The sequence below is a fragment of the Ornithodoros turicata genome, chromosome 8 (assembly GCF_037126465.1).
Source record: "Ornithodoros turicata isolate Travis chromosome 8, ASM3712646v1, whole genome shotgun sequence".
Classification (NCBI taxonomy): Eukaryota; Metazoa; Arthropoda; class Arachnida; order Ixodida; family Argasidae; genus Ornithodoros; species Ornithodoros turicata.
The window spans coordinates 7,615,334-7,759,512 of record NC_088208.1 but is presented as its reverse complement, the minus strand read 5'-3'; the positions used below and the strand labels follow the sequence as shown (position 1 = coordinate 7,759,512).

At 46.2% G+C, this 144,179-nt stretch overlaps 2 protein-coding genes and 2 long non-coding RNA genes across 4 annotated transcripts in view; 1 reads left to right on the top strand and 3 right to left on the bottom strand.

Annotated features, from left to right (window-relative positions):
• The window catches only part of LOC135365895 (uncharacterized), a 7,249-nt gene extending 223 nt beyond the window's left edge, over positions 1 to 7,026 (bottom strand). The window contains exons 1-2 of the long non-coding RNA XR_010413991.1: positions 6,725 to 7,026; positions 3,244 to 3,286 (exon numbers count right to left, since the gene is read on the bottom strand). This is a non-coding gene — a long non-coding RNA (uncharacterized LOC135365895). The remainder of the gene's footprint in view (positions 1 to 3,243; positions 3,287 to 6,724) is intronic.
• Positions 7,027 to 32,903: 25,877 nt separating this feature from the next.
• On the bottom strand, positions 32,904 to 105,971 carry LOC135365894 (uncharacterized). Its single transcript, XM_064598573.1, has 7 exons — positions 105,796 to 105,971; positions 97,272 to 97,372; positions 84,262 to 84,457; positions 79,722 to 79,883; positions 61,037 to 61,119; positions 43,104 to 43,317; positions 32,904 to 33,102 (listed from the first exon to the last, which is right to left on the bottom strand). The coding sequence occupies exons 1-7, from the start codon at positions 105,886 to 105,888 to the stop codon at positions 33,079 to 33,081; spliced, it is 873 nt and encodes a 290-aa protein (XP_064454643.1). The 5' UTR covers positions 105,889 to 105,971; the 3' UTR covers positions 32,904 to 33,078.
• Positions 105,972 to 115,447: 9,476 nt separating this feature from the next.
• LOC135367476 (sulfotransferase ssu-1-like) lies at positions 115,448 to 116,353 on the bottom strand. Its single transcript, XM_064600782.1, has one exon. The coding sequence runs from the start codon at positions 116,351 to 116,353 to the stop codon at positions 115,448 to 115,450; it is 906 nt and encodes a 301-aa protein (XP_064456852.1).
• Positions 116,354 to 124,660: 8,307 nt separating this feature from the next.
• On the top strand, positions 124,661 to 125,509 carry LOC135365893 (uncharacterized). The gene is made up of 3 exons (XR_010413990.1): positions 124,661 to 124,983; positions 125,040 to 125,072; positions 125,374 to 125,509. It is a non-coding gene; the product is annotated as an uncharacterized LOC135365893 (long non-coding RNA).
• Positions 125,510 to 144,179: the final 18,670 nt, after the last annotated feature.

Genomic DNA, 144,179 nt, shown 5'->3' with positions numbered 1-144,179 from the left:
CTGTTAGAAGGAAGGTTCGAACGTCTTAGACAACGTCATCTGGGCACAACCTTACGAAACTACGCCAGCGCGAACACAGGCTGCTCTAAAATTTTCGTACTGTTCAGGCGGCAATGTAGTATTGTTTAATGTTTCTGCCGAAATTGTGTCTACGCAGAAAAAGACATGGAAAATGTGAGAGGCACATTATGGCTCTTCTCCGGGGCTTGTAGCTTCTTATTGCAAAAATTAAATTTCGAGTTTAATTACGTAGTACGCCGGGTGTTTCTCGTTTCCCTTTCAATACGTTACACTTGGAATGTACAGCCTGGTACACTTTGACGTTTGTTTGTTTTTTTGTTTGTTTTTTCGCCTAAACAACGAAAACGAGCGACATGCTGGCATCAGGTTTCGGTTTCACGACAACGTAATCGTGAGCCTTGCGGATGTCACTTGGGTGTGCGGCGGTGAGAAACAGTGATCTATGGCTATTCTCAGATATGATAAATCCCATAATCATGAAGCTTTATCGTGAGCCGGAGGCCTCGATGCAGGTAGAAAAAAAATGGATACTCACGAAAAAGAAAAAACATACATACTCAGAGTTTCGTCACAGTACTCACAATAAAGCAAGCTTTTTTTGTCGTATTGTGTCCGTTCCGAACAAATTACAAAACTTGAGCAAGCATAGAACGCCACATGACGCTTCACTGAACCACAGCTCCGTAAGTCACAGCGCAAAAGTCCTCGAAAAAAAAAAAAAACATAGAGGTCTCCATGCTGATACGACGGGACGTTAAGCGATTAGCAGTCCTTGAACTGCTAGCGAAATGTGGGGATAATTTGTTAAAAAATATGTCGCTATAATTCTTTGTGCGGTGTAGGTTCCAGATTTATAGCTTAAATTTGTAAATCTTGGCATTCCTTGTGGTGAACACTCTAGGCATTGTTCACATGTTAAAGAGTCTGTAAAGTGAATGGCAATCCCGTAGAAGCTGAAGCTTTTCTGAACACTTGTAACTTTGAGTTTTTACATACGTAATAGTCCTGCTATATATATATATATATATATATATATATTGCGTTTTTTTTTCAGGAATAGAGTTTCAAAGATGCTGCGCTAAGCAAAGCATGCGGACTCCAGAAACGTGCCAACCGTGGGGCGATTTGCGCGCCATCTATTGAGAGCGCAAGCAAGTAGTCAATCTATCAGGCGAGTTCGTGCACAATCGTGCGTCTCCCGCGAGTGCAATACACATCTCATTGTCGAAGGTGCACGGTCTGTGTATCCCGGAACACAAGAAACGAAACCAGATACTCGTGGAAATCACTTAGATGCGAGGCTTTGCAAGCAGAAGTGATACAGCGAGCAGACGACAAAGAGACGCGGAGAGAGAGAAATCCCACAGATGGCGCAGCTCGCCCAGATATTTCTGCATAGGCACGGAACGCCCCCCCCCCCCCCCCGTTTCAACCGTTAACAGCTTAAACCCAACTCGTCCAGAGTTGCTCATGTTCTTAAAAGAAGTGTAATGGTAATTAGTAAGCTGTCTCAAATCCGTTATGTTCTATTTCAATATCTCGTTATGTCTGTCCGCCAATCCGAGGTCGACTCCAGCTTTATACTTTGCGAATGTTGAGGGTCAGTTCCTTTCAGTTTCTAAAAGTGTTCAAAATTAATTCGTGTGAAAAGTACATATGAAGAAGTGAGAGGTGTTGGCTCGTCTGTGTGATCATTTAGACAAGTTCTACATGGTGGTGCCTTCAAACGTTGTGGTTATATATCACTTTGCAGTTCCTTGAAATGAAGCTTGGTGCCTACTGCGCAACAAAATGAACACATGTCTCGTTCATCCAGTAGCCGCGTAACCAACTTTTTGTTACATGAACATGACCGTGTAGATTCGTTAGCATCATTGTACACCAGCGCCGCCACGATAAGTGCGTTGAAAGGAGCAGAAGGCCGCTGACAAGCTGGTGCATGACTGGGAAGAGGATGACGATCAAGCAAGTGTAAGAAGATTCTCATTGCTTCCAGAGTGTTTTTGTTGCTCGGGAAATGATGTTGCCATGACCCTAAATAATTGGGGTAGTTTTACACGTAAGCCGATCAGTGTGTCGAGTAGCCTAACGTGGCGACATGCTGCACGTGCGGCAGGGTACTCTCGACCACAGGAAATCTCCAACACACGGTGCTGGAAGCAATGTTTACCGCTCAACGCCCCTGGCCAGGAGTGAACCCTTGGTCTTGAGCTCGGCAAGCCAGAGCGTTACCGACGGAACAACCGAGGCCTCTTAAAGCCGTAACCCCTACGGAAGCAACGAAGAACTTGTTCTTCGTTGCTTGTGGCCATTGTGGCCATTGGCCATTCCCTCTAACCGCACTGTATCCCGTAGTTGTGGCAAAACATCTTGGCATGAACATTGTTTTCTCCAATGTTTGTTTATTATTATTATTTTTCATTCGGTAGAAACCTCAGTGCAGGGGAAAGCGACACGATGCACTGGCCAGTACCTTTTGTCGTCCTGTTTTTCAAGTTTTTTCCCAGCAGGGTTTTTTTATATTTTATATGAGCAACCAAACAGCCGGTTTTTTACCTTATTTCATCGAATGTTTTTAACTTAAGCAAGCTGTCGCCGTTTTCTTCTGTTTTTCATGGCTGTGCTGCAAATGACCGCAAACTGATTGTCTCCTGTAACCAGCCCGTTGTTTATTGCATCGCCTATGAGTGTGTTATGTCTAATATAGACCAACGGGACGGTGTCTGAATGACGCCTCCGTGAACACCAATTTAACAATCACAGAAGCCATATGTCTGGTGAATTTATTATGTGCAAGAAACGGGCTAGTTGGCGTAGACTCCTCAATGATGTAATTGATATAACCACACGAGGTAATTGCGTAAGCAAACCTTCTTATTTATTTTCCATCGCTTCGGAGGTTTTCCAACATATAGTGGTGTGACCTTAATTAAACTTCACTGTGTTTGTGAATATTGCTGTGTGTCGTGTTTCTTCCTTGTCTCGCGTATCGTCCTCTTCGCACAATAAGTGCAGTTGGGAAAAGCTACACTTTGTCGAACGAAAATCAACGTCGTCGACGGCGCCCATCCTAACATATTCAACATGCAAAAAACGGCCATTCTAATCGCTGGGATCTCAATTGGTTGATATAATGATTCGTGGGTTTACGTGGCGATACAACAGATCAGCAATTGACTAACGTGGCTACTAGAAGGGAAAAGCAAGCGAAACATAACTTACATCATATCTGTCGCATCCATCGCGGTCACAGCTGTTGCACCCACTGCTCGTTTTGGGAAGGAAAGAAAACAGTACAAAGAATATGAGTGACATGCCTGGAGCGCATTTTCTACGCTTTGTGAAAGTACTGAGAAAGCGGACAATGATTGTTCCAAGCAGCGAAGAATGAGTGTTTCGAGTGTTTTTTTATCGTTGCAATAAAACTGAGAGAAATTCAACAGTGAAGCCTTCTGTAATATACAGGGTGTGTCACCTAAAGGGATAAAAAATTGTAATAGGCGACGTACTCGGTTGAGGATTGTGGCACTTTCCGCAGTTATCTTCTGGAAACTTTTGTAAGGCTAAGTTTGAGCGGATAGCGTCAGAAGGTTACGTAGAAAGTGATTCCTCCCGTCAGGGTGTGTGAGTCGCCACCGAAAACCCAATGCAAAGTCTGTGGTGTACGTAAGGAAAAAAAGCCGGAGCTCTTTGGCTGCACGTATAGCATGTGTTGGTAAGTGCTCAAACGTTACCGTGCCAGTACTGGAGAGCTGTTTCGGCCCTATTGGGCGATCATCAGTAGTATGCAGGCAGGCAACGTTTGAGCGGATGGCGTCAAAACGTTATGTAGCACGTGATTCCTCCCGTCAGGGTGTGTGAGTCACCAGTGAAAGCCCAATGCAAAGCCAATGGAGTATGTAAGGAAAAAAAAGCCGGAGCTCTTTGGCTGCACGTATAGCGTGTGTTGGTAAGTGCTCAAACGTCGCCATGCCTGCGTGCTGCTGAAGATAAGCCAGTAAGGCGGCCAAATAAGGCTGAAACACAGCTAGCAAGTGCTGGCTTTTTTTCCTTACATACTCCACTGGCTTCGCATTGGGCTTTCAGTGGTGACTCACACACCCTGACGGGGGGAATCACGTGCTACGTAACCTTCTGACGCCACCCGCTCAAACGTTGCCTACCTGCGTACTACTGACGATTGCCCAATACGGCCGAAACAGCTGTCTAGTACCAGCATGGCGACGTTTGAGCACTTACGTAGTAGTTACGAGAACACTACCTGGAAGGGATCTCTGACGTCACCGATAACACCCCCACAATCAAGGAGCAATCTCTGACGTCACAGTTACGGTCCCCTACTATCTGGGAGCATCCTCTGACATCACATCCATGGCCACAACTGTGGCTGCCACACCTGCTCTTCGCACTGTGTTCAATAGATGGCGCCACTATCCATCTGACGTCACGCATGAAACTTTTGTCACCTCGGGAATTCGATCCCGGAAACCGCCGCTCTGCAGTCCGACGCTCTAGGCCACTGAGGCATAGTGTTTTGTCAGGCTTCCAGCGAATAGTCATGTCTGCGAAGGTGCGCGTTCAATGCTAACTTCAGTAGATGGCGCCACCGTTTCGTGTTCGCGCAGCCATTTGTGGGTGCCACTACCCCTGTCAATTGGTAGTGGCACCTATTCTTTAACCAAAGCAGGACTCGAACTGCAGTTCTCTCACATGGCAGCTCAACACACTAACCACTGTATGCGGCAGACCAAGTGTTTCGTTTTCTTATCCTGGACCCTGAACAGCCCTCAGCAAATGAGGTTTCGATACCAAGTGAAACGTCCTAATGGACAACTCTAATCGAAGTAGTCCCTAAACCTAATGGAGCGGTTTGTGTACGTGGAGACTTCAGCGTTTCTGTTAATCCACAGCTAGAGATTGATCAGTATCCTTTGTCACGGCCAGAGGAATTGTTCGCAAAGCTAAACGGCGGTCAGCGATTCTCTAAGCTTGATTTATCCAAAGCATACCTACAAATGGTCTTAGATGTTGATGCCAACAGGATTGTGGTGGTGAATACGCACAAGGGGATGTACCAATTCAACCGAATGCCACTTGGAATACCATCCGCCCTAGCAATATTACAACGGACTATGGAACAAGTCACTGCAGGCCTTGATCATGTTCCTCGTTACCTCGATGATATTATAGTGCGAAGGACCGAATACCATCTCCGGAATTCGGACCCAGTTTTCCAGAGGTTGGCTGATTACGGTTTTGCCCTCAACGAAGCGAAATGTGCGTTCATGCAGGATGATGTAGAATATCTTGGACATGTCGTTTCTGCATATGGTCTGCACCCGTTGCAGAATAAGCACTTTTGAACATGCCTGCACCGATGAACGTCTCTGAGTTAAGAGCATTTTTGGGAATTATACAGCATTACGGCAAGTTCATTCCTGGGTTAGCTGATAGGTGCGCTCCACTAAACAACTTGCTGCGCAAAACACCACCTTGGGCCTGGTCACAAGACTACGTGAATGCCTTTGACAGTCTCAAGGTGAAGTTGACATCAGTAGAATGATTGCATGATAGAGTTGATGATGCACTATAACACAGATAAACATATTTATCTCGCAGCTGACGCTTCTTCAATTGGTCTTCGAGCTGTGATTCTTCACAACACCAAAGGAAAGGACTCACCCATTGGGCAAGCATTGAAAACGTTGTCGTCTACAGAGCACAAATACGTCTAAATCGAACGGAGTGAAGTAGTTTCATCAGTATCAATGGGGTCGCCGGTTTACCTTGTATACGGATCATAAGCCTCTTACAACAATTTTTGGACCAAAGAAAAGTATTCCAGCAGCGATAGGCAGCGAACAAGTGCTCGTTCGTGGAACCCAGACCTCTTCTTCCGATTCGTTTTGGTTTCAGTTTGTCTACCAATGTCATGATGACGTTTCTCTGGTAGAGGTCTATTTGAACGCTTCGCATCTTACTCCCTGTGGGCGCACAATGGTTCAGCTTCATTTCAATGGCAGCAGTTCTTACTTCCTGAATAAAATACTGTTGTTGATTGAATGTCCCGCTTGATGGCAAAAAAATGTCATGAAGGAACCAGAGAGAAAGCAAGAAAATATGTGGACGTGAGTGAAAAGCGTGTTAAAAGTATCTTGGAACTTAACTTATGTTACTTTGGCAAAGTTGAGTTGCCTGAAAAAGGAACGAGTTCCTCTGGAAGTTACTACGGCGCAAAAGTACCGAGTTAAGTTACAAGTTACCAAAAAAAAGGAACTTAGTTACTAGTAACGAGTTACCTCGAACTCTGCTTTTAACTTAGTGTATTGCGGTGCGAAAGCGAAGCAGACGAGCTCGGATGGAATTGGCCTGCGCCGTGCATCCATTCGTGTGACTTGGCTGACATCGTCGCAATGTTACTATCGCTGGGGCTTCCTAAGCAGCAGAAGCAATGCAGATATTTAGAAGTCGTTTACATAATATGTAAGCAGTTTTGGGAAGATAAATTTGACCAATTCTATACACTGTGAAGCGGTGCGAAACGTTACCGTGTCGGCGTCATGCACATGCTGCAGGATTCGATATTTCGTTTATAACGTGTGGTTATCTTAGAAGGTAGAACGACACCCTAATCATGGAACACAATATCGTTCCTTCGTAACTACTGTTATGCTGTTATCACACTGAGGGACCGGCTACTCACAATGCGAAGTCGCCACAAGAAGCCACGACAATGAAAACCACGAATGAAACGAGAGTGATCCTCATGATATCTCCTGCTTGGCTGTCTTTTCACCCGTACGTCTGTCGGGGTTTATATACGACGCTGGCTGACATTTTAGCAAGCGGAGTTTAACGACTTTTAATATTGGTCTGGATCACGCAGGAGACATTCAACAAAATGATACATCACGATGACAGTGCACTTACGTACCCCTCAGACGTCAATGTGTTCGTCTTCCGACCATAATTCGATGTTCGTAGCATCTGGGTGGTTTCGTAACATCATCATCTTACAATAATGTTGTTCTGGAAAAAAGAAGGGAAAGGTTAGCCTGTGCTACGGCGCCTTGCTATTCCCAGCAAACAAAGAATAACAAGAAAAGAGAACATCTGTGACTCGCTTTTAAAGTGATTTCTAGAAGATGATTAAGTCGAGAGCATGCGGAAATATACGGTCCGCCATGTTGCAATGTGTCGTCTGGTCACAGATTGTTGCTGTTGTTTCTAATCAACCTTTGCGTAACCTTTTGTTACGCCCCTACCCTGCGAAAGACGTACTCGAAAGCAAGTTTCGGTGACTAGGAGAATCACAATATTCATCTGTTTTGCTTCAGAGACAACGCTTCTTCAGCATAACCACACAAGATTAATTTTTAACCCGTTCAGAGGAGCTGTTAGATTTCAAGGAGCTTAATAGATTTTCCGCACTCTGACCTATAGGGAGTCCTCCTCTGGGAAAGAAAGCCAGATTCGCTTCAGTGCGGATACCCATTGACGAACACCATGGAGAGTTCAGTAAACTTTGCTGTGTTGACGTTAGGCGCACGTCGCTGGACGGGTGAGGGTCGAAAGAAAGCGACTATCCACAAATGTAGGGTTTTCCGACTGATTTCTTCACTGTCTTTTACAAGAGATAATGCTTGCATTTTTGAACATCTTTCGGGCAAGATTGCGGGCACGCCGGTACCAAGCGCTCTATGGCACAGCAAGCATGGCATACAACATGCACTTAGTAACACATTTAGTGTTGTGTGTGAAGAACTGGCGGCGTCTCTTTGCATATTCGAATTTTCCCTTTGAAAATTTCAATGGTGTTTTAACAAGGACGCGTCATGGAACACGACATATTGAGTCACAAATTGCGTACGGCTGGCGCAAATGGAATAGTCTGCCTGCATTTTGTCGTAACAGATCGGTATTTAGAGTTTGCTCAGAGGCATGTAAGTTGTGACAGTCTTTTCTTGCTGGGAGCAGTTTGCAAATTGTGTCGTGGAGTAGAGATGGAGGAGGCAAAGTTAGTCGTACAGCAGCCGTTCCCCCAAAGGTTGTCAAGTGCTTCACAAAGGACAATGAAGTTAGTAATAATAGGTGGGGTCCTATTAAATTGGGGTCCAGTTAGCTATATGGGTGTCTGGTTCGAACCCCACAGCGTCTGGAACACCGTCGCGTGTGCGGAGGGCGCGGCGCCTGTGCGGAGGCTTGTCCGCGCGCTTATAACATGCAGAGACATGCTAAGAAAGGGTCATACACAAAAAAGTACGAGTGAAAATATATTTATTAATGCCAATCAAGTTGAGATATATTTATTAAAGCCAATTGTGCTGGGAGTTGTGCCAATTGTGATGCCAATCAGGTGAAGGAGAAAAACCCAGCCGAAAAACCTTCACCACCTGTAACAGAAGAAACACAATACACGTAATAAAGAATATTCTTACTCATTACCAATTTCACAGCTTCCATATGGGTATGACTCAATTGCATTAAAGAGGTATCTCTTATCATCATGGGGCGTGAGTGCAAGCTTAGTTGTTTCCACTGTATACATACATTGGCGCTTACTACATATGGTCCTTTGTGGATGACTTACCTTCACACTATTAAACAAAACATCTTTATATACATCGTGATGTAATTCCCTATGAGCAATACTTTTCTTAGCACCTTTTGCTCTAGCAATTTGACTATCGTCACTCAATCGGATAGAATACATTTTTGCTTTCAGAGCAACCACCTCTTCAATTATCCTACCTCCAGTCTCATCCTTGAAGTGGAACAATGCCCCTTTATTTTTATTGCTATAGAGTGGATGATCAATGGGATTGGATGAAAGATCGAGGTGATCATCTGCAATCTTTTTGATTTCCTCTTCATACTCTGACGTATGGAACACACCGATGATAGAATCGGTATCCGAATACATGATGGTGATGGGGCAATTCAATTTTTCCAAGAGAGTGCAATAGACAAATTCATACATTACCAACTTACTATAATCTAAAATACAAAAACCAATCTGTAATGGAAAGCTACACTTTACCTTCCTTTTCTTCATCTCATACAACACACAATTCTCTGACAAAATTTCAAATCGAATGCAGTCGTTTGAGGAGCTATATCTTTGGGCCTCTTCTTTGGTGAATGCTATCTTAATTGATCTAAATCGCCTAGGGGAAAGTAAACAACGGCCGTACAAAGAGTTAGAATTGATTTTATACAACTGCTTCTCAAAGTCCGTTTGCGCTGCAATGCATCGCTGAATGTTCATTTCATTGTACGGGCCAATGATCGTACCCTGACGAAATTTCAACACTCTATGAATTTTGCTAACCCGCATACCTAACTTACAATACAGACTCAATAAACGATAATGTACAACATACTCTGTTTTATCATTACAAGTGAGAAGTAACTTACCCTGTGCTGCAGGTTTGTAATTCAATTGATCTTTTAGAGCCAACTGATACTCTGACAACCAACTCTCGTCAACCTTTTGCTTCATTGGAGCCAGTGGGAAATACCTGGTCTTCTGGTGTTGCTCCGGTGGGTAGACGAGGTCGCACACGTAAATGTAGCCATACTCTGCATCCTGAGGATGGTTAATGATGTCCAAACTCGAAAATTCAGATTCGGGCACCCACTCGAATCTTCCAATAGGCAATGGCAATGTTTGGCAACCAGCATACAGACTGTTTGCATCCCAATAGGAGATGTAACTTTGCGGTTTCTCCGGGTCAAAGTTTGCACAATATTTGTTATTGGCAGCAGCATACCTCAATCCTTGTTGACAAATACCACCTCTAATAGAAGACTCGATGGTTCGATACATATCTTCATCTGTAAGCAGCTCGATCTCGGCCTTTGTATACTTGAGAGCAGCCTGCCAACTGAATCTGGGTAGACTGACAAAGTGCAGCACTTCCAATCCATATGTCTTCATAGAAAGCTGTCTAAAATGCTGCATAACATCTAAAAGGAGCAGGACATCACATTCCAAATAGATCATTGTATAATCTTTCAATGACTTGCAACCAAAATGGTCATATGTTTCCCGAGCGAAAGCATAGTCGTCTTCGCTGATGTGTGTTCCAGTCAAATCGTCATAAAAACCATCCATGGCCGGTAGGCATTCTTCATTGTAGACTTGAAAGGTTTTGATCCAGGAATATGGGTACACACCTTTCCTAGTTAAACGGGCAATGTCATTACCATACACTTGTTGTAGGCACTTAAATGCCTCAATTCCTTCCGACACCTTCAAACTATCCACCAAGCAAGAAAGGGAACTATTTAAAAATTGCGTGGTGTCCCTGAATATGAGATTGCCATATTCAAAATTGCGAATCTTCTCCGAGCTCGTCGCGATGAGCCTGGGCGGGCATTTCCACTTCAAAGCATGGAAACAATGCAACAAGGAGCTGATGTCGTACTGAAGGTTGTGGATGAGCACGGGAATTTTGCCATGATTGCTGCAACTGATGTTACATTCATTACAAATGCTAGCCAAAAAGTTGCTGACATTGCTTTCACGACTGTGATCGTGATGACGAACCTTTTTCCTGGCAACACTAAATAACACACCACAATACTCGCAGTGCGTTGCAGCGATATGTTTATGAGTTTCTTCGTCTGTGAGTTTAATGGGGCAGGGCAACGACTGATATCGACCACCTTGTTATGAAAACGCAACAGGCAGTCGACGCACCTGGAAGCGGCATCGGGACCTAAATATTTTTCATTTGCGAGTATTTTCGAATCATATTTTCTGATTAGAATGCAGCAGAAGGAACTCATAACATGCTTCTGCACAGCACTTTTCACGTTCGTACTAGGATCGAGGACAGACTCTGTATCGAGTCCGATAATATATGGAAATACAAACATGTGACCAAACTTGTCAAATTTTAGAACATTCTTACCTGGCTCAGGGAACTGCAACAAAAGCTCCTCAAAATTCTTACACACTCTTCTATGTGACACTAGGTTTTCCAGTGTTCTAAATCCCCTCGTACACTTTTCACAAAAAAATATACTTTTCTTACCATTCAATGTACTAAAATTCTTTATCCCAAAAAAGTGATTATCAAATTCCAATAATTGCACTTTATCGTTAAATGCGAGACGCGGAACACGGGAAGTGTGGATACTCTCATCCTGATATGAGTACACATACACTTCAATTTGATTCCGTTCTTCAAATTCTGCAAACTCTGAATACGATACCGGACCGTCGGGCCACCATCTGACTCGTGCCAATGGATTCGAATCGAGATCCACTAGATACTTGCGATATGTTTTGCACTCGTTTGCATATGTTTTTTGAGGATGCAATAGCGCTAAAGTATTATATGTGAAACACTCATTGTCTGGGCATTTTACATTTGTGAGTGTTCTTCTTTTTTTTTTCAATTCGGCGGGAATTACAGTATCGCAGCCAATCTTCTTTTTTTCAATCGCGCTTATGTTCAATTCGATTTCGGATACGTCTCGGGAGACGTAACCGCTACCTTCACCCTGATAATTTTCCAGGTTGCGCGCTAACTCGCTAATCATTTCATTTAACGCAACCATTATATCCGCGAGACTATGAATTTCACGCGACACGATGAATTTCACGCGACACGGCACTTAGAAAAGCAAAATGGCTGCTCATCGAATCGCCAACTTGCTTTACCATCAATACTTTCACACGTATATAAAATTTAAAAGGTATTGGGTGCTGTTGTAATATGGAAACTATATCGTGCTGGTAATGTACCAGGTATTCGAACGGATCCTCGACAAAGTCGTCATACGATGACGCGAACAGGACGTAACGTCCAAGGTACCCTTCAAAGGCCGCAGCGGTTTCAAAGAACAGAAAGTATGGTATGCTAACACCAGGATGAGCCACTGAAACATGTTCCGCGAGATTGTTCACAACAGGCTCTGGGCTATCAGGATTTTGCACGGCATCTGCCGGCGTATTATCATCAAAAACTCCATCCATCAAAACACAATCAAATTCTAATCCCCACTCTTCATCAAACAAAGCAGGATCTAAATTTGGAACGTTAGCTTCCTCCTCCATACGACGAATTACCTCCTCAACGCAATCATACCCACAGATTCCACAGCGAGGCACTAGAAACAGACATCCCATAAATTAAAATAAGAACAATAAGCAAGAAGCAGACTTACTTTTCAAAGATCTCGGTAGCACACCAAAACAATTTTTGGCAAATGAAACAAGCACTGCAACCAGGGCAACAGAACTTGGTGGAAAAAACAAGCCATGGGTCACTATTTTATAGTAAATGTGGGCGGAACCGAAAATTGTATATAGAAAATCGTTAACCAATGGCATACTAAGAAAACCAATAGACATCCTTTCCATCTCATTCTCTCCCAAATCAACGATGGAAACAGACGAGTGCTATTCACTCTCCCTGGAGGACTGTGAGTTTTTTTACAGCTTTTCCCCTCTCTTTCCAGTAACTTTAAGGAGATTTTTTGTTTTAGATTATGAGTGTCTTCTGACAGGCGACTTGCCCATTGTGCAAACATTGAAGACACCGCCCAGAAGTTTCTTTATACAAAATGGCGATCATCTGAGACAATGTCGCTGCGGGGGATTGATTTCAACGAAATTGTCAGACTGGATAGATCCTAACATCAGACCATATCTCGGATGTCATCCCAACTCGGATTGAGTATGAACTCGGCTGAGAGATTTCACTTGACTATACTATGGATGATGTATATAAGGACCTGATGAAATTAAACTCGTACTTGAATTGCAACGGACCTGAGGGTGACTTCACACTCATCTTGCGCTGTTTACCGTATCAACTCAAAACAAGACGCGGACAACTAAGGAAGAGACTACAAAAGTTTGTCGCCGTGAAATGTGACTTGTTAAGACGTTACCGTGATGGTGAACAGATTTCCCCGACCATTATCAATGCCGGCTTGAGAAGACCGATCCTTCGGAATTATTGCATTCAGCATTCGCACTACATCGTCCAACGAAAAGAAGACGGATCTCGCAAGATAGTGAGTCTGGAGGATTATCTTCAAAGTGCTTGTACATTGAATAAATGAGAGATTTTTTCTTAAATGAGGTATTCCTCTTCAGTCATTTTTATTACCTTGAGATTATTGAGTACAAGGTTATTGTCAAATAATGACATAATGCTTTTGAGTGAATAATTCTTACAAAGACGAGAAGCAAATACGGAAACAAATAGGCTGCAGTGGGAGCTGTAGAGACTCTGTATACACTTGTCACAATATTCGTCAACAGGTAGATCTAACAGTTCCTCTTCAATTGGTGGTAGACCAAAGCTGTCCACATAGATGAAGCTATCATTTCGATCCATCATGTACAACAACCAATGCTCTCCCGGGCCGTCGTGTGGATGCGTATTAATGACAATGAAACCTTCTTGAAGTGGCGAAACTCTGTCGACAGCGTAGGTTCCTCGATACATTCTCACAGTTTGAGGGTTCATTGAAAACAATAATTCAAGATCTAGAACGTCCATGATTTAATCCAAATGAACTGCAAGCTCAGCATTGATCGTCAATATCTTGGGGCTCTCACTTATAAGTATAGTCGACACAGCGTGAGGCAATGGTTTTGCAAATTTAAGTTCAATTCTACAATTTCCCTTACGTATCGGAGTAAAGTAGCCGCCAACGGACTCGTCTGCACTGAGGTTCCAATGCAATATGAATGAATTAGTTTTATAATTCTGATAACGCAGCTCGACGCTTCTATCATTCAGTTGAGATAGGAAATCATAATAGCTTCCTCTGCATAGGTCATTGTCCCAGTCGTATGAGAGTTGTTTTCGATGTCCATCAATTGTTAGTGTTACTGAACTCACATTGAAATGCTCAAAATTGAAAGGATTCAGTTTGAAGTCACCCTGATAGGCGTCGGTCCGTGTCATAACCATTGAGATCCGATCTGGAATGCGATCGGTGTATAGATTCCACTGAGCCAGCAGTTATTGTCTTAATTTTGCTCTCTAAACCTCGCATAGTATAACACGCTGGATGTTTCTTCAGTATAGACTGGTGAGAGAGGAAAGTTGAGTTACTGACTTTGACTTTACGTAATGACATTACTGCATTGTGTATCTCGATTTGATGTTGATGAGTTTCTCCTGGACCCATCAATAAGCGATGCATGTCGCTAGCGTGCACAGCAGACACTCTAACATCCAATCCCGGTAATAATAGCTTAATTTGATCTGTCAAATCCGTATTAACAGGCATGACAACTTCAAATAGTTTGCCACCACTTGTTATAGAAACGAGTGCTTTAGCAACATTCGAATTTGGATCGTTTGCGGCACGTTCACCTGAATCATAAATATACATTCCGCAATCATCTACTGTTTTCTGAAGATGTGTGTTGGTGTGGAGCAAAGTATCAAGCATACATCGGTAGGAATTCAAACAATTTGATGATACCAATCGCTGATTGATATACACATTAATATACTTAAACATTGCAGCTCCCAAGTTATTCACGGGGAATACAACATCGTTGACTACACCACCCACCGTTCTTGTATACGGATCACTCCCATCGCTTCTCAATATCTGCATAGTTAGTTTAATGTACATACTAGAAACATCGAGATAGAGATTGGATAAGTTGCTTATATTCCATTCAATCGTAGATTCGCCGTCTGTAATTGTTGATACAGGGTAGAATAATTGATTCTCGCATGATTCTATAGAAATTTGAGTGGGTGGGATTTGAAAAAGCTCACACTCCCCTTTCCAAACCAATTCGGACTGGGCGTGGACTACGTTGACCAGTGACATGTTTGCGACTGAATACAATTGTCACCCTCTCCTATGTTTTATTTTTAGGATTGTTTACCTGTAGCCACTTATTTCCTCTTTTACCCCCATCCACTTCTTTCAAGTTGGACGACAGTGTGTCGCTTCTAAGAAGAAATGAATCGTTTCGCAGCTCTTCCTAAGCAGCTTTTTATCGCATCTTCCCATGACCTATGGTAACGAGTACGAAATCCGATCCCGTGTCGAGACCTCCGACGTCGACGCACCGCTTCTAATGGTTTTCTTTCAAATTGGACAACTCCGTGTCGATGCGCCGGTTCTAACGGTTTCTTTTTTTTTTAAGTGGACAGTTGTTTTGACTTACCCCCACCGCAATCCGTTATCATCGCGACCTCCTGTGTCGATGCGCCGGTTCTAATGGCTTTTTTAAGTTGACAGTCGCACTTATCCCCACTTGTCTTATTTCCCACTTAGCCCTATCTTGGACTGCTCATTTTTACTATCCAGTCAGACAAACGGACGCCAGCGTTGACGAAAATATTTATTCCTCACTCCAATTGGGTTGCTTGTCAAAGACGTCTTTTCTTCTTCTTTTCCTACGTCTGCCACCGCCGCCAGCGAAATCTTTTAACACTTGCGACTTAAGCTCGGATGCACTGCTTCTAATGGCTTCTTTCAGATGTTGACTATCTGATAGTTTTCGTGCCAGGTTTTTTGCTGCATTCATTGCGGTCTTAGTAACGTATGGATGTGCTCGTCGCAGGAGTGGTAATGCAAACTTGCGCAATGATTTAAAGAATCCACTGCCCCTCTGGAACATCTGTCCTGAGTATGGCGTAATATTGTCAAGTTCGTGACCGTAGTGGATTTCCGGGATCTCTTTAAGATACATGTCTAAAATGTAGAGCTAGAGCTGTTTTTCCCGGACCTTTGAAGTGGAGAGGTCGACCAGAGTCGTCACACAACTTAATTCAAATGAAATTTATTTCATTATGCAATAGCTTAAAATATTGCATTTTTTGGGAAGCATAATGAATGATATTGTCTTCCTTTGCAGAGTATGAAACTAATTTTAATATGGGAAACTTCTTTGCACCCAAGTGCGATGATTCGATAATATCGCGATAAGCTATAAAATGATGGAATAATGGTGTAAGTCTGAGGTGTGTGTTTCCACTTGTACTGTTCACAAAAGTTGTAAGTGGTGCAAAACCTAGCATATTAGAGAGGTATTCTGATAGATGAATAGTAACACCGTCAATTGGGTTGATAGTGCAGAGCTTTCTGTCATTACTATATGTGAGTAGAGCTTTGCCTTCTAATTGATTGTTGATTGTATGTAGCAGTAATTTTGGAGTTTCATAATGATCTGGTGGAATAGTTATTCTTTTTGTAACCAGTACTTCTTTCTCTATAATCAAGTCATAAGTGCGTTCAAATAGATCTCCATAGTAGTAGGCTGTATCATCTTTTATATTAAAATTATTTAATCTGAAGAGATTCTTGAGCTGTTCTGGAATAGCAAAGAGACTGTGTAATGACTGTGACAATCTATAACTATTCTCTCGGAATGTTACATTTGCTTCAATTTTATGTGTTTTAAAAAAGCGATTTAATGTTGTCTTGATAGAACAACCTGGAATGAATGCGATCAAGCCATTTGAAGTAAGAATAGAAATTTCTTCTAGTATGCATAGCTGCGAAGCGATTTCCTCTCGAAGGAATGTGTCCTGACGAGGCACCTTAGAACCTATCATAGTATTGCCTTGAATGGATGACACTCCAATAGTCTCTTGCAAGTTTTCATCTATAAATTTAATTGACCGAACAGAATGTGGTAAACTGAATACATATCTCCCATCAATATAATTGAGAGAACTGTTCAAGTCTTCAAAAAGCTCTAGAAGGGCCATTTCGATAGTTTTTTTAACGACAATAGTCTTGCGAACCTCTGCAAAGTCTTTGTAATCAACCTGCATGACACCATCATCAGTCCGCGGTATATTGTAGAATGGATTACAGATAGATAGTTCTTGTAATTCAACTTCATACTTTCCACTCAGTTGTAGGGGTGCATTCAAAGCAATTGTAAAGTTGTCCAGTGTATTTGTTGGATATAATTCGGTACAATCATTGGACAGGAGGTACATATAAAACTCAGAGCCTGGCAACATCGTGCACTGGAACCCACGAATTAAATGAATCGTCATAACCAGCCCACTTCACTTTATAATGAGTGACTCCATCAATTTTCTTACTGGATATAATTTTTTCAATTGGATATGGGTCATCAGCCTCTCTAATAACGTGCTGCAATTCGTTTGCATAATATGTGCCCTCTTCTTCTACACCATCTGGGCCTGCAATGTAAAAGACAGGTGGATCTGTTTTCTTATACCTCGAAGTTGTATAGATAACGTGAGACCAGTGTCCTGTGTACCCCTTGTCAAATATTGATCGATTCAATAGAACACGAACGTGCTGGCCAATTTCGAATGGTATTGTGATGTCATCATCTTTTTTACTATTGAGTCTATTGAAGAGCTCAACCTCGTTACTTTCATTCACTTCATTCGGTGCCATTTTAATAGTTCTATGGTAAGAATTGTTATAATCTTCTATAATCTTTGAAAGAATTTTAAGGTACTTGTGATGTCCTTTACTACGGAAAAACGGAACAGGCGACCTTTAATAGTCCTAATGGCGCGTTCAGCCATAAATGATTTCAGTCCTGTCCTAGTATGATACATTAAGATGCCATGACGTTTACACCAAGCCTGTACTTGTTTGTTGAAGCACTCAGACCCCTGATCTACATGGATTAGTCGCGGTTTTATGCCTCTCTTTCGATATAGCTTCATAAATCCTTTCTTCACATCTTCACCTCGCTTGGTCTTGAGAGGTGTGGCCATGACTTGCCTCGACAAACAGTCTATCACAAGCAGTATGTATGAGAATCCTTTATTGTATTTCTTGTATTGGATGAATGAAATGAGGTCTGCTTGATGTAGATCATTCAGGTGGAGTGAGATGACTTTCCTTCTCTTAAGTCTTCGTCTTGCATCTTTGTGGAGAGTATAGACATCGTCGCGTTGTAATTCTTGTAGTGCTTCTTTCCTTGTGATCTTCCGTGCCTTTTGATAGCGTTTGACCCCTCCCAGCCCACCGTCAGGTGATCTATAGCTCATTCTTCTGAGAAATATTCTTCATCCGAAGATGAAATCAACTTTGTTCTTTGCGGCGACTTATACGTCTCCCACTATATTTTCTTTTCTGTCTGATTTTGTGTGATGGTAGAAGTTTTGACACCTTTAGAAACCAAGCGGACCTCACTCGTTTATGACCAGATAGGTACAAGGCCAATTCCATTATACTAGAGCCATGAATGGTTTTGTTGTTATGAATGATTTCTCCTTTTTCATTCCATGACAAACTCCTCGGTATCGCGGACAGTATGCGCCTAACTTTTTTAATATTTATATTATCTGGTAGAGCGTCATAATCGAATTTTCTGCTAATACTTTTCTCCATTTGTAATGGTTTTATTATTGGCGGATATGATTCTATTGTCGGTTTCAATTGATTTTTTATGGTGTAGTACATAGCTGTTAGCATACCGCTTTACCTTTACATTTTCACTTTCATTAGATTCCAAAATAGTGTCCACTGGATTTAATACCTCGATTTTTGTTGCCATTTTCAAACACCGGCTACCTCAGCTATAGCCCGCCCTGCTACACCACCTAATATACTAGTCAAGCCTGTCAGTAATAGTGGGAGTAATGGGACCAAACCTCCTCGTTGTCGATATAAAAACTTTTGTAGCTTCTTTGGTGATTTGTGCAATGTTTTATATGCGATGTATCGAATTGTAGCTTTATATTTCTTTAAATCTTTGTATAGTGTTGGTGACTGTTTAACATTGCCATTCAATATATTCTTGCAAACTTCGGAAAGAGCTTCAATGCTGTCTGGAGGAGCCTCCTTCAATATGTTTTCCCGTTCTTTTGGAGTGCAGGTTGCAAGCACTTTAAGGAAAGTTAAATGGTAACGTAGACTTTTCATTTTGATATGGAAACAAATTGTGACTCTAGCTTGGTTATACCTGTTTGCAATCTTTTATCAGACTGAGTAAGTGGGTGTAGGTCAATCACTAGATAACCAAATGGTTTCTCTGTTGCTTGTTCGAATGCATTCAGAAAGTATGGCAACCGTGATTTCCCGTAGATTTGTCGTCCTTGAAGTTCGAGTTGCGCACGAGATCTTAAATTATTGAATAATATTATATATGTGCTGTTGTGGGATAGAGTGTGATAGTTTACATCGTTATGGAATAAGTATTGACAAAGAAAAATAATTGATGCATTCTTGTGATGGGACGCTCTTGTATAGAGGTGAACCATATCTTGCATAACATTCTTTTCAGTCATGAGATCATCAACTATAATCAGTGTTGGTATGTTCTCATCCCATGTCGTTGGTAATTCTTTACTAAATGTAATTTTAGTGAATTCATTCTGCCAGCTAGCATCATATTTACTAATATAAAATATTTGTTCTGGGACTACACTGAATACTGATAGATTTCCAAGGATGTTACGAACTAAGTAAGTTTTTCCTGATATGGAAGGTCCACATATAATAATTCGTGCAGGATGGATGAAAGAAAACGGTCTTACGTCGGACAGTCTGTCGCAGAGGTAGAACTGAAACTGATAATAAGATGTATTGATAACTAGATTTATTACCATCCACTGTCGATTTGATCAAATTGACTTTTCGCTGACTCTCGTTTGATCCTGAGGAGACGTTCATGAGACAAAAAGCGTCTGATAGCTTCAGCTTTTGCTTCATGAATTTCTTGTTTCAGACGCCATTTCCTGTCTTCGGTAGACTCAACTTCCTCCTCTTCATATTTCTTTCCGAAACAGCGACGAAAGAGCTTCCGCATAATTATTTTGGGAGAGAGCTCCTGGTCTGGGGAACGAATGGGAAAATGACGATGTGGGCTCGCTCGAACGGTAATAAATGGGAAAGAGTGGAGAGGAGGTTGTATGATAATGAGGACGCGCACGTTTAAAAGTTTCTTCCTCACCTGACTGACACACATTCCAAAAAAATGTCCAACGAAAATGGTAAGTTTTTGATTCGCAACGTAGTTCTTTTTTTCTCATGAATATTGTCTTTTTCAGAACTGAACTCGAGCCCAATATACTTTGAAAATGGTAAGGAATTATAAAGAATATTAAAAAGGTGTTTAAATTTGATTTCATGTTTCAGCTCCAGAGTCGCCGCCGCCGATATGTATGTATTATTGTGTTGTGTATATAGTTGTTGTGTTTGTGTATAGTTGATGTTGTTGTGTAGTTGTGTGTGTGTGTGTGTGTGTTATTAATTGATGATATCTTTTCAGCTTACACGCCAGTGTCGGATGAGAGCATTAAGTTTTTGATTTGCAATGCAGTTCTTTTTTCTCACGGCTATTGTCTTTTTTCAGTATTTATCTCTAGTCCGTCATTTTTTCAAAATGGTAAGGAATTATAAAGAATATGAAAAAGGTGTTTAAATTTGATTTCTTGTTTCAGCTCCAGAGTCGCCGCCGTCGATATGTATGTATTATTGTGTTGTGTATATAGTTGTTGTGTTTGTGTATAGTTGATGTTGTTGTGTAGTTGTGTGTGTTATTAATTGATAATATCTTTTTTTAGCTTACACGCCAGTACAAAGACCAACACCTGAATGTAAGTAAAAGTTATAGCATAATTACAATAATAAATGATGTTCACTTACAGATTACTTGGGTCCGTCGCAGCAGTATATGTATTAATGAAATGTATAAATTGATATTAATTTAGATTCGCTTACAGATTACTGGCGTCTGCTGCCACAGCATTGTATGTATTATTGAAATACAATTGTGGTTTCGCATAATAACAATATCTACTTTTCAGGTCAGTGCTGTGTCCAACATGAGTTATCGTGTGGTAAGCAAATGTGACGACATTAATTTTATGTTTTCTTTCAGGATCGGAAACAAAAGAGTTTCTAAAAAATGTTATCATAGAGACATTGAATGAAATATTTAGAGAGCAATAAATGTACCTATTCTTTATTATGTGTATTGTGTTTCTTCTGTTACAGGTGAAGGTTTTTCGGCTGGGTTTTTCTCCTTCACCTGATTGGCATCACAGTTGGCACAATTCCCAGCACAATTGGCTTTAATAAATATATCTCAACTTGATTGGCATTAATAAATATATTTTCACTCGTACTTTTTTGTGTATGACCCTTTCTTTGCATGTCTCTGCATGTTATAAGCGCGCAGACAAGCCTCCGCACAGGCGCCGCGCCCCCTGCACACGCGACGGTGTCCCAGACGCTGTGGGGTTCGAACCAGACACCCATATAGCTAACTGGACCCCAATTTAATAGGACCCCACCTATTACTACTGAAGTTGTGATGTAATTTGTTGTGTGTTTCAACTGTTCACAAATCCCGTGCTCGTACAAAAATTTTGCCCTTGTAGTTTCGCAGTGGTCATCCTGCAGTATTCTACAAAGCGAAACTGGATGCTATTGGTTCATTGCAGTGATAGCTATGGGGTAGCGTTCCACTCCTAGAGTGGAAAACCTCCCCACTTCATCGTCAGAATATATATGTTGTTGTGAAAGTGCACATCAGAAAAAACAAAACTGTGTTTTATTTTGTTTGTTTCTTCTGATGATGCGCGTCCACTCGAAACGTCAAGCATCCTAAGTATCGTCCTCCCCCTTTTTCTCCCTTTTGGGTACACTACTCCCGCTTTTTACTCTTGTGTTTTGTGTGAGTGAATGCCAAGAGGAAATGTACCGTGTGTACAGTGTTTTTTTGTGTACCTGGCAGTCCTTTATATCGTTCTCGCTGCCATGCACGCTACTTTGCGACGGTGCTGCCGGGTTATATATTTACAACACCCGTGTAGTGCTGCTTCGTGACTCGCCCTGAGCCTGGCTGGCTGAACTATTCATGTGCACACATAAAATACTTTTTTTTTTGTGACAGTAACCTTGTCGAGCAACACTGAAAACGAAATGACGTTTTCACATGTGCAGCCTTTAACATTTTGTTAATAAACATTCTATACAAAACAATGCGCAATTTCATACGCAACTTTGATATTAAAATGATACACAACAACTTTTATACATTTTTTATATGTGCCAGCTACCGTGGCAGATTCTGCAAAGTTCCTGAAACGTATGACCACCTTTTCTTAGACTGCACAGAAGCCCAGTTTTTCTGGGACGATCTGCAGTATAAAGTTTTAAAAACACGACTTCGGCTCAACCCACACACCATGCGGATTCTCCCATTACACCCGAGGGAAACAGTTAGGTACGATATTGTCATGCTTATAGCCTTGTACTGTCTGTGGAAACTTCGTATGGCTGACAGGAACGAAGAACCGTTAATGGCTCCCTATGAAATACCTTAAGATAGAAATATCTCAACTTAATTAAGCTGTGCCTTATGCGACGTTTAGAGCTGCCAGATTGGTTAGAAGCATTGTCTGATGCCCTGACGTGTTTGTAAAATTTTTATGTACAAATTCAAAAGGTATTCAGTTTTCTCTTTGGACGTTTTGTAATGGCCCTTGGCGTTGCAAGCGTGTGACGTACCTGTACTTCTCTGTACTTGTGTGTATTTGTTAATAAGAGGTGGAAAAGAAAAAAACAAAAAAAGGTCACGTTGCATAGAGGTTAGGATGATCGCTTTCCACGTCGAGACTGGGAGGTGACACGGGTTCGAATCCTGTCACCGGCTGTGCTGTCTGAGGTTTTCCCTGGGTTTTGCGAAGACTTTCTAGGCGAATGTCGGCACAGTTCCCCCTGAAGTCGGCCCAGGACGCATACTAACCCCCCTGTCCCCACTGCCTCTTGCTGTCCTCTCTCCATCTGTCCACGTCTGTCCGCCGCTGCTTCGCGGCGCTAACACGAAATTTAAGAAACTTTTATATGTCTTATTTTGTATTCATGTTGTGGAATTCCTTTTCTATAGGGTCTCGTATACATTTTTCAACATAGGTGTACAGGCAATATGCAAGTATATAGCGACATATAGCGGCTATACTGCAAGTGTATAGGTAATTTTCATAAGGGATAGGCTTCCTTGTGATTAGAGAGTGGATTTTTAGGCATAACAGGGGGCGCTCTTGACAGCCAGTGATCATCGCGGTTGACATCGCTTTGTCTTACGATAAGCTCAGAAATGAGGCGCGCACCTTTTTATGTATCAACCTTTCTCCCAATCGGAACATAAAACGATACGATTCTGAAGGTAGAACGATTTATGCGACAAAGAGCGCTGCCTAAAAATCCGCTCTCTACTTACGATGAAATCAAATCAAGGAATGAATATGTCAGGCTTTGTTTTTCTGAGCGTACGAAAGCCTGTGCAGTTTTATGACCGGGTGTAATCGCCGTATACATGTACACGAGGTGTTCTGCGTAATTCACAAGTTCAGACAGTTTGGACGTCACATAAGTTTATGCTACATCGGGTAATGGGTCAGATGGCGCCTCGACTTTTGCCCTTGGAATCCAACCGGTATAGACATCCTAGGGGTATTTCAGATGTCTTCCGGTAATTTACCCCTTGTTAGTGACACCTAGATCTAAATAAGCAATTGAGTTTAGTAACACCCAATGAAACTTTCCATTGATAATCACAAACTAAAGTTGTTGTTAGTAGATCTCAATATAACTGTGGCTTAGCTATACCTCCCATTGTTCTTTGCTCAGTGATATATCACTCGATGAAGAATCTCCCGGTTCATTTATGTGCCACGTATATAGAGGTATCAATCAGCAAAATAATTTCTCCGCATCTATGCGTCTTGCTGATTCTTCGCAAATACAACACCATATCATAATTCTACGACGGTGTACTCCATTAAGTGCAGCAATACTCGTAACCCACTCAACAGTGATTGGCCATCACGAAATGACGCAGGATACATAAGACATTTTACGGAGCAATTTAAAGTACGCAATTATTCACCAGGGTTACCCCTCCAGATGCACGTACTTCTACAAACAACAACTACTGCTTTCACTGCTCCATATTTCACGCTTTCTTTGAAGTCTTAGCCATGATAGGGGCGTAAGCATAACTTCTGTTTCGATTGGAGGCAAGTGGGGTTTTGTTAACCCTAGCATTAGCAGACAGTGCCAGACAGGATTAGTAGATAGTAGCCAGACAGTATTGACAGAGAGCTGCCAGACTGTATGCAGTTTGTACTTCAACTGCTCCGCTACTGTAACACTCTAAACTTTCCATTATGTTTCGGCTCTTTGCAGTATGGAAGCACAATCTCTATCACACCTTTTAAGTGCATGGGGTACAGCGACCACAAATGTATTCTGTAAATTAGTCTTTTTCGCCCTTTCCTTGTGAGATTTCACATGAAGCCTCGAATGGTGCATTAATCGTTGCATTCTTGGAACTGTTGCGTGCGAAGAATATAAAAAGTGTCCGCAAAAACCCTTTCCTTGTGATATTTCACGTGAAGCCTCGAATGGTGCATTAATCGTTGCATTCTTGGAACTGTTGCGTGCGAACAATATAAAAAGTATCCACAAAAAACCTTTCCTTGTGATATTTCACATGAAGCCTCGAATGGTGCATTAATCGTTGCATTCTTGGAACTGTTGCGTGCGAACAATATAAAAAGTATCCACAAAAAACCTTTCCTTGTGATATTTCACATGAAGCCTCGAATGGTGCATTAATCGTTGCATTCTTGGAACTGTTGCGTGCGAAGAATATAAAAAGTGTCCGCAAAAACCCTTTCCTTGTGATATTTCACGTGAAGCCTCGAATGGTGCATTAATCGTTGCATTCTTGGAACTGTTGCGTGCGAACAATATCAAAAGTATCCACAAAAACCCTTTCCTTGTGAGATTTCACATGAAGCCTCGAATGGTGGATTAATCGTTGCATTCTTGGAACTGTTGCGTGCGAACAATATAAAAAGTATCCACAAAAAACCTTTCCTTGTGATATTTCACATGAAGCCTCGAATGGTGCATTAATCGTTGCATTCTTGGAACTGTTGCGTGCGAAGAATATAAAAAGTGTCCGCAAAAACCCTTTCCTTGTGAGATTTCACATGAAGCCTCGAATGGTGGATTAATCGTTGCATTCTTGGAACTGTTGCGTGCGAAGAATATAAAAAGTGTCCGCAAAAACCCTTTCCTTGTGATATTTCATGTGAAGCCTCGAATGGTGCATTAATCGTTGCATTCTTGGAACTGTTGCGTGCGAACAATATAAAAAGTATCCACAAAAAACCTTTCCTTGTGATATTTCACATGAAGCCTCGAATGGTGCATTAATCGTTGCATTCTTGGAACTGTTGCGTGCGAACAATATAAAAAGTGTCCGCAAAAACCCTTTCCTTGTGATATTTCACGTGAAGCCTCGAATGGTGCATTAATCGTTGCATTCTTGGAACTGTTGCGTGCGAAGAATATAAAAAGTGTCCGCAAAAACCCTTTCCTTGTGATATTTCACGTGAAGCCTCGAATGGTGCATTAATCGTTGCATTCTTGGAACTGTTGCGTGCGAACAATATAAAAAGTATCCACAAAAAACCTTTCCTTGTGATATTTCACATGAAGCCTCGAATGGTGCATTAATCGTTGCATTCTTGGAACTGTTGCGTGCGAACAATATAAAAAGTATCCACAAAAAACCTTTCCTTGTGATATTTCACATGAAGCCTCGAATGGTGCATTAATCGTTGCATTCTTGGAACTGTTGCGTGCGAAGAATATAAAAAGTGTCCGCAAAAACCCTTTCCTTGTGATATTTCACGTGAAGCCTCGAATGGTGCATTAATCGTTGCATTCTTGGAACTGTTGCGTGCGAACAATATAAAAAGTGTCCGCAAAAACCCTTTCCTTGTGAGATTTCACATGAAGCCTCGAATGGTGGATTAATCGTTGCATTCTTGGAACTGTTGCGTGCGAACAATATAAAAAGTATCCACAAAAAACCTTTCCTTGTGATATTTCACATGAAGCCTCGAATGGTGCATTAATCGTTGCATTCTTGGAACTGTTGCGTGCGAAGAATATAAAAAGTGTCCGCAAAAACCCTTTCCTTGTGAGATTTCACATGAAGCCTCGAATGGTGGATTAATCGTTGCATTCTTGGAACTGTTGCGTGCGAACAATATAAAAAGTATCCACAAAAAACCTTTCCTTGTGATATTTCACATGAAGCCTCGAATGGTGCATTAATCGTTGCATTCTTGGAACTGTTGCGTGCGAAGAATATAAAAAGTGTCCGCAAAAACCCTTTCCTTGTGATATTTCACGTGAAGCCTCGAATGGTGCATTAGTCGTTGCATTCTTGGAACTGTTGCGTGCGAACAATATAAAAAGTGTCCGCAAAAACCCTTTCCTTGTGAGATTTCACATGAAGCCTCGAATGGTGGATTAATCGTTGCATTCTTGGAACTGTTGCGTGCGAACAATATCAAAAGTATCCACAAAAAACCTTTCCTTGTGATATTTCACATGAAGCCTCGAATGGTGCATTAATCGTTGCATTCTTGGAACTGTTGCGTGCGAAGAATATAAAAAGTGTCCGCAAAAACCCTTTCCTTGTGATATTTCACGTGAAGCCTCGAATGGTGCATTAATCGTTGCATTCTTGGAACTGTTGCGTGCGAACAATATAAAAAGTGTCCGCAGAAACCCTTTCCTTGTGAGATTTCACATGAAGCCTCGAATGGTGCATTAATCGTTGCATTCTTGGAACTCTTGCGTGCGAACAATATAAAAAGTGTCCGCAAAAGCCCTTTCCTTGTGAGATTTCACGTGACGCCTCGAATGGTGCATTAATCGTTGCATTCTTGGAACTGTTGCGTGCGAACAATATAAAAAGTGTCCGCAAAAACCCTTTCCTTGTGAGATTTCACATGAAGCCTCGAATGGTGCATTAATCGTTGCATTCTTGGAACTGTTGCGTGCGAACAATATAAAAAGTGTCCGCAGAAACCCTTTCCTTGTGAGATTTCACATGAAGCCTCCAATGGTGCATTAATCGTTGCATTCTTGGAACTCTTGCGTGCGAACAATATAAAAAGTGTCCGCAAAAGCCCTTTCCTTGTGAGATTTCACGTGACGCCTCGAATGGTGCATTAATCGTTGCATTCTTGGAACTGTTGCGTGCGAACAATATAAAAAGTGTCCGCAAAAACCCTTTCCTTGTGAGATTTCACATGAAGCCTCGAATGGTGCATTAATCGTTGCATTCTTGGAACTGTTGCGTGCGAACAATATAAAAAGTGTCCGCAGAAACCCTTTCCTTGTGAGATTTCACATGAAGCCTCGAATGGTGCATTAATCGTTGCATTCTTGGAACTCTTGCGTGCGAACAATATAAAAAGTGTCCGCAAAAGCCCTTTCCTTGTGAGATTTCACGTGACGCCTCGAATGGTGCATTAATCGTTGCATTCTTGGAACTGTTGCGTGCGAACAATATAAAAAGTGTCCGCAAAAACCCTTTCCTTGTGAGATTTCACATGAAGCCTCGAATGGTGCATTAATCGTTGCATTCTTGGAACTGTTGCGTGCGAACAATATAAAAAGTGTCCGCAGAAACCCTTTCCTTGTGAGATTTCACATGAAGCCTCCAATGGTGCATTAATCGTTGCATTCTTGGAACTCTTGCGTGCGAACAATATAAAAAGTGTCCGCAAAAGCCCTTTCCTTGTGAGATTTCACGTGACGCCTCGAATGGTGCATTAATCGTTGCATTCTTGGAACTGTTGCGTGCGAACAATATAAAAAGTGTCCGCAAAAACCCTTTCCTTGTGAGATTTCACATGAAGCCTCGAATGGTGCATTAATCGTTGCATTCTTGGAACTGTTGCGTGCGAACAATATAAAAAGTGTCCGCAGAAACCCTTTCCTTGTGAGATTTCACATGAAGCCTCGAATGGTGCATTAATCGTTGCATTCTTGGAACTCTTGCGTGCGAACAATATAAAAAGTGTCCGCAAAAGCCCTTTCCTTGTGAGATTTCACGTGACGCCTCGAATGGTGCATTAATCGTTGCATTCTTGGAACTGTTGCGTGCGAACAATATAAAAAGTGTCCGCAAAAACCCTTTCCTTGTGAGATTTCACATGAAGCCTCGAATGGTGCATTAATCGTTGCATTCTTGGAACTGTTGCGTGTCAACAATATAAAAAGTTAACGATGAAAGATGAAAGTCATTGAAAAGGTTCTTTCGCTGAGGTTTCACTCAAAGGTTTCTTTCATGTTCAATATAAAAAGTGTCTGCAAAAGTACAATATGTGATAATCATGCATGCCTGTCTTGCAACAAATGTTACGCTGAAATGACAAGTAGCGGCGCCATCGTGATGGACGCGGTTTGTGAAAGTCATATGATAATAAGTTGCTCACATCAGCATGTTTAAAGGAAAGGGTAGACGCACTTCTTTTTTCCACCCTCGTTTTCCAATGGATGTTCAGAATAGGTCGCGAACGTCCCGAATATCTCAATGCTCGCCGCACGTCCAGGGGACATCCATGATATTCATCCCATATATGTCGCAGAGGCCGCAAAATCTCAACGCGCTGTGAACATCCCTGGGACATCCCTGACTGTTTTAATGGTGAATAACGATAGTTTATTTTGCATTACGCTGTGCTCTGTGAAAGTGAAAGAATACAAAGGTGCAATGACATATACTACCCCCTGCAACATTGAAAATTTCAGGCGCACAAGTAGATGGCGGTGGTAGTGATACAGGTGCTTGCCGTAGTCGACCATGCCCAGGCGGATGACATCATGATTATGCGAGGGGAGATCGCGCATCCTTAGCCGACGCGTTTGTCTTAACGCGTCTGAGGAAAGCCCAGGGGGAGGGTGGTGGTGGGTAGTCGTTGTCAACCTTACAGAGGTGGGCAACGTCACGGCTGACGCCCTGGGTGGAATGCGCGTGCTGAGCCGACTTCTGAGGGAACAGTGCTGTCTGAAAGCGTCCGAGGAAGGGAGAGGGGAATGGAGGAAAGGAGAACTCAGGAACAGGTAACTGAAAAGATAAAGAATGGTGCTGCTACTGGTGGTGCTGATGGAACTGCCTGCCGTAGTCAGTCACGCTCAGGGCGGCAGATACAAAGGCTGTAAAGCTGTTGCATGTCGGAAAGCCATGCAATAACGCTTGGAGGGCAGTCACTACTTGTTGACTTCAAGTGTGCCATACATGTTCTCTCGTATTATTATCATGAGTAGCTGCAGTAGTTGCAGAGAGTGCTATTTTCACAATAGTAATTATGTAGGTAGAAAAGGCATGCAGCTGTAGTAACACCACACACACACTAAAAAAAGGACTCTAAGCAAAAAGAAAATACCTCAAGTCAAAGGTCATATGACCCCACCAAGCATCAAACAGCTCCACTGCTCAGAGTGGTAAAGCTGTTCCTCACAGGGAAGAAAGTCAGTTTAATCCACAAGCGAGGTATGCAGGCGTCGAGGTTTTTCTCCCCCAAAGGCAGTCATAGCTACTCTTTTTATATGCTGTATCATTCCCGAAAAGAACTGTCAGCTATATCATATCAGGTATTCCGCAGATATCCTACTTAGTCATATCCTGAACTGGCCTGAGGTGGATGCTGACCTGATCTGACAACAACCTGAATATGGATGTTTTCCAATATTGCATGGAGGTACTCCGCTATGATGAACAACGGCTCAGAACAAAGCGGGTGAGGTGTTGACTCGGAGAGGCATTCGTACACTCTAAAAACAGAAATTCACCGCATAGCACGTATGGCGCCAATGACTGCCGTGAACGATAGGGGTATCGCTTTTGATTCGAGGAGAGGGGGAGGCGTACGCCTCTTTGTGGCAATTACCATATATCCAAATTGCCACAAAAAGGCGTACGCTCCCCTCTCTCCTCGAATCAGAAGCGATAACCCTATCCTTCGTATCGATGGTTGGTGTACAGTGTGCTATGCGGTGAAGTTCTGTTTTTAGTGTGTAGAAAGCAACGGATGTGCGTTTGACTGCTTCTCTTTTCTAAGAAGCCTGCAATTGACTGACCTTGGAAGAATGAGGGAGAGGTTGGGCCAGTAACTCAGTAAGGTACGTTCTGACATGTCACGTTAACGTTCCGTCGTGTTGTCCCACAAGGCAAAAATCTGGACTGGTTCCAGAATGGTTCCAGTTGAATGTGGATGGTCCCGGAATGGTTCCAGTTGAATCTTGGTGGTCCCAGCTGGATTCGTAAGTGGGTTGGTTGGTTCCACATTGGTGCAATCAATGGTACCACTCTGGCCTCAAATGGTTGCAGAACTTACAGTGGGGGCCTCACAGGTACCATTTTGTTCCCACAATGATCAATTGAACCACTTGAGATTCCAATCTGGGCAGCTTCCCCCTTTGAGATCCGTTAGGGGAGGAAGAGTCCACTCCTGCCATATACCCTTCAAGTTTGTTTGAGCCATTATTTTGATGTATTTTAGCACACGTGTGATCTATTTTTATTGCTTTCTATCCATCTACGTCTTCGATAAAATATATGCTGTAACTTCAATTCGTGCTCATACTCTCATCCAAAGGTGAATGTTAGAAAAGGTACCAGCAAAATACCAAAAGACACATTCAAAAGATGGCAAATTACGCCAAATAACTAAAGAATAATATAATAATAGAAGAACTAAAAACAAAGAGGTAATTGCACGGGCTGACCCAAAGCAGATGCAATAATTATGAGGGCGCCACGGTGCGCCGGGAGGCTTTCAATTCAAATTCGAACGGCGGGCTGCGGGAGGGCGAGAGGCGAGAGAGAGCAGGGCACAGGGGTGACACAAACCCGCCATTATTGTAACTACCCTCAAGCGGGTGCTTTTGGCAAAACTGCCATCTTGTCCTGGTCGCACGTCATTTTGAGGTCATGTGATTTTGTTTACATGCCGTTTTGCCGCTTACCGACATATTTCCGTCGTCATAACGCCAAGAGATGGACGTATTTTGCCAGCGTAAACTATGCGGTGCTTCTTCCGCAACATGGCAGCCTATTTCTCCTTAATTTAAGTACATCGCATCGGCTCAGTGACTCCTAACACGCGGTCGTCATCACATCTTTGGAAGTCGTCAACAGTACGAGGCCCTATGCGCAAAATTGCGCGTTTTACTGCGAGATTATCGGATCAAAATAATTACCGTGATCGAAAGACATCCAAAACGTTTAGCAGAAACAACAACCGCATTGTTTACAAATGGTTTGGCCGCCGATTACGGGCGCCGCCATCTTTAAGGTCACATGTGCCTTGACGTTTGCTGTGACGTGTGACCATGACCTGTCCAGGATGCACTGCGTTCGCCCAGCACGCTTTCGTCTACGGAGCAATACATTGGATGCCACCCGTGTGGAGCAGAGAGAGCGCCAGCGGCGTCAGTTGGAACTTGAACGCGTCCTTGCTAGTTCGTTTTTTTTTTTTCGGTTGCCGTGGCAGAGACCGGCATCTCCTGTGCGGTATTTACGTGCTTTCAATGAGTTTTCAGTGACGTTTCTAAGACAGCCTGATGACAATGAGTCATGTGAAACACATTGTCGATATCTCGGAGAAGTTTCGACGCTAAGAAGACACGGCGTCCGCAAAAGAACCGGACAATGAAACGCCAAACGGACTGCACACGTTGCTGGTTCCGATGGTATAAGTGCTTACCGTGATGCTTCGATTACTACTGATTATATGTTTTATTTCAGCAGCTAGAGGAACATGAGAAACATGGTTAAGAAGAGTTTAAGATTAGGATCGTCTGGTGAAGAGGAAAAGGGTACACGTCGCGATTTAAATGGACGGAGGTGTCATCTTCTCTGAGAAAATACAGGTGTGAGGTTGTCAACAAAACGTCATGCTCCCTGTTGTCCGTGAGTGCATCCAAAGTCAACACAAGTAGATGCCTCGTCAATAGACGCAGTGAGTGATTACCCGTGTGCGACTTAGTACGTGAGAGATGTATCGATTATTTCTTTATACTTAGTGTATGCACATCGCAGAATAAACAATATTTACTTGAACAGTATGTGCTTTTCTACGCATTACTTTCGGTCATGCATTCAGTGGTCCCATCTGCAAGGTGGTCGGATCCGAGACCACTTAGCAGAGGGGACCACTGGATAAATTCCAATGGTTCCACTTTTAACTGATCCCAGCCACTCAATGGCCCCACATTCCAAGTGGTTCCTGTCCAATAATCCGCTTCGAAGTGGTCCCACTCCAGATTTTTGCCTGGGCCGGCTTTGAATGGGAAGGTTCAGAGCCGTTTATAGAGAGAGTTTGGCCATAAGGAGGAGCCTAACTTATACCGTGTCATGCGACGTCACGCTTGAACGTCCTCCCTCGATGTGCTCTATTGTTGTCCAGTTGTCAACCAGTCGCCGACGCCATGTTGATGCAAAGCGCAGTTCACGATGCAATGGGGAAGACACATGCGAACCGCGTCCTTCGAGAACCCTTCGTCCTTGAATCCTTTCAGTTTGGTAACAAAGCTCCCCCCCCCCCTTAACACAGGCGCCTGTGGGTCATAAGATGGCGATTGCGGTAGATTGTATTGGGCGCGACAAAAGCACCTGTGGACTAGCCGGTGGGCTGCGTCAAAATGGCACCTATCCGCTGGCTGATAAGCGGATTTCGCTTGGATTGAGGCTTTTTGGGCGGTGCAACGGCGACTGTAACGTCATAAACAGGCTCCTCCCGTGAAGCGGCAAAAGTTCAAAAGATGGCCAAACTCTATATACGGCTCTGCGAAGGTTGAGGCTAAGAACCGCAAAGGCGGAACTGTCGCCCTTTATCTTTCTTTTACGTTTTCTTTAGTGACTCCTCCGAAGAGATTTCAATAGTAAGCATTTCGTAAGTCTATTTCTGTGCAGCAGACGATACTCTACCTGACAGGCTTACCGGGTTCTAACCAAAGGTGCTTCACGGGGATTCTGTGCGAGCTTCTTCTGTGAAACACTCTGTTGTTGCGTGGGAACGAAACGGTTCTATCATTGTTGCAATAATGTCTACTTTTTTCACTGCATTTTATTTGAAATTCAGACAACAACGAAATAAAAAGAAGAAACCATACAAAGAATGACACTGGAACACACACATGACACACAGGCGGAGCTGATTCCAAGCAGCTCACCAGCAACTGTGCCGCTCGTTCAGGAAGAGGCACAACAGACCGCTTCGGAGCTCAGTCAATGGCGTAGCCAGAGTCCTGGAAAATGCAGTAATATCAAGATAAGCGAGGTGTAGGCACCGGAAGTAAGACAAAGCGCTTCCGTTCTGTAGTGGCAATACCCGGAAGTAATTGCGAAAAAAGTCGTTTCGAGATGCGCCGTCAGTTCTCCGTCAATTTAAAGCGGTAACCGCATACGACGATTTCTTCACGAAAAAACGGCCAGCTTCCCCACCGGCATGACAACTCGACGGAAAAACGGCGGGATGAACCGCATGCACAGATTTCGACTGCGGCGGACGGTGGCGTCCTAGCGGGCGTTTCGTTACTGTGACTTTTTTTGACTTCAACTTAATTGATAAATATTTTGCTACGCATAGAAAAGTTATAGTGGCACACAGAAGAGTTCTTGCGATCAATGCATATTCTTGAAGCAAGCGCTACAATGGCGCCCTCGGACAGCAGCGAGCGGGCGACAGCATCCTTCCCACTTCCCAGGTTAGCCATACGGGCATCCGAAATGCCCGCCACTGGTTCGGCACATCCGCTCGTGGAACGACAGCGCGTGGAGCGGTCCTATTGGCTGCAGTCGAGCGGCCGCTTCGAATCCCGGAGCCGGCTGTGCTGTCTGGGGTTTTTCCTGGGTTTTCCTCAGACGCTTTCAGACATATGTCGGCACAGTTCCCCTAGAAGTCGGCCCAGGACGCACATTTCCCCAGGGCGTCAGTCGTGACGTTGCCCACATACGTGAGGCCGACAACGGCAAGCCCTTTCACCATCACCACCACCACCACCGAATTTTTCTGTCCACCGCTGTCGTCGAGATATCGGTGAAGTTCCCATTGCTCGCGTCGGCTCACTGTGACGGTGGCCGTTTTTCCGTCGAGAATTCGTCGTATGCGGTTAGCGCTTAATGCAGGGCGGCGAAAGGAGGGAACCAATTTACCCCCTTCAATTTCTCTTTCTGTGCTTTTCATAACGGCCGCAAGGTTGCACGACACCTGTCTGCAACAACAGAGTAACAGCGATAGGGTATACTTGCGAGGCATTATAGAGTATAGGGGCTCACGCCGCGCGGTACCAATAGACCTCTCCCATTTTTCGAACAAATGACGTCATAGTGTTCGACACCGCCACCAATTTGGAAGAGTTGAACTACGCTCGAAGCTATAGGGGCGAACAGGGTTGCTCTCGAAAGCCCTGATCTCGAAGGGATTACGATGCTCCTTGAAACTGGCGCAAAAAGACGACAGGAAGAATGTACGAGTAGAGGCGGAACAACAAACACACACACACAAAACGAGGCAAGGAAAACAAGTTATACTGATGAAATCAAGATACAGTCATGTCTCGATTATGCGGACACCTCCGGGATCGTCCTCTTTCGTCCGGATAACGAAGTTCCCCAAAACAGAACTGAGCATACCTCCTGGGACTTCCTGGGAATTTCTGGGACCTCTTTAGTAGCTCGAGAAAAGGGAACACGGGAACGAGAGTTCTGCGAGGTGGGATGGCTAAAAATCGGACGCGCACGTGTGACAGAATTTTGGTGACGGCCACAGCAACCGCTGCGTCACAGAAGGGTAATGTCTCATGAAGTTCGTCCCGCGCACGTTTTCTTTCTTTTTTTTTTAATGTCTGTGTCATAGGTCGAAGACGGGCGATGCTTTCGGACGGCCTTTACATTGACGTTCACATGTTGATTGGATATAGGGCGCCTCTCCCGCTTATCGTCTACCGTCTCTACCGTATGTGTCCGCACGAACCAAAAGGGAGTGGCCTCTGAAACAATGGGAGTCAAGCTGTACAGAATGTCCCGTGAGATGTGACCCTTTTTCGGAATAACAGAACAGTGGCAGAGGACGTTGGACACTTTTCCCGATAAACGGATCAGAATGACCTAGGTCCTGGAAGACTGGTCGCGGTACTTGCTGTCAGGGTACGGATAACGAATTCCTTGCAAAATTTTATATATATACGCCGACGACACTACTTTTTTCATTTCTGGAGATCCATTACCTACTATTGCTAATTATACTAACGTTGTTCTTGAGCGTATCAAAACTTGGGCAGATATAAATCGCTCAAGCATGAATGTAAATAAGACTCGTAGAATTTTGTAGAGGCAGAAAAACAAACCTGCAAATTATCCTTTAAGGATTAACTTAGATGGTCAGCAAATTGAGATAGTGAATAAAGTGAAAATCTTAGGTGTGATCTTCTCTGAAAAAAAACTTACATGGGATAATCATGTCGCCTACCTAAAAACTAAAATTCCTAAAGGCATTAGAATAATCAGCGTCTATAGGCACATGCTACCAAAATTCGTCAAAATCATAATCTACAGAACGCTAACAGAATCTTACTTCAGCTACTGCCATCTGGTGTGGGGTACGACTTCCAGAAATAACCTTCAAAGCTTATTGCTTCTACAAAAGCGCGCAGTCAGATTAATGCAGTCAATTGCAGGTGCATCACACTTATCCCACACAACAGGCATTTTCAGAGATCTCCAGATTATAAGGACAGATAGCTTCTATCGTTATATTCTTTCGAGGACATACATCTCTGCAGTCAGACATAATAACACAATTACAATTATTACAATTATTTGCTCTACAGCCACATCTGAATTTGAAGACACGCGCTGCAGCCTACTGGATTGTTCCTAGGTCAAGAACGCGATACGGCGACCAATCGCTACATTTTAACAGTGCTGTGATTTTGAATGAATATTTGGGAAAAGGTATTGATTTAGTGCAGTTGTCCCGGGTCTCACTGAGAGACCTTTTTGTTATTTGATCTGTCAGTTTAAATTGATACTTTGTTACATCCAATAGCTGTATGTAATTTGTGATTTTATAGTGTGGTGTAATTCATTTTTTCTTTGTCTTTTTCGAATGTTTGCTGTGCCTCTGCTGCCCTGAGTGTTCACTGAGGCTGTCAAGCAGCACATGTTGCTGCTTTTTGGCCACCCCCTGTACCGCTTGCGGTACAACAAATGAATTCTCGATAACAAGCCAGGACAGGAGGTTCACATGTGTGCAAGAAAATAGTCCCTGGCGGCCTATTTGAAAGCCACGCAGTTTGAAATAGAGCGTAGATGCAGAGGTTGCATAGTGGGCCATAGAAGGAACAAAACAGGGGAGGAGCCACAGTTTGTAATGGCGATTGCAGGTGATGAACAGTCTGTGGTGAAGCCTGACGAGGACGATGTCATCGGCTTCATCACGGCGCGCATCACGAGCGTGAGCTTCCATACGTGCCGACAGCTGGTTCATTGGCACTCGCCGAACGTTTTGCCTGCTTCATTGAGCCACAAGCTGGCGGTAGGTCTCGGGCCGCATCGACCGAGTACATGCGGGTGAGGGCATCGGCCACGGAGTTACTATGCCGGTAACTTGACGTATATCCCTTGTGAACTTGGCCCGATTCCGCCCGATCATTGCCCGATCATTGCACGATTCCCCGGTGTGTATCCGGGGGGGGGGGGGAGGGGGGGTGCGCCGGGTGTGTATTCGGTACCGGACGATGCGAAAGCGTACCTAAGTAGCATGTGATCGCTCTTAACGGTGAAGGGACGTCCTTCCAAGAAGTGTCGGAAGTGTCGCACAGCAAGTTCCCGTCCGAACGTACTGTAACGGGTGTTGGGGTCTTCAGTTTGCGCGAGACAAAGGCGATGGGCTGCAAGACGGAAGACACGCGCTGCTGGAGCACCGAACCGACGGTAGCAGACGACGCGTCCACCATAATGAGAGTTGGGGAGCCGTACCGGGGGAGAGTGAGATGAGTGGCATCGGCGATGACTTGTCTGATCTTGTTAAAAGCAGCAGTGGCGTCAGAAGTCCATAGCAAGTCTGAAGGGTTCCGCTTGCCGGAGGTGAGTAAGGCATCTAGAGGAGAAAGGTTCGCCGCACATGAGGGCAGGAAGCGACGACAAAATTTGATTAAGCCGAGAAAACGGCGGAGCTGCGTGACACAGGTCGGCCGACGGAAATCCCGAATTGCAGCGGCGTTTGGATGGTAGGGGAAGTATGCCATGCTGGTTGATGTGGTGGTCCAGGAAATCAATTTTCGAAACTGCAAATTCCCTTTTGGCGTCGTTGATTACAATGTCGTGGTGTGTGAGGAGAGAGGGAGGTAGGCCTCGGATGACGGAGTCAATGCAGCGCAGGAAAGTCTGGGCGGCATTTCGTAACCCGGATGCCACACGAAGAGCCCGAAAGGCATGACGATGGCAGTGTTCGGGATGTCCCCATCGGCCGTAGGTATCTGGTGGTGGGCGCGAACGAGATCGATCTCCGAAAGCTGGTGGCGTTTTTGAGATGGGCAGCGAAATCAAGGATGTGCGGCACAAGATAGCCTCTGGAACTGCGGCACTATTTAGAGAGCGGTAGCCGCCGCATGGGCGCCAGTCGCCGGTCTTCTTGGGCACCGTATCGAGTGATGAAGCCCAGTTGCAGCTGGATGGGCGGATGATTCCAAGGTCGAGCATGTGTTCGAATTCCACCTTAGCGATTGCGTACTTTTCGGGGGCGAGAGGCGCGGGCAAAAGTGGACTGGCGGGTTCGAGTAATGACATGGCGGACGACGTTATGCTTGACAGGGCGTGTCCAGTCCGGTGGCTTGGTGAGTTAAATGTAGAGGAGGTGGTGTTCCTCTACATGAGTCCTGACCGGCGATGATGGAATGTCCCAGCGGGCAGATTGTCGTGACCTCACGCTAGGACGGTGCCGGTAGAACTTGCTGGCCGGCGCAGTGGCGCGCGCCCCCCTCCGACGCGGAGCGGTGTTGAGCTAGCGGTTGGGGTTACGCGTCGGTACGTGAAAAGGAGAAAGAGGGGCGAACTGTGGCACAAGGACTGCTGGACTTGCGGCAGCTGCTGAGTGGCAGAAGCAGCGGGATGAATGGTGCGGACAAGGGTTGGCCGGGATGGTTCTAGAGGAGGGCCCAAGCAGAGAGCAGGCAGGTAGGCCGATGTGATGCAGAGAGAGCGGCGACAGACCCGCGACCGGCTTGTGAGCAGCGAGGTAATGTTGTTGCCAAGGAGAGTGCCGGGGAGGACCATCGCGAAGCACGTGGAGACCGGAAGTAGAACTCAGTGGCCTCCGTGCGGGTCCCTGGTGGAATGTTGGCCCGGTGCCTCTTGATCGCAATTAGATGGGCTGCCAGCACCCTGTATTGAAGCCTGGTTTGGAGGCGAGGCAGGCAGGGTTCTTGGGACTGTCATGACGATGCGGATAGAGCAGTGCAGTCGCCAGCGGCGCATGCTGCTCGTGAAGGTGCCGCCGGTGGAAGTCCGAAGAGTACCATCTCAAAGCGTGTGGCGACCTGACGCAGCCTGAGAAACAGACCATGGCGACATGAGCTGGGTAGATGAGCGAACCACCGTCGTGCACGGGGCCGCCACAAAGGAAAATGTTCGAAAATCGCAGAATAGGCCGACTGAGGCGCACAATAATGAAGTGTGTTGCCGCTTGGTACAGTACTTCGAACGCCGTGAATGTACAGACGTGTAGAAGAATCGAGAAGGCGCTTCCGGGAGACGTCGACGAACAGTTGAAATTGCGTGAGAAAATCGGCACCGATGATGGACTGGGAAACGTCGGCAACGTGAAACAGACAACGGAAATCCCTGCGGATACCGAGGTTGAGAGTCAAGGACTGCCGGCCGCAAACAGGAATGTTCGAAGCATTCGCAGCCTTCAGAAACAAACAAGGCTCACGGTAGCGATGGACTTGAGTCGCAGGGAGGACGACGACATCGGCACCGGTGCCAACGAGGAAGCGTCTGTCAGAAGCACGGTCTACACTCTTAGAAATGAACTCACAGCATAGCACGCTCCTAGCCAACCATCATCTCGAATGATACCGTTAGCCATCTGTAGATCTGTTGAAAACGGGAGGCGTACGCCTTTTTTGTGACAATTAAGAACAGCACAAGTGTTACAAAAAAGGCGTACGCCTCCCGTTTGCAGCAAATCAGGGCAGATAACGATATCATTCGATAATATAGTTGGCTAGGAGCGTGTTATGCGGTGAAGTTCATTTCTAAGAGTGTATGGCGGAGTGTATGCGGTAGAAGAGGCGACTTTCCGTAAAGCCCTGTTCATCCGTCGCCATTAATGACTGAGTGGGGCGTTTCCCGTCCACGAGCACCGTTGCAAGCAGCGCTGGGCGTGCCACTGAACAGCTGATGGTATCAACATATGGCAGTGGACTGGGGACTTGGGGAGCGACGGCCCCGAGCTGGGCGAGAACGTCAGCGGTAGCGACATGGGCGGGGACTTGGAGAACGGCTGCGCGTGGTGAGCGCCCCTCGACAAGTTGAGTAAGGTGATTGACGTGCTGCGTGGTGAGTCCTATGGCGGACATGCAGGCCGAAGGATCTTGAGCAGTTGATGAAGAATGCGTAGGAGGAGCTCAGGTGGGGGGGAAGGGCAAAACGTCCACGTTCATGACGGAGAGTGGGTCGACCTCCGCTACAACGTCAGCGAGGGTGGCAAGCGCGTCCGTGGCAAGATTCGACGCTGCGGTGAGGACCATTTGCACGTTGCGCGGAAGGCGTTGCAGGAATAGCTCCCGGAGGAAACCGTAGCGTGTTGAAGTGGCCCCGTCACCGAGCAATTGCTCCATACGCCGCAACAGCTGCGTAGAGCGTCGGTCCCCGAGCTCTTCAGAGGAAAGGAGCTGTTGCAGGGGGGAGCGGTTGGAAGAGGACGTGCGCTGAAGCAGGGCGGACTTGAGTTTGTCGTACGTAGCATCCAAAGGAGGTGAAGCGATGATGTCATACACCTCTTCAGAGGCAGATGGAGAGAGCGCGGAGATAACATGATATCATTTCGTGGCCTGCGCTGTGACTCCGGATAGATGGAACTGAGCTTCCGCTTGGACGAACCAAGCGGCCGGGTTTCGATCCCAAAAAGCAGGCAGCTCGATGCCGGCGGTGGAGATGTCGGCGGGCAGGCGAACCGGGCTGAGAGAACCGATTGTAGGGAGGGGGGGAGGGGACGGGTTGGACGTTCCGTCCAGTGTAGCTGGGGTAAGCCCGGTGTTCGAATTTCGGGTCACCAGTTGTCGCGACTGGGAGTGTGAGAGAGAGACAGGCAATCCGGTCGTCCGGCCAGAACGAAACTGGCCGCGAGGTCCCAAGCTTGAGGTGCTCGCGCCAAGTGCGCGACCGGCGCCGGTGACGACACTGGCCATACGGCTGCTACAAGCATATACACGGTACAGTTGCAGATACGTTGAGGAAGAAGTCAAAGGGCCGATGTCGATACCCGAGGTAGTGACCAATTTCCGCTATATATTTCACAGGACAGACTGCCTCTCTCGCCCACTACCGCAGCGATTGCTTCCACGAATTGGAGACTCATTCGTGCCGACCTCCGAACATCTGTGTACACCGCTATGTCCGCAGGGGCCCTCTCGCAAGTCATTCGTTGCGCCATTCAGGACGCGGGGGGTCCTCTCTAAGAGGGTAACTGGTCGCATCGGTTATTCTCCACCAATTAACCACCTTAGGGCATTACTGTCGTCTAGCAGAAAGAACGGCTCGTGGAGCAGGGCAACTTCTTGACATTGTCATACCGACGGATGAAACCTAAAGTAACACGAGAACTTAAGAAAGAAGAATGGAAGCGTTGCTGTAAGATTTGTCTACACCTTCCGACAATCGCGATGCTTCTTGGGATTGCACTCTGGCGGTTGGCCGGTTTTTTCGATGTGGGCTCGGGGCAACTCAATGCTGCTCTGAGCACTTAATCGAGGACGTTCAGTGCGCAGCAGTGCAGTTCAGTGATTTCCCCAGAAATTCACAGCTGGGGGGGGGGGGGGGTGCTTGGTGAAGGTTCCACTTACGGGATTTTTCTTAGACACCGGAAGTATCGTGGACAATTATGACATATCTGCACAGCTTTCCCGTTGACCCGTTTATTTGTACCTGTTATTACGTTAGAACACAGTACATTAGAATACAGATTCATTGTGGACGGCATTTCAACATTAAGATGCATAATCACACGAGCGACAAAGAAAAAGGACTAGCACCTTGTCTCACGAAGCTCAATAAATACCTAGCAACTGAAAACCGTAGACGAAAAGAGCAGAATACCTTGCTTGATTGAGTTGGGCGCGAATGGTTCTTGATGATCCACATTGAGTTTGCGTGCCCGCACGCATTTTTGCTCGAATATGCACGCAATATATGTATTGAACACTCCTTTCAAATGATTTCGGACAAATGCATGGTACGATCATCTGCATGACTGCGGTCCTACAACCCAAGTTTAACAGTACAAGATGTAATTTGCTGCGCCTCACTACCAGAAGGTGTTGGTGGCCGAGCTGGGTGGGTCACCTAAGAAATTTCAGGGGGGGGGGGGGTTGAAAAAATGCAGGGAGGGTATACACCCCCCCCCCCCCTGGGGAGAATGTAGGGGAAATCCCTGGTGCACTTTATCGAGGATGGCAAGCCGCACCAGCTCGCATCGGGGTCGATTGTGACTGAAGCAAATACATCATTAGGCTTTATCAAGCGTCACCTGCACCTGGCCTCACCTGAAACGAAGTCTCTCGCCTACACAACCTTAGTTCGACCACAGCTGGAATATGCCTCTACATTCTGGAACCCATCCCAACATCTCTTAATCGACAAAGTAGATTCTAGAATCTGTACAGAACAGAGCAGCGCGGTTCATTGCTCGTGATTATCATCCTTTTTCCAGCGTCTCAGCCACTGAAGTCTCTCTCCTCCTCCTCCTCTCCTCTCTCCTACTCTCTTGATTACCAGACGAAAGGTATCAGGCCTGGCGTTCCTTCACAAGTTATATTACGGTCACCCTCTTCCCGTCCTTTCTTAGTACTCAATCCCCTCACAAGTTATTTCCAAGATTTGATGACCCGCACAAAGTACTTGCTCCACCTACGCGAACAAAAAACACTCCTGTACTCCCCACACCAGCTGATGGTGTCAAACAGGAATGACCTTCCTGCCCGCATAGCATCAGAACAAAATACATCGTCATTTATTTCCAAGCGCTACGATCATTTTCAGAATGAATTAGTTTCTTTGTGTGGAATCAACGGATTTTGTGTATTTTTGTGCACATCGCTTTGGTTATTTGTCTTTTGTGTTTGGATACAAAACCTCCCCCTTTATATAAATCCCTTCACAAGGGTCTTTAAAGTAAACAAATTGAAATTAAATGAAACCTGCCATCCGGAGCTGAACCGGGATTGAAGCCTTATCGTCGAACCTAAATCCGTACCAAATCGATAAACGTTTCGGTTCGACTCTCTGCACTAAGCACAGACAACAGCATGGGATATTAGTGTCGCAGCCTCCTGCTGAATTCCAGCACGCGAAGGTACTGTGGCTAGCAACAGCAGCCAACAGGAGGAGCCGTAGGGTGTGGGTTGCACGTACTGTTGAACAGGGCTATACAGAACCCGCCATTCAGAGAACTAGTATCCGCGAAAGCGTCGTGTTGGACGTCAATACTCGAAATAGAGAACGGGCCGCTCCCTGTTCGTAGAAGACACTACTGTCACTAAATAAGGGTACAGAGTATCGCATTCCTTTTCCGCGCCGGAGTCGCCCTTCGGTGTTTGCGATTCGACCGACCGTGTCACGTGGTTTCTCCTTCGAAGAATGCGCCGTCCATATTGAGTCCCCTGCCTCCAAAACCGGTTTCCTCGGTTGCGAGCTGGCTCGACTGCGCGCTGTTCGCCGCCGGCGAAGGGAGAAGTTCGCGTCCCGTTGCTAGGCGACGCAGCCGCGCCGGACCCAAGATGGCGTTCTCGCTCACCGGCGTTGCTCAGTGTCGCTACTCTGCTCCCTATTTAGTGAGTCTCAAAGACATAACGTTGCTATTACGTCATGCAGGACTGATTACGTCACGGGAGGGAATCTCCCCTAAATTCGTACGGCTTTTGAAGACGGCGCACAGTGAAATAAATGTGCTCCTGAAAGGCTATACTTGGTGAGCCGTTCCTGCTTGAGAGAGAAAGAGAGAGAGAGAAAAAAAAATCATACTTACATGTACCAGATTCAGAATCTGGATGTTGAGAAAACGCATGGATCCGCCATTCATTGTGTGAGAAGTCTCGATGACAATGGGTTTATCAATGAAGCTGGCTTCCAACTCCGCAGAAGCGCCCATTATCCTGACGGTGATGTCGAACAGCGTACTTGGTGGGTTGCCCAACGACTTCGTCGCCTGGAAGCTGCCGCTCTTGAGTATGACACTGACCCTGCGAGTGACGTTTGAATGTGACGCGCACGCGCACAACACTTGTCTACATCGGCACTCGTGCAAGATAACGTATTCTTACGAACTTGTGTACGTGACGTTTCGTCAAATTAAACTTTAGCGTATATCATTAATTCTTGTCCTCAGGTCATATGATTTATTTATTTATTAGTTTACCCCCAGGGCAAGAAGCGTTAGAGACGAGAGTGGATTGCAAGTGGTTACAACAACATTCTAGTAATATAGCAACATGATAGTAATAAGAACATACTGCCTTAGGAAATTTCACACTTGGGTAGCATAATCACAGACAGCGACCTCAAATAAACTAGTGGATGGAATCGATGTGAGACAACCATGAAGGTAGTTCCAATCCTGGCTTGTACGGGGAACAAAGGGTTTTTTCGAAACATGCAGTATGCGAAATAGGTATGTGCACTTTTGGGGGATGATTGGCACTCAGGACGAGTGCTGCTGCGTGGACTGCATGTCTACCAATGAAATCCTTGGGAAACACTCTCAAGAAGGAGGGCACCAGCAATGCTTTATTCGCAGAAAGAACCAAAGTTAAATTAGCCCACGAAAACCAAACGGACAAGTTTCTTTGGAGTCCTTCCCAACTGTGCTTTTCTGCGAAAATGGTCTCGTTCTTCCTTTCTATGCCAACCTTAGACGCCTGAAGCGTACTGTGTTGTATGGGACAACGAAATGAAAAGTTTTTAGAATTTTTTTTTCCGGAAACAACGGAAAAATGGAAAATGAAAGTAATTCGGGCCGCAGTGTCGTGTACTTTTTTTCTACCGAATTCCTCTTGAAGCATCGGAAACCGGATATGTTCCTCAGGACTGCTTAGAAGGAAAACAATAGATGGCAAAAACTATCGTCATACTTTACTTAAAAATCACGCTCTTCTGCCCTCAAAGCTGCTCAGCTCTCAAAGCTCAGCCCCAAAGCTCCTCAAAGCCCTCACCTGCTCAGATCTGAGCAGTTCCTTTAGTTGATTTTACCTTTTCATGGCAGGAATGCATTCGTCATTTCATGGGCCGTCAAAAGGTTTGTATAATCGGTTAAACAAGTCTGCGCTCTTAAGTCGGGGTTCTGTCGAAGAATTTTGTGGAGTTTCACTCTAATTCGTGACTTGCTGTGGTTGAATCTATCACGTTACCGAACTTATATCTGCAATCACCTGTCATGGATGATGTCTTCTATACTCAAAGCGATGGTGTTTCAATTGAGTCATCTAACTTCCTGATACTGCAATGCGTACTCCTGTTCGGAAGGTGGTGCCGCAGTGGGTCCCTGTGTTGACGACACTATCACTGTGTGTAATAGCAAGGCCCTGCGGGACACTTTGAAGCAGAAAGTCTTTTCGAGTGCGCCTAAGCTGAATTGCCCAGCGAAGGAAAGTTACTTTATTTTATATTTTTTTTATTTGACATTACGCACTGAGCAGGGGCTGTTTTTGGAAATACGGGAAAGTGAAGCATAGGCCTGTGTAGGAATGAGAGAGGATTCCAAGTTGTGGGGACTGAACCTCCGTGTGCATCAGTGGCCGCGAGCCAGAATGTTGAGCACGCGCTGTTAGCCGCTTCGTCCGGCGTCAGGAAACGCCGCTATAACTTTTCTCCCATCAAGAATCTGTTACTCTAAGCTAGTAAAAAAAAAGAAAAAAAAAGGAAACGATAGAGGGGGCTGGTGAAATCATTATTAGATAATGCGGTGAAGAAGCCTCGTTGCCCTTTAACGGCGAATGACTTCTCTAAGACGATGGGTATGCTGCTCAAAGGCAGGTTGTTAAGAACCGTTAAATCTCCATTCGTTATTGTCACGTTTCGAGTCACGTTCAATGAGCCCAATGGATACGGGAAGAACTATAGTGTCTCCGTTTTATCACCAAGTTTTTTGCGCAATTTAAGAGCAATTGCTGCTCCATGGGGCTTGCTGCTTGGTTTTAATAGGACTTTCAGGTTAGATCGTCTTATACCCCAAACACACTGATACAGGAACCACGTCGCATGCAATGGTGATTAGGCAGCGATTGTGATCGCCTTCAGGTGCGAGTCTCGGCGACAGAGATCAACAACGCAGACACTTGTCCCCCGTTCGCGAACATGGGGCGCGTTCGAAAACCTACTCGAGTCAACTCGGGAGTAGCTCTCTACCCGAAGCGCCGTTCCAAAATCGGGTCGAGTCTCGATGACGTCACTACCCGCGTTCCAAGACAAGGTAGAGTAACCAGAGAGTTAACTCGATTCAACTCTCCTCCGCAGGCCGGTCAGGGAAGGTTCGCTCGAGTAATGGCGTCATGCTTTTATCGTCTGCTCTTTTCCGCAAAAGGGCAGTATCGAAACCAGCTGAACGTCTGGTTGTCGAAAAGCCTCGATCTCCACGACGGGTTATCAATACACAACTGGACACGGAAATGGCAACACTCTTCCGATGCGGATTGTGTGACATGGTTTTTGAGGACCAGGAGAACGCCCAAAGGCATGTGAGCCGGATACGTTATTGCGCAGCATTATTATTGTTATTACTTTTGTGTGCGTGTGTCCGAAACGGGATTTTAAAAGTAATATTACTTTTCTTTACCTTCACAGTTGTAAGATGGTTTGTCGGTACGTTCGTGTGAACAGGTTTCAGATAAAATATGTACCATAGGCGCAGGCTAGCTGGTGGATAAATGCCTGGGTGGAACTTGGATGAATTCTGAGCTGCGGAAGAAAGGGACAACACGACAGAACTCTGTCACGAATTTCCCGTCTTTTCGCCAGAGCTCAGACTTCTTTCAAGGTGAATGAAACAGGAGGCTTTTGCGCGCTTCGCGATACGTGTACTATCAGAACCGCTTCATCGCGCTATGATTTCGTGTTTTGTTTCAGCGGTTCAGCTCATATTCGACACCGAATCCCGCGGACATTTCCCAAGCATGCAATGGCCGATGGCCGACGGTTGGCAAAAGGTCGGATGACAGTTGACCCTTTCGGCCATCCAACGTTGGCGCAACGTTGCATAGTGATAGGCAGAGCGAGGATTGGAAAGCCGTCGGCCGGGGTACAGATCCGTATCAAGAAACGAGCTCGTTGGCAAAGCACATGCCCAAGCTTAGACCGCCTGGGGGAGAGGGTAACGTAGAATGGTGTAGTGCTACATAAGTTCGACTTTCGATGGACCAAAGGAATTTCTCAAAACTAAAGTTTTAAGAAACAGAAGCGTTACCTTCATGGCGAATTAATACGACATGAAATTCATCGTTTCAGTGTAGTTTGTGTACACGCCAACTTAAACTTAGACACCTCACCCTTCATTTTGACACACACGCAAACAGGACTCTGGAATTTGCGGAAGCTCGCCAGACAAGCTATGTATAGCATCTGTTTTTCCTCAAGAAACACATGTGTTGTGAGTTTGGTCGTATTGTGGTCTCGGGCATCTTACGGGCTTTTTTTTATAGTTTTAAAAAGTTCTTTATTTTTTGCATTTTGAAACGTCGTGCTCACTTGTCGTTGTGGGAAATACGAGCAGAACAAACAAATAATGATATATCATTATAAGTCCCAAATGTCAGTTGTCTTACACCGCGAGACAACTGAGTATGACAATGAGCGACGCTGCAGGAATGCTTTGGTCTGTATCTTGGCACAAGCTTGGTACAACGCAGGCTGGCCAATGCTTGGCAAATGATTTGCCAGGGTACAGATCAGTATCGAGAAACAAGCTTGTTGGCCGATGATGTACCAAGCAAGGCCAGGTTCAGTATCGAGAAACAAGCTTGTTGGCCGATGATGTACCAAGCAAGGCCAGGTAGGCCAGCCTAACTATTGCCAAGCTTGGCCCAACCTTTGTTCGTTGCTTGGGTTCCGTGACCCTAACCACGCCCGCACTACAACATCAGTTCCAGGATTCCAACCAGCAGCTTCCACCTTTTGTATTTTTCATCTTCTGTCGTCATGATGTTAACACTTTCCTTTTTTTTTACTACCCAATGCAACGGGATCTATCCACTTCATGCATTTGGGGTAGCTAATGGTACGTGCAGTCTTACGTTCCACAAACAATTAACAAATAAATGGCGGCAATGTCAGCTGCTTTTCCCTTTCATTCTCCAACGGAGGGGCTTAAGAATAATTCAGCAGTGTCTTGGAAGAAATAATACGATACAAGCAATCTCTGAATGTAACTGTCCAGTAGTAACTACATACACAAAGTGCTGAAAAAGCCAAATGCCCACTGGGCCGACAAGACAGAGTTCAACTATGTCCGACGGGGCATGGCGACTCCTGTAAACAGCTCACAATACGTTCCCTGTCGTCGTTATAGTCGTCCTCTCTGTAAAATAATACCCCTGACACACGGGCATATTCAGGACCTCTTATCTCAAGGCCTTTTGGAAATTCCACAATTGAAATTGAAAACACTCACGCAGCACTGTTTCGCGCTCTCTGCGGCATCAAACTTGTTGCCCTATCTACTAAAACAGTTGAGATAGAAGGCCGTAAATGTGCCCGTATGACAAGGGTATTAATCTTACGCGCGCGAGATGACAGCGTTGGTGACACCGGCCTCCATCTTAACTCGGTCGGAGTCCCCATGCGTTCCCAAAGCTACTCGACCGGGCGCGTACTCTGTGGTCACATGGTACATCTCGGTCATGTGACTTACTCGACGCGAGGGTTTGTTTTGGAACGCACGCATGATTACACACGTCAAGGAGGGTTAGCGCAGGCGCAGTGGCTTCCTTAAACCCTCGCCTTCTCTCTACTCGCACTGCCGGTTCCGGGTTGGCAAGGTAGCGGCGATGACAGCGGCCCGCACGAAGAAAACAACATCGACAAACGCCGAAACAGATGAAATCGCATTTGTATTAATGTGAATTTCTTTCAAGTAGGCATCCTGGACCAGTGTTTTCTTTTCATTTTTAAATTCTGGGGGTATTGTGTAACGCTTCCACCAGACAGCTGAAAATGAAAAGCAAGATGACGAACGTGAAGTGCGGACGGTACGACGTGCCCAGCGGGATTACGCCGACCAGGAGTGCGGACCGATCCAGATTGTATGCGACAATGCGTGTGGGATATTACACAGTCTCCGAAGTGCAATGTGAATCGTGGAAAGAATCACACGCACAAACACTTTCTTGCGATGCCTGCGAAAATTTTACAGCGACAGCTGTGAATGGTTCAATTTCGCGCCAGTCCCGTACGTCGCGTCGCCGAAAACCCGGCAAGATTATGCGAAGAAACGAGATATCTTTACAGAGAAGGCTGCTTTCTCGTTTCTCGTTGACCACTTGCAACCCTTCCCACGTGAAGCCATTTTTTGCAGTTACAAGTGGCCTATACGAAGCCATCTCAATTTGAAACCACTTTGAACCACGTTGTACGTAAGTTGTTTAAAGTGGAAAGTGTTTCATAAACTATTTGGGACTGCAGACGTTTTTTTCGCCTGGTTGGTGACTCCGACTGGGTATGGTAGCCGGAGCCACCGGTCATCCTAAAGCGACGAGGGTTTACCGGTGGCTCCACTTCCAAGGAGATGCCGCATAAACAGATCTGTCGCTGTCCTTCATTTCGTGCCACTATGACTTGCACCATATATGTCATTTTTTCTGTGTGTGTTCAATGTGGAATTGTATATATTGTGTATTTGCAATAATGAAAGATTACGGCAGCACTAACACTGTCCCGACTCCGACTTAGCGGCTCATTAATTGTGAACCCCCCTGGAAGGAAACTTCCACTGTTTCGAGGCAGCCTATTCGGCGCGATATCCAACAGTATCGCCAGCATGTGCCTGCCCCATAAACTGCTCTTAGTGTGGACACGCGGCTGGAGCCGTGATTTCACTGTGACCGTCGAGCCCAAAAATGTGCATCGAACGCAATGTTTCTGGTAGGGGTGTGCGAATATTCAAAATATTCGATATTCGTACTGAATAACGGTACCGCGCTATTCGTATTCGAACTGAATAACACTTCATCGAATACTCAAATATATTCCAAGTTCCGCAAGCTGGCTTCAACTCATGCCTCTGAGCGTATGGCGAAGCCTACTTTACAATTCTGCGCCTCAAATACATCCTGCAAGGTTGCTTCACCTCATGCTTCTAAATGTTAGGTGAAGCTTACTTTACAGATTTGCGCGTGCGGATTTGACGATATCCTGCAAGCTGGCTTCGCGTCATGTCTCCGAGCATCAGGCAAAGCCTAGTTTACACTTCTGTCAGTGCCGCGGGGTTGCAGGCATGGTTTAAAAGTGCGACTTGAGGGATCACTGAAAATTGCTACTTTTGAGAAATATATTTTAGCAAATGTTGGCAGGGATGTTAAAGGTAGTTTAATTATTTTTAGCTTTGGCTGGACTAGCTATGACGCCATAGAAAGAGGGATTTAATCACACAGCCAGCTACAGGGGTTATGTCTGGAATTACAATTTTCAAGACAATTCTAGCAAAAATGTATTCATCAATGGAATATGTGTATATAGTTCGCAGTCAGCCTAACAAACTACAACTGAGCACCAGGTTTCAATGCAAGCTTTTGCTTACTATTCAGCAATAAGCACACATTTTTGTGTGGTACTCGACATTATTCGATTCGCTACTACTCGAAGATTTTACTATTCGATTCGTATTCGATTCGAACCCAAAAATCACTATTCGCACAGCCCTAGTTTCTGGGCATCCAGCTATTCATATCGTTTCAGAATGAGTTCAAATGGCTTTATGCAGGACTGTTTTCACTTGTCCAGTTCCTCCACCAGGCTCCCATAGCAGGATATAGAACGTGCATCTCTTCCAGTACGCAAGTTCCTCACTTCATCGTCTTTCTAATTTAATTGCAAAATTATGACGAATCAAGGCCAGTTCCCACATACAGTGCTTCGCTTTATAGCGCTAGAAAATAGCACTCAATATGTTGCGCAGTTTTTCTGCCTGCCGTTCTCACATACAACCAAGCACATAGCGCTATCCTGCTGGAGTCACGAGATATCTCATTGTGACGTGATGCACCGGTGCCACCGTGATTGCCTACTGTCGGCGTCGGGTATCCGCAGCATCAACGGGGATGACACTTTCGATGCTGTGATCGCGATACCAGATATAGTAACCAAACACCCATGCATTGGCAGATGAAACTCGTGGCCATTTTCACGTCGTCGTCGTCGCATTCCCGTCTCTTGGAGTGATCAGAAGCAAAACAAACCCCAGCTTCCGCGACGGCACGGCTGAAAGAAGCTCACGATTGGTTAACGCAGACTCACCGCTCAAAACAGCGCTAGAAAAGTTGACCGGGGCTCTACTTCGACAAGAGCGCTTTTATAGCGGTTCGTAGCAATGCGAGGAGGAAAATATAGGGAATTTTCTAGTGCTATGTACCAAAGCGCTATATGTGGGAACTGGCCTTTATAGCGGTTCGCAGCAATGCGAGAAGGAAAATATAGCGAATTTTCTAGTGCTATGTAGCAAAGCGCTGTATGTGGGAACTGGCCTTTATAGCGGTTCGTAGCAATGCGAGGAGGAAAATATAGCGCAATTTTCGAGCGCTATGTAGCGAAGCGCTATATGTGGGAACTGGCCTTTATAGCGGTTCGTAGCAATGCGAGGAGGAAAATATAGAGAATTTTCTAGTGCTATGTACCAAAGCGCTATATGTGGGAACTGGCCTTTATAGCGGTTCGCAGCAATGCGAGAAGGAAAATATAGGGAATTTTCTAGTGCTATGTAGCAAAGCGCTGTATGTGGGAACTGGCCTTTATAGCGGTTCGTAGCAATGCGAGGAGGAAAATATAGCGCAATTTTCGAGCGCTATGTAGCGAAGCGCTATATGTGGGAACTGGCCTTTATAGCGGTTCGTAGCAATGCGAGGAGGAAAATATAGGGAATTTTCTAGTGCTATGTACCAAAGCGCTATATGTGGGAACTGGCCTTTATAGCGGTTCGCAGCAATGCGAGAAGGAAAATATAGGGAATTTTCTAGTGCTATGTAGCAAAGCGCTGTATGTGGGAACTGGCCTTTATAGCGGTTCGTAGCAATGCGAGGAGGAAAATATAGCGCAATTTTCGAGCGCTATGTAGCGAAGCGCTATATGTGGGAACTGGCCTTTATAGCGGTTCGCAGCAATGCGAGAAGGAAAATATAGGGAATTTTCTAGTGCTATGTAGCAAAGCGCTGTATGTGGGAACTGGCCTTTATAGCGGTTCGTAGCAATGCGAGGAGGAAAATATAGCGCAATTTTCGAGCGCTATGTAGCGAAGCGCTATATGTGGGAACTGGCCTTTATAGCGGTTCGTAGCAATGCGAGGAGGAAAATATAGGGAATTTTCTAGTGCTATGTAGCAAAGCGCTATATGTGGGAACTGGCCTTTATAGCGGTTCGCAGCAATGCGAGGAGGAAAATATAGGGAATTTTCTAGTGCTATGTAGCAAAGCGCTATATGTGGGAACTGGCCTTTATAGCGGTTCGTAGCAATGCGAGGAGGAAAATATAGCGCAATTTTCGAGCGCTATGTAGCGAAGCGCTATATGTGGGAACTGGCCTTTATAGCGGTTCGTAGCAATGCGAGGAGGAAAATATAGGGAATTTTCTAGTGCTATGTAGCAAAGCGCTATATGTGGGAACTGGCCTTCATAGCGGTTCGTAGCAATGCGAGGAGGAAAATATAGCGCAATTTTCGAGCGCTATGTAGCGAAGCGCTATATGTGGGAACTGGCCTTTATAGCGGTTCGTAGCAATGCGAGGAGGAAAATATAGGGAATTTTCTAGTGCTATGTAGCAAAGCGCTATATGTGGGAACTGGCCTTTATAGCGGTTCGCAGCAATGCGAGGAGGAAAATATAGGGAATTTTCTAGTGCTATGTAGCAAAGCGCTATATGTGGGAACTGGCCTTCATAGCGGTTCGTAGCAATGCGAGGAGGAAAATATAGCGCAATTTTCGAGCGCTATGTAGCGAAGCGCTATATGTGGGAACTGGCCTTTATAGCGGTTCGTAGCAATGCGAGGAGGAAAATATAGGGAATTTTCTAGTGCTATGTAGCAAAGCGCTATATGTGGGAACTGGCCTTTATAGCGGTTCGTAGCAATGCGAGGAGGAAAATATAGCGCAATTTTCGAGCGCTATGTAGCAAAGCGCTATATGTGGGAACTGGCCTTTATAGCGGTTCGTAGCAATGCGAGGAGGAAAATATAGGGAATTTTCTAGTGCTATGTAGCAAAGCGCTATATGTGGGAACTGGCCTTTATAGCGGTTCGTAGCAATGCGAGGAGGAAAATATAGGGAATTTTCTAGTGCTATGTAGCAAAGCGCTGTATGTGGGAACTGGCCTTTATAGCGGTTCGTAGCAATGCGAGGAGGAAAATATAGCGCAATTTTCGAGCGCTATGTAGCGAAGCGCTATATGTGGGAACTGGCCTTTATAGCGGTTCGTAGCAATGCGAGGAGGAAAATATAGGGAATTTTCTAGTGCTATGTAGCAAAGCGCTATATGTGGGAACTGGCCTTTATAGCGGTTCGCAGCAATGCGAGGAGGAAAATATAGGGAATTTTCTAGTGCTATGTAGCAAAGCGCTATATGTGGGAACTGGCCTTCATAGCGGTTCGTAGCAATGCGAGGAGGAAAATATAGCGCAATTTTCGAGCGCTATGTAGCGAAGCGCTATATGTGGGAACTGGCCTTTATAGCGGTTCGTAGCAATGCGAGGAGGAAAATATAGGGAATTTTCTAGTGCTATGTAGCAAAGCGCTATATGTGGGAACTGGCCTTTATAGCGGTTCGTAGCAATGCGAGGAGGAAAATATAGCGCAATTTTCGAGCGCTATGTAGCAAAGCGCTATATGTGGGAACTGGCCTTTATAGCGGTTCGTAGCAATGCGAGGAGGAAAATATAGGGAATTTTCTAGTGCTATGTAGCAAAGCGCTATATGTGGGAACTGGCCTTTATAGCGGTTCGTAGCAATGCGAGGAGGAAAATATAGGGAATTTTCGAGCGCTGTGTAGCAAAGTGCTATATGTGGGAACTGGCCTTCATGCCGGTGCTGCTCTCGTCCTTGAGGTCAAGGGAGCTTCATGGAAGACAGAAAATGGCGGGCATGCACTGAAAAATTACAACAACAACGTCCGCCATGCGCGAACATGCCACTGCCAGTCGCAAACAAAGTGGAAACACTGATATGACGAGGAGCGCGGCATGTCCGTTCCATCGAAGAGCCAGGCAGAGAACTTAACCGCCATGCTTTTTTCTCCCGTAGAAATCATGCATCTGCTCCCCTAGCGGTTACTGTGTGAACTAATTTAAAGGCAAAATTATTAAGAATCGTGTCATCGCTACCATGATCCGGAACAAGGGTGTAGCAGCACTATCTTCATCGTCAAGAGAAGAATGGTACTGCTTCAAGAAGAAGCCCCGCTGTCAAAAAATAAAATAAAAAATAGAGCGTCCAGCAAGATGCGTCAACAGAAGAAAGCATGCTTCATAAGACAGAACTGGATGGGGCAGCTCTGGGCATCTCTGGACATTGCACAACGAGTACTGCCACGCGAGGAAATATACAGCCTCACATGACTGCTACATCACAAAGAAAAGCAAGCACAAAAAAAAAACACCGGACAGTAGAGTTCGCCTAAAGAAAATACACAACAACAAAGTGGAAAAGAGAATCACCAGCATCAAAATATTTCCACGCACACAGCAGTCAGTCAAAAAATAAAAAAAAGAGAGAAATGGTCCTCATCGTAAGTCCACTCGACACAAAATCAACCAGAATGGGCGCACACCATCCACAAGTGCGGAGCCACACGTCCTTGTCCTTCGAGAGGCGATCAGAGAACCAGAGTGCAGAGATCTGAACACTGACGCCCTCTTGCTGGTCTCACTCATTTGTCCTGACGTGATCCCACTGACGCTACACTCTTTTTTCCACTAACGGTCAACGCAGGTCCTACGAGCAGAATCAATTTACGCCACTGTTGTGTCCGCTCAGCCAGACATCCCATTCCAGAATCCTTTATTGATAGCGACTGCAACACTGCAACACTTGAGTAAGACCTGTGTGCGTTGGAAGGCTTACAAAACAAAAATCATCCTATGGTTCGATTACCTACGAACTCGCCATGAATTGAAAGCTTCATGGGGAAACCGAACTTAAGACGCAAACCAACTGCAACACTTGAGTAAGACCTGTGTGCGTTGGAAGGCTTACAAAACGAAAATCAACCTATGGTTCGATTACCTATGAACTCGCCATGAATTCAAAGCTTCATGGGGAAACCGAACTTAAGACGCAAACCAACTGCAACACTTGAGTAAGACCTGTGTGCGTTGGAAGACTTACAAAACGAAAATCAACCTATGGTTCGATTACCTATGAACTCGCCATGAATTGAAAGCTTCATGGGGAAACCGAACTTAAGACGCAAACCAACTGCAACACTTGAGTAAGACCTGTGTGCGTTGGAAGGCTTACAAAACGAAAATCAACCTATGGTTCGATTACCTATGAACTCGCCATGAATTCAAAGCTTCATGGGGAAACCGAACTTAAGACGCAAACCAACTGCAACACTTGAGTAAGACCTGTGTGCGTTGGAAGGCTTACAAAACGAAAATCAACCTATGGTTCGATTACCTATGAACTCGCCATGAATTCAAAGCTTCATGGGGAAACCGAACTTAAGACGCAAACCAACTGCAACACTTGAGTAAGACCTGTGTGCGTTGGAAGACTTACAAAACGAAAAGCAACCTATGGTTCGATTACGTATGAACTCGCCATGAATTCAAAGCTTCATGGGGAAACCGGACTTAAGACGCAAACCAACTGCAACACTTGAGTAAGACCTGTGTGCGTTGGAAGGCTTACAAAACGAAAATCAACCTATGGTTCGATTACCTATGAACTCGCCATGAATTCAAAGCTTCATGGGGAAACCGAACTTAAGACGCAAACCAACTGCAACACTTGAGTAAGACCTGTGTGCGTTGGAAGGCTTACAAAACGAAAAGCAACCTATGGTTCGATTACGTATGAACTCGACATGAATTGAAAGCTTCATGGGGAAACCGAACTATAGATGCAAACCAATTGCAACACTTGAGTAAGACCTGTGTGCGTTGTAAGGCTTACAAAACGAAAAGCAACCTATGGTTCGAATACGTATGAACTCGCCATGAATTGAAAGCTTCATAGGGAAATCGAACTAGAGACGCAAACCAATTGCAACACTTGAGTAAGACCTGTATGCGTTGTAAGGCTTACAAAACGAAAAGCAACCTATGGTTCGATTACGTATGAACTCGCCATGAATTGAAAGCTTCATAGGGAAATCGAACTAGAGACGCAAACCAATTGCAACACTTGAGTAAGACATGTGTGCGTTGGAAGGCTTACAAAACGAAAAGCAACCTATGGTTCGATTACGTATGAACTCGCCATGAATTGAAAGCTTCATAGGGAAATCGAACTAGAGACGCAAACCAATTGCAACACTTGAGTAAGACATGTGTGCGTTGGAAGGCTTACAAAACGAAAAGCAACCTATGGTTCGATTACGTATGAACTCGCCATGAATTGAAAGCTTCATAGGGAAATCGAACTAGAGACGCAAACCAATTGCAACACTTGAGTAAGACATGTGTGCGTTGGAAGGCTTACAAAACGAAAAGCAACCTATGGTTCGATTACGTATGAACTCGCCATGAATTGAAAGCTTCATAGGGAAATCGAACTAGAGACGCAAACCAATTGCAACACTTGAGTAAGACATGTGTGCGTTGGAAGGCTTACAAAACGAAAAGCAACCTATGGTTCGATTACGTATGAACTCGCCATGAATTGAAAGCTTCATAGGGAAATCGAACTAGAGACGCAAACCAATTGCAACACTTGAGTAAGACATGTGTGCGTTGGAAGGCTTACAAAACGAAAAGCAACCTATGGTTCGATTACGTATGAACTCGCCATGAATTGAAAGCTTCATGGGGAAACCGAACTATAGATGCAAACCAATTGCAACACTTGAGTAAGACCTGTGTGCGTTGTAAGGCTTACAAAACGAAAAGCAACCTATGGTTCGAATACGTATGAACTCGCCATGAATTGAAAGCTTCATAGGGAAATCGAACTAGAGACGCAAACCAATTGCAACACTTGAGTAAGACCTGTATGCGTTGTAAGGCTTACAAAACGAAAAGCAACCTATGGTTCGATTACGTATGAACTCGCCATGAATTGAAAGCTTCATAGGGAAATCGAACTAGAGACGCAAACCAATTGCAACACTTGAGTAAGACATGTGTGCGTTGGAAGGCTTACAAAACGAAAAGCAACCTATGGTTCGATTACGTATGAACTCGCCATGAATTGAAAGCTTCATAGGGAAATCGAACTAGAGACGCAAACCAATTGCAACACTTGAGTAAGACATGTGTGCGTTGGAAGGCTTACAAAACGAAAAGCAACCTATGGTTCGATTACGTATGAACTCGCCATGAATTGAAAGCTTCATAGGGAAATCGAACTAGAGACGCAAACCAATTGCAACACTTGAGTAAGACATGTGTGCGTTGGAAGGCTTACAAAACGAAAAGCAACCTATGGTTCGATTACGTATGAACTCGCCATGAATTGAAAGCTTCATAGGGAAATCGAACTAGAGACGCAAACCAATTGCAACACTTGAGTAAGACATGTGTGCGTTGGAAGGCTTACAAAACGAAAAGCAACCTATGGTTCGATTACGTATGAACTCGCCATGAATTGAAAGCTTCATAGGGAAATCGAACTAGAGACGCAAACCAATTGCAACACTTGAGTAAGACATGTGTGCGTTGGAAGGCTTACAAAACGAAAAGCAACCTATGGTTCGATTACGTATGAACTCGCCATGAATTGAAAGCTTCATAGGGAAATCGAACTAGAGACGCAAACCAATTGCAACACTTGAGTAAGACCTGTGTGCGTTGGAAGGCTTACAAAACGGAAAGCAACCTATGGTTCGATTACGTATGAACTCGCCATGAATTGAAAGCTTCATAGGGAAATCGAACTAGAGACGCAAACCAATTGCAACACTTGAGTAGGACCTGTGTGCGTTGTAAGGCTTACAAAACGGAAAGCAACCTATGGTTCGATTACGTATGAACTCGCCATGAATTGAAAGCTTCATAGGGAAATCGAACTAGAGACGCAAACCAATTGCAACACTTGAGTAAGACCTGTGTGCGTTGGAAGGCTTACAAAACGGAAAGCAACCTATGGTTCGATTACGTATGAACTCGCCATGAATTGAAAGCTTCATGGGGAAATCGAACTATAGATGCAAACCAATTGCAACACTTGAGTAAGACCTGTGTGCGTTGGAAGGCTTACCAAACGGAAAGCAACCTATGGTTCGATTACGTATGAACTCGCCATGAATTGAAAGCTTCATAGGGAAATCGAACTAGAGACGCAAACCAATTGCAACACTTGAGTAAGACCTGTGTGCGTTGTAAGGCTTACAAAACGAAAAGCAACCTATGGTTCGATTACGTATGAACTCGCCATGAATTGAAAGCTTCATGGGGAAACCGAACTATAGATGCAAACCAATTGCAACACTTGAGTAGGACCTGTGTGCGTTGGAAGGCTTACCAAACGGAAAGCAACCTATGGTTCGATTACGTATGAACTCGCCATGAATTGAAAGCTTCATAGGGAAATCGAACTAGAGACGCAAACCAATTGCAACACTTGAGTAAGACCTGTGTGCGTTGTAAGGCTTACAAAACGAAAAGCAACCTATGGTTCGATTACGTATGAACTCGCCATGAATTGAAAGCTTCATGGGGAAACCGAACTATAGATGCAAACCAATTGCAACACTTGAGTAAGACCTGTGTGCGTTGGAAGGCTTACCAAACGGAAAGCAACCTATGGTTCGATTACGTATGAACTCGCCATGAATTGAAAGCTTCATAGGGAAATCGAACTAGAGACGCAAACCAATTGCAACACTTGAGTAAGACCTGTGTGCGTTGTAAGGCTTACAAAACGAAAAGCAACCTATGGTTCGATTACGTATGAACTCGCCATGAATTGAAAGCTTCATGGGGAAACCGAACTATAGATGCAAACCAATTGCAACACTTGAGTAGGACCTGTGTGCGTTGGAAGGCTTACAAAACGAAAAGCAACCTATGGTTCGATTACGTATGAACTCGCCATGAATTGAAAGCTTCATGGGGAAACCGAACTATAGATGCAAACCAATTGCAACACTTGAGTAAGACCTGTGTGCGTTGGAAGGCTTACCAAACGGAAAGCAACCTATGGTTCGATTACGTATGAACTCGCCATGAATTGAAAGCTTCATAGGGAAATCGAACTAGAGACGCAAACCAATTGCAACACTTGAGTAAGACCTGTGTGCGTTGTAAGGCTTACAAAACGAAAAGCAACCTATGGTTCGATTACGTATGAACTCGCCATGAATTGAAAGCTTCATGGGGAAACCGAACTATAGATGCAAACCAATTGCAACACTTGAGTAAGACCTGTGTGCGTTGGAAGGCTTACCAAACGGAAAGCAACCTATGGTTCGATTACGTATGAACTCGCCATGAATTGAAAGCTTCATAGGGAAATCGAACTAGAGACGCAAACCAATTGCAACACTTGAGTAAGACCTGTGTGCGTTGTAAGGCTTACAAAACGAAAAGCAACCTATGGTTCGATTACGTATGAACTCGCCATGAATTGAAAGCTTCATGGGGAAACCGAACTATAGATGCAAACCAATTGCAACACTTGAGTAGGACCTGTGTGCGTTGTAAGGCTTACAAAACGAAAAGCAACCTATGGTTCGATTACGTATGAACTCGCCATGAATTGAAAGCTTCATGGGGAAACCGAACTATAGATGCAAACCAATTGCAACACTTGAGTAAGACCTGTGTGCGTTGGAAGGCTTACCAAACGGAAAGCAACCTATGGTTCGATTACGTATGAACTCGCCATGAATTGAAAGCTTCATAGGGAAATCGAACTAGAGACGCAAACCAATTGCAACACTTGAGTAAGACCTGTGTGCGTTGTAAGGCTTACAAAACGAAAAGCAACCTATGGTTCGATTACGTATGAACTCGCCATGAATTGAAAGCTTCATGGGGAAACCGAACTATAGATGCAAACCAATTGCAACACTTGAGTAAGACCTGTGTGCGTTGGAAGGCTTACCAAACGGAAAGCAACCTATGGTTCGATTACGTATGAACTCGCCATGAATTGAAAGCTTCATAGGGAAATCGAACTAGAGACGCAAACCAATTGCAACACTTGAGTAAGACCTGTGTGCGTTGTAAGGCTTACAAAACGAAAAGCAACCTATGGTTCGATTACGTATGAACTCGCCATGAATTGAAAGCTTCATGGGGAAACCGAACTATAGATGCAAACCAATTGCAACACTTGAGTAGGACCTGTGTGCGTTGGAAGGCTTACAAAACGAAAAGCAACCTATGGTTCGATTACGTATGAACTCGCCATGAATTGAAAGCTTCATGGGGAAACCGAACTATAGATGCAAACCAATTGCAACACTTGAGTAAGACCTGTGTGCGTTGGAAGGCTTACCAAACGGAAAGCAACCTATGGTTCGATTACGTATGAACTCGCCATGAATTGAAAGCTTCATAGGGAAATCGAACTAGAGACGCAAACCAATTGCAACACTTGAGTAAGACCTGTGTGCGTTGGAAGGCTTACAAAACGAAAAGCAACCTATGGTTCGATTACGTATGAACTCGCCATGAATTCAAAGCTTCATGGGGAAACCGAACTAGAGACGCAAACCAACTGCAACACTTGAGTAAGACCTGTGTGCGTTGGAAGGCTTACAAAACGAAAAGCAACCTATGGTTCGATTACGTATGAACTCGCCATGAATTGAAAGCTTCATAGGGAAATCGAACTAGAGACGCAAACCAACTGCAACACTTGAGTAAGACATGTGTGCGTTGGAAGGCTTACAAAACGAAAAGCAACCTATGGTTCGATTACGTATGAACTCGCCATGAATTGAAAGCTTCATAGGGAAATCGAACTAGAGACGCAAACCAACTGCAACACTTGAGTAAGACATGTGTGCGTTGGAAGGCTTACAAAACGAAAAGCAACCTATGGTTCGATTACGTATGAACTCGCCATGAATTGAAAGCTTCATAGGGAAATCGAACTAGAGACGCAAACCAATTGCAACACTTGAGTAAGACATGTGTGCGTTGGAAGGCTTACAAAACGAAAAGCAACCTATGGTTCGATTACGTATGAACTCGCCATGAATTGAAAGCTTCATGGGGAAACCGAACTAGAGACGCAAAGCAACTGCAACACTTGAGTAAGACCTGTGTGCGTTGGAAGACTTACAAAACGAAAAGCAACCTATGGTTCGATTGCGTATGAACTCGCCATGAATTGGAAGCTTCATGGGGAAGCCGAACTGGAGATTGGAACTGGAAATCCATTGCGAGGAAAAGAATATCACATAATTGTGTCTCTGTCCAAGGAAACCTGCCCGTGCTTTAAATCCCGGCACTCTCTGAATTTTTCGACGACTGTCATATTTGAATTATGCATGAAGGCTTGTACGTTACAAAGACAGCTTTCAGTGTTTTCATTTTTGCCATTTTTGTCGTGCATTATATGTTTTGCGTGCTCAGTAGACTGCCGTTCAAAAGTCACTTACGTTTTTGCGGCATCATAAACTTTTCCAGTGACAGTCGTAACAGCTCCGACTTGTACATATCCCGGATCACCAGGATAATCTTCCTGCAGGGAAAGTAGTTGTGGTTACGCTTGCGACTGTGTGAAGCCGTTGTACGCAGTACGGTATCGTGCATCAATATTATCATCATTCCCGTACATGGCTGTCTTAATAACTGTTATGCAACCTGTCGAGCTAGTGATAGCTGTGCTCCAAACACTGAATTTACGTGCAACCTCTTACAAGATCAAACTCTGGAAGTAGAGTTACGCTATAGCGTTACATGGTTACGTACATGCTTAACACATGGTTAATACATGGTTACATGGCTAACGCTATAGCGTTACGTACATGGGCTTGAAAACGCTGCTGCGAGTATTTGAGTGGCAAGTCTATGATAGAAAGGAGATGAGAAAATAACAGAATATTGTAATCTAAGCCTGAAGGCACAATCGGAAATAAGGGAAGGAATGAAGTGTATGTTGTTATACATATGCATAATATTGTTTCACCTGTAAAGTGATATTGAATTTCTTGCGTGATTATGAATTTCTAACTGGCTACGTACTCGGCGGAGGATTGTCGGACTTTCGGCAATTACCTTCTGCAAAACTTTCGCTACCATCGAGGAAGGCTTTGGACACTCTTTAATTGCGGGAAATTTATTTTTTCAATTGAACTTTGAAAATCGCCAAGCGAACCTCTTTTTTTTTTACAGAAACATGAAGTCCTCCACGGAACGTGAAGCCAACAGAGGGAAAAATGGCGATTTGTGGGCGGTATAGGCCATAGGAAATGCATGGTGTGAGAATTTGCTTTGCTTCAAACTTTTTTTCTACAATGTGTGAGCATATGAAAAAAATATGGATAAAACTTCAGGCGAGTGACTACAAGTCTGCAAAGGTTGAAGCACCAGAGACATTATCTTGTGTTTTTAAAACGCGATCAAAATGGGTAACCTTTCCTAAATTCACCCTGTAGACAGAAGTATAATTTTCTTACTCACCTTCCCCAGAGGTCTCAAAATTTCCCCACACATTAAAGGGAAGAAAGAGAACGCGATTCATACTCCGTTGCCTCCAGCGTCATTGATCCCAACACAGGAAGCTCGACAACGCGGAGCGGCCTCCCATTGATCTCCTCAAATGATATCTCATGGCGATTGGTTCTGCATTGGCAGCCTTCTTGCAAAGGAGAGGGAAGCGCCAATTGGGTTGTTTGTTTGTTTTTGTGGCAAATCGCAAACGACGCAAGTGACGGGACTCTCGCGCCTTCCGTCTGTCATTGCGCCAGGTGTGCACCCCTCGTGTTTAACCCCGTATTCGTGGGCGACACACACATTCGTGCTGGCTTTTTCTTTTTTTTTTCTTCGGAATATGACGCAAACAATGACGCTACAGCAGACCTCGGCAAAAAGACTCATGCGTACGATACATCACGATATGCACAATCACAATCACCGAAGCGAAGAGTCTGACGTGATTGCAATCATTTCGACGAGGGACTTGCGATTATCATAAGCATGGCTGATGCAACATGAATCAGGAGGGAAGTTTTTACGGTTGCGCTCAGCTGCGCAGGGACATCCAATCCAGGGGCATCCAATGTATTCTTCCGTAGACGAAAGCATGCTGGGCGAACGCAATGCAGCCTGGACACGTCTCGGTCGCACGTGACAGCAAACGTCAAGGCACACGTGACCTTAAAGATGGCGGCGGCCGTGATCGGCGGCCAAACCGACTGTAAACAATGCGGTTGTTGTTTCTGGACGACTTTTTGAATGTTTTTCGATCACGGTAATTATTTTTATCCGATAATCTCACAATAAAACGCGCAGTTTTACACACAAAGCCTCGTATTGTTGACAACTTCCAAGGATGCGATGACGACTGCGCGTTCAGACTTACAGAGCCGATGCGATGTACTTAAACTAAGGAGAAATGGGCTACCATGTTGCGGAAGAAGCACCGCATAGTTTACGCTGGCAAAATACGGTAATTTCTTAAATCTCGGAAAATATGTCGGTAAGTGGCAAAACGACATGTAAACAAAGTCACATGAGCTCAAAATGACGTTTTCTATGGCGTGCGACCAGGACAAGATGGCAGTTGTGCCAGAAGTATCCGCTTGAGGGTAGTTACAACAATGGCGGGTGTGTGTCATGGCGGGTTTGTCCTCAGCTGCCATCTTATCTCGCTGGCCCGAGAATGCGAGCGCACTGTGCCGTCCCACGGCGGTGCAAAAAGGCAATCTCAATACAACCGGACTACGAAATGGCGCACTTACATGTATAATGATTTCATGGGCCATCACAAGCTGCGACGCTTTGAAGGCCGGTGTTGTTTGCTTGAAGTTGAAACAGCTCGCGCTTACTTTTTTTTTTTTTTGTGTGTGTGTGGCATGACCGATTCTTTTGTATCGTATCCCGTATCGATGTCGATGCGCATTTTGTTGTATACTGTTGGGACAATTGAACCTCAGTATGCAATAAGGGGATACGTCCAAAAATCACAAACCGAGAAAAGGGGCCTGATCTGATTGTCCGTCCCATTGACACACATGCATTTCCCGTTTTTCACCATGCTGTAGCAAGCCAGCAAATCACAATAACGTCCTAAATTTTCATTCACAGGTGCATACTGGTATGTGGATGTCATCGCAGTAAAAATAGTAAAAAGGGGATAAGTTGACTTATCCCCTTATTGCATACAGAGTTTGCAACCTGAAACGTTATTCTGCGTTGCGCGCGTTTTGGTCGTTACCGGCCTCAGCGGCTCATCGGTGTAGCGTGTTCGCCTTATGATCACAAGATCGCGGGTTCGAACCCGGCCGAGCACGCCAGCAACTTGGTGGCAGGGTACAAGTTGCTTAGACACGCCGTCTTCCGCGAGGGACGTTAAATACGGGGTGCCGTATGGTGTTCTTTCATCGCAGGTGACCCTCAGGTGGGCAAAAGAAATCTTCAGACCGACCACTGTGCGCCGCTCATGATCTCAGCTTTCTCGCGACGTAAACCCCTATTATTATTAATGATAATAAACCCGCCAGTTACTATTATTGTTGTTGTATGTATCTGTTGTATGTATCAATGTGAATATCTTCCTGTTAAGTTACTGTTCGTGAATATATCCCGAATATGTCATGTTTTACTTACTCTCTATACAGGGTGTTTCAAAAAACGTGTCATTCGGACTTTACAAAAAGACGGGGCAACGGAAAAATACGGGGTAAAGGGCACTTGTGTGGCAACTGAATTTGCCATGTTGCAAAAATATTTTAATTCGATTTTAATTAACATAAATTGAATTTCTTTAACTGAACTTCAAAATTTCCCAACTCAACCTAACGTTTTTTTTTTTTTACAGAATTTGAGAGCCCGTAGCAAACTTAGTCAGATCCACCAAGAAATCCGCTCGATATTGCAAATGGAACTGCCCAAAAAAAGTCCCGAAGTTGAGGCTTCACAAGTTTCGGGTATTGAACAGCGCACCAAATCAGCCGGAAAAATGCGCGGAGGGAGGACATGCTCCTGCCCCCATGAAGCTAGAACAGTTTATCGCCAAACCGGCATGCAGCACAAGACGCGCAGATAACAAGGCAGGTGACATTCCACCATACGTTGATAATCGGCAAACAAAAATGATTCCGCCTCTTTTTTCCCGCCCTGTGTTTTTTCGACCTTCTATCTTTCATGGGGGCAGGAGCATGTCCTCCTCTCCACGAATCTTTGCGTCTGATTTGGTGCGCCGTTGAATACCCGAAACTTTGAAGCCTCAATTTCGGGACTTTTTTTGGGCAGTTCCATCTGCAATATCGAGCGGATTTCTTAGTGGATCTGACTAAGTTCGCTACGGGCTCTCTAATTCTGTAAAAAAAAACAAAAAAAACCCTAGGTTGACTTGGTATATTTTGGAGTTCAATGAAAGAAATTCAATTTATTTTAATTAATACCAAATGAAAATATTTTTGCAAGATGGCAAATTCAGTTGCCTCACAAATGCCGTTTACCCCGTATTTTTCCGTCGCCCCGTTTTTTTTATAAAGTCCGAATGACACGTTTTTTGAAACACCCTGAATATATAATATACAGGGTGTCCCAGAAAACGTGTCATTGAATTATAATAAAAAAACTACACCACCTAGAATCATGCAGTCAACGGCATTTGTTCTTATTAGGTTTTTGCCACCTTGTAAAGTTAATGTCATGTACCCCAAGTTTAATTATGCAAATATTTGCGAACTGAACTCAGAAATTTCCCAAGGGAAGGTCACTTTTTTACCCCACCAATATGAAGAGCGTGCCGAATTCACTTAAATTCATGATAATTGACAGTGATATTCACGAGCTATCCTATCGGAAAAAATCGCCGAATATCATGCTTTTCGGAGCACCGGACCATAACGCGCGATGTCTTTCTGAGCGCAATCGCTCGCAGTCCGACGAAAGGAGGTTCCGAAGCCAGCCCACAGAGTGATAGTAGAAAAACTAACAGTTCTTAAAATTGGGAGAGGGAAAGCATTATCCCAGCGAAAGTCGGACGTGATAAGCCATGCCTGCGTTATCTCTTTCTGCGATGCCGAGGTGGGCTGGGTTTCCAACCTCCTTTCGTCGGACTGACACAGATTGCGCTGAAAAATTCACCGTGCGCTATTCTGTGCGACCTCCGTAGAGCATAATGTTCGGCTATTTTTTCCGATGGGATAGCTCCTGAATATCCCTGTCAATTATCATTAATTTAAGTAAATTAGACACGCTCTTCACATTGCTGGGGTAAAAAAGTGACCTGTACTAGGCATATTTCCGACTTAAGCTCGAAAAAATTTACATAGTTAAACTTACGTTACACGACATTCACGTGAGGAGGTGGCAAAAACCCAGTAAGAACAAATACCGTTGACCGCATGACTCTAGGTGGTGTAGTTTTTTAATTATAATTCAATGACACGTTTTCTGGGACACCCTGTATATTTGTATGTACTGTATTGTCTACGTGCGCCAATACGAAGGCTTCGGCTGTTCTTGAGCACGTTAATAAAGCTATTATTATTATTTTATTTCATTTTTTGTCGTTCCTGTGCCTACGACGGGAAGCCCGCCCAAATTGTAACTCCTACACTCTTAAAAACGGACTTCACCGCATAGCAGGGTAGTTTCATTTTAAATCGAACAACGTGTGAAAGTCGTATTTTTTAATTCGCCCAGAAAAAATATATGTTAGAGGACAGCTCAAACGACGCAAATCGCGCCACGTGCGACGCTCGTGCGTGTAGTAGTTTCCGCGTAGGAGAGGGGGAAAGTCTGACGCTGCTTGAGCACGCTTTCTTCTGGACTGACTTTGACGGGATCTACCACCGCTAATTTTATGTCTAGGAACTGGAGGTTTTTTGTGATTATAGGCTGCACCATAGACACTGTCGACAGTCACCCACAGAACTATGAGAGCCACAGATTTTCTGTTAAAAAATGCCAAACTTGGCGTAAACGTTCAAAAAGGCCAAACTTTGTTACCAATTTGCTTCATGACGGAACCTCTGAGAACATCGAGCTTAGTGCCATTCGATAGGACATTGAAAGAGCTTTCGTGCTGTATAGAGCTAATTTTTCTCAGCCCAGTTATTTCTGTGTTATTAGCTTGAGAATCACACATAGTAGGCGAAAATTGCCAATGTTGCATCTCAGTTTTCTCAAAAATGCCATCTTCGATTTCCTTGATTATTTTTCAAAAGGTGGCGTCATGTCTCTACTTTAGACTCCAAGTGAGACAATCGTTTATTTTTGCCTGAGAGACGCGCAGCGATTTTTTTTTTTTTTGTCAGGCAGGGTGCACGAGGCTGCGGCCTTGCGCGCCCCACCCACGAGCACGCGACTTTCAACCTCTTCTTTTGCTACAGGTGTCCCGCTGACGGAGAAATCAATGACCACACTGCGTGAGCTTGTTGTAGTGTCCCCAGAGCATCACTTTACGTTTACCCAATGGCCTCCTAGTTCCGTCAGGCTCATTCAAACCGTGGGAGAGTACATGAGTTGCCTGTGCGCCCTTGACGAGAAGCCCCAGTTCGACGAACATACCGACAAAGCAGTGAGAAGAAACGAAGCGCTTCGTAGACATCTTTATCCACTGGTAACATCTTAGCTTTTGTTTCAGGTTGCCACCAGTCCCCCAGCAAGTGTGAAAGTCACATCCTTTTCATTGGTAAGAGAACGAAGAACGGAAGTTTCGAACAACGTAAAATGTGCCCATTGCGAGTTCCCTGAAGGTGGTGGCTGCCACCATTGGACTAGCATCATCCGATAGCTTTACACATGTCCTTTCACATGATATAAAGTGAATGGGTTCAAGCGCATGGATACCAGAAGGACTACTGAAGACCACACCGAGGGTTTAAGGTACCTACAGCTACGGGAAACGAGGGATTTTAGTTGTGCGTTGTTCTGCCGGAAATTTTGATTCCCACGGTGACACTGACATATCTCGGTGAGGGCGAACGTGTTATACCTGAGAGCAGCAACTGTCATCACAGCGGTCTTACGGGTTTTGCACCACTCGTCGTGGTTCCGAAATAACGCTACGGAGCATAAAACTAATTAAAGAGAGCATGCACACCTTCTGAACTATCACTTATTGCGCCCAAGTTAAGAGGCGACTGCAACCACACGACCACAAATTTGTATTCTCAGGTGTTGTAACTTTCTATCCCCTGTGGCCGTAGTTCTGCCTTCTTAATATTAACTCGCACGACAGCCTCATAGCGTGCGTACGTGCATTGCCTCAAGCACATGTGCGGGAGAATAGTGAATATGCGCACGTGCGTATACGCACACGTCGTGCGTGCGACTCCCATGAAAGTACGTATTAGCAAGTTCAAGTCGCCCACGAAAGTATTGTCCTGCGTCTTCAAAGGAAAAAATAAACATACGCACCATAAGTGGAAAATAAGTACATAATGCAACATCAGGGCATTAAATTACAAAGCAAAGACTACGAAGCAAAACGCGCTCGTAAACATACGAAGAGCGCCTTTGTGTGGAAAAATCGCTCCGCGGAAAGGTAGCCCTACGTCTCAATCAAAAAGAGAAAAGGTACTTTACCAGCAGCGCAAAGTACCGGCACAATTCTGCCCCTGTGGAATAAGTCGTGAAAAATATACCGGCTTTTTAGCAATGGGCACATTTTACGTTTTTCGAAACTTTCGGTTTTCGTTCTTTTACCAATGAAAAGGATGTGCCTTTCACACTGCCTGAGGGACTGGCGGCAACCTGAAACAAAAGCTAATGTTACCAGAGGATAAAGATCTCTACGAAGCGCTTCGTTTCTTCTCACTGCTTTGTCGGTATGTTCGTCGAACTGGGGCTTCTCGTCAAGGGCGCACAGGCAACTCATGTACTCTCCCACGGTTTGAATGAGCCTGACGGAACTGGGAGGCCATTGGGTAAACGTAAAGTGATGCTCTGGGGACACTACAACAAGCTCACGCAGTGTGGTCATTGATTTCTCCGTCAGCGGGACACCTGTAGCAAAGAAGAGGTTGAAAGTCGCGTGCTCGTGGGTGGGGCGCGCAAGGCCGCAGCCTCGTGCAACCTGCCTGACAAAAAAAATCGCTGCGCGTCTCTCAGGCAAAAATAAAAGATTGTCTCACTTGACGTCTAAAGTAGAGACATGACGCCACCTTTTGAAAAATAATCAAGGAAATCGAAGATGGCATTTTTGAGAAAATTGAGATGCAACATTGGTAATTTTCGCCTACCATGTGTGATTCTCAAGTTAATAACACAGAAACAACTGGGCTGAGAAAAATGAATTCTACACAGCACGAAAGCCCTTTCAACGTCCTATCGAATGGCACTAAGCTCGATGTTCTCAGACGTTCCGTCATGAAGAAAATTGGTAACAAAGTTTGGTCTTTTTGAACGTTTACGCCAAGTTTGGCATTTTTTAACAGAAAATCTGTGGCGCTCAGAGTTCTGTGGGTGGGTGTCGACAGTGTCTATCGTGCAGCCTATAATCACAAAAATCCTCCAGTTCCTAGACATAAAGTCCGCGGTGCTAGATCCCGTCAAAGTCGGTCCAGAAGAAAGCGCGCCCAAGCAGCCTCCGACTTTCCCCCTCTCCTACGCGGAAACTACTCCACGCACGAGCGTCGCACGTGGCGCGATTTGCGTCGTTTGAACTGTCCTCTAACAGATATTTTTTCAGGGCGAATTAAAAAATACGACTTTCACACGTTGTTCGATTTAAAATGAAACTACCCAGCACTCTCCTAGCCAACCATAATCTCGAATGATGTCGTTATCTTCCTTGATTTGTTGAAAACGGGGGGCGTACGCCTTTTTTGTGACAATTATGAGCATAAGTGTCAGCATAAACCAGCATAAGTGTCACAAAAAAGGCGTACGCCTCCCGTCTTCAACGTATCAGGGCAGATAACGATATCATTCGAGGTGATGGTTGGCTAGGAGCGTGCTATGCGGTGAAGCTCATTTTTAAGAGTGTATAGTCAGAATTTACAACCAACAGACTGTCGCTATTTATGGTAACATACCCTCTCGCCCCTGAAAATGAAATATCTGTTTTCTCTCGCAGACCGCTCCTGTATGATATCAGCGATGATACAGCGTCAGCCGCTGGCGCTGTGGGGTGGCACCCCAAGCAGCACAATGTACCGAAAGTCGAGTGCAATAGGGGTGGACGGTATGTGTCTTATCAATGTTCTTTAGTTTCGCCAGTTCGTTCAAGGTCTTCCAACCTACCCGTTCACCCTTATGGGACTCGACTTTCAGTACATTGTGCTGCTTGGGACGTGTGTTGTTATCGCTATCGTATGAGTGCACTAGTAATGCCCCATGATCACGCTCTATAATATCGCGAACGTGTGACGGCAATCACCATTGCCACTGTTTTTCCTCGTAGCGTGGTAGCCTGCGATAACCAGCTAGCGATCCTCGGCTGAGTGCATACAGTATCGCACCGACGCTGCAAATAGTTTTCCTGCGAGTACGAGATGACGGACGCCATATAGCAGACACCGCTGATTACCAGTACGACTGAAATGGGCGCACACAATAGACCTGTTTCCCTGGGCCAGCTGGCGCGAGTGAGCAGCAAGGTCATCGCCCAAAATTATGCAACACGCGGTAGTTTAGCAGACGACGCGCCACTTTCAAATACACGGTCTCGAGTTGTTCGCTCTTTTCAAGAAGCACCACTTTTTCTGTGGACTTCCTACAGGTTTTGTAGGTTTCCTTGGCACCATACCGTTTGAGACACCATGCAAAACCCGCTGATGAAACGACCTACTGTTGGGATCCGTGGCCGTTTGGGCCCGAAATGGCGCTGTGCAAACTTCGCTGCCACGGCCCTATATCAGATGATTGTGATCGTCATTGAGTCATCTTGAGTCAAAATGCCGAGCTCTGCACTACAGTACAGAGTACATGTCGGCACTAGAGTCCTGTACGGGCCCAGGGCCGACAACACATGCCAACACTGCGGGCCGGGCCGGGCCCGCGCCGACAAACATGTTTCCGAATCCTGGTGGTCAGGCTCGACGGGGTCGCGAAGCCAATTCCACGCAACGCAGGGCTATTAGTTCATATCATCACGTGATTGCGTCTCTCCTGAGCATATTATTTGCAAAACAAGCAAAGGACACTGCATTATTGGTATGATTCGATCCTCTAGAACTTGCTTCTGACCATTGCTCCTGACTCGTCATGTATTTCACAAACTCGTTCGCAAAGCTTGGTGAAAGGGATAAGGATTGGGAGGAGTTTGTCGACGGCACCCTCTATACATCCACAAAAACAGGGTAGTGTAACGGTAACGCGCTTGCCCGCGTGCGTCCTAGATTTAATTTGGTCTCGTGCTGTTGTGGCGTTAAGCCGACGGTTCTTGTATGTTTGTGGCCGTGTCTTCTCTTCTTATAAATTTGTGAGTAGTATAATTAGAAGCCCTATAGCCAAGAGTTTTCTCTAATCCAATCCAATTATAATCCAATCCTAAGCCAAAATCCAGTTCTAAGCCAACACAAGCCAATTCAAAAGCCATCTGATTGGCCGCCATTAGTTGGTTTGGTTTGGTTTCAAGGAAAAAATAAAATGGAGATTTTGGCCTCACTAATGTGAGGCCCGCAAATCCAGATCACTTGCACAAGTTACTTTGGTGGAAAACTCCTTGAATGATGATGCCAATGAAGGTGAGCAGGAAGATGGCGATGATGATGCTGATGATGATGATTAGTGGTGGGGGTGGTGGTGATTGCGACAGAAAGAAAGTACGCAACACTGAGATGTCACAGAACGCGCAAACACGCGACACGCAAACAGACGCCATGAGCTTCGCCCACTTCACGTTGATTGATCCACGCCAAGCCTAATGATCGTTGATTGGTCAATCATAGCTCTACCCTTTATGCTAATTAGTTGCTTAGCTCCGCCCACCTCACGCTGATTGGCCCATGCTAAGCCTACTGATTGGTTGACTCCGCCCCTTTACGCTAATTACGTGGCTCTTTCACACTGATTGGTGCACGCCGATCGCCGAACTCCGCCCCTAATTAACTGGCTCCACTGATTGATCCTACTGATCACTCTCCAAGACTTTCTAAGCCCTATGATTGGCCGCGCGCAACGGGCTGTTCCTGTGTGACTGTGTAAACAAAATCGCACCACCCTACAAGTGTGCACTTGAGTTCCGTCCGTCGGTCGACTGTAGGTCCTGCGCACGATGAGAAAGGTACGTCTCACTATATTGCCTTTAAGATGAGGAGGTAACAGTTGTTCTCATTTTCAGTTCATTCGGTGTGTGTAGAAACTGAGAAACCATGCCGTCTGTTTTCGAGAAGCTGGATAAACCCGGTGATGGGGGCATTCAGAAAATGAGAATGAAAAGCTGGACGTGTTGGACTTACGCAAGCCAGACGCCATGCACAGGGGGGAGGTCGTGTGCGTGGAACTCCTGATGGAAAACGATAAACGCGTAAAGGTGCCCAGTCATTTTAAGCGATTCAGAGTAAGAGTTGCAAGAAATGCGTGAATTACCGGATCTGAAACTGGAGGCTCATGAATGGATCGCCTGAAATCATCTTTACTCGCTCGAAGAAAGAGTGACTGAGACCAGCAAAAGTCCACGTGTCACATATGTAATCATCAGTAAAATAAAAGTATTTCTTGCTTTAAGAGAAAAAAACTGCTGTGTTGTGTGATGGATATGGAAGCTATATAGATAGAAGTATAACACATATATATTTAGTAAGAATACTTCTGACATTAAAAATGCCATAGAAGGAGTGGCATACACAGTACCAAATAATACACTCAATAACTGAACACTGGGATTACTTAGTTATATCTGTAATATGAGTAGGAAGGCTATAAAAAGACTAAGATATTGCTTATTCATCGACTAAGCGAGTATAGTTTGTGGAGAGGATACCATGCTTTCTTAAAGCAATTTTATATCATATCCCAAACATTCTGCGTGATCAAACAAGTCAGAGCATCTGTGAATCGCTTGAAACGACTGGGCACCTTCACGCGTTTATCGTTTTCCACCAGGAGTTCCGCGTACGCGGCCTCCCCGTGCACGGCGTCCAGCTTGCGTAAGTCCAACACGTCCAGCTTTTCATTTTCCGGAACAATGCTCATTTTCTGAATGCCCCCATCACCGGGTTTATCCAGCTTCTCGAAAACAGAGGACACATCTTGCTTACTTCTCAGTGCAAGTATCTACGCACACCGAACGAACTGAAAATGAGAACAACTGTTACCTTCTCATCTTGAAGACAATATAGTGGGGCGTACCTTGCTCGTCGTGCGCTGGACCCAGACTCGACCGACGGACAGAACTCAAATGCGCCCTTGGAGGGTGGTGTGATTTTCTTTACACAATCACGCAGAAACGGCCTGATGCGTGCGCGCCGGTTAGCTGCGAAGGACATTTGGAACTTCTTGGAAACTGCATTATCGGACCCTTTTGTTTACAGAAAGCTTGTTTCAGCAATGAGCAGGTGGTGACGTGCGGTCATAGGGATGTTTTTTTCTTCGCATAGCGTTGTGTGATCACTGTTTACTTTCGGTATACGTTTTAGTACGCACGGCCTCGAGGACTCGGAAAAACATGATTTACGAGGTGACCCAGTTTCTCGGAGAAAGCCTATTTATACCACCTTGAAACATACGCAACACTTTTTTCCGCTAGGGTCCGCCGCAGAGTTCTAGTATGAATTCAGTTTGGCCATGACGGGTGGAAGTGCGTTTTGGTATAAAAGAGCAAGCTCATCTTCAAGGTGACCCAATTTCTCGGACTTGCAACCGTGGGGAAACAAGCAAGCATTGATATAAAACAGATGGCCCCAACCGGACCGAGAAGGGTATAATTATGCGCCTGTGTTCCGGCTATCTACTTTTCTGTGCGGCTGGCAAGGTAAGTTTTCGACATGCGGGTGTGAACCTGGAAGGTGCGCGACATTTTGGTGTGCCTATATCGGCGCATGTTGAGCCTGTGCGCGCGGGCAGTCTAAAATCGTGTGAGCTGTCTACGCGCCCGAAATGAGTGACCTGCTGTGCCGCGTCGCGCGACAAGAATCTACGTGCGTCATACCGATGTGATGAGGTGAGCCAATTTTTTTTATGAGATGAACTTGTTCATAATGCGAGGAGCATTGCATCATCCTAATATTTCTAATATTGGTGCTTGCAGTAGAGAAGGAACGCGGAGGTGCGACTGCGCGGGATGTCCTGTGGAGGCAATTTGGAATTGTGTTTCTTCATACTCAGCTTGGGTTGAGTACGTGTGAAGCTTCACTGCATAGCACCAACCAATTTCGGTTTAATAAGCGTTGGAGCCTCACCACATAGCATCACTACGCTTTGTCATTCTGCTTGATTTAATTAATTGCTTATGGTGAAGTGCACTGTGTAAAACTGCAATATACCCCCACATGGGCAGACTAAAGTCGCGTGAGCTCTGCACGTGCCGTCGGAAATTCGTGTTTGAGATATTGCTGCATGGTGTCGCGTGAATGACAAGTTTGTGAATCTATGTGCCCGCCTGCGATGCTCTAAGGTGAGCACATTTTTCCGAGTTGAACTTGTTCATAATGCGTCGTTGTGCTCTGTTTCGAAGGAACGCGTGTGAGGTGGGTTGTGTGCGCTGGCTTTGTTTGCACACTGGGGGGAGCTGTGAAGGCAATGTGAAATTGTGTTTCGTGGTACTCAGCTTGGGATGGGTCTTCTTTTTTTAAGGTTGAGTACGTGCGAAGCTTCACTGCATAGCATTGTTTAATAAGCGTTGGAGCGTCAGTGCGTCTTGAGCTTCACCACAAGGCACCACTATGCTTTTGTCATTCTGCTGGATTTAGTTAATTTCATGTGTTGAGGTGCAACGCATGCTGTCTAAAATAAAAACGAGCCCAAGTTCTATAGGGGGGGATATGTTTATTAAGAAAAAGAAAGGAAAGGTGCTCTATAGGGTTTATTGATCATTCAAATTGTTTTTCTCTGCTCAGCATCAACTATCAATATTTTCTCGATCATGTGCTTCTTCCTGCTCAGCTTTTTTATTTCGAACGCGTGCTGGCTTCCCTGCTTAGCATCGTTTTGTGCACTCTGTTTAATAATGTTTTTTGTTGTTGTTGTTGTTGTGGGTCTGTGACAAAATTCATTCTTAAGAATGAATCCACTCCATAGCACCGTTTGCCATTCTTCTTGATTGAAATAAATTTTTAGGATGAAGTGCAATGCACATACACACAAAACGATCCTAAGCTTGTTCCCAGGGGTGGGCTTCACCTAACGCACGCATGCAACCGGGTGAAGCCAACTTTACTCATGTAGAGCGTGTTTTGAGATGTGTACATCGTACCCTGAACATGTTTTTTGGCAACTGTGTCTATGTGAACAGCAGGAGAAGGAGGCATGTAAGCTGTTCAGCCTTCTAACGCTGGCTCTCTAGAAGCATGAACCAGTTGGATAGAAGTGAGTAACCAATGCAATGGACTTCACACTCGCGACGCAGCTGTCCATCTTTGCAAAGAGGGTAATCACAAATGGCGCCATCTCTTGTATGTGTAGGGAGCCTTCTTCGGCGCCGTCAGAGCATGTGAAGAAGTTTCATTGTGAACCAGTGAGCAGCAGGATGGAGGCATGGGACGATAGCAGTTGGAGCTTAACAGCCCCTATCTTATCTTATATCTTATCCAAATCTATCTTATGATAAAAGTTCCAATATCCCACAGTTAAACTTGTATTATCTCATCTAGAGATTAGAGGGAGTGACCAATAGCAGTTGGGCCTAGCGATGAGTGGAAGTGACCAATTGCAATTGGAGCCTGTTAGGGAGCTCTAGACATAAGTGACCAATGAGGGGCTTGTAGTCAGATGGGCCAATGAGAAGACCACTTGCAGTTAGATGAACCGACAGCAGTCGGTGTCTATCGAGGGAGCTGAGCGACCAATGAGCACAAGAGATGACCAGATAGAATTATAGACTAATGATCTCTCTGATGCAGGTGAACCAACCCATGCTCTACGATGCTGCTTGACCAGGAGGCTGTTGTACCAAATAAAGGGCAAATCAACAATTGTCGTGTGTCTTGTCTGAAGCTGCTGCATTGTGGTTTAGGAGCGACAAATGCAGGCTAGCCAATCACAGCTCAATAGGCTTAGCATGCGCCAATCAGGACCAGCCATCGGTAGGCTTCGGTGTGAAGGGACAATCAGTAGGCTTAGCGTGGTTCAGCTTAGAAGTCAGTAGGCTTAGAATGGACCAATCAGCATAAAGTAGGCAGAGCTGGTGAAGAGTTGTGCCATCTGGTGTCAGTGGGCATAGAACGGGCCAATCGGTAGTGGCCAATTAGAGCGCTGATAGAGTGACCAGTAGGCTTAGCTTGGACTGGCTTAGAAGTCAGTAGGCTTAGAATGGACCAATCAACGCGAAGTGGGTGGAGCCAGTAAAGAGTTGTGCCACAAGGTAAGTAGCGTGGACCAATCAGGGCCAGCCATCGGTAGGCTTAGAATGGACCAATAGGTGTAAAAGGGCCAATCAGTAGGCTTAGAATGGACCAATTAGCGTGAAGTAGGCAGAGCAAGTAAAGAGTTGCACCATCTGGTGTCAGTGGGCTTAGAACGGGCCAGCAAGGGCAAATTGGTAGGCTTAGATTGGGGATGGCTAATCAGGGCGTCTGGAAAGTCTGGGAGAGTGATCAGTAGGCTTCGCATAGACCGGCTTAGAAGTCTGAATCAGTAGGCTTAGAATGGACCAATCAGCATGAAGTAAGTAGGTGGAGCAAGTGAAGAGCTGCGCCACGAGGTAAGTTTGAACATCTGAGATAAAGCCGCAGCGGGGTCGCTGCCACCTCGCGGGCGCTAATGAAGGCTATGTTCAGCGAGCCAATCGGTGGGCTTAGAACGGGCCAATCGGTGGCGGCGGCCAATCAGAGCGCTTAGAAAGTCTGGGAGTGATCAGTAGGCTTAGAATGGACCAATCAGCGGAGCTCAGCAATCGGCTAGCACCAATCAGCGTGAAGTTGGCGGAGCCAAGTAATTAGCATAAAGAGGTGGAGCTACGGTCAACCAATCAGCGATCGGTGGGCTTAGCGTGGGCCAACCAACGTGAAGTGGGCAGAGCCCAGCCAACTAATTAGCATTAAGCAGCGGAGCTACGGTCAACCAATCAACGATCAGTAGGCCTGGCATGAGCCAATCAACATGAAGTGTTGCCTTAGAACTGGATTTTGGCTTAGGATTGGATTATAATTGGATTAGAATTGGATTGGATTAGAGAAAACTCTTGGCTATAGGACTTCTAATTATACTACTTTTGTGATATAAGCTGTTGAATTGCGTACGTCACGGCTGGAAATACTAGGCCAGAATCTACAGGCTGTGTCACCGGGCCAGTCCCTAGACACTTGGGCCACCGGGTCGGGCCAGGCTGCATAGAAACATGAAGGTCCTGTTTTCGATGAGCCCGCGGTCCGTGTTGGGTCCGGAAAAGTTGGACCGTGCGAGGCTCTAGTCGGCGCACTTCTTAGTTGTAACGTCTACAGCGATAATGACGTTACCGCGAGCACGACCTCTCTCGCCGTGGTATGACAGCCGCAAGAATTTTGATGCATGGTGTAAAACCCAGAGACTAGGAAACATGAAGGGAACAGACACAAACACCAAGTCTCAAAGTCTCGCTTGAAACTTCGTGTTTGTGTCTTTCCCTTCATGTTCCCTAGTCTTGGGGTTTTACATCATGCGTCATCTTCAGCAGCTCGCTTGCTTCCTTGCCATTTTTTCATAGAAATTCTGAGTTTTTGACGGTTTGCTAGGTGAAAATTTACCATGCAACAAAATTATGCATTTCATGTAGCGATAACTCAGTGAGTAGTAAGCAGATAGCAATCAACCGACTAAACAGGGATAGATTACACATGTAAGATTCTAGCTAACAAGGTCATTGCGGCAGCTGACGACATATCGCGTTCAGCTTTACTTGTAGGCGGCGCGACTAAACTTCAACATGGCGGACGTATCCAAGCTGTCGCTTGGTTTCGATTTTGAGATTTCTGAACTGCGATATTGATTCTAGATGAGTTGAAGGCCAAAGGGTATTAAACGCTGCTCATATTAGAACATAGTACGGGCCCACGCTTACCAGAAAGCCCGAGCCCGGGTTTTGCTTTTTTTAATGCGGGCCTGAACCGGGCTCGAGTTCCAGCCACTGGGCCCGGGCTAGGTACGGGCTTGACAACGCCGGCCATGGTCGGGCGTATGGGCGAACATACTTCGTGAGGCTGGACAGCTCAATTTCTATGTCACTCTTTTTCCATTGGGTATGGAATATCATGGTATTCTCATCTGAGAAATATCACTTTTTATATGTGATTATGCTTATTTCGTGTAATGGGTCTGGATTTTACACATTTGGGGACGACTGGGGTGACGGGAGCGCTGAGAGTCTGGCACGATCAGGGTCAGTTCGGTTAGGTGTTCTGATATATTTGGTTCACGTGAGAGCTCGACAAAGGGGAACTAACACCGGTGTAGCGCAATAGAGCCGAGATGAGTCATTACTAAACTGGGGGCAAGGTATACATACATATCGCCCACGCGCCGCTGCGCGCTGCCTTCCCAAGCAACCAAGCACAGAGCGGCTTGCCGGCAGAGAAACACAACCGCTCCGTTCACGTGTACCCCCTTAGTCTGAACCAGTTAGCCGCGTCCTTTTTCTCGCTGCCGCACGCTCTATAGTAAATCTAAATACGCCTCCAGGCCTCGAGAACACAAAGAGCAGGTGCGGGCTGAGAGGATGGAAGCCATGGACCTGGGAGCATGGACAGAGTCGGTACGGAGTGGGCCCGGACCCAGTGCGGGCCGTAACAGCCGGGCCTTGGTCGGGCCTGAAAAATTAGGCCCGTTCAGTGCTGCATCTCATATACTTCTGGCAGGCGTAACCGAAGTTGTTCAAAAGAGAACGCTGTAGTAGTCGCCTATTATTTGCGCCAGGTTCCGGCGTGTTTGATTAATCATACTTCGTGAAGGGGAATTTCACGTTTACAATGCATAAACAGCAAGCAGCGTGTGTCTTGTGCTGCGGGAATGTCAGAGACATGCAAGCGTATGACGTGTCACGTGTAGTCACGTGGTATTACTTCGTCAGGCATCATGACGAAAGCCCATTGGCCGAAAAAGGCTGCGCGCTCCGGGATTGGTTGACAAAGTTTCGAAATTGCTGACAGCTCACTCTTTTACGGGCTCATTTGCTCAGGTGCTCGTTTGTGAAATTGCACGCACTCGTGGCTCTTGCTTGCTTCCAGAAATAGACTGTGTTTGTGTTTTGCAAGTTCGAACTTGGTTTGGTTGCAGTCTATTCAACGAACGAAACGTCCTGTACGTACGGTGAATATATGAGTCAAACATTTGAGTCTATACGTTGCATCAATAAATGTCTTAGTTATATTGGAATAACGGGCGCCAGGGGGGGGGGGATATATTTATTACAAAAAAAGGCAGGCAAAAAGGAAAGGTCAGCCAGGCATGAAAACCAGTAGAAGTCAATGGAAGCCAAGACGGGCCGAAAAGCGAGCCAAACGGAGAGGCTGCTGATTAACTGGCTGCTAGGCATCACGACGCATTGTCATTGGTCGTATGCCCAGTGTTGTCTGAATTACCTCAAACTATGGGTTCTATGGGGAGCTGTGGGCGCCTGGCTGCGTATGCGCTATGCGTATGAGTCTCATGTATTCGTTACAGCCCTATGGCTGTATGGTGGAAAGCTGCTATGCACGCAAAAGCTAGTTCCGCGACGAAACATGAAAGTCACTGAAAAGGTTACCCAGCTGTAGGACTCGAACCCACACCTTCTGGATGACTGGTCCAGGGCTCTATACCAATTGAGCTAAGCTAACAGACCTCCCCGGCGACTTCTAAGGGCGCGTCATCTGAAGGGACAAACCAGTCACTCGCTCTCACTCATCCTTCTTTAACTCTGACATTTTTGCTCACTCGATCATACACACATTCATAAGACGGGAACGACGCAAGCGACAACTGTTGAACATGAGAGAACTGATGTTCTGAGGCTGGAACAACAGGACAAATACATAAAGTTCACTCATGCAAGTTCCGCTTCCGATATAATTTCATAATCACCTACAATATTCGTTGAGACCATCTTACCGATGAGCTGTCTTCGGCAAAGTAATTACTGGGGAGGCCCACCTTATCCTGCGTCACGTGGTATTCTTGCAGTCGATAACTATCTGAATGATATATTTCGGCGTAGTCCAGACGATAGTATTTGTAGTTGTACGAATCGTAGCGGACGGTATCAAAGAAGTGCTGCGGGGAAAACTTAAGTGTCAATGATCACGTTTAAATGTTCCTTTTTCTTTGCACCTATAAGGCTGGACAGCCTCTTCTACACGTTCAAATGTGCCTACACTGCTGGGGCAATATCCCCCCGACGCGGTTCGTTCAGTGAACACCAGGGAAGTCACACCCAGACATCCCGACGAAAAGGCGGGAAGCCGAACAACGCTTACCTCTTAAGAATGAACTTCACCGCGTTGCACGCTCCTAGCCAGCCATCATCTCGAATGATATCGTCATCTGCCCTGATTTGTTGGAAGCGGCAGGCGTACGCCTTTTTTGTGGCGCTCATACTTTTCATAATTGCCACAAAAAGGGCCTACGCCTCCCGTTTTCAACAACGTCCGTCAGATGGCGACACGGTCGTATACGGAGTTCCGACAAACAAGGGGGTATCGTAATGTGTCGATCGTCTTTCTGTTTGCGTACGTGAGTGTGTGTGTGCTTTGCTTATGGCTCACCAGGTCCGCCTCATATTGCGTGTGCGTTTCCAAAGCAATTTAGAACACATCGGCGAGTGTGGTTTCAAATTGCAGATTATGTTGAACGTCGACAGAAATGTATGCGTGCTACGCAGAACAAGGGCATTGCCAAAGCCTGCCGCAAATAACTGCTTGCGAGGGTGCCAAGTAAAGAAGACACGCTATGGTACCCGACAGAATGGCGTGCGGGCAAAGGATCTCCGCGCAGGTGTCGTTGATTTTGATTGCCGTTGAACTTTGGGCGAATAGGATGCTGGGGTCTCCGGGGCTGGCTTACCATCAGGAGGGATGCTCGACGCTCTTCGTGTCGACGACGGGATGTACCGCAGCTAGCAGATAATATAGCAAAGGCTTAGCTGCTTCGGCTGATGGCAGCAGCTTGAGTGAATGCGCTAGTATGCCTCGAAAGGCATATAAAAAGGAGATGACCACCGAACAGTCAGTGTAAAGGACGAAACGCATTGGACGTTTTCTCAGCGTCAAAACGTCGCGCGTACGCCATGGCCTTGCACACGCGGCGAAGCAACGCCAGCGAGGCCACCACCCGAAACGCGTGGGACGCGTACGGAGCGAGCGACACACGCCACTGTTGCGGTATTCGTCGACCACAAATATCTGTTAGAACGTGCAGATGCTCTTCTTTCCTGTGAATCCTGCGTTCCTTCATTCCAGATACCATTAAAATGTTCACGTAAATTTAGTGTGATGGATAATGTCCCAAAAATGTATGCGAGCTGCTCATACGCCACCTTGTCTGCCATCACGACGGCCATGGTTCGGTCTATTTCTCGGAAAACGCGCCCAGACGCGCGCGAATATCTGTAGTCGACACATTCCGGCGTACACCCTCCGCGCGCGTTGAAAAACTGTTTTTTACGAGGTCACACGCACGCCGAGCGCGCGCGCGTCCTGAAAACTTGAGAAAAACGCTCCATGCGTTTAGCCCTTAAATCTCAGTGCGATATCGCGTGCAGGAAATGAAGATGTTCCAGCGTTAGTTGGCATGCAACAACAGTTGGGAGATGTCTCCTTTTTGGAAGACCAGGGACAGATGTGTGCACACTGTGGGGGGCAGAGCGGCTCCCTACACTCCAAACACAGAACTTTAGTGCTGTGCACCAACCATTGCCATGAATGATAGGGTTATCGCTTCTGATTCGAGGACAGAAGGGGGTGTACGCCCCTTTTGTGGCAATTTGTATATATGATAATTGTCACAAAAAGGTGTACGCCCACCTCTCCCATCGAATCAGAAGCGATAACCCTATTGTTCATGGCAATGGGTGGCAGACAGCGTGCTACGCGGTGAATTTCTGTTTTTAGAGTGTATAGGAGACCAAGGTATGCGATGATGGCATTTGGCTTTGTACGCGCAGAATCACGGAAATGCTGCGCAACATCAACAATACAAGAAGAAAAAAAAGAAAGAAAGATGGAAGTCACTGAAAAGGTGAAGCAGCTGCAGGACTCGAACCCACATCTTCTAGATTACTGATCCAGGACTCTAACAAGTGAGCTAACCTAACCCGCTTTGCCAGCGACTTCCAACTCTCTCAAAACTGAAACTCCATCGCATAGCACGCTCTGCGCCAATCATAGCAACGAATGATAGGGTTATCGCTTCTGATTCGAGGAGAGAGGGATGCGTATGCCCTTTAGTGTAAATTATCATACATCCAAATTGACACAGAAAGAACTCCCGCCAATTCCCACTCTCCTCGAATCAGAAGCGATAGCCCTATCACTCGTGGCAACGGTTGAAGCAGAGCGTGCTACGCGGTGATGTCCAGTTTTTAGAGTGAAGGGCACGCCATCTGTCAAGGGACAAATCACCCACTCTCTCCCATTCATCCCTCCCTCTTTCACTCTTACATTTTTCTCACTCATACACACAATCACACGACGGGATGGACGCCCGCGGCAACTGCTGTACACGAGGGAACTGATGTTCTGCGGCTGCAACAACATAGAAAGAACAAATACGTGCAGAGCATCTGTAAGTATTTGTCCTTTCTATGTTGTTCCAGCCTCAGGTATGTCAGTTCTCTCTCATGATCAACGCGACATTCCATCTACGCAGTACTGACACCCGTACGCCGTAACCACGTCTATCACACTGTTAAAAATGAACTTCACCTCATTCACCGTTATGAGCAGCATAAGTGTCATAGAAAAGGCGTACGCCTACCGTTTTCAACAAATCACGGCAGATAATGGTATCATTCGAGATTATGGTTGGCTATAGGAGCGTGCGTGCTATGCGGTGAAGTGCATTTTTAAGAGTGCAGTGTCCGCAAGGTACCGTGCATCGCAGCTTCGAATGGCCCAAAGTTTATATCGTTCTGAGTTTCACGGACTCTGTATATTTGAACACTCTCGTCAAGCTTAATGCACTTTTATCATCCGGAATCGTATCATTCGGTGCGTTGCTTTGTTGAAAATGGGAGGAGGCGCCTATCCGAGACACATTATGCTTTTGTCCCAGATACGCTCCGCCCCCCCCCCCCCGTTTTGAACCAATCCAGTCACAGTATATCATTCGGAGTGATGATGGTTGGCTAGGAGCGTGCTTTAACACTGTGCCTTACAATAACACATACTGTTAAAACAGAGCTTCACCACATACTACACTCTTAGAAATGAACTTGACCGCGTAGCACGCTTCTAGCCAACCATCATATCGAATGATATCGTTATCTGCTCTGATTTGCTGAAAACGGGAGGCGTACGCCATTTTTGTGACAATTATGAACCGCATAAGTGTCACAAAAAAGGCGTACGCCTAGCGTTTTGAACAAATCAGGGCGCACAGCGATATCATTCGAGATAATGGTTGGCTAAGAGCGTGGTATGCGGTGAAGTTCATTTTTAAGAGTGTAGGCTCCTAGCTGACCATCAATCCAAATGATATCATTCTGTGTCTTGATTTGTCGAAAATAGGAGGCGCCTATCTGGGACAGATTATCTTGTCAGAGATAGGCGACTCCCCCTGTTTTGAACAAATCAGGTAACAGAATGATATTATTCGGAATGGTGGTTGGCTAGGAGCGTGCTATGTGGAGAAGTTCTCTTTTAGCACTGTGCCTTGCAATATCATACACTGTTACAACAGAACTTCACCACATAGCACGCTCCTAGGCCACCATCATTGGAATGATACCATTCTGTGTATTGATTTGTCGAAAATGGGAAGAGGTGCAACCTGGGACAAAATAATCTGTCCGAGATAGGCGCCTCTCCCCAGTTTTGAACAAATCAGGACACAGAACGATATTATTCGGAATGATGGTTGGCTAGGAGCGTGCTATGTGTATAGCTTACGCCAAAGCGTCTAAAGGTACACTCTTAAAAATGAACTCCACCGCATAGCACGCTCCTAGACAACTATCATCTCCGATGATATCGTTATCTGCCTTGATTTGTTGAAAACGGGAGGCGTACGCCTTTTTGGTGACACTTATGCTATTCATAATTCCACAAAAAAGGCATACGCCTCTCGTTTTCAGCAAATCAGGGCAGATAAAGATATCATTCGACACGATGATTGGCTAGGAACGTGCTATGCAGTGAAGTTGATTTCTAAGAGTGTAGCAGCCCTGACGGGTATTCGGGGGGGGGGGGGGGGGGGTTCAGGATCTGTCTCAGCCCAAGCTCAGGCTTCATCGTCAATGAATATCTCCACCAGCTCCAATGCATCCATGCCATGTGATCAAATCTTCCTCCCAAGCATATTTTGGACATAACATTTTGTTGTAAATGCTACTCGTATTCCGGCAGTGCGGGAATGATATTGGAGTGACGAGCTGAGCCAGTGGGTGTTGGAGCGATGACAACATCTAAACACCGGAGTATACATGTGTACTTACATCGCATTTGTATTCATACACGTGAAACTGCATCAAAGAGTAGTCCCCCTTCCTCAAATTAACAGCGAGATGTCCGGGAGAATTTGCGGTGGTGCTGGAACGTGCAGATTTTGATCGCAGGTCGTTCCCGTTGTATATATTTACAATCACGTAGCAGTTGTCGGTATCGTGTCGATAGAGGAATTTCACCTTCACCCTGCGTTAAAGGGATAATCCTTTGAATAAAGTACCCATTTGTGCTCGTTTGGTCGCGCACCATAAAATCGCTAAAAGTGACCAACGCACTGCCGTCCTGTGCCACCCTACACTCTTAGAAACGGACTTCACCACATGGCACGCTCATGGCCAGCTATCAGCCGGAGAGAAATCGTTCTCTGCCTTGATTCGCGGAAAAAGGGAGGTGTAGTACGCCATTGTGTGACACTTACGGAGAAACTATAATCTTCACAAAAAAGTGTACGCCGCGCGCTTTCCACAAAGCGAGAATGATGACTCGGTACATAACTGGGTACAGTGGGTGGCCTTCAGCGTGCTATGCGGTCAAGTTCTTTTTTTTTAAGACCGTGGCTTTAGTGATGATCCTTTACTGCTCTGACAAAAGCTAAAGGAAAGGTTGGTGTATCCCCTGAAAGTCGGGCATCATAACTTTCGTCAGTTTCCTTGGGATTCCTCGGGGTTCAGTAATTTCACAAGAAGGGCTGAGCCACCTCAGGCCTCTAACGTCAACCAGAAAGTTTTAGTAAACCGTTGCGCAGCGAACGGAAGGAATACGCTATCCTCCACATGGGCAAGTGCGCATGCGCGGGAACGGAACCGCGGCTTCCGCGTTCCACCTCGGAACGATCAGCTCATTTTTTGTTTTTGATTTTTGTTTTCATTCCGTGCTCTACGTTGTTTTCGTCACGCAAAAACAAGATGACTGCCTGCAACACCTCGTCCATTGTCTCCCAAGTGAAGATTACCAGACAGCCGCTTCAGGAGGAGGGACCGCGTCTCCTTGCTGTGAGTAGCCGTACAACTCGTGCTATTTCGAAACAGAAACTTCTGGTCCCTGATGGTGTCCACCGAGTCCGAGTGAGCAGCAGCGTCTGCCATCACGGCGGATGATAGCGATTAACTCACCGGCAAGGGCTGTCGTCCCGTTTGTTAGTGGAACAACAATAACAAATTTATTTTCAAGCAAAAAAAAAAGAACAAGAAAAAAAAACAGAGCAGCGCACAAAACGTAGTTATATTAGACAGTTCGTTCTGAATAAGATGCCTAGACACCATGGGAACGGCAGTTTGTGTTACCACCGTTGGATGGCAACACCGAGACCTACTGTATTATAGCGGCCATACCATCATTTGGAGGCTAGCGGTGGCGCTACCCACCGGCCCGGTTATTGCGTCCTCAATTTCTGCAGTACTCCGACGTACTTTAGCTTACCTCAGTAATTCTGTACGAGCTATGAATGTCCCACGAGGGATGCTTCCTTCTAAAGTTGATTATCATCATCATTTTACGCGTTTTCAAAGGAACCATTGCTGTCGTCTGCTACGGTAGACGTACGTCCGCTTCCGCGCGTTCAAATTTCCATCGCCCAATCATGATGCAGATCTCGCTGGACGATGAGTAGCACCCTTAGCGGATCATGCGCGCAGACTCCTCATTGGGTTTGCCGATTATTGCGTGATCGCTACAATCTAGTCGGTAGTGGGCAACACAGTTCTCAGCGTTCGTAGCGTTGCCCGACGAACGATCTGCTAAAACTCTCTTGCTATCCGGTTGACGGTAGCGAACTATGCGTTAACTTTCCGTGCGTTACGGAACGGTCTGCGAAAACTCGAGAGGGGCAGCCTCCCCAGGCGCCCTTGCTTGAGAGGGCGCCGATTGAGGCAGGCCCTAGCGGCTTGTTGGACAGGATAAAGCGGGAACGAAGAAAACTTGAATTTATGATCTCGACGGCGCAGACAAGCATTTCATTTCTTTGTCTATACGGCTTCTGGCAGCAGTGGGAGGACGGGGGGGGGGGGCGCTTTAGACTCGAGAGCACGATTCTACTCTGGCGTGTGCCAGCTGCAGTCTTTGAGCTCTTTGGCTGTTGCAGCCATGTCTGTTTCCTGGTTATTCTTGTATGAAAGGGGTTTGTCCAACCCACTCTACGGTTATCTCAACTGGCGAAGAGCGAAAGACTTCCCGGGAGATTCCGGGGGATGAGTCTCGAGTTGTGTCAATCGGACTAGGTTCGAACGATGGAGTTCGCTGGTTTCGCAGCCCTGGAACGTTTGATACTGACAAGGAAGATTGGAACCTCTATGGGATCAGACTTGAAGCGGGTATACGTGCGGCAAGAGTCACTGAGGTTGCGGACTTCTAATTTCGTCGCTGGGTCCGGCAGACATCATGCTCTATACTCATCAGCTGGACATCATGCTCTACTGAGCTCCCACAGGATAGCGCGCGATGAATTTTTCAGCCCAGTCTTTGTCAGTTCGACGAAAGAAGGTTGGAAACCCAGCCCACCCCGGCGTCGCAGAAAGAGATAACACAGGCATGGCCTATCGCGTCCGGCTTTCGCTGGGAGAATGGTTTCGCTCTTCCAATTTTAGGAACTGCTACTTTTTCTACTATCACTGTGGGGTCCGGCTGTGGTAACCTCCTTTCGTCGGAGTGTGAGCGATTGCGCTCAGAAAGTCATCGCGCGTTATGGTCTTGTACTCCTTAAAACATGATGTTCGGCTATTTTTTTCGACGGCATAGCTCGTGAATATCACTGTGAATTGTCATGAATTTTGAGTGAACTTTGCTCGCTCTTCATAGTGGTGGGGTAAAAAAGTGACCTTCACTTGGCAAAGTTCCGAGTTCAGCTCGCAAATATTTACACAATTATACTTTCGATACGTGACATTCACATCTAGGAGGTGGAAAAATCCTAATAAGGGCAAACGCCGTTAACCTCATGATTCTGGGTGGCGTAGTTTCTTTTTTTTTTAAATTATAATTCCATGACACGTTTTCTGGGACGCCGTGTATATATGGACCGTCATATCGGAAGTGTTCGTCTTGCTGCCAAAAAAGCACAGTCAACAGGACGCAGTGAACGGCGAGCTCAAAGAAACGGACCTGTCGCAGTCCTTCATGGGTAACATCTCATTACGGCCGAAGCCAGTCTCATTTCGGCCGAAGGTGTTTCATAACGGCCAAAAAGAAAAAAGAAAGCATCCACCATGTTAGCAATCGCTGTGTTCTATGCTTCCCAAAATGTGTCCGAGGCGGTGTGACCCCACGGCTTCTGTCACTCACAACGGCTCATGCACACAATATTGCGACAGTGTCTCATACATCCCTCGTGAAAAATATTTTTATTGTCATAGTGTGTCACGCGATATTTGTATGTGTTACGCCATTTTCTCTCACTATTCGAGCAACATCCTACTCTTCGGTTCTGCGAGCACACTGCGTGTGTGTGTTGTGAAAAGTTACTCCCCAAGGGAGCACACTGGGAGCTCCAGGAGCCACATGACCTATGACCATGATCTTTTCCCCTGCTAGCTAGCTTCTACAGTTTACGTTCACCTGAAATAAAAAGAAGTACATAACGTGATGAACCAAAACGACATATACGCTGTTGTTTGATGATGACCATAAGACATATGCTGTCAAGCAGACTTCCTTTTTTTTGCATACATTCAATACATATTGTGGCGTGCACCTCACAAGACAAGGAAGGACACCCAGACTGACTGTCGTTGTCAGAAGGAATGCGAAACCACACTGGTACGCAGTTGAGTCCCCGTGAGCTCACATTTACTGCGCTCGACGTCGACGGGCGATGCTGATAGGCGGCCGCTACAATATTTAAGAAATTCTGGACAACACTGACAATTACGTCACAATGATGCAGCTGCACAGTCAGAAAAATATTTCAGGAGGTGTTTTACGAGGCTTTACGTGGGGTGGAGGAGTACCCCTCGTCAGTGCTCCTACAACCCCAAATATCCAGTGACACCCCCTAACTTTTTTGTCTGTGTACCCCCTACAGGAGGTGCCCTTGCGATTTCAGCTTCAGACACGTCTGTAATAATATGTTAACATCTCTAATGATATGTTATGATGAAATGACATAACTATAATTATGACCCCCCCCCCCCACACACACACACCTTTTTCCAACACCCCTCCGTGCTGGGGATTCTGGATAAACCACTGCCCCTGTTCATTTTCGGGGGGCACTACATTAGTGATTATGCCACTGCACTGATGTCACAATGTTATAAGCGTGTGCCACTTTGGGCATATCGGAATTCCTCTAAGCTACAATATGTAAATTCAGAATCAGTGTATCCGAAGGGCAAGCAGCAGATGTTGTAGCAGGATCGGTATCGCTGCCTGCTCGGCACCCGCGTTCATTCCAACTCCGTCCCTCTTGCCTGCCGGTTGTCTCCTTTTGCCTTCCTCAAGGCATCCACAAACTTGGTGACCCGGACAATGCTACCCAGCGCCCATACTTCGCAGCCCCCCGATGCTGCAACCTCCTCCATTGGCCGTGTCCGGCTCAAGCTGCCCCTCTTCCATCCGGCACATCCCAACATCTGGTTCCAGATGGCCGACAGCCAGTTCGCCCTTGCTGGAATCACACAGCAGTTAACGAAATTTCATCATGTCGTCGGTAATCTTCCACCTGAAGTCGCAGTTGAGGTACTCGACATCATTTCTACTCCTCCTGCTAGCAACCCCTATGATGCCCTTCGCAAGGCCGTTTCCGACAGAATTATGGCTTCAGAGCGCGAGCGTCTCCGGCTGCTCTTGGCAGGTGAGGAGCTTGGTGACCGCCGGCCTTCTCAATTACTTCGGCACATGTACAGCCTACTTGAAACCCGTCGCGCAAACTTCGATCAGCCCTTCCTCAAGGAGCTCTTCTTGAGTCGGTTGCCGACTTCAACTCGTATGGCACTCGCTGCTCTGCCGGATACGACTCTTGACGCACTTGCCGAAGTCGCCGATAAGGTGATCGAGATCTTCCGCCCCACAATTGCCAGCGCGTCTGCTTCACACCCCTTGGCTGCACCTTCGCCTTCCCCTTTTCTTTCCACCGGAGCGCCCCCGACACTTCCCCAGCCAGAGACCTCCGAACCCGACCCAGTCTCCCTTCTTCGCGAAGAAGTTTGGGAGCTTAGCGGTCTTATCCAGAGCCAGCTCACCTGCAATATTTCAGGTTCTCCCGGTCGCTTTCATCAGCCAAGGCGCTTTCCCCGACCACGCCATAGGCGCTCTCCTTCCCGAGCCTTGCGCGCACCTTCTCCTCCGGTATACAGCCACCCGATACCCAGGACATACCCCTCCCTTACTGTTGGTACCATTTCAATTTCGGCGCCTCGTCCCGCAAGTGTACCCCGCCCTGCGAATGGCCGGGAAACGCCACAGGGCGTCGTTAGCGGCGACTCGCGACTCCCGAGGCTGTTTCCCAAGTCGCCTTTTCTACATCATCGACCGGAAATCCAAGACCAGACTGCTGGTCGACACCGGCGCCGCGGTGAGCGTCCTCCCAGCAACGGTGGCGCAACGTCGTCAGAACCCAATTTGGCACCTCACTGCGGTTAACAACACCGGTATTCCAGTCTTTGGCCAGAAGTAGCTTACATGGGACCTCGGGCTCCGTCGCCAATTCACATGGCTTTTCACCATCGCATCGGTGAATCAAGCAATTCTTGGGGCCGACTTTCTTGGGCATTTCTCTTTCATGGTGTATGTTGCTTGCCGCCAGCTCGTCGATTCTTCCACCAACACTCGCGATCAATGGAATCAGCGCCAGCTCACGTACACGTTGAGTTCGGGACCAAGCCGCTATCAGCTCTTCAGTCCCCGTACGCGGACATCCTGAAGGAATTTCCTTCCCTCACCCAGCCTTGCGATTGGTCTCGGCCCGTCAAGCACGACGTTATCCATCGTATAATCACAAATGGTCAACCCGTCTCTACTCGGTACCGCCGCCTTGCCCTAGAGAAGCTGACTAACGCGAAGGAAGAATTTCAGCACATGATCGACATGGGAGTAGTTCGTCCATCATCCAGCAATTGGTCGTCCCCATTACATATGGTTCCCACGAAAACCGGGGACTGGCGACCATGCGGGGACTATCGGGCACTAAACTTGATCACCGTCCCCGATCGCTACCCGCTACCGAACATCCAAGACTTCGCCGTCAACTTGGAAGGAGCCACCACCTTTTCAAAAATTGATCTTACCAAAGCGTATCACCAGATCCCCATGCATCCGGATGACCTTCACAAAACAGCGGTAACAACGCCTTTCGGCTTGTTTGAGTCCGGATGCTTTTCGGGCTTAAGAACGCTGCCCAGACCTTCCAGCGATTTATTGACACCGTCATCCGTGGCCTTCCTTTTGTATTGGCATACATGGACGATCTGCTCGTCGCCAGCGCATCTCCCGAGCAACATTGCATCCATCTCCGCCAGCTCTTTTCACGCCTCGAAGATCACGGCATTATCATCAACACCCAGAAATGCGAATTTGGCGTTGACTGTCTCGAATTCCTGGGCCATCATCTTGATCGATCGACACGGCATCACGCTGTTGCCATCGAAAGTCAGGATCGTGCGAGATTTTCCCCAGCCTCAGACGTTCCGTCAGCTACGCGGATATCTTGGGCTGATAAACTTTTATCGGCGATTTATCCCCCACTGTGCATCAGTTTTGGCTCCGCTAGAGGCCCTCCTTTGCACCTCTCGTCACCCCAACAGCTCCTCTACTTTTCAATTGACAGAAGATGCAGAACGAGCTTTCAACGAATCCAATGACGCTCTCGCCAATGCGGTGTTGCTCATTCATCCGCACCACGATGCACCCACCTGTCTCGCTGTGGACGCGTCAAGTACAGCGGTTGGTGCCGTTCTTCAGCAGCTCATCCACCGGGAATGGCAGCCAATCGCATTCTTTTCCACCAAGCTTACCGCAACTCAACAACGTTATAGTGTCTTCGGCCGAGAGCTGCTGGCCGCCTTCTCGGCCGTTAAGCACTTTCGCTACTTCGTGGAAGGACGACCTTTTACCCTGTATACTGACCAGCTGCCGCTCGTCTATGCCTTTCGTGCCGCCGGTCAGCAGCACTCGCTTCGTGAGATCCGCCATCTGGCGTTTCTGGCCGAGTTCCCAGTGACGTTGGAGCACGTCAGCGGCCAGCATAACATCCCCACGGACGTTTTCAGCAGTGTGTCCCCCTTCCCGCCTTCCATGTTCTCCATGGACAGTCTTGCGGAAGCCCAGCAATCCGACGATGAGCTGAAGCTTTTCCGCCACTCCAACACGTGATCACTACGTCTCAAGGACATCTCCCTTCCTGGCAGTTCGTTGACCATTACCTGTGACGAGTCCACCGGCACTCTGCGACCTTACATTTCCAAGGTCCTTCGCCATCTCGCTTTCCGAGCCCTTCATGAGGTTGCCCACCCTGGAATCCGCGCGAAAAGGAAGTTAATTTCCGCCCGCTATGTGTGGCCCGGCATGTCCAAAGACATTCAGTTATGGGCCTCTCGGTCTATTCCGTGCCAGCGTGCCAAGATCAACGGTCACACACGTTCTCCACCGGCCCGTCTCCGCCCCCCCCCCCCCGATCGTCGCTTCCAGGTCATTCACGTGGACCTGATCGGCCCGCTTCCACCATCGGCTGGATTCAAATACCTTCTAACCGTCATCGCCCGGTTCACCAGATGGCCTGAAGCAACGCCCATACCCGACATCCGTGCTGAGATCGTGGCTGCTGCCCTCCTGTCCACATGGTTCTCCCGTTACGGTGTTCCAGACGACATAGTCACTGACCGCGGGTCTCAATTCGAGTCATCACTTTTCCTCAAGCTCTGTCGTCTGCTCGGCGCCAGAACCACAGGACCACATCCTACCACCCCTGTGCGAATGGGCTCGTGGAAAGGTTCCACCGCCAGCTGAAGACCTGCTTTCGCGCCCTGCCGAATCCCAATACATGGTCCCAGGCGCTCCCGCTCATCCTCTTGCACTTGAGAGCGTCCCTCAAGCCCGATCTTGGGTGCTCTTCGGCAGAGCTCGTTCTCGGCACCACGCTTCGTTTAGCGGCAGACCTGATCGTCCAGCAATCCCCCACTCCTGCACCTTCACACTACGCCTCCTTGCTCAGCGACGTTTTCAGGTCACTCGCCGCAACGCAGCCTCGTTACCATCACTCCCGCCCCACGCACGTGCCCTCTGCCTTGGCCACGCCCACCCATGTTTTTCTCCAGCTTCCTGCTCCTCGACGCTGCCTTCAGTCTCCGTACGCAGGTCCGTATCGCGTGGTCACCCGCTCCGCTAAGACATTCATTACTGAAGTCGCGGGACAGCACCAGACCCTTTTCCATTGACCGCTTGAAGCCGGCTCCCGTGGACCCACAGCCTGCTGTACCTCAAGCCCTCCTCGTCGACCCTGCCCTCTCTTCGGCGCCCGCGTCGGCCTTCCCGTCCCCAGCCAGGCACGTCACTTGGAGCCCTTCCGTCGCGTCTGCACCGCTCCTGAAGAAGGGGGGGGGGGACGTGTTGCAGCATCGGTATCGCTGCCTGCAGGGCACCCGCCGCACCCTCCCGGGTGATAATAAACGTTCATTCCAACACCGTCCCTCTTGGCTGCCGGTTGTCTCTTGCCTTCCTCAAGGCATCCACAAATGTTACCTGCAGGCTTCATGCTGAAACGTGTGTGCGCAAAACACTTCCGCCGTGGTGGGCGACGTCGTTAATGTAAGCATACACGCAGGACAATTGTGGGCACATGGAGTAGTTGCAGCAACCTGAAAAGGTTATATTTTTTCGTTATGTATGAGTAATAAAAAATATAACTTCCCATATGTTTCGTTTTGTCGTTTCTATGAAGCGCTACTAGGGGAACAGCTCTTGGTTGGTCACATGCAAGCCACAACGCGTGCCGATATTCCGATTACGCGATCAAAAAGTAAAAGTCTAGAACCATGCACACTTCCCCATGCAACTACTTCTCCAGCATCGTGAGACACGACACCCATGTATCCACGTACAGTGTGTGAAATGATGCGCAGGAATGAAAAAGATGCCAACATACCTGTAATCCAGTGTCTCATAAGTTTGCTTCGATTTTCCGGCAGCTACCATGAAGTGCAATGCATGATTTACAAGTTTCGTTTCGCCATGTTCATTGCACAGTGCTGCACATTTCGCAAGCGTCACGCAATCCCACGTGACCTCTTTTTGATCACTGAAAATAACTCGCGTCACGAACGTGTATGTTCATCTCAGCGCTAATCACGTTTTGCCAGCTATAGAAGGAGGGGGAATCAATACTCTTTCTTTCGTGTCATGATAAATTATTGTTTTGCTACTTTCACGCTCTCACTTCGGATGGTGTCTAGCAACGTTGGTTATCTCGTTTCCTGTGTCAGCGAGAAGCACGTCGTAAACTACAACCACTACAACTCTGCAACTGCTGCTCCGGAACAACAACAACGGACAGATATATCTATCGATTTGTAGTGCTGTAACGTGCAAATTAGCGCACTTAAGCGGCTCTTTATTTTCCGTCGTTGTCTTTCGAGCAGCGCGTGTTGTTCCAGTGCAAATTGAGTTGAATGAATCGTCACATGCCCAACGTATATCGCGCAGTGTCTACCAAGGCCGAGAACCAAGAATTCTGGTGAGTTATGTTTTCGCAGACTGGTCTTGCTTAGCAGTGTGCTATCCACACATAGTTGCATTCTCATACGAGTAATTTAACTGAATCAAAACAGTCCAAGAGCTCGGTATGGGTTACTACCCAGTCAGCCATATACAACCTTAGGATGTCCCATGGAGTAACGACCTCGGATAACCAGACGTCCTCAGGACGTCGGGAAACTTCCCACGGATGGAAATTGTACTAACATAGTTTGTTCAATGTTACCGCCCGAACCGGTCTACAGGACATCCTGGCCGACGAACAGAGGACACATTTTGGATAATTTGAGGCATGCAGGGGGCCGTTCTGTGGTTATCCTGTGACAGGTTTTTATTGGGTTCTACAGGTACTATATGATTTTATTTTATTTCTCTATTTTATTTACTTGTGGTGGTTACACAGTAAAGACAGCATATACAGAACAAAGAACGTTTATTACACAATAAGAAACTTCAAAGCGGCACATCTGTGAGTGCTACAGTCCCTTAGTCTGGAGGAATGTAGTTCGCGTGTAAGTCAGCTTCCATTTCTTCACTGCAAAAGAACAGGTTTCAGATTTTTCTGGAGCATCCTAGCTATAGCTTTCACAACACTGAGCATAGTTTATTTTGTCACCGTCAGTTAATTCCATGCGTCGTTCTAGACCTACACAGGTACATTTGTCACAACGCAAAATGCACCTCTGAACCAGGCGTACGACCTGCATCCAAATCAGAAATACTACCTGAAAACACTTCGCTATCCGAAATATATGGCACTCTGACAGGACAGGTGTACCCAGTACCCACCTCAATCACCGATGTTACCGCTTGTGCGAACACCGTTTTTTGCTTGACATATCCGTAGCTGATGTTCTCAGCTGTTGTGATAACTTGGAGACCGCAATATGGCGGCCGGCTCCCTGCTGCCTGACCTGTTGTGGAAGACGAATATGAGCTGCGTCTGCTCGCCGTTCTGTTTTTGCATAGCTTACCTGTACACGTTGCTGCTTCAGCGATACTTTAACTGAAGTGTGCACAAGTACCAATTTGTGTAGCTGACACACTCATCGACGGGCAAACTGGTCAAAACCAACCGCCACGGCCGCCTGCCCACTGTTGCCAGCCGTGAGCTGCTCTCGATTTCGTGCATGATCTCCTACCCCAGTCAAAAATGCGTCGCGGTAATGAACTACATTTTGGGATCACGAGCACCAACAAAGCAAACTTGCGAGTCAGGTACACTAGATTAATGCTTATTGAAGTCGCAGCACTAATTCTAATCGAATTTCACTGCGAAGCCTTACCTGACACGGATGCCCACACGGCGTCCTCTGTCCATCCGACGTCCGTAGTTCATTGTATAATTTCGGGACATTAAATATCCTTTTAGGGTATCCTACGGAGATCTATAGGACATCGATTCAGGTAGTTTGTTCTGGGATAATAACTGGACATCCGTAGGACAGATGTGGTTGACTGGGTAGGTTTGCACCGTTTGTAGTTCGTTGCGCGTTTAGGAACAACCAATTCACTCCAAGTTAAGACACCGATTGAGACTTTGGCCGTAACGAGACACTTGGAGATTAAAGGATTATCGGCCGTAATGAGATAAAGTCGTCCTTCATGTGGCGTCACTGTCACTTGCATTATATAGGTGGCATCTTGTTTTTCTGTTTTCTGTTGTTGTTGTTTTTTTTTCTGGGCACGTTTTGTAACTTGCACTGCGCACTGTTTCGACCTACGTTGGCACCACAAAAATATTCTGCTTGGCATGTTGTGCTACATGTTGAAACCAGGCCGTATTTTCAGATCAAAAGATGGAAGTCACAGAAAATGTTATTCAGCTCTATAGGACACGAACATTTGTCCTCTCGCGTGTTTTCAGAGGTTCAAAAGACATCCCACATTTAATTACGTAGGCATAAAATCAATTATTCGTAATAGCAGCAATAACGAAACAGCATTCCACCATTTATCCGTGATGTATTCGTAGTGCTTAATAACGCGACTTGCTTACGCGATGCCAGGTCGTTGGACTAAGTTGGACGTTGGACTATGGTCAGACAGGGGGCGCGTTTCGAGTGATGATTTTTTACAGGTCCAGCTGCTTTTTTTTACTTTCGGGGACGCATTTGACAATTGAGAAATCTTTCTTTTTCTTGTATTTCTTCTTCTTCTTCTCATTTTTTTACGGCGTCGCCGCTCGGCACAGTTTGAGAGAACTCATGTTCTGAGGCTGGAACAACATAGAAAGGACAAATGCACACAAAGCCTCAAATTGCCTAAGAAATTAACGATGAGAGATGAAAGTCACTGAAAAGGTTAGCCACACATTAGGGTTCGAACCCACATTTGTACATGTATGTATTTGTCTTTGCTATGTTGCTCCTGCCTCAGAACATCTGTTCTCTTCATGTTCAACAGTTGCCGCTTGCGTGGATCCCGTCGTATGATTGTGTCTATGAGCGAGAAAAAAATAATGTATGAGTGAACGGGAGATTAGTGGGATAGAGAGAGTGTGTGTGTGGTTGATTTGTTCCTTCCCCAGAAATCTTACGGGGAGAGGTTAGAAGGAAAGACGGGGAGGAGGATCGGCAAAGAACTTGAACAGGGCTCTCTCTCTCTCTCTCTCTCGCAGTGTACGCGCTCGGAGGCAGCCATATTGAATCAGCTGAGGAAACGTCGCGTATGTGTAGCCCCTGAAAGCAGCCACAGTTCCGAAAACTGTTGGCAACGCTTGCTCGGCTGCTCATCTGCTTCCGTTGGCTACGTATATTGTGTCAGTGTCCTCCCCTATCCAGGCTTGCAATCAAGGCTGGTTGAGGCAGCAACGGAGAAGGCGTCTCCATGTGGCGTCCGTGTCGTGTCTTTGTATCTTCGTGTATTTCTTACGGTTCCATGGATTCTGGCCTTATGTTCGCTGCATGCTTGCCGGATTCCATTTTTGCATGCGCCGTGAATTCAGTGTGCTCCCTTCGCCCGTACCTCCTAGAGCACTGGAAAAACAAGTTTGCAACAAGTGGAAAAACAACTGTTTTTTTTTTTTTTTTTTTTTCTAAGGCTCTAGTACGTCCCAGTGTCGGAGGTTTCCTTCTAGCACACTCCTTGAGATTTCTCTCCGGATGACGCCCTTGAAAGTCACTTGGGAGGTGTGCTGTTAGCCCAGCTCAAATTGGTAGAGCCCTGGACCGGAAATCCAGATGATGCGCGTTCGAGTCCGACAGCTGGCTAACCTTTTCAGTGACTTCCATTTTTGTTATCGTCGCAGCTGTTTCGTGAAGCGTTAACTCTTCGATGCCGTTTTCCGTTAACAGTACGGGGATATAGGAGGAATACTCACGAGGGGGAGTCTTGGGTGTGGTAGAAGAGTAGACTGAGATAAAAATCAGTCTTGTTTTCAGTCGGGAAGTACTTGTAAAAATCCCTGCTTGATCTCCGGTTCTGTAAAATCATCGAGGCAAAAAAGGACATATGTTACGTATAGACCACAAAGAATCCAATGCAGGAAACACCCTCGTTCAGCGCTTATTTGCTTATTTAATTTTATCTTGACACCAAAACTTAGAGCGGCACTAAAACGCAAAAAAGAAAAGAAAGAAAAGAAACAACTTGCTCTCAAATGAAAGTCCGTGTTGCAATTGGTATGACGCAAGCGAAATTAGTTCGCACTGCGCTACCGTTTACCAGCAAAAAAGTCTAGGGATGTGCCAACACAATCCACGAATCCTTGAGTCCTATATAGGCAGGGATTCGAGATTTGCGAATAAATTAGGTTCCAGAAGGAAATATGTGGCTATATTTTCGCCTGAAACTAAAGCAATATTTAATTTGTTTTTCGTCAAACTCGTTTAAACTCTTTTCAAATAAATGATTGGAAAGATTCGGGATTCGTGGAATCTTCCCTGGATTCGGATTCGGATTGAGATTCGAAAAATTTCAGATTCGTCCCATCTCCAAGAGAAACAGGAAAATATGACTTATTAGCATAGTGCACATGTTCTTCCGATTACAGCGCTCAGTAGCATTGCTGACACGGTCACGTGAGGCAGGAAGAACATGATGTTTTTCGAGTGTTCACGTTCAAGCAATCAATCAATCAAGTTCAATCCGTTTATTTCATGCCCATGGTTATATACAGTGAGCGAGGATGATGATACCGATGACACTCCAATACCACATCTCCCTTCCTGATGACAAAAGAGTTGACAGGAAAACACTCAAGCTGAGGTTATAATTAAATTCAACATCAACAAGATACTTGGCACAACACCCAAATATTACATTATTCAATTCAAATCACAAAACCGAAAATTCCCACAAGTTCATACCACTACAACAGAATCTATCCTGAACTAACAACAAGTGACAAGTTAAAATCGCCCAAAACAGTAAGTAGGAGTTATATCGATAATAATATTGGAGTCGCAAAGGTTCGCGCCGCAACCGCGCACTACGTCTTGGTGGAGTCCGCTCCAAGGCCGGTTGGGTCGGCTCACATCCTTCTTCCGTTCGTCCTAAAACTGCCGTCTCCACTGGTGCTAACTGCGGTAGATCACGCGTATTGATCTGTCGTTGTACATCTGGCGTTTGCAACGTTCCAGCTCTGTTCATCGCAGCAGACACAAATTCCTCAGGGACTAGAGCGAGCCTCGACTGATTGCACACTTTGCCATCCTCAAGCAAATACGCTCCTCTGCCTTGTGGTTCGAGGACTTTGAGTGGCTTGGAGTAGTGGAGTTGCCCTTTAGGTACAAAACGTGGCAGCCTGACTCTCACACTCTGCCCAGGTAAAAAGTCTCTCAACTTCGCTCCCCTCTTCTGTGTACCTTTTTTGATACTCTTGCTTCCTCAAGACTGCCTGCGTTGCTCCTTCAACAGTGCTAGCTGTAACAGTTGGCAGCTTAACTCCCACAGCATTAATCGTTGTACGTATCATTCGGCCATGCAGCAAAACAGCTGGTGCAACCCCTGTCGTCCACTGCGGCGTAGCACGGTACGCTTGCAGGAAATTCAAAATTGTCGATTTTAACGGCTGACGTTGCAGCAGCGCAACTTGCACCGCGTTCTTGAGTGTCCCGTTAAATCGTTCCACTAATCCATTTCCTTGCGGATAATAGACTGAACAGAATCTGTGCTTTATCCCTCGATCGCTGCGATAAAAACAGCTCAAGTTCTTGCGACCTAAATTGTGGCCCATTATCTGATACAAGCTCACAAGGGTGACCTTCACGACCAAAAACAGTCTCCAAAAATGAGATCACAGTCCGTGCTCTAACGCTATTTGTGAAACACACCTCTGGTCATTTACTGAAATAGTCCGCAAGCGTAACAACAAAACGGCTCGACGCCGATGCCATTTCAAACGGTCCCACAATGTCGACCGCAACCTTCTCCCATGGTCCACTTGGCAGAGGTGTCGGATGCAATGGAGCCGGCCGGGGCACGGCGGTTTTGTCAACCGTTTGGCAAATTTCGCAACCGCGCACTAAGTTTTGAACATGATCATCCATACAGGGCCACCAATAGAGCTCCCGCAGCCGTTGCTTACAGCGAACCATGCCCTGGTGGCCTTCATGCGCCGCTTCTACAAGCTGCTGCCTGAGGTCCTTCGGTGCAATGATACGTTCACCACGTAACACCATACCGTCCACCACTGAGGGATCATGCCGCACATTCCAAAACGGCTGCAACTCAAAGCTCACCCGAGACTTGCTTGATGGCCAACCATCCCCTATGAAGTTGCACAACTTTTGAAGTTCCGGGTCCATTGCAGTTTTCTGCTGCAATTCTACTTTCTCCACCGGTGACGTAATGAGGCAAATCTGTTCTTTATCAATGGCCTGGTTGCTGTAGGAACCATCCACCGGAAGTCTCGATAATGCATCTGCAATAAGGTTGTCACACCCTTTCTTGTATTCCACTCTAAACGAATATTGCAATAGACGAGCTGCCCATCGTACAATTCTACATGGTCTGTGCCCTGTGTCATCAATAGAGGCGCAAGGTAAATGTTCTTCCCCACAGGTATACGTGCCACCGCTCACATGTCCACACGCAAGCCAATGCCTCGCGTTCCGACGCAGGCAGCAGTCAGACGAAGAACTTCGGAAACTGCGAGATTCTGCCACCACTCTTTCTCTCGAAGAGGTGCCTCTGCCCGGACCGCTCCTGAAGTTAACTTGCGACATCTCCACGGGCAGACCCAGGCCGTTCATTCCGCAGGTTTTCCGTCGGCTTGTCTTTGATAGCGCGCATTCTCTAGCCTACCCTGGTATCCGCGCCACGCGGAAGCTGCTCACCACCCGCTTTCTATGGCCATCGATGAACGCCGACGTCCGGGCATGGACCCGCGCTTGCCTCGTCTGCCAACGTGTGAAAATCAACCGGCACAACAAGGCACCTTTAGCAGCCTTCCCGCTCCCTGACGCCCGATTTTCGCACGTGCACATCGATCTGGTGGGCCCGCTTCCCCCGTCGCATGGTCATTCATACCTGTTAACATGCATTGACAGATTTACGAGGTGGCCGGAAGCAATTCCCACCGCCGATTCCACCGCCGAGACCGTTGCCGAAGCCTTTTTGCACGGCTGGATAGCCCGTTTTGGTGTGCCGGCTACCCTTACCGCAGATCGCGGCCGCCAGTTTGAAGCCAGGCTGTTCACCCAGCTCTTGGAGACCCTCGGCACACATCGGATACGAACCACCTCATACCACCCCCAAGCAAACGGGCTCGTTGAGCGTTTTCACCGACACCTTAAGGCCTCCCTTTCCTGCGCTCGTGAGCATACCCAGTGGTTCGCCGCTCTTCCTACAGTGCTGCTCGGTATTCGGGCGGCCCTCAAGCAAGACATCGGCGCCTCCAGCGCAGAACTCGTCTACGGGACGTCATTGCGTTTGCCGTCAGAATTCTTCCATCCTGTGCGTCCCGAAGCAGCCGAGCCATCGTCATTCCTTCGCCAACTCCGTTTGACAATGTCCCAGCTCTGCCCTTCCCCAACCCGACGACGCCTTCGTAGCCATCCCTTCATCAGCCCCGAGCTTGAAAGCTGTACACATGTTTTTGTTCGCCGGGATGCCGTTCGTAAGCCTCTTCAGCCTCATTTCGACGGCCCCTTTCAAGTTCTCCACCGATACGCCAAGTTCTACCGTGTACAGCTTAATGGCCGCGAGGACAACATTTCCATCGACAGGCTGCAGCCCGCTCACCTAGACCCCTCATCTCTGGCGCATTTCACCCAGCTGGAAGTTTCTTCCGACTCTTTGAACGAGCCTTCCGCACAGCATGACGATCGAACCGCCCTCTCAGCCGCATCTCGACCTTTTCCCGTGCGCACAGCTTCCAGCAAGCACATATCGTGGGATGTGCACCCCACTGTCCAGCCTGCAGCTTCAGCATCATCTTTCTCCAGGGGAGGGAGGTTGATGTAGCAGCACTAGCTGCACCACCATCGCCTTTGGCCACGTGACCCTTTTCTGGCCTGCCACCTCCCGCTTGCGAGATGCGAGCTAGTTAGTTCTTCTTCCACTCGAGCGACTGGCCAGAACGGTCAATAAAATAGTCTGGTCCGACTTGACGCCTCTTGTCTCCTGGCCTCACTCAACTCGCGACATTAGCTGTGCAGCATTTGTGTGGGCAATAGCACTCCATAATGGCTAAATAATTTATTTAATAAGTTCTCTGTTACTGTAATTGAGATGTGCTTCTAGTATTAAAGTACTTTTGACAGCCCTGCAAATTGAAACTGCCTTCAGTGTACACGATAAACGCATCGTAACATTTAATTGGAATATAATATTAGAGCGGAAGCAACATTTTGGCACAACTCGAACTATATTTTTCTTTTTTATTGTCCAGGGATTTAGGAGACAGAGTAGGACTTTCTGCCCTCTGATGTTTTGACGTACTTGATAGAGTTGTAAAGCCTGCAACAAAATAAACAAGAGTAGTTATATTTTACCATTTGTGCACTTTTGTATTCTCTGTGGATGAAAAGAGTACGGGAACAACAATGCTGCAGATAGATCCAACAACGACCTGTCATCTTGATGAAGATGAGAACTTTTGTTCGCGTGTCCTAAGCGAGACAAAAGAAATGTACAGTGAAGGTTGTACAAAAACAGCAAATCTCCATCGAATAACATCGTGTAGTTTCCCTCCAAAAGTATGACTACCCTACGTTTTTCACGCGTGACAAGGTGCAGAGGAAAACTCTATGAAGTTATGATCTGCGGCAACAAAAAGATTTGGCATGTTGATAAGGCAAGGCAAGGTTGTTTGGTTGTTGTTGGTAGGTTGTTGGCATGTTGATGTGCTGTACCGTTATAGCACATGCATCAATATAGATGAGGGGCAAACACAGTAGACAGCGTAATGGCTGCAAACTCTCAATTCAAGATTTATTCAGCAGAACTAGAAACTAGAACTAGAAACAAATCATGAGTAGTAAAAGGCGGTGCCCATGCAACGCATGGAGAACCACATTAATCTCTGAGAAGGTAGGATCGGGAGAGCAATAAGGAGAAATGACCGTCGTGTCCGAGATTGGGGAAATCTGTAAATTCAGGACCAATATGATGTGGTAACCTTGCATGGCTCACTGTAGCTGCGACACACTTTGAGCAATTCCAGCAGTGGGGCTTCTAAGACAACGAACTTTTGCTGTTTCACGGGACATTCAAGTGTAGAGTACGCATTTCTAGAAAATTAATTAGCGTTCCTTAGTCATAGCTATACCTCAACAGGACGTGCTCCTCTACCCTTCAAAGGAGCTATCGCATCGGTTCTTCTCCTACTGCATGTTTACGTCACACTGATGTTCGGCACCTGTCCAAAGACTCCAAAAATGTCACAAAGTCTGCAACAGGTAACAAGTCTAGCGCTTCCATCTGTGGACTTTGCATACCTGCTTTAAGCTACTTCTGTCATATCAACTTGAGTGCCTGGATCATGCACACACGAAGCAGTTTGACGCCACTTCAACACTGGAGGGCCCCTAAAAGTAAATTTCTTGATGTTGACAATGTTCAGTACGGGACAAGTAGGATAACATAACTTAAATGGAATACGTCATCGCTATATTATAATTTATACATGTGTGACACCTGTACATACCTGAGACGTTGTGTTGAGCTCGTCACCTTGGTGAAGCAAAATCACTGGTTACTGAACGGCACTTCTTGCTTCGGACGTCTTCGCAATTCGCCTTCTACAGCATCTTCGTAGTCATCGGCAGCAAAATGACCTCAGCACGCGACTGCTGTACCTAATAGCCGAGTGCTTGGAACCACATTCGTTTTCGCGCACTCTACTGTGGAATCTCCTGGTAGAAAACGCCCGTCGTTGGATATGAACGAAGATGATTTTTGCATCCCCGAACACCCAAACTACACCAGGCATATGTAGGTCTCCCTCGAATACGTGACACAGCAGCCACAGACATGTCATTAGCTTCCATTTTGTGCTTCGCGCGACCGACATCGTAGACAATAAACGCGATAACACAGACGGCCTTGCAGATGGCGCGGCGGATCGTATCTCGTAGCGGCGAAGCAGCTCAATGCTTTATTAATGTAGAAACTATGAGCGTCATTATTAAAATGGCGTTTAGCTGTAAGATAACGTGCGTCAAATTTGTCCTCTACAAAATTTACTCTCACGTGGTTGACCCAAGTTGCTCTTTTTCGCCGTTCGTTGGAAGCACCGTTCATGATCCGGCAATCTTCAAAATATTTATTTGTAAAAAATGTGCTGAATTGAGAAGTAATGCTTTCCATGTGTTATCAAACAATGACGTGCATGATAGTGGGCAAAAATCTGGGGTCCCTTTAATGACCCCATATGACTATTTCCTTGTTTATGGCTACCCAAGCAGCACACAATATTGGGCCCATATTGGCTGGTCATTGGCGATACGGACCCAACATGGCGGCCGTTGCGCGAAGATTTCCCCCATATTGGCTGAAACTGGGCAATATGGGCTCCATATTGCCCAGTTTCAGCCAATATTGGGAAAAAGCCTGGCAATATGGGCCCCATATTGCCCGTGTACACCCCACATTGATTGAAAATACAGAAAATGGTACGTACCAGTGTTGCAAAAATGCCCAATCAGCACGGGAAGATTGGACGTTGAAGCGTGTGAGATGCCCGATTCAGTACGTCATTACATCCAACAACTTCCCGCAGATGATACACATTGTTCGAAACGGCCAACATACGTGGGAATCCCATTGTAATGTTCACTAGGACTGGACAACTCAACTTTCCACGTTCTGGAACAAGCCGCCATCTTGCTTCGCGATGCCAATGCCAATCGGTCGAGCCGACTGAGAGCGAGCGGGTCGTTTGAGCGAAATCACGCGTTCTACAACTAATGCGCAAGCGCGACAGTAGGATCGGACGTTCCATACGGGCTAAAATGTCGCTGGTTCCTGTAATGATAACGGAATTGCGGCAGGTCAAGTAAAAAACGCAATGTTTGATAGGAAGGGACGGCTCTTCTGCAAAGTTAGGTGCTTTCAAGTTGCTGCAAGCAGTGTGAATTGCTCTGGCGTATGTCCGTCACCGTCACGAAAGTGTTTCGCTCCTTTGTACTCTCGGAGCGGGTTGGAAATTTTCGGTGCATAGAAAATTGCGAAGAATATTGCGCCAATGAAGGCTTCTGAGGGACCTTTGACATTGGCAGTTCCGTGGGACTGCTTGTGGTCTTCAGCAAAATGGGCGTTGCGCCCGTTCTTGGTTTTTGGGGTGATGCAGTGCTTTTTTTTTTTTGTAATTGCATGCAACGTGGACGAATCAGATGTGCAGAAATGAAAAAGCAAACAGAAGGGAGAAGTAATATCAGTGGTGTATATTAAACCGGATAACGCTTTATTATTACACGGACTCTGCGTTATCGTTATCACAGAAATATTGTCAATATTGGCGCAAAATGGGCTTGCAAATATGGGCAGCCCATATTCGACCAATGTTGGCAATCTTGGCAGCCCATATGGGTGCAATATTGGACCAATATTGGTGTGCTGTTTGGGTATACATTGACCATTTTGTGACTATGCGTGGCCTATGCACAACTAAGGGATAGTATGGGACTACCTGCATGATTTATGGCCTGATATGACTATTTCCTTCACCCACATAGCTTGGGGATAAAGGAAATATGAGTCTCCAAAGATGCGCAATGAACCAAATAAAGAAAAAGAAAAACAGGTGCTCCCTGACGAATGTTTGTCGGACGATCTATCGAACGGGATTTTGTTCTGAGAACGGCTACGATATCAGGTTGCCAAAGGAACAGACGTCCTCTTTGGGACAATTCGTAGCTCTTATATTTAAAAAGTTAATTAGCGATTTTTAGTTAATTAATTGTTCGACGGCTGAGCGCGGGATGACCGAGAACGTTCGTCGGCCCAGAGATGATAGAAGTGAACACAGACTGTCTATAGCCCTTAGTTTTTTTGTAATGGAAAATTTGTATGAAAAACACCCTGCATGTATGAGTGTGCAAAGAGTGTGCGGAGCTAAAATAAATACGGCTCACTTGAAGCGACATTGAAGAAACGCTGTAAGAACGTTCCTACTCGTACATTCATATGCCAAGTTAATTTCGAATAAGGTTACGCTTGAAACACAACAGGGTATCTCCCCCCCCCCCCGAAAAAAAGACGACAACAATTAAATCATCGGAACACAGCTGACTTGTAAGAAAAAGCTAGAGAGGATGAGATACATACTAAGTGTGCAGCGAACATTTTCATTGAGGTACAGCGCAGAGGTACAAAGCAGCCCTTTGGTTGTAAGCGCAGAATGGACATATGATTGAAGCTTTCTTTCGCGCAGCGCTTTGGAAGCATTTCTTACCCACCTGACATATTACATGGAAGCCCTCGCCTCCTCGGACTCTCTGCAACTCACGGTACACTTCGTCTTTCTGTGGCTTCGCGTAGCTGGGTTCCATCGCGTTGTCTTTTTGGTAAAACTTTAATGGGAAGTACGTAGTGGAACCTGGTGCTCGACCAATTGATCCGTTCAGAATGAAACAGCTAGCTTGTGAACAATGCCCCGCCGTTGCAGATTCAACCAGACCCTTATTTCATCGCATTGCATTGAATTCGACTGACAGTTGCTACGCAAGCAGGGAGAAAAAAGTCGATGAAATGATCATCGATAAACGCCCACATTGAATCAGAGGCAAGCCAAAACGGTATGAAAGGGTCCCATTGTACTTGAGCAGACGAAAGGTTTAAGGTAGCTTTATGAAATAGAGTCACTGAAAAGCTGCCGTGTGTGGCAGTAGGCCTCACAGCAGACGTGACTTGTGTGAATAGCATGAATAGCATAGCGAGCCAAAACATATGCGCACAAAGCACATTGTCTGCAGCTGCTCAATGCAGCGGGGCAGCCGGAGGAGAAGGGTTTTGGGAGTTCAAATTCCCCCGGTATCGTACCTTTAGTAGAGCATTGCAGAGAGGGAAATTTAGGGTGAATCCTGTGCCCTCATCTAAAGTTCCTGCAGAACCCTCCCGAAATACCTTCCTGGCTACGCTGCCGCTTCGGTGGCCACCGGAGTGTCATTTCACGCCAAGTCGGCCAATGCTCCTACTGCATATAATCGATCCGCTACCACACGAATAATACATACGGTAGCACAGTGCCAAACTGCCAGCTGATTAGTTCACAGAAAATACCGAGGCAAACCCGTCCCCCACCCTTGTACATTAGTAGTATATGGTCTGGGCGAATTATGAAATGTGCGGCGCACTACACTCTTAAAAATGAACTTCACCACATAGCACGCCCCAAGCCAACCATAATCCCGAGTGACATCGTTCTCTCACATGATTTGGGGAAAATGGGAGGCGTACGCCTTTTTGTGACACTTTTGCTGTTCATAATTGTCACAAAAAAAGGTGTACGCCTCCCGTTTTCAACAAATCAGGGCAGATAACGATATCATTCGAGATGATGGTTGGCTAGGAGTGTGCTATGCGGTGAAGTTCATTTCTAAGAGTGTACCTACGGCTAATGCAAACTACACTCTAAAAACTGAACTTCACCGCATAGCACGCTCTGCGCCAACCATTGCCACGAATGATTGGGTTATCGCTTCTGATTCGAGGAGAGAGAGAGGCGTACGCCTTTTTGTGTCAATTATCATATATCCAAATTGACACAAAAAGGCGTACGCCTCCCTCTCTCCTCGAATCAGAAGCGATAACCGTATCATTCGTGGCAATGGTTGGCGCAGAGCGTGCTATGCGGTGAAGTTCAGTTTTTAGAGTGTATGGGAGGCTCTCGTTTTTGTTCCATGCAGCTTGTGAGTGGAACCAACTAACACGTGAAGTAGCATGCATTCGATCTTATCTGCTATTTAGAAATAAACTAAAGCATGTGTTATTTCGTAACGCATATTGTTTGTAACCATCTTTGTTTTTATGCATCATTCATCTCCGTTCCACTTGCTTTTGTTGACGATGATATAAGTGTATCACCTTAAATTGTTTTGGTACGTATGACTTCGATTACATTATCATTGTGCTCTGTTAAAATACCTTCATTTAGCTATTGATGAGGAACTTCAACGGGGAGTACTCCCTCCAGTTCCTCTATGTTCGTATTCATCAATGTATATTCATTGTTTCGGCGAAATAAATAAATGTCAAATGCCTCTGGGGCCTGCTTCCTTGTGCAAATATTTCTGTTCTAGTTAACGAGCGCAACGGCTGCTCGAGTCCCTCCCGCGGGGGTCGATTACCCCCCTAAGCGTCCAAGCCGCGCCACCCGCTGAGAATGCCGCGAGACGTCACATTTCCCAATAGGGTTTGTGAACGTGACATCACGGGAGCGTGTCGTCTGCTCCGACGCCATATTGTGGCACTACCGGATCGGACTATATGCGCGTGTTGACGACATTGGCAGACTGACATTTGCATGGCTTCCTTTGACAACGGGTGTACGCCTTCATGTGTGACGAAAGTAGACAGCTTGGACGGTGACGATATGTCCTGTTATCGAGCAAAAATGGAGTTTTATGCTTTGGCGGTGACCTGTGCGTTCTGAAGTGGTGGTGACTGTGCGCATGATTTATCATTGTGGCCGCAGGTGGACCTTAGTGATACCCACGAAAACTTTGTGGTGAAAAGTAGTTTTATTTCAAGGCGGAGAAGCCACTGGAGGCATATGTTTTTACAAGTGAATGGGTCGAGAAACCCAGACTGAGAGAAATCCAAGACGATCACATGCTAGCGCTTTCACAGGTGACAACGTTAAATTGGCTCCCTGATATGTCTTATCCTCACAATGAGATATCACAGATACGAAGATGATATGTTGTAGAAAAAACCCGAAAAAAAAAACTCGAATCCTGGTTCATCTAAAGAACTAATAATGTTTTGAACAAGCACCCCGGACCACTACCCGACTGCTACGCCCCCTTGCTACATAAATAGTACCGAGTAACCGCCTCCTGCTTCATTCCGATGAGGGGATCTGCATAGGCATCAGAAACGTCAATGTCTGTTGTTAATTTTAATTCGTTGCGTACGTTGTGTGTATTTTTATCGCTTTTATAAGCATGAGCGTTCCCGGGGTTTGGTCAGTCTTCAGTCGGACACACTATGTATAGACATGACAAAATGAAGCTCTCGAGCGGGACCATCTGTTGAAGAAGTGCAACGAAACGGGAGACGGTCGTCTCGACACTGCGCGAAAGACTGCGGCAGCGTTATACTGTGAAAGCGTAGTTGGGGTTTACTGTCTAAGAAATTTGTACGTGAAAAGAAAAATAGTAAAGAATACTGACACAGGCTACGTGTCTCCATAATTTATTTTCCTCCACAGCGTATTCCAGAAATTACCCCACATTAAAAGAGCGAGTGTCAGTAGAACGGCGATAACGTCACCCCTAACTTAGCCGAACCAATGACAGATACAGCGCGACTCCTAACCTTACCTGTTAATGGGGTGCGGTACACGCGGTAGTCTACCGCTGTTCCGCACTCTTAAAAATGAACTTCACCACATAAGACACTCCTAGCCAACCATCATCCCGAATGACAACGTTCTCGGCCCTGGGGGCTTAATCGTTTCACACGTTCAACTTAACGGCACGAGACAGCTGAAGGAGTCGTTCAGGCTAACGAAACGAGCAACTTTATCGATGCTTTGCGTGGTCGCAATCTGTGCTCCACGTGAAGCTTCTTCTTTGTGGTTATTTTGCACGTTGCGAGCGCTCACGTGTTGTGATGTCACCGCCTTGAGCGAAGAGCAGGTGGTGGTGGTGGTGGTGAAAGGGCTTGCCGTTGTCGGCCTCACGTATGTGGCCAACGTCACGACTGACGCCCTGGGGAAATGTGCGTCCTGGGTCGACTTCTAGGGGAACTGTGCCGACATATGTCTGAAAGCGTCTGAGCAGGCTGGTAGCGAGGCTGCATCTTCTCTGACCAATAGGACTGTTTCGTTTGTTCCGATAGCTCGCATTCTGGCTCGCTAGTCGTGTGAAAATAATTAACAAACATGTACATCACTGTAAGGATAATCGTCGAGCTATAGGCAAAAAATTGTAAATCATTTTCCTACCCTGACGATGGTGTCGGGTTAGAATGGTCTTAAGTATAATACGAGAACTAGTGTGTGCTGAGTTCTAGTTCACGTGGGAGTCCGAGACCAGAAAGGAAAGACGTAGTGGGATCAGAAGTATCAAAAGAAGAAAGAGGAGGAGGCTGCCCGTTCTCATCAACGTGTACACTTATTTCATTAACTTTATGTAACTTTTTCTTCAAGCATGGAAGTACAACGCGCAGCCTTAGTCAGGCTTCATAAACAGTGCGAACAGCATTTCTTCCCGGACGGAACAGCTTTACAAAATCTGTGTGGTCCAGTTGAAAGGCATCCTGACGCCTAAAATAAGATAAATTGGCAGTGCAACAGCTTTCTAGTGAGCTCGAACAGAATGCCAGTGAACTGTTTTAATTCCATGTTAGCAACGCGAAGCAAGATAATGTTATGCAACTATTAAAGACAATCGACCTCAGAAAATCCACAGAATCCTTTGCTCTTCCTTTCATTGCTATATATCAACAATATGTCCGCAATGTACTATTAAAGAGAACATTTAGAACACTACTATATGCATCCATTTCGCCTTTGTTGTTCATCACAACACCCGTAGCTATCAAGACGGAGTGAAGTAGACGGTCACAAGTCCTCACAAACGGTGCGGAGAGCTTTTCTTGGCGGACGGAAGAACAGAATCTGTCTCGTCCAGTTGAAAGGCATCCTGACGCCATCACGTCCATGGGGCACAGTTAGCTGTTTGTGTGATCGCCCAAGCGAAGAATCACTCCGTCATCTTTCTTGGGCAGCTTCAACGTCAGCGTGTCGTTACGAATAACGAAACGAAGAAACTTATCGACGCCCTGCTGTGGCACAATCCCTGCTCCTCGTTTGGCTTGTTCGTTGAGGCTATCGTGCTCGTAACGAGCCGTTACGTGTTGTGATGTCACCGCCCTGAACCAACGACAGCTGCCAACGACGCTGTAATCTTGTCGACCAATGAGGTTGTTTAATTTTGTTTGGATTGCTCGCATGGTTTGTCTATGGCTTGTCGTTGTCACTTCTTCGTCTTCTTTCTCGTCTTCATCTGCATCTTCTCGAGAATATCTGACAGCCCTCATGTAACCACTGGTGTAAATACGATGAAAGGGGGAGCATGTCATTTTGTACACCGTCGTGGAGCAATACATGTTCGTTTCTGCAGAAAATCCGTTTCTGCAAATCTCCAAATGAAGATGTTTCACATTCTAACGAGTGGGTAGACCCACTCGTTAGGCAAACGATCTTATTTGATCGTAACTGGACCGAGAGATTACGCCCCTGTCGCTTTAACGAAAAGAGCGCGTCATACACCACGTGCTCGAGCTCCCGAGTGCCTCGCGCCTCGTTAGATCATGAGCCATGTAGGCAATGAAGCCTGTGAGCACGTGAATACATTCGTTAGGCAGACGACACCGTCGGTCGTTGCACGAGCAAGAGATTACGCCTTTGTCCCGTTAACGAAAAAAGCGCGTCACGCGTTACGTGAAAAGTGTCACGTGTTCGTGTTAACGAGAGCTCCGCCCCTCGTTGGCTCGCGAACGATGGAAGTGATTAAGCCCCCTGATTTGTTGAGAGGTGGAGCCTATTCTGTGCCGTGCATAATGACCACAAGATAGGCTCCGCCTCCCGTTTTCAACAAATCAGGGGCGAGAACGTTGTCATTCGGGATGATGGTTGGCCTGGTGCGTGCAATGTGGTGAAGTTCATTTTTAAGAGTGACCGTTGTACTAACACTTGCCAATAGAGAGGTTTAGTGCTTGTACGTTATAGCCTCTGCGCGTACGGAAGGGGTAGCGTTAATGGTACTGCGCACGCCCACAACAGAGAGATGGCTTCACGCAGTGCTCAGAACAATCAGAACAACGAGCGTTATATCCCCTCCGTACGCAAAGGCGATAGCGTACGATGTAATAAAACTCTGTAATTAAAAGAAGTTATACCCTATGACCTACAAAAACGAATCCGGTCAACGGCACTTCGCACTCGTTACTCTGTTTTCATCGTGTCATGTCACTTCAGTTTGGTCATCATAAGTACGTCGCGATACTCTATTCCAAATTGTGCCTGTTATGGTCATTTCACGCCACCGCAAAAAACAAAAAAAAAAAAAACAGAGGCAACAGAGCGACCTTCGCGCAGATTTTCACCAGGCGCATGTGATATGATACAAAAGGCGAAAAAAAGTGATAAAAACCGTGCTGTTTGGTAGTGCATGGTAAAGGCGATAAAATACACCACACACTCAAAGAACAGGACTTTACCGCATAGCATGCTGTGCGCCAACCATAGCCGGGAATGATATAGGGTTATCGCTTTTCATTCGAGGTGAGAGGGAGGCGTACGCCTTTTTGTGGCAATTATACATATATCCAAATTGCCACAAAAAGGCGTACGCCTCCCCCTCTCTCCTCGAATCAGAGGCGATAACCCATTCATTCGTGGCAATGGTTGGCGCTGAGCGTGCTATGCGGTGAAGCTCTGTTTTTAGAGTGCAGGTTTCGGGGTTTGTGATAAGGAAGGTCGGACTTGTTCTGTTGAAGACCTTATCTTCCACCAATACGCTACGACAGTACGTCTCTGCGTGTGAAAAGGTGCGTGAAAAGCAGAAAAGAGTTGGTGAAAGCACGTGACAAAGCGTCTGTCCACACTGAGAAAGCAGCACTTAGGTCATATTCCCAGACGGACCACAACACTATATGAAAAGGCGAAGCCATGTGGATCTAACGTGTAGTTCTTGTTGTTTATGGGCGATTCTCTATATTTTTACAATGTAGTTAAGGACAAGACCGTTTTACACTCTTAAAAATGAACTTCACCACATAGCACGCTCCTAGCCAACCATCATCCCGGGTGATATCGTTCCCTTCCTTGATTTGTTGAAAACGGGAGGCGTAAGCCTTTTTGTGACACTTATGCAGAAATGTTAATTGTCACAAAAAGGCGGATGCCTCCCGTTTTCCCCAAATCATGTGAGAGAACGATGTCACTCGGGATTATGGTTGGCTTATGGCGTTCATTTTTAAGAGTGTACGAGCACGACGGGTAAGGGAAAAGCTGGGAGTCTGTGCGAATGGCTGACCTACTTGCTAGCGTTATAAGAATGTTTCTTTGTGAAATAAAATGTCTGTTTGTCAATTAGTGCTTTTCGTGTTCGTTTCTTCTATGTGTCCCTTGCACTGGGGTATGTTATCGCTTTTAACACAAGAGGGATAGGGATTAACGGACGTCATATCAAAGGTTCGTTTCACGATGGCCGAGTGTGTTATCTTGGAAAGCGACCCGCCTCATGGGTGTTTCCTCCTGAGAATCCGAAGGCCACACCTATGATCTGCACGCCCTACTAATCTCTACACTCTTACGAATGAACGTCACCGCATAGCACGCGTGTAGCCAACCATCATGTCGAATGATATCGTTATCTGCCCGGATTTGTTGAAAACGAGAGGCGTACGCCTTTTTTGTGACACTTATGCTGTTCGTAATTGTCACAAAAAGGGCGTACGCCTCCCATTTTCAACAAATCCGGGCAGATAACGATATCATTCGAGATGATGATTGGCTACGAGCGTGCTATGCGGTGAAGTTCATTTCCGAGAGTGTATGTATAAAGGCTGGATTGCGCATAGGAGAGGGTCTCGTGGGAGAGACGTGCAGCAACCGGCCGCCATGTTGGAGGGCCCAATGGCGCAGGCTGCTCCCATGGCAAACAATGGGAAGCGATTTGATTTGGAGCATTTGTGGCGCTTTAAACGCTCCTCATTGCTGATTAGCACACATCTTTCTTAGGAATCAGTGTGCTGATGTATTCCAAATGTGCTTCAGCGGTGTTCCTGTAGTTTTTAATGGTTATTGCCTTCTTTTTCTTCTCCGCTGCCTGTAACTCCGAATATGATGTCGTAAGTGTCACGCACGGGGAGCATATGCATGAAGAAATTCGGTGAAAGCCCAACCAATAAAATTGATTCTTTTTGCTCAGGAAGGGTTCACACTGTATAGTTAGTGTTTTGTTTTGTGTGTGTGTGTGTGTGTGTGGTTTTCCTTTGTTGTTCGGTTTCCGTGTGGTATTTGGTTTTCCTGGGGTGTTCCGCGGTTTTCGTTCGTTATTGTGTGGTTTGGTGTTGTATGGTTCTCGTTTGTTTGTTTTTTTTTTTTTTCGATTATCGTATTATGTTCTGCGAATGTGCGTTTGTGTTCTACAATAAAACCTTGTTCCTTATTGTGAAGGGGCTCATTATTTTATTCACCACATCACCATCCAGCAATGGGGTGGAGTATCGCCCCCTGGAAATGAAACTCCCCATTTGTTGTTACGAGTGTGTTGCAATTGTTCAGCTGTCAGTGCGGTTCATTACAGAGATTCGAAGCGCTGTGCATGCAGAGCATGCGCGTGCATGACTTATTACACATGCTGTAGGAGCGACTGCACATACGAGGTTAACACAGAAGTTTATTTACTTCCACCCTACCCCACAAATTACAACAAAAGCGGAAGAAATTGGCATATTCAGCGTCGCACAACTGCAAGTGACACAGAGATAAAATTGGATAAAACGACACAGTAACTTCACTGTACACATGACACGTAGAAATTAAGAAAAATAATATTGAAACACACGACTTCTATGTCCATGAGTCATCGTCATTGATTGTTGAATACTGTGCCTTGTGAGAGCTTCTTTCGTAGTCGTGGTCTGTCATTCACGTTCTGTGCAAGATGGTGAAGTCAAATCTTCACACAGCAGTTAGTCATGACCTTCATGAGGTGAATTACGTGGTTTTCTATAGGAAAGGACTCGAACAGGTGCTCGTGCAGGTCATGATAGATATCAGTGGGCACAGCAGTGAAAACCTAGAAATACTTATTTCTTCATTCATTATTCTTATTAGTATTACTTTTTTTGCAGTGCATGAGAAACACCTAACAAGCTATTATCTACTGTCTATATGACTGAATATTACGCCACAGGACCCTGACATTCGACTTTCGACAATCTTGAGTAATCAAATCGTGGACCTCACTTCGAAGGTTTAGGGATAGTGAACCTAAAATTACATTGCGAGGCACGATAAAAGCAAAAAGCAGGGGTGTGTCACTTGAGTCCAGCAAGTGCAGTATGATTAATTTCCTAAAAAAAATAACTTGTAGAATTCTCTGTGACTTCGCGCCCAGCCTATTCAAACCTCATTTTACGGGATGCACAACCTTGAGACAGGCGACGTCGAGCACAAAATGTCGCGTCTTTGCTCGGTGTCTCATCTCGCCCCACTTTAACCCGTCTATGGTTTCTATGTGTATCTCGTGCTGACATCTTCTACCGGGTCATTCGATTGAGAACTTGGTGGGTTCGACGCCCCTCTCCCCTGGATGAGTGTGCGGATAATCTGCCAACCGGTCTAGCACTACAATAGCGGTCCCGTCAGACTGACCCGTCCGTAGCGTCCAGACCGTAGCGTCAAAATCACGTCTTGTGTAAAATATATCGAACACGGAACTTCGACTGACCCTTTGCAACCAGAGGCGGATCCAGGATTTTTCTGAAGGGGGGGAGGGGGAGGTGGTCCGGCCAACAGTACCAATACCATATACCAATATCACTTGAAATTCTATGCGACGACAGATACTGAGAGGGGTCAGGACATCCGACCCCCCCCCCCCCTAGATCTGCCCGTTTTCAACATGCTACACCAACACAGTTAAATGATGGCAACATACCATGAACAAAGTAATAATAGGCAGTAGTAGGATCAGTAATATAAACTTATCAACGTTAATAGAAATGAAGATTTGTTTCAATACAACGTTAAGACATCAGCAATCCGTATTTGACGTAGCAGTACGTCATCGTTGTCGAAGTGAGGGCACCACGAAATTCCTCGAAGATCATCACCTGTAGACGTCCTTTTGTTTTGGTTGCCACAACCTACACAAAAGACAGTTCCCGCTGCAGGTCTTCCAGCTCATTCCACAATTTTCCAGCCCCGGTGCAGCCAAGCTTTTTCACGAATTTTTCGCTCAGTCTCCGGCTTTGTTCAGGACCGAAATAGTTTTTCCAGTCTCCCACTACACCGCGACGAATAAACCCGGGCACTCCTTCTGGCCGAGCTGAACACCACTTACTCGGATCGTCTACTTTCATTACGTCAATCCTACTTTTTGCTGCCAGATCCTCCGCGTCGGGCTGCCACCCTCGAGGAAAAACGGACCTAAGATGATCAATGGTACGCTGGGCACAACCTAGTCTATTCGCACTCATTTCCTCGTACGTCAGGAACAGCACATTGTCCTTGTCGTAGTACTTCCACAACGACAAAAGGTGATCGAAATAGTCGCCGCATTCAATCTGGCCTTCGAGGAAGTCTTCGAAGAAGTCGTCAAACTTGCCATCCTCATAGTCGTAGCATGTAAGGAATCCACGCGTATGGTGAAAGAAGGACACGCAGCAGTCCCAGGGGTTCCTGGCGACGCATATGTATCGCGGAAGAGCACTCCACGGAAACACTTCGAAGAACAAGTGGGTCTTCATTCCGCGAGGCCTCACGTCAGACAGCGTCTTCGTGCCGACATCGTCAATGAACGGGATGAACTCGCCAAGGCGGCGACCGGATGGGATGGGTTGTAGATTGTTAAGCAGGAGGTACGTCATGTACTGTACCCAGGTGGTCCCGCTCTTCGGGTACGTCATCACGATGATGTCGCCCTCGGAAGGCTGGTACTGCATTGCGGCTTCCAGACTAGCGAATGGAAATTGACCTCGGGGCACGATCCACCCAGACGCTGGATGTACCTTAAAGGAGGGACGCTTTCTTGAGGTCTTGGATTCATTCATGCTGGGATCTGCAGGGACAAAGAAATAATGATTACAGCGTTCTATGCTCGCTAAATATGGTCGATGTCCCTAGGCTATATCATGTATCACATGGTTCACTATGTATTACTGTATGTACTCCGAATACAGATGAACCATGCATGCTTCGAAGCAACCTTTATAAAATGCCGTTCAGAATGGCGTCCCAGTATTAACGAATGCGTCATTTTAGTGACGCCATTCGCTATTCCTAGTAATAATAATAATAGGAATAGTTGTACAAGAAAGGTAAGACAGCCTAGTGTGCAGTGTTGTACCCGTTACCGAAATATGGTATCGCGATACCGGTACTCGTTACTTGAGTAAGAAGTATCGAAATACTGATATCGATACTTCTTTTGTAAAGTAACGAAGTACCGCTACCGTTACTAAAAAAGTAATGCGATACTTTGGGCGATACTTTTATTTGAAATACGGAGATGGCGCAACACGGAAATATCGCTTACGTGAACAGTTCTGCAGTAAAAAGACGGCATATTTCATATGTAGCTCGGAAACGTCATGCTTAACTTTTAGCAATAGCTGGTTCTTGAAATCGTCTTCTGCCATCCTTGCAAGCCGTGGTGTCTCCGGCAGCTGACAGAGGCCAGTGTGACAATAACGTTAGTGTCAGGCCCACACATACCATGAAGTCCAATGACCCAGGAATCCTATCCGGTAGTTAACAATGCCACAGTATATGTGAGCGTGAGTCAGTGCGACACAGCAGCTTAGCAGTGGAATCCAGAGCGCACTGTCAAAATCTTGACCTCTGTTCGTTGACCTCAACTCTTTGTTGAACACAGCGTGGTTATTTCCTTCAGTTTCAAAGAAAAACTGTGAACAGGTGTTTGGTATAATTTTATAATTCCGGTCACGGAGCACGTAGGCGTGTCCACAAGCTTCTTGTCGAGGGCTAGGCGGACGATTGACAATGAATAAGAGTAAGAAATATGGTCGGTGAAGAAAGGGTGGGGCACTAAAAAGTATCCGTAACGATGCGTTACCATAAATTTGTAACGGAAATACTTTTCCGATACCGCGATACGCACTCCGATACCGAAAGAGTATCGAATACTGTAACGGCGTTACTTGTAACGGCGATACGTACAACACTGCTAGTGAGGCAACATGTTGCAGCTGCCACAGGTTAGGACTGCGGACCACCTCGGGCTCGTTTGACGCGCGCGCGGAAACCTCTGACACCCAGTGCTGGAATCTCCCCCGCACATTGCCACCCTCCTCGACCGGGATTGAAGCCGTTACCTTACCGTTCGCACCCGGGTTCGGGGAATGCTCGAGGATAGCGGGTTCCATTCCAGCCAACCGCTATCCTTTTTCCCTATCCCTCATCATTTTCTGTAAATTTAGCACTTGGCCCCTGGTCAGGCTTCACATTCACAATATAGAGCCTACCGCCACTTATTCCGTGTGTTTCTTACGTAAAAAGCATTAAGGCCACTTTCAGCATTAAATGCCACGTTCGAAGTAACGGCGTTACTGCAATCTCTACATTTCTTTTTCGGTAGCTCGGTAGCGCAGCAGTAATAGCGCCAATTTTCTATCGTGCCCTCAATGCCACGGTTGCCTCAGTTTTATAGCACCCTTTTCGCCCTTGATGTACTCCGTGTCGAAGTTTACCAGGAACACGATAACAGTACTACGAAGATGGGAGAGGGCGGACTTTTTCGTGCAGTGCAGAGATTAATGGCTCAGGATGAGGTAATCAGGTCCGAACGATGTGCCAAACAGTCATTTCCTGCGTAAGTTTTTATTTTTCACCCGTCAAAATGCCTCATGTTGCGTCGCTGTTTCTTACACGCTCGAGATATTAAAAAAATAATAATAATACGTGGAAGGAGGAAATCTAGAAAAATGTGTGCATCGCTCAACCATATCTACACCTTTTGACTGTACGCCGTTGACCGCCTCAATCCCCAAAGCAGCCGAGAAAACGTCCAGCTTTGACAAAAGCACGTCACGTTTTGCATTTGATGTCCAGGGTGTGAGAAGCTTTCAGTGCACATTTCGAATCGTTATTAAAAATTTTACAAAAATAGGAGTCGCAATGAAAATTGGCGCACCGCTGTAGTTCTTTCTAAAGTTTTGATATCAACCTCAATGTTGTACTATCAGGAGATACAAACTGCAGAAAATTTGAGCCCATTTCATGGGGTAGACGCTCGGAGACCATCGCATGCGAAATTCATAAGTTAATTTTTATTTAATTGGCGAGAGTATGCAAATGAACGTTACACGGCATATCTTGTAGCCGATGCATCACTAATAGCAACCAAAAGAAATTATTTCACCGGCATGAACCGTTTTCGAGTCGTCCAGCCGGGAGATTTTAGTAAGGAGCACGGTGTAAGGCGGCAACCGCATGGAGCAACTTTTGCCAACTGAATCGGGCCAACGGAGCGCCAACTCAGCGTGAACGGAACGGTATCGAAGCTACGCAACCGCATGGAGCAGAATGTCCACGTTGAGGTTGTCATGGTGAAGCGTCGACCTAGCGTTTACCACCGCTTGTTGCACGCGATGTGGAAATGCGTATTGTAGTAAACTGCTGTACGCATTGTTCAGTACATAAATGATGCTATAGCTTTTCTGGAAAAGTACCGTGTTAATAACATCTAGAAATCAGGTGTTTACAAGAAATTTTGGGATACGAAGGGAATGTTGGCTTATGATTGTTTCTAGCAATGCTCACTAAAGAAATATCAGACTGTATTTTTGTTAGCGTTATCTCCTCACACATTTCCGATTTGCCATGTGTCACAAATAATATTTTGATGTTTAGTTTTTAGTCACCTTCGCCTTCACACACCTTGCCACCTCCTGCCAAAGGATATATCTTAAGTTCATGCCCTTACACTGAACAAGTTTGACGTTCCAAAGGGGTGGCCTCCTTGAAACCTTCGATATTAAAGGAGCATTAAAGTGGTATCTAACATGGCCAAAAACTGCTGTCATCTTGTAAAGCAGTATGTGAAAAGCATTCCCACACATTTTTTTTTTTTTTTTTGCTATGGTATAGCCAGGGAAACTTCTCAACTTGGAGAATAAGAGCTTCTAAGACATCCAATGTTTGCGCCATCTTTGCAAGGAGACGCGCGAGACAAAACGGATGCGCGGCATCCGAACTTTGCTGCCATCCTATTGGCCAGTGCGCTTACGGTTACGGAGCTTGCGAGAGAAAAGTTGAAGTTGCCTCAACTCCTTGCGGAAACGATCTTGCGGGTGCCGTCTCTTCGTCGTAACGGCAACCCCCACCGTAAGCGCCCGTAACCCATAGCCACAAGCGTAAACGTGATAGTGTGAACCAGCCTTAAGTCAAAAGCAGCAAGACGATACACAAATCGAACAGAGTGCGAACCAAGGAAGAAACCACAGACATATTTGTCCCACAAAGCTGTATTCCCTTCAGAACCCCTCTTTTCTTAGGAGATTAGCCGTACATTCTTGTCGATCCGAACAAATGCCACAAGGTCACGCGTGTTGTTGGAACTACATGCCCCAGCGGTGTATTGCGCACTTCCTGAACAACGGTACTGGTTACGGCACCCTGCGCCTCTAACGCCATCTGGTGGCTGTCTAGACCCCGGCGCCATCTCGTGCCGAGAGACGGTGAAACGGAGCGACTGGTATCCCCTCTTAAATGGCCTACACCGCTGTCGTTAGGCTTAGGCCATCTCCGTTTCATGTTGTATCGGACGGTGGAGTGCCTCGTCCAAAACCGAAACTGATGTCGAAGGTATAATAAAATGATACTTAATACGTTGCAATGAGTTTTTATGTTTACTAAAAAACATGATACACCATTACAGCCCAAGCTCAATGAAGCGATACACAGAAAATTTGCAATGCCCCTCTCCTGGCATTTGGAATATTTTTGCATCAGTGCCGCTCCGTTCTCTTAAAGGGACTGTCGCATCCGGAACCGTGGTTACGAATCCAATACCAACGTGTTCGGTACACTACCACCGAGCTATTTGCCAAATTTTCTCCTTCCAAAACGGACCGGGCGATGAGGAATCGAATTTAAAAGATCCGGTTTCGTTTTGATCCTCGAAAGCGCGAGCGCCAACAGCATCGCGTGACGCAAGGTAGTGCTCCGTGACCGGAATTATAAAATTATACCAAACACCTGTTCACAGTTTTTCTTTGAAACTGAAGGAAATAACCACGCTGTGTTCAACATCGCGTAATCCGCTTTGAAGGACGCTGTCGTCTGCCGCGAAGTCTGGGGCTGCTTTGTTTTTTTCCGGCACGTCGCCCGTATTCACATATGACACTTTCTAGTGACGCGGATACTATATCTACGCTTGCATCCTTCGCGTGAGATGTCGTTTGGAAACCGACGCAGCGTTCCTGACCCCAGGAAAACTTCCTTCGAAAACCTCGATGTTTGATTTCGCACGCCAAGGATACAACTACAGCCAGACCCCAGACGAAGCGAAAGTTGGAAGCAGCTACATCACTAGCGGGTATCCAGATGAAGCAAGGAGTGTTCATGCTGTCCGTGTATGCTCCTCGCATTTCACCGATAAAGTGTACTTGAATGAGAACATCGTGCAAGTGCAACTTGGATTGACACAAAAAAGGAACGAATTGAAACTTGACGCCGTTCCGACAGTGTTCCACGAACAAAGCGAGCCAGCAACTTCGACAGTAAGTCACAATGTCTATCTAGTTTCCCAATCGGATCTGTCACTCTTGCGCGTGAGTAACTTAGCAGCAAAAGACGAAATCGGTACAACGTAAGGTAGCCCCTAACCTATGATTAATAATTACATAAATAAAATACAATAAACAAGTAAAAGAACATGATGTCATTCATATGAACGTGTTCGCTTTTCTCGTTGTCGGACGCGTTATCATGAAACTTTTCCTGTTATTGAACCAGTGACTTTTGTGGAGAGAGAGGGAGAGAAATACATGATGACGATGATATGGGGATGACTTCCGCTCATTGAGCGGAATGCTACCCCATTGCAATTGGGGGAAAATGAGAGGATGGTGATGAGGATGATGCTGACGACGCTGACAGGGTTTTAGAGAGAGTCGATCAGGCCGGTAGTTTGCAGGAATTTGATGAAGGGTCGTAAGACGGACATCTGCTTTCGTGTGTCCCATGGTCCCAAAATGAGTCTGAGGTCAAGGGGTCGGCTGTCAATCCGCGCAAGGTCGTTTGCCAACCAGTGACGCTCCCTCCTATAAGTGGCACATGCGATGACCACATGGTCCGCGGTCGCTGGCACACCACACTCTGGGCACAAGGGACTACTGGCACACCCTATCTGGTAACAGTAGTACGGCGAAAAGGCAACATTCAGCCGTAAGCGATGTAGGAGGGACTTAATGACGCGCGGTAGAGATGTCGGTAAGCGACACGAGAATGTTGGGTCTACAATTCCCAGTATGGTACTGGCCGGGACATCCCGACGCCATTGTTCGACGGATGAGGAGGCAGCCCAGTCACGAAGAAGGGACCGTCTGTCCCCCCTTGGAAGAATAATCGGGACACACTTGCCCTGGTGGTGAGCGGCCGCTGCGGCAGCGTCGGCAACGTGATTGCCAGAGATTCCGCAATGACCCGGAATCCATTGAAAAGCGATGGTGTGGCCGTGGGCAGTTATGGACTTCAGTAGGCGTAGAATGTTTATCACAAGTGTGGCCAGTGAGCCGCGGAGACCTGAGGTTTTCAGGCATCGAAGAGCTGACTTGGAGTCCGTACAGACTACCCATCGCCGTGGATCGCAGGTGGCCGCATATTGTAAGAACAGCAGGATTCCGTACAGCTCGGCTGAGGTCGAAGAGGTGCTATGGGACAACCGGCAACCCCGGGTGAGCGGTATCGAGGGTACCACAAAAGATGAGGATGACGAAGTTTTCGTTGAGGAGCCATCCGTGAAGACCGTGCAGAACCCATCATATGCGGTGCCGATGAAATCCATAGTCAGTTGCTGTAGTACGAGGTCGGGGTATAGCTCCTTTTGTTGTCCGTGATCCCTGGGACAGAGGCGGTGACGCTTGGCGACGGAAGTGTCCACGGGGCCGTGCTTTCACCGGCGGGGCTGATCACGAATTTCGGAACGCGGGATTTGAATGACATTATACATCCGTGGATCGGCGTGCTGCGCCTTGCCCGAAGTTTCCGGATGAGCGGGTGGTGGCGATGGTGTGCAATCAGGCGGTGATACTGGCGCACAGTTTCTGTGTTTCGGAGAACTTCAAAAGGGATGTCGCGGGCTTCCGCAACCACTAGCCTTGTCTCGGCCCCGCGGGGGACACCGAGGCACACCCGTAGGCTCCGTGCCAGCATAGCGCGGATCCTCTGTGCTAAGGTGCTGGGGAGATCGTGAAGCACAGGCAGACTGTAGGCGACTGTGGCACGAATCAAGGCGTTATGCAGCATCAGGAGGTCCTTCTCATCGCGTCCCCACCTCATTCCAGCGAAGTGACGGATGACAGCGGTCCAGCGCTGAACTTTCTTCTCCATGCCATCGATGTGACGTTTCCAAGAGAGGCTAGTGGTTAGAGTTACGCCGAGGAATTTGTGGTGCTGGACATTTATAAGTGGCCTGTCCCCAATGTGCAGACGGCATCGTTGCATGGATTTGCGGGAGAAGGCGAGTGCCGCACTTTTCTCCGCTGATATTTCCATCCCTGCTCGGAGCAGGTAAGTGTGAATGCCGTCCAATGTAGCCTGGAGGCGTTGTCGAATGGCAGGGCGAGATGTACCAGTTGACCAGATGCATATGTCGTCGGCGTAAAGGGACAAGTTGACCTTCCTTCGAATGCAACTCTTAATGCCCGCCATTACAACATTAAATAAGAGCGGGCTCAGGACGCTTCCTTGTGGAACACCCTGAGGGACCGGGAACAAGTCGGTGTCGCCTTGTGATGTGCGGACGAAGACGGACCGTTGTTGGAGAAAGTCCTGAGGCCAACATAGTGTACGATGCGAGAGACCAGCTTGGTACAGATCATGCAAGATGGATACGTGACTGACCGTGTCATACGCCCTTTTGACATCAAGAAAAACGGCGACGGAAATCTTCCTGCGCTGTTTACCAACTTGCACAGCTGTGACGAGATCAACTACAGAATCCATTGAGTTACGGTAACGGCGAAAGCCGCTCTGCTCCTGGGGAAAGAATCCATGGCTCTCAAGCCACCACTCAAGCCTCCGTAGGACCATTCGTTCCATGACTTTGCCCAAACAACTGGTGAGGGTAACTGGGCGAAATGAAGACAGCTGAGACGGGGGCTTTCCTGGTTTCAAGAGCGGCACCACCTGACCTACTTTCCACTCCAAAGGGACCTGCCCGCTTCTCCACGAATGGTTGTACATAGCTAACACAGCCTTGAGGGACAGAGTATCCAGGTTCCTAATAGCAGCGTAGGTGATACCGTCCGGGCCAGGAGATGACTTTCTACTCGAAGATGATATCGCCGTGAGGAGTTCCTCCATGGTGAAATCTATGTCGAGAGGGGGTATTGATGGCATAATCACCTGTTCAAGGGTAGACTTCAAGCAAGCTGTGCCTGCCCGGTACTCAGCACAACGACACACGTCCGCAGCTCTCGTAATGAGACGACAAAATTCCGAGGCAACCAGCTTCTCCGAAGAGGACGTGGATAGGGCCAAGGACCCTAAAGGATTTCTAACTGGATGAGTTTCCTTCAGGCTACGTGCAATTCTCCAAATCCGGGCAGGGCTTGCAAATGGGGACAGTGTCATGCAAAATTGGCGCCAACGCTGACGGTCAATGTCCCGGAGAGCCTTCTGTACCTGTTTGCTGGCGCGTCGTGCTTCCTGGATGTCATGAATGTCGCCAGTCCGCCTAGCTTTGCGCTCTGCACGTCGCCGGAAAGCTCGGAGCTGTTCCACCCGGGGGTTAGTGCCTAAGTGACCAGGGATCAAGCGGACTGACTTGGTAGAGAGCGCCAAAGAGCGAACAATCAGCTTTCCGACATCGTTTACCGAACGCAGGGATTCAGCGTGTTCCGCACAGGCAGTCCGGAAAGCATGCCAGTCTGTTATCTTCACCATTCTGCAGCCAGATGCCGGGGGATAACGGTTATATGTTATGTAAATGGGGATGTGATCGCTCCCCCTAGAATCTAGATCGGTGTACCAGTGTAAGTCTCTACAAATATCTTTAGAGCAAAGAGACATCCAGGACGTCAGTAGAGAACGATCTGCCGATGAATGTTGGGGAGCCGTCGTTAGGTAGATGAAGGTCAAATCTCTCAATGATTTCCAGCCAGATCTTTCCTTTGCGATCGGTCTTGGGGCTGCCCCATACAGGGTGATGAGCGTTTATGTCGCCAATTACCAGAAAAGGCGGACCTAAGTCGTCGAAGACAGACATCAGGTCAGTCTTTGAAACCGGTACCGATGGTGGTATGTAGAGACTAACAACGGTAAGAGTGATCTTGCCGAAACGAACTTTACACTTTACGCAGTCAAAAGGCAGACACTGTGACATTGGCACAACTGCAGACACGAGGTCCAGGCGGACAAACAAGACACTCCTATAAATGTCCGCGTCGCCCTGAGTAACCATAGCATACCCGCTTATGCTAAAGTCCTTCTTGACGTAAGCTGACTTTTGTGGAATGTGGTAGACATGATTGGTTTTCATGTGTATTACAGCTGCAGGCAGCTCGACAGGGTCAAGCGCAAGTGGTACGTATATTACTTAAATACATATAATGTGTTTACAATTTTTGGACACAGTACAATTCGCAAACTATGAACCCCGATCACTAAAACGAAGAACTGACGCTGTTTGTGTGCTGGTGTTAGAAACAGGCACTATATACAAACAGTACCTCTGTCCGTAACATAAGCGCCATAAACCACCTCCCAGTTTCCTTTTATCTCTCTGTTTGTGAACTGTTTGTGTGCTGTTTGTGTGCTGTAGGGCGACGGTTTTTGCGGTTGTCGTAGCCAACTTGAGATGTACTTTTGACGTTCTGTGTTATAGAAGGACCAGGTGCTGCTGATCCAAGTCCCATCCATCCATGAAACGGCATCAAACAATGTACGTGTGTGCACGGCAATTTTGCTGAGAGACCTGGTTTTTACACTAATGCCTTTACGACGCCTCTGGCAAATTAGGATCTTCCAGAACAGTGCTTTCTTCATCCAAGTTCAAGAAGTAAAGAGAATGACTTCATGGCTTCTACTGACATCTCACAGCTACATGCCAAGGCAAACTAACTTGAAAACAGGAAATGAAAAGAAAAAAAAGGTCCGTTTCAGGTCCACCCATATCTTTGTGCAGAGGCTGACAACAACAACGTTATTGTGAGATGATGAATGATGCTGATGCAGCGTTGAGATTAAGCCTTTGTTTCTTTTTTTGCAATGCTATACATTACTGCCGGTTAAATGTAAAATGATGCACCTACCTCCAGACATTAAAGGGGCTACCAGAGATGTAGTGTCAATTCAACAGAAAAGCTGCATGTTCTACGAGGCACTGTCACATAAGCATTGACCAAATTTGCTGTCGTGTGAGCTTTAATAGGATATGCCGTAGATAGTAAGAGGCCTCTTACTGTAAAAGGGAGGTGCATTATTCGAGTAGTGGGGTCTGAGGCATAAGGGTCATTTCAGGGTGTACTAGCCCTTCCAAAATTTTACACTTGGTTGTGCCCAGGGTTACATCCCACTTCGCCTATTCCCATTTCGCCTAATCCGGATTATCGGATTTAAAAGGTCGGGGGGTGACAGATCGATCCAGATCCCCCCAACACCCCGAGTTTTTTTCTTGTGTACCACTGTTATAATGAAACCGTCCAATTTACTGTCCAACCGTCCCGTTTTCATTGCAATTGAAGTACTTACAAAACTGTTTATTTTACTTTTTATTTTTGTGAGTCCCCGCTTCAGATCCCAAGGGACATTGCCAGTGTGGTGCACGCTGATAACTGTCTGTGCATAGCAAATAATAAATATCTGTGCGTGAAGAGTTGGATGTGGACTTGTGCGATGGCTCTTGAATGGACAACACTCAGTCAACACAAAGATTTATTCACATTTGCGTAACTTATTGCCTGTCATTATAATAATTATTATAATACATAGACAAGAGGTAATGCTCTGCCAAGGATCTATGAAGTTACAGTCTTGAAAGCTGTTTTCAAAACAGTGGTGCTAAAAAAATTGGATCAATGGCAGGTATCAAAATTTGTTTTGCTGTATCAAGGCAGAACAATCTTCCGTGGGAATGACAAATTGTGGACATTCCCAGACAGATGTGTCACTTACTATGATAATGAGGTGTAAGTGTACCATTAGTGAGTTATGAAACGTTACCTGAAATTATTTGACGTGTTATATCCCTCACATGCTATAATACTGCCAACGATCAGAAGCATTACACTACCATTAAAAGTATAACTGTCCCTTATTGCTCCTGCCTATTCCCCTGCACTTCTCGGGATTACTGTGGTAACACAGGTTCTGTTTCACACTTCTCAATTGGAAACTACGCAAGTCTATTATGGTGTTGGTGTGAACAGGAAATGAGGCACACAAAAGATGATAGTCCTGATAGGACCAGGATGGAAAAACGTTGGCGAATCATGCGGACGACACACCCAGGTATGTGTCGTCTGTTTCTCTGTCCAAGGAATCTCCAAACTCAGCTTGTAAACACACAATAAGCAGTGAACCTGACGTAGCTGTAAAAAAGAAAGGACACTTTCCTAAACACGTAGCACAGTTAATTTCCTGACAATCATTCTAATTCTAACCCGACCCTTGAGTTGCACAGTTGGTTAGAGCCTTCGTAACTTTCATAGGGCATTCGTCGTGTGTGCAAACAACGACGACAACTACGAAAATAAGGATTGCTCGACGTGCCTATCTATCGTGGGCACAGTAGGCGAAGACTGTGATCGTCGCTGCAATACTGCAGTGGATACACCACCAGAAGTTCTGGCCGATGACAGAGAGCTGGGAACAAATTGTGATGCGTGCGTGTGGTGCGTGCCGTCATTGCACAACTCTGCCACTTCACCAGCACTGCAGCATATAGGCACTCATCCGGTTCCTGGGGAGCACAGACGCCGCACAAACACTTGGATTGTTTCGTGCGTCGTAGTGTGAATGTCACGGGATTAAGTATTGAGCACTCCGTTCATGAACGTACCTAAAGCAGTGGTCCTGAGGCTCGTTCTGTTGCGCTAACGCAGCTGCGGCACGTACATCACCAGCGACTTGCAGAAGAAGCGGATCCGTCGAATATGGCCGTCATCAATCATGTATATTCGTCACGGGAGCTATTACTAAAGGCATTTGAACAGCATGATTCGCCACTTCCGCGTTCCGAGTCCGCCATCTCCGTATGTGCCTTCGCCTTCGTCTCCCAGGGAGACGAAGGCAAGGTCAGGGAGACTCTCCCTGACCTTGCTCATGCAAGCTGCACGCCGCGGGGATGGCGGAGACTCCTCTGGCTCGCCGCGTTCTTATTGGTCAGATTCCTTGTGACGTTGCTAAAGATTCTCAGCAGGGAGTTCCGCTTGACGACCGCATCCGTCGTCTGCTGTAGCGCCGCTTACACACGAATTATGCAAAAAGTATTCCGTCGATCGGAGTGGGACTTTCGGAGTCATGGTCAGTGAAGGACGGGGAATCTCATTTCACTGTGGTTTCGGAATCGATCTGTGGTCGATGCGACTGTCGACGACACTGTCGTCTGCTTTGTACATTCCTCTGCGCCTTGTGATTACAGGCTATGACGTTGCTGCTACTGATCTTATTTTGCATATACTTATTTCTTTGTCGTCCAACGTTCGTAGCGTTGTTTATTTCGTCGTGCCGTTTCGTTGTTTATTGAGTCTATGTTTCTTGTTGTTTTGTTCGGCAAATATGCCGCGCTTGACAACGCAGGAGTGCACGCAGATAGTGATGTGGTATGCACACTTGAAAAGCGTGATGAAAGCGAAGCAGGAAATTAGAAATCAGATCAGCAGACGCCCTCCATCAAGGGGGACAATATTAGCCTTGGTGCAGAGCTTTCACGAGAAAGGAAATGTGAGGAAATCAGAGCATAACTATCCGAACACACTCCTCAACGAAGAACTTGACAGCGCCGTGATAGGTGTTTTTGATGCAAATCCAAACATGTCTACCAGGTCAGCCCGCAAAGCTGTTCAACGTATCGCCACACACTGTATGCAGGATAGTCAGGGCCGAGCTGAGACACTCTTGTAATGTCCATATCGTTCAGAGACTTCAAGAAGGAGACCAGGCCAGGCAGGTTCAGTTTGTGCACAAACTAAATCGCATCCGCTCAGACCCAACACATTCTCCGTTTCTGCTCATGACGGATGAAGCCACGTTTCACGTTAACGGAAACGTCAAAACCCAGAACTGTCCTTACGGGGCGTGAAGAAACCGGCCGCCATCTTACGGTGCCCACAACAGCCGCCATAGCGATCATGGCAACTTCTTGCAATTACGGTCGTACCAACCGTACTGGCAAGGTTACAGGGCCTAAACTTATACAGGTGAGTCACTCTTCATCAAGGAATAAATAGGCGTCCATTCTGTACATTTATTTGACCATTATGAAGTGTTTTTTTGCCCAAAACGAGCACTGCATGCAGGTTGCTTGATCGCTCTTCCGACGTTCAATCGAGCACACTTGCATCTTACCCGGCGGCAAATACAGTTTGAGTGCATAATATGCTTGAAAGAACACGTTACACTACACAGGTAGTGTTGTCATCAATATATGTGCGAACACTCGAGCGCTTTTTTGCATGCATTGCTAGCATGGTACACGGTGTTCTCTGCGGAAGCAAGTGCCACATTCATTTACTTGAATAACCTTCGCGCACAAGTTCGGTATTACGTCATAATAAGACCACGATTGTCGCATTTTTTCATGTATTGATATTGTTTTGTGCCTTGGTTTGATTTGTGACAAAGAATCCTACGTAACGGTGGTGTGGCGCAACTTGAATAACGCCTTTGTGTCTGAGCTGTATCGTCAGCTTGTTACGATAGTAATAATTTGTAGCGTGTCGTGCTATTTGTAGCAGTTTTAAGGCAAAAGTGGTCTCTCAATACAGGTTTCGTCATGAGGGCTGCCCAGTGAATAATCTGTGCAGTGTGATACGGCTGGGTGTACAGGTAAGTATCACGTTCCTCATCCACTGGTTTCTACTTTACAGGAAGGAACCACCTCAGTGCACGCACTGTGGTTAGCCTCTCTCAGTTTTGCATAATTTCTTACATGTTCACATCAGAAACACACCTTAGACTTTAGGCTCCTTCACCCAGCAATATAATAATTAGAGATTATAATTCTTTTTAGAAGTGTTCCCCATATTCTTTTTAGAATTGTTTTTAATCTTTTTAATTATTAGAAGATACAGGGATTGTAAACCATGTTTTAAACTGATGTTTTAACATTTGTCCAATGCATTTATTAAACAACATATTCATTTTTAACTGGTTGCACCCAAACCAATGTTCTGATGTATTATTTCCTTTGTTGTCGATGCACCATAAAAGTTGGAATAATCATCATCAATGCAGGTTACTTCACAGCTGCCTCGACATACTCAAGAAATGGGTGCAGAACCTGCGTAATGCCCGCAAACTTTGACTACCACAGCACCTCCAGAAAGTGAAGGGATATGTGTCACATGGGATTTTTTAAAGGCATTCACAATATATAATACCTTGTATGAACTGTTGTAGATCTAAGCAGCTTCTACAGTACACTGTCAGAAATTAAAACTTGTCAGGGAACTGTGATAATTGTTTCAGTTAATAGGCATGCACATATGTTCTTATATATTATTATTATATTATCACATATTTGATCACATTAAATTTAAAATTTAGCATATATGAGAAAATATCAGTGGGGAAGTTGCTATTCATTGCTCATTCCAACCTAAAATTGAGTGCTACAAACTTAGAGAGCGTACCTGACCATTGTCATTCCTAAAATATATATTGCCATTGTAGCAAGGTCACAAAACAATAAATGTAGCCTTTTGCGACCTCCCTGCACGTTCATTGTATCCTGAAACGCATAAGTGCAAGAAATAAATCTTGAACATGAATAAACTTGATGTTCTATAAACTTGACATAAAATGTTGAATAATATAGTGAATGATATAAAATATTGAATAAACCTGAACTCGTATATTCTCTTTACTCATCATCAGTGATCTTCATTACAAAAGCATATCGTGTTAGACTTTTTTGTTTGCGTTTCACAGACTGGGTACACGAGGGCCAAAATGACAAAATCACAACTGTTTCAACCTCCAAATAGTCCTGTTGCAATTTGAAGACCATACGTGGAACTGCATCGTTTGGAACATGCTCCACATAACAAGCATGACCCCGTCCCCAAGCAGCTTTTCTCACGCTGCAGTTGTATTCAACAAAAGCATGTGAGTGCTGGAGAAGGACATTCAGTTTGGCACAACCGCGCCTGCAAATAATCAGAACAAATAAAGGAAGAAGCAAACAAACATAGAAGGGCTGTACTTCAAAAAGAGATAAGTCCTGTGTCTCAAGGAGGTGTTACCACTTTCTAAGTAACTTAATTGATTAAGCTTACATCACTACCTGATTAACTGTCCTAACGAGCGTGATCTAATTGCGTGAAGTATTTAGGGCTGCTTCGGTGTGTCCATATTTGCGAGGCAAAGCACCGCTGTCGTTCACTAAAAGACTGTTTCTGCGGCGATGCTTGATATAAATCATACTAAACTCATACACGACTAAGACAACGGCTGTGATTCTACAGTACGATCTCTTTCTGCCATGCGAGTATATCATCCCGGAATGTTCTTTATGGAACAATTTTTGTCCAGAACGCAGCACGGGATATTACATACATGGTTGTTGTTAACCTCACATCGTTTCTTATTGAAATATTGGCTGGGAAACGTACTGTGGTACAATCCCCAGCGCTGCACTGCCGTGACGGTCTAGTTTCGGAATGCAAAACATAACGTAATTAAGAATCGAACGACAGGACACCTGTGAAACACTGTTAGGATACATCAGTATACTGGCACCTTACAAAATTGTGTGATGACAAACAACGATCAACGCCTGCAGCGCAATAAATACTCACAATCTCCCTTACCTCCCATTGTTTTCTATGGGCACACACTGCGTTTTAGGGCCTCCCAACATGGCGGCCCGAATGCACGGCTCTCCCCCGCGAGCCCCTCTCCCATGCGCGATCCAGCCTTTATACATAGAGATCAGTGGGCGGGGTGGAGCTGGCTCCGCGACCTACTTTCTGCACGGCGGCGCGGTTCCGCTTTTCTTCTGCAAGTGGGAACGGGGCTTAACTCCACGAGACGACCGCACGGCCGCGGCATTCCTTTTCTCAAGGTGGCGACCTCATTTCTTCGTTTTTCCAGAGAGAGGTTTCCGGCGTACTCTCAACATCCGACGTCTGCTGTTGGTATGTATTCCATGTAATAACAGTCAAACTCCGCCACTATTTCGGGTGGGATTTTTGACACCACGGTCAGTGATCAAGGAGGAATAAAATGACACAATAGTTTCGAAATCCACTGGAATGAATCTGCCGTCCTTTTAACATACAGGCGTCGCCACGCTTAACCGTAGCGCGGGGCCTGCTTGCATGCCAGAGTCGCCTTGCATTGAAACTGAGCGAGAACAACAAAGTAATATTCTTGACCAGATAAACATGTGGACAAGATGAATACAAGATGAATACAGAAAAGGGAGGAAGAAAAAAAGCAAGCATTTGTCAGGAAAGCATTTACCTACCCTTCGCATAAATGTCACATTTGGTGCCACGATGATAACCTTTATTCTTCTTCTTTTTTTTTTTTTATTCTGGTCGTGCGACAGCCATACCCACCCCTGCCTTGCGAAGAAGGTGGGACCATTGATTTTGCTCAACTGCCCGTTTAGTTCATCCTCACATTGTCCGGTACGACCCAGTTGCATAGAGACGAGCATAGCACGGCCTGGTTGTGTAGTCGGTCCACTAGCCGTACGATCTCTTGGACTTTGCATGGCCCTATTTATATGTCGCATGTTCAGTTCCGTATCAAAAGCTTGTAGCCGAGTTACTTGGTAGATAGAGGAGCTACGACAAAAACATATCTGAGGGTGTGGAGTTGAATCCCTCACTGTCTTGTATAGAAGCTGGGCTGGAGACTCTGGAGACATGGTGCACCAGAGCTTCCTCTCGAGGGAATGAGCTCGGGGGACTCGGTCAGTAGGGCGGGTCACCTGCTGTGTGTAGTGTCAGTAACACTCTCGCCCGACAGGCAAACCAACGGCGCCAGTGCTAAATGCGGGTCTGCAGAGGTGCGAGCTTGAGGGGCGCAATATTCTGAAATAATTATTTTTGAGGCGTACGCAGACGGTGTAGGCTCACCCATGTTCGCTCTGTTGACTATGATGTGCGTTATCGCAGAAACTTTTATTTTCTCTCATGGTGCCGAGGAACGATTTGGTAACGTGGATGCAAATACTCTAGACACACACTGATATTTTTACTGGTAATGTACAAATTTTCTTATCGCTGAAATGTCTGCTGAGTAGGTGGTGCGTGCATGCTTGCCGAGTCCCCGACGAGAGGGGGCGCTCGTGTACCAGGGCACCAGGGTCTCCACCCCATCTCGCCCCAGCGTCGACACAAGGCGGCGCTGGCATACAAGCAGGCCACGCGCTTCCGCGCTACGGTTAAGCGTGTCGACGCCTGTACTCATGGTGCGGCCAAAAAAAGGTTTTTCTCCGCGGCAAACCCCACCAGCGCCTTATTCGCCTGCACGCCACCAGTACGACCACCACTACATTGACAATCACTAAATGAACTACACGAACAGCTTGCCTAGTGACAAACGGGCGTGATGCATTAATCGACACGGCACTCGGATTAAATTATATGGCTCTCGGACTAAACTGAATGGCGTTTGGATTAAAGTTAGCGGGAAAAACCTGTAGTCACCGCCTCTGGTTAAATTAGCTGCAAAATTAATCGATAGCTAAGTTACTCAGGTTTATGTCATATTTTTCCATGCATCAGTTTCCTAGAGCCGTTATTTCGAGTCTTCGAATACCCTGCTGTTTTTCCCAACTATTACACTCATAAAAAGGAACTTCACATAGCACGCTCCTAGCAAACCACCAGCCTGAGTGACATCGTTCTCTCCCCCGATTTGTTGAATGCGGGAGGCGTACGCCTTTTTGTGACACTCGTGCAGAAATGGTAATTGTCACAAAAAGGCGTACGCCCCGCGCTTTCCACATATCAAGAGTGATAGAGGTAGCATTCTGTACAATGGTTGGCCTTCAGCGTGCTGTGTGGTGAAGTTCATTTTTAAGAGCGTAATTCCACTAATTATATCGCCTCGCGTCGATAACATAGCCAGAAAGTGGGCACTCATCGCTGTGCAACCACACCGTTTTCTGAGTCCTTCATACCTAGAACATCGCTTCAGTGGAACCAACTGTCATCATCATCATCATCATCAAAAACTGACATTACACTCTTGAAGAAATCAGCAGCAATCCATCATTCTGTCAGTGATTAGTTCTGTTAGGCCACCTTGGGAGTCTGCGTTTTTTTTGTTTTGTTTGCATTTTTATGTGATGCTGTTATGATTGAAGTTGCCTTGTATGTGCCTGTCGTCTCTCCTTCAGTTTCTCGTCTCACTCCCCTCTGTAAAGCTTATGCCCTGAGGGTACCAAAATAAAGAAATTTCGTCGTATCGTAAGTACCCAGGAACACTGCATTAGACTAATTCCCATCGTGCTGCTCCCTACGGTACCCATGGGAAATCGTCTGTTAATAACAATAATAACTAACTAATAACTATAATTAACTATGTTAATAACTATGCTGGGACCGCGCAGGTGTCTTTCTTTCTTTCTCTTTTTGTTTTCACGTAACTGTAACATTACCAAGTTGCTTCAACGTAGTAAGCAGCGGTATTGATACGGCACGCTGAAATAGAATTCCATGCTGGGGCGCGGAAGAAAACACGGAACAAAGAGACACAACTGACGCAGAAGGCATTCACTTCCAACGAGTTTTATTTCACATCAGTACACCTTCCCATACACGTGATAACGCCACCAACCATGGTTGTTTTCTTATCAGTTGTATTTCATTTCTGGAGAGCGTTACGGATATCGTGGTAGCTGTTCTTGTAACTCAGCTACTATTTTTGCAGGCGAACTGTAACTGCAGATTACTTACTCCTTTCCAATAACTTGACGATGACCAAAACTCAGAAACGATGTTAGCCAATACGTGGCACGGAGTGGCTCTCAATGCGAAGAGTCCCTAACCAAGACAGAAACCAGGATGTCGATAAGGAGGGAGGGTGAAATCCCAGTCGTATACCCATATACGGTCTTGGATGAAGAGGAGCCTGATGTGGTTCACTGGAAAATAACAGAAACCTCCGAGACGTAACGTGAAGGCACTGTAGATGGGACAATACCGACAAAAAAAAAAGAAAGAAACTGGACGTGAGTGGACACGCGAAGCGCTGACGAACTGCGTTTTATCGGGGATATTGGGGATATACCGATTCTAGTATCCCTTCTTGTCAACGAAGTATACAGAACAGCGTAGAAGCCGCCGAAGATACTATCGAAACATTTTTTTTATGTGTTCTTTGATGTCCCCCTTGCTACTCCTCCGCAGTTGGCCATCTTATGAAGCTGGTGGAGAATTTCCACCATGTTTTGGGAGCTTGTAGAAACGGAGCTGCTAGCTCTGGTATCTTCGAGACGTAAGGTGAAGGTATTGCAGATGGGACAATGTCGACTCTGGTATCTCTAGCTATTTGTCACCATAACAGTGTAGAAGCCGCCAATAACATGGCGAAGACAGTGTCAGGTCGTATCCATGCGGCCGACAGAGATTTTTTTAGCATCTGCTCTTTATTGTTCTCGCAGCTGCTCCCCTACAGCTGGCTCTATTTTCCGAAGCTGGTGCAAGTGTTGCACGGTATTTGCTGGTTTTGTAGAAACTGACCTGCTAGCTCTGGGACCTCCCAGACCTATCATGGAGGTATTGCGGATGGGACAATATCAACTCAGGCATCCCTGTTTCAAACCAGAACAGTGTATAGAAGCCGCCGAAGACTTGTCGAAGTCATTGTCATGTCGTATCCATGCTGTAGTCACAGATTTTTTTTAGCATCTGCTCTTCCTTGTTCTCGCAGCATGCTCACCTACAGCTTGCTTTGTTTTCCGGAGCTGGTGCAGAAGCTTGCGCGATATTTTCCGATTTTGTCTCGCTGGCTCTGGTGCATGGAAGACGCATGACGAAATCTTCGTAGAATGGATACTCTGGTACTCCGATCTGACGCCCAAAACAGTGTCGAAGACGCCGAAGACTTTCTGCGAACAGTGTCCGGTCGTATCCATGCTCTCGCCATATTTGCATTTTACACCGACAGCTCTTCAGGGCTCAATTTCTTCTGAGCATCCTGTCCGTACGTCGCATCGCCGAAACCCCTTGTTTTTCGTGAACCGAGATCGAGCGAACAACCGAGAAAAAGGCACGAGATGCTGATTGGTCATTTAGAAGAGTCCCGTTGGCTGTGACGTTGACGTCGCGTGCCACAAAGGAACAATGCAGCGGCAGTTGACGTTTCACATGACAAGTTGCGTCGCCGGCTAGGTCTGCCGCTGTCGTTGATTTGATTCCACTGTATCTTGTGATATCTCGGCAAGCTTTCTTTTTTTCAGCAGTGATTTGTTCTTTTCTCGTCTACTCCTCCAACTCTATTTTCTGACGCTGGTGTAGACGGTGTGTACCATAGTAGCTGCACACACGGCGTTGTGTGGCGGTAGCCCCTGAAACGCTCCTGCTCCTTGTTGCAACTGAGGCATGTACAAGATGCAGTTGTAGTAGATGCCTTTGCAGTAGATCTGATTTCAATAGAATGACAGTCGAGAATGCAGGATGGCTCGTAAGTGCCAGAGCCTGCTATTAGTCTCCGGAGATGACGTCCTCCGGAGTCCAGGAGCGCCACGTGGAGGCTGCAGGTTGGACTTTCGCCCCCTGACTACCTTGTGGAAGATGGGAGGGTGACGAGATGAAGAGGTGATACGACGGGACGGCGATTACGCGAGACGATGATACGACCACAAGGCAGACGACCAGCGGATGACTCAGCGGATGTAGATTCCGGCGACTGCCATGATTCGAGCAGCCGTCGCTCCGTCTACCTTGAACAGCAAGCTGCGGGTGTAATCGGCGGCTGCCATACGGTGCCCGATGAAGACATCGGCCACCAGGCCACGGACTCTCTTCTCGACGACTTCGTCGCGATGGTCAAAGAGCAGCAGGCAGCGAGTGATTCTCGCTACGTCCATCGAGCCGAGCTTCTTCGAATAGCTGCGCAGCAGTTTGGCAATGATCTCTAGGCACCCATCGCGGATGTCTGGTAGAGTGTTTCCGACGTGCACCGTCAGAAGGGCTACGAGTTCCGAGATGCAGCCCTCCGACCTGGCAAAGAGGCGTAGATTTTTGCGGATCTCCGGAAAGACATCCGGTGCTCCTCTTTCCAGATTCCACGCGATGGCCTCCAGGATAGCGAGCAAGACGCTCGCGTCCAGGCGTCGGCGGCGAAATACTCGCGAGAAGAATCCCATATCCGAACGGTAAGAGAGTTGGGACAGAGTAAATCGTTGTTTAGGGTAAACAGTACCCGTTACTTTATCATCGTTTCTTGGGTGATTGTCACTGACTGATTTCTGCGTCTGGAGTCTCTGCTTGTGGTATAAAAGACATATGAATTAAACGTATTCTAAAGATATACGTTAGTAAACACCTACTAAATAACACAAAAGAGCGAAACCAATACCTACCTGTGCAGTGTGCTGGCTATTTCATTTGAAATCAGAGGTACTGCGTGAGACACGTAAATTACTCAGGTAAACGAGACTGCTTGCACCGCCAAAAGGTGGAAACTCGGTGAACGACGACAGTCTCCGTAAGCTGAATTCCCAACAAAGGGGACACAACACAATGGTATCGTCGCACGAAGAAAGTGACTCTTGTTGCGGTGGCATGTTCCTCTATCACTGCTTTTCTTGGACGTCAGTGACATGTCTCGAATGCCCGGAATAAATGCTGTTGTGCGCGTCGCGTACCAGCTCCGGTGGCGCAGCGGTAACGGTGCGCTTGGAGACTGGCAGGTCCGCGGTTCGAATCCGCGGGCCGGCTGTGCCGTCTGGGGTTTTTCCTGGATTTCCCTCAGATGTGTAATAGGCGTATGCCGGCACAGTTCCCCTGAAGTCGGCCCATGGACGCAGCTATCCTCCCCCCGAGCGGATTCCGCTCGGTCTTCCACTTCACCCTCTCCTCCTCTCCACCACCTTTCCCTCCCGAGAAACATGCCGCCTAATCTGGCAGGCAGACCTCTCGGGTTCCTCCCAACGACACTCCTCCTCCTCCTCCTCCTGTGCGCGTCGCGTCAATCTTGCGAGTCGGGAAAAGTATGGTCTTAACGGGGAGTGTCTCAGGCAGCCTTGCCGTGGAGCTCGAATGTGGACCTGTAGGTCGTCGGAAAGCGTCCATGTTACCAAAGGCATAGTAGCAGGAACGGTTCAGGGACGATAAAAAAGTAGTGCCTCCATGCCTGCACTTTTTCCTGTGTACTGCAGTGTCTGGAAGGGCGCGTGTACGGTGGTATAGGGTTGCTTCTACCCTACAAACTGACGCTTTTGCTTTTCAAATTGCACGGATCCGACACTGAAACAAAGAGCCGCGATCGAATTTTTGGCAAAAGAGGGTTGTGCGCCCCAGGAATTCCATAATCGGTTGAAGAGCGTTTATGGAAAGATCGTAGTGGACATTATAACGACGGGCGGCATTGGGTCAAGAGGCTTCAACAAGGTGAAATCCAATTTGCAGATAATCTGAGGAGTGACCGTCCATCAACATCAGTGACAGACGATAACCGACAGCCGTGTGACAACCAGGACACAGTGGCCGTTATTCTCGATTATTTTCTGAACGGGCCATAGAAACACAACCAATAGAGAAACATACGTCAGCACACTCTAGAAGCTGGCAGAGGCCGTAAGGAAGAAAAGAACACATCAAAATATCCATTCGATACAGATTCAACACGACCCTGACAATTGTCAAAATGGGATGGTCTGTCATGCTAGTCCACGAAACAGCCCACGTTTGGCACCCTCAGACTTACACTTATTTGGTCCGACGAAGGACAGCCTACGTGGTTCATTGTTTCAAGATTTGGATCATGTTAAATGCACTGTAAAGCCACTTGTCACGAATCAAGCTCCAGAATTTTTCCAAATTGGATTCGAGACTTCGGTTCAACGGTGTCGTAAATGCATTGAGAGTAACGGTGACTACGTTGAACAGTATAGCTTCGTTTACAGGAGACTTTAGGCTATAATCAGGGATGGGCAGTATTTAAATACATTGTATTTAAAATAGGTATTTAAATACATGAAAGAAAAACGTATTTATATTTATATTTAAATACCGTTTTAGGCGTATTTATATTTAAAATACACTGAAATACACATATCTCATCCTCCCGTATTTGTGGGCTTCTCTCGAGTTCTACATTGTTAGCCTCCAGCGATGAAGGGTATCTTGGTTAGAGGCTACAGGTCACTCATCCCGTGTGTTCGGGGATTTCCGGCCTTCTAGAAAACAGCACGATGTGCGAATGAGGGCATCGCCACCCCCATTGCTTCAGTCTTGGAAGCGGGGAGAGAAATGAGAACACCAATATGGGAAAATTATGATTTGTGACCCTCTTGCGTCACTTGACAAAGCCTGGAGTGGTGTCTAAAGGGAACCCTTAAAATGCAACCGTTAGCGGCAATTCTACTCAGTCATTCACTGGGAACTCAGGACAATGGCTGCAGCGCACCTGGCAGTTTTTGACGGAGAGTTTTTCACTGTCGTCGCTGATGATAAAAAGTCGATGAACATAAGTAGAGGAGGCAAGCAACATCTCCTTGAGTCCGAGGAGAAGCGGGTTGGGGACTGGACAGGACAGACAAGGGACAAGAACCGACAACGACGACTCATTAGTTGGTTTTGAGTCGTCGTCGCTTCTTGTCCCGTGTCCGTCCTGTCTTGTACCCCTCTCGCTGCTCTTGAGACTCAAGGAGACGTTTCCGTTCAATGGAAAGTCGGTCCATGCAAGATGCTGAAATCATCACACTGCATCACGGAAAAATAAAGAAATATGTGGGCATTGTGTGCAGCAGACATGCATCCGCAGGTGGCTCCATTTATACACTAATTTAAAAGAATAATGTGCCTGGACGGCTCAAAGTATTTACGGAAGTAGTTACAGTATTTAGATACTGTCTTAATCTATTTATATTTTGTATTTAATTACTTTCATCATAAAGTATTTATAGGCAGTATTTAAATACATGAAAACATGTAGTATTTTGTATTTATATTTAAATACTCGAAAAGTGTATCCCTGGCTATAATATATGTAAGTTTTGCTTGGATCAGTTCATTAATAAAGTTGTTGTTACTGAAGAGGCATTACTTTTTGATCCACCCTTGCAAGTGCTTGGAGCGAACACGACGTTAATGTCTGCACCGATATACAGCAATCTTCACGCTTTAAATTCACTGTACCCATTTCGAGATTAAGCCTGATTATTTCTTCGGTATCCAATGAGAGAGTAAGAAAGGAAACCAATATCAATACACCAGTCAGAGATTAGGAAGCTGCTCGGTAAAAGGATCTCGTTACAAGTTAAAATTACTATACAAAAATGCAATAAGTTACAAACGAAGCTACAGGTAATGGAAATGAACTTGAAGTTGGTATGTTACTTCGGAAGAACTAGCGTATTGCTTTCAAATTACTTGCTACGTAATATAAACTTTTTAGTTATTTACCTTTCTATAATTAATTCAGATCTTGAAAGACGTTTAGAATCATTTTGATCGTTCAAAAATATATGACGATATAACGAAAGAAGCCGTACATTTATGTGCTCCCTGAGGATGGGGTTTTACGATTTTCATCTCGTATTAAGATGAAGTGTCCCTCGACAGACTTACTCTGTAACGTGTGTTGATCGGGACCCTAAACCCACAACCCAAAACTCGGTCGCCTTACAAAAAGGAGATTCTGCACTTCTCTCATCCATCCAGTGCCGCCTCAAGGGTCGCCAAAAGGGCACCTTTCGGGCAGCAAGAATACGGAGGGAGCGCAAATTTCCCACGTGTACCCCCGAGACGAAAAGTAGACGCCGGCCATGCATCTATTTGATTGATCAGGGTGATCAATACTTCCACGGGGAGGCATTATATAGGGACGAAGCAGATGGTGGAGCTCGTGCTCAGAATCCCAGTATCGTTTGAGGCAAACATGTCAATAAAGTATTTATCCTATTTCCGTAAATATATAAGGATCGTGGGAAGACTCGAAAATATATGTGGCACGAAGAGTAGAAATTTGTGCTAGAAGACCTGAGGATACTGGGGATATAATATATCCTTACTGAAAAAAGGCGTATAGGTTTTATGGGTCTCTATAGGGTCCTATACATCTCACTTATAGATGTCTAGGAGTGATGTGGGGTCCCATATCTCCTATATCACACCACAAGGGATTGGTATAGGATCGCATATACCTGACATGGCATATGCGACTGCTGTGGGGTCCTACACCATGAAGCGGGTATACTAGGGGATATTACACACGGTGTTTATTTTGATCAGTTACAGAATTAGTTTATGAAGAAGCTATGAGAACGGCATAGAAGTCGTTTTGTGCAGTTGGGTTATACGGTCAGGCGGATATCCTCTCGGAGAATGTATGCAACTACAAGTCGACTAATTACTTATCATGAACTCTTCATTTAAGGGATTTTGGTCAAAAGCGAGATAGCAGAATGAGACACTATCCGTGTTTAAAGCCATTGCATGTTTCTAAAATCTACCCAGAAGGTTACACAGGAGGCTGGAACAGAGACAGTAGCGTATCGCACACACAGAGGACACATTTAACACGCCACTATAGAAGGCATTGATACATAGCAGGCATATGCCACATGGGTTTACACGTTGACTACTTCCGCTGTCTGCACCCAGTGACACGTCGACTCCGGCAGATCTACACAAGGTCCCGTATCATGCAAGATCCCATTTGTGTATGAGATCCTATATCATATAATATCCCATTTGTGTACAGGATTGCCCATTAAAAGAGCATCATATGGGAATTTCCAAATGGGATCTCGCATTTCTTATATCACACCATACGGGATTGGTATAGGGTCCCACCAGTGTGTGTTTTTTTTTATTCGTCACAATTTTTTAATTAAAAAGCTGTGAGAGCGGCGCTGATGCCATCTTGGCAGGCTGGTTACGTGACCAGACAGACATCCTGCGAGACCCAATACGAAATTACTGGAGGACTAGCTGAAATTATGTAAGTAACTTATAAACCTCTACCCGAGAAACGTCATCATGACGTAGGTAGACACACCGAAACCAAAACAGATCGAAAGGGGAGAGCTGGGTTCCACGAATGGGCAATTGTTCGCTGCCTCCTATTGAAAGAAAAGTAGGACCGAAGGTCGCGTCCTTTTCATAGACCATCGTAATCCCCTCAAGGCCGTGGCTTTCGGGCGCGACCTTGTTCGCCACTAGCTTTGAACGTAGTTCACCTCTACCAAACTAGTGGCGCTGTCAAACATTATGATGTCATTTGTTTACAAACAAGTAGAGGTATATTGATTGTACGTTTACTTGGAAATGAGAACGGCAGGACTGGAGTCACTCATTATTCAAGTCCCTGGTCCATATTAACCAGCGAACGTACTTTGAGATATAAATTGACAAATTTCGTCATGCAGATAAGACTACACCAGAACTACGCGCAACACGAGCGAAGAACGAGCAACAGGCAATCCATCTGAGAGGGCCACGTGCTTTGGAGCGATGGAGCTGATTATATGCTGATAGGCGATAATCTGTTGGCCAGCTTTGCCACTCCCCGACCCAACGCGTCGTTTCGCTCAAAAAGTACGACAGCAGCGCACAATCCTGGTGCCCAAGAAGGCTTAAAATCTAGCAGGTCAGCGAAGCTTCGTCCGTCGGTGGCGGTGGTGATAGAACTACTTGCCGTAGTCGGCCACGCTCAGGCCTGCAACGCCATGACATCGCACGGGAGATCGTGCGTCCTGGGCAGACTTCACTGGGAACTGTGCCGACATTGGTCTCAAAGCGTCTGAGGAAAACCAAGGGAAGACACCCAGACAGCACAGCCGGCCGAGTGAACTCGATCCCGAGTCACCTCCCAGTCTCAACGTAGAATGCCGCCATCGTAGCCAGGCATTGACAGGGATCAACAGTCTCGGCGTCATCCTGACAGGTACCGAGTGTGCTCACGTCATTTTAATGCGTCAGCATTAGGAGTGTCACAATGGAAAAAGCTGTATATGTATGTGTGTGTGTGATGGTGAAGTCTCACCGAGGCAGAGGTATAGGTGGACATGTAAAGGGAATGTATAAGAGGGTACATGTAAATGGAGGTAAATGATTTGAAATTGAGGTAGTTCAAGGTAATTAAGAGTCAGAAGTAAGCGTAATTAAAGGAAATCGAAGCAAGAAAGTTGAAATTGTAATGGATGCAAGATATATGTAATTAAGAGAAAGATGAAACGAAATTATAGATTACCAAAGCAACTGCAGCCTACCGCAGGTAATTAAATATAATTAAAGGACAATTAAAAATTCTATGAAGAGTAATTAAAGCAATTAAACAGGGTTAAATGAAATTGAGGTTTACGTCAGGTAACCTGTATTTACGGGGAGAAAAAAGGGGGGAACTGGTGTACCGAAGAGGGGAGCAACGAGTGTGTCTTTGCTCCCCTCTTCGGTACTCCAGTTCCTCCCTTTTTTGTCCCTGTGTACGTGTACCTGGCAGCCCTTTTGGATTTTCGTTAACCTGTATTTACCGTTGGTAATTAAAGTTCAATTGAAAGTAGTTTAGGCTAATTAAAGGTTAATTAAATGAACTTACATATAGTAATTGAAAGTGTCGAACCGGAAGTCGAGTTCGACCGGAAATGGATACTGGAAGTAAATTATAGACGGGAGACAACTGCGATACAGCGGGCAGACGACATGGAGACGCCGAGACAGATAGAAAGCCATACAGATGCGCCAGACAGATTGCGCAAATCGCACAGATATTTCTCACAGACACAGACCTCACAGGTTACAACCGGTAACAGTTTACACCGAACTTCCCAAGAGTTGCTGTTGTTCTTCAAAACAGATCTCGTGGTAATCTGGAACAGCTGTCAGAAATGCGTTAAGTAGTACTCCGATATCACGTGATACCTGTCCACCAATCCGGGGCTGGCTCCCAATTTACCCTCGACGAACGTCGCGGGTCGCCACCTTTCACTTCCTACAAGTGTTGAAAATTAATTCGTGCAAAAAGTATGAAGAACGGAGAGGTGATGACTTGTTTGTGTTATCACACAGCAAGTTCTACATGATGGTATCTTGAAACTTGGGGATCCGACTGGACGCTTGAATAGCGCAGAGGTACTTCGATATAGTTGCATTCGGGATGTTGGTGGTCTTCAGATACAATGTGAAATGGCTCCTGTCTCATACTGCATGGCATGTACAGTGTACAGCGACAGACATATATAGAATGTCCGATGCATATCCATACGTGTGCTTCGGACATACATCCATTAGAGGACGAAAACATCCAGGCGGGATATCTCCGGAACGAACGGAACTAGGT

Coding starts and splice junctions, on each gene's coding strand:
- LOC135367476 (XM_064600782.1), bottom strand. CDS start 116,353: ATGAATGAATCCAAGACCTCAAGAAAGCGTCCCTCCTTTAAGGTACAT.
- LOC135365894 (XM_064598573.1), bottom strand. CDS start 105,888: ATGGAACCCAGCTACGCGAAGCCACAGAAAGACGAAGTGTACCGTGAG. Junction 84,458..97,271: donor CACACCCAAGACTCCCCCTC/GTGAGTATTCCT, acceptor CCTTTAACGCAG/GGTGAAGGTGAAATTCCTCT. Junction 33,103..43,103: donor AGATTCTGAATCTGGTACAT/GTAAGTATGATT, acceptor TGCATTTTCCAG/GACTCTGGCTACGCCATTGA.